The sequence below is a fragment of the Plectropomus leopardus genome, chromosome 4, assembly GCF_008729295.1.
Source record: "Plectropomus leopardus isolate mb chromosome 4, YSFRI_Pleo_2.0, whole genome shotgun sequence".
Classification (NCBI taxonomy): domain Eukaryota; kingdom Metazoa; phylum Chordata; class Actinopteri; order Perciformes; family Serranidae; genus Plectropomus; species Plectropomus leopardus.
The window spans coordinates 12,488,406-12,632,584 of NC_056466.1; the positions used below are offsets into that span (position 1 = coordinate 12,488,406).

Sequence of the window (144,179 nt, forward strand, 5' to 3'; positions counted from 1 at the left end):
CAGCTTGTGAAGCTTTTTATAGGTTTTGTACAACACAGTTGCCAGCAGAAAATGTTGGCGTTGTACGTTTCCGTCAACCGACAATATATCATGTTTCATACAAATCAATGTTTCTGAACTGATGAGCAGACTTTGTCATTGGGAGGTGGAGGGGATAGTGGATGGCGAAGATGCCTGCTTAACTGCAGGCCACTGTTTGAGACCAACAAACAACAAAAATGGTTGGGAATTAGTGGGTCATTGCTGAGCTGACAGCAGCTTTTAGGCACCAAACATGAGTGGTTTGTAGTGACCTGTCACTGTTTTGAGATCGCGCCATGAAAAAATGTTATTCTGAACAAAGACATGGTTCTGTTTCTTGCAGGGATCGTGCCCCCATAAACGGTCTTTTCCTAACCACCATAAGCACCTTAATTGATAGATTTTTGTGCCTTAACCTTAACACATGTTAACTACAGCGTATCCACCTAAAACACATGGAAATGTGACGTGTCCAAGGGTTGCAAAAATGTACAATGCTGAGATTTTTTCTGGTTATGGACCTCACATTTCCTTAAAGAAAATTCTTGAATAAATGTAATACTTACAATCTGCCACTGTAAATTCGAAATTAAATTGCCAACTTTGTCAAAACAACTTACAATAAGTGTATTCATCCTCGTCCTTCAACCTGATGCTGATACAAATCGATCAACAGGTGTCTGGTCATTTCTTTCTGCCCATGACACTATTAGCTACAGTCACTCTTCAGGTCGTGACTTGGACTTCAAAGCTCTGGTAAATGTCCAAACCATTTAATTCCAAAGGGTCATATTGTGCATTGGAGCTATCTGAAGCCTTGGATGACGCTGAGTGTGATACAGTTAATCCTTTGTAGCCATGCCATCAAAACAACGCTTCAGATTTTTATGTGGGTTGGTCAATGTTATGTAACCATAAGCTCTAAACAGATCAAATATAAATGCCATTAAGTGACGGCCATGAGAAAAAGGCTTTTGATGATATGACTGTGAAGGTTTCTTGGTTGACATAAAGACCACTTAATTCAAAAACATATGTTTCCTCTCCAAAACCATTCACATATTTTCTCCAGAATATCAAGACTCTGTTTTCTATATTAATTTCGATCACATTATGTATTACTGCAAGTTGTAAGCAGAAAGAGGACCAGCATTAAGATTTGTCAAAATACATATCATTAAGAATAAACTTCTTTAACTTCTGATGCTCATCATACCAAAAGACTCAAAAAACTCAATTAATTTGAAATGAAATTTAAATCTAAAGAAAACGTTTGTAACTTTGAAATTATGTTTGAATGTCATGCCCTCAAAAGACAAACAGTTTTAAGTGGCAAGTCAAAGGGTAACTTTGGAATTTTTCAACTTAAAGCCATACGTTTCTTATTTTATGTTTAAATATGTAATGGAGACAACCAGTTTTCAAACCGGTGCAGTATTGAGTGAGACCATTATAGCCAGATATGGTGAAAATGACTGCAGTGTAACCACTGAACACCGTCAATATACTTCCACTAAAAGTGCTTGTTTTTGCCACTGACAGGCTCAGATTGTTGATCTAAGTGTCTGAAAACTTATGGGAAGAATCCATTCAGAAACAGAGTAAGTTAAATAAATTAAAGAGTACAATTCTTTTTGTTTATCCAGCCAAACACACCAGGCTCTATTAAAATAAAATTTTATTTATAGAGTAAGTATATTAATATTATTGCACATCTACCTGGGTGAAGCAGGGGCATATGTCAGTCAAACCAGAGTTGGTGATTGTTAGAACTGTGGAAAGATGAAGTTTTGTGAGTTTGATTTTGCGTCATTCGATTGTGAATAAGGTGTGTTTTACAATGATAAAATATCAAATAATATTATTTATTGAAGTCTGGTGGTTCTGACAAAAGTAACTTCAGCGCTGTTTCTGGTTATCAAAAATTATCTTACTTTTTAAGAAAAGGTCTATCTCTGTAGGGATCATTTCTATAATGACTTAGAATAACAATCGGAGTCTATCAGTGGCTTAGAGGATGTAAATTGACATTACTAATGGCCAGGTTGAAAAAATATAAAATTTACCCTTTAATGTCATATGTCATAGTTATCATAAATATTAAACTACAACTGGGAAATGTATCTGAAAGCTCAAGTATTTCTGACTTAGCACTCACTAAAACTGAAGGGCCTGAAAACCAAACAAAAATGGACGCCTCACATCCCCCAGTCAGTCAATGTAATTAAACCCAAATGTGATAGAAATGGAGTTATAATGTTAATGCACAGTATTTTAACCCTCATACAACTAATACAATCTTGACTGAATTAATACTCGTAAATCAGTAATACAGGAATCTTTCCCATCTCTACCAGCAGGCCATTAAACACACACTGTGTCAATCCAAACTGATCTCCTCACAGGGAAAACATCCACTTATCATCTGTTTCTCCTGCTTCCTACAACTGTCAATTAGCTTAAAGTGTACCTGCTGTGCTTGTCTGGTTTATAATGTTGTTGAGTCAGGTCTTTATAGTTTGTCACCCCCTAGATAAATTTTTCTGAGCATGCAGAGGTAAACTGTTAGCTTCTGAGTTCATGGGTCTTCAGTAAACGCAAACACATACAAAGATGTGCATGCTGGAAAAAAGAACACAAGAAGGTCAAAAAGTCTGTTTCCTCTCAGCAAGACCTCATTACCCAGGGGCCACCTCTTTTGGACCACGCCCTGTCTCAAATGTCACCGTTCAAACCTCTTCCAAACACGCCCTGCTCCCGCATACTAAAAAGGTCGCAAGCTGTTAGGTAACAGCTGATCATATCATTAACTGCATCAAAAATTCTTTTCCTCTATTTCATATGAATAATTCAGGCATCATTTAATCACAGGGGAGGCAACAACAGGGGGGATGAGAGTGTCTCTGTGTCTGCTGTCTGATCTGTGTGTAACAGGGTGACGTTTAATCTGTGTAAAGTAAATTACAGTGAAATGACTGACATGAGGAGTTTGATACAGTCAGTGCAATCCTGTGGAGAAAAGTAAACTTAGATATTAAAGACATTTTGCATTATTTCATGTCATTAATAACACCACCAACTGTGTATAAATGTGGAAGACAATCAATCTGTCTTCTGATGCTTCTTTAACAACACATACACCTCAAGTATTTGTGGAAGTTGGTTACTGACTGGACATGTGAGATTTCTCTAAAATGTCTCACATCAGAAGAGAGGCTACACCTTCAAGACTGTTCATGAGATGACACGCAAGACATGCCTGTTTTGATCTTGTCCTGTGGCCCATCCACATTACATTTGTTCAGGGGAAATGTATTTGTGACTGAGCCAGAAAAAAACATCTCTCCAGGGCTCCCATGTTGTTTAACTGCAAACATTACAGACATGCAAATTTTTGTTGGATGTCAAACCTTTTTTCCCTGTGAGATACCACACAAACTGGCATGCAACTATTTATGGCCAGCTGGCATAGCAAGTACTGAAATGTCAAACGTGTGGACAGCTGGCAGCAGGGGTGGAAAAGTACTCAGATCCTTTACAACAGCAATACATTTAGGTCAGGGGCTAATATTGAAGAACACATAGAAATGAGAATATACATAGAATTTTCAGACACCAATCATGTTTTTTGAAGTCACTAGTGGCTTTTTTAAACAAACTGTTGCTGTTTTCTAGTGGCTTTTTAGGCACAAAAAGTTGTTGTTTAATTACGGAGACACCAGTAATACTACTTTTCTCACCAGGTTTGTGGTCCCCAAAACCAGATAGACAAAACATAATCTAATCTCTATCTTTTTTAGAATATTTTTGGCTTGTGACTTTATTAGAAAGGACAGCTTAAGCATGACAGGCGGGGAGGGGTAACATGCAACAAAGGGACACAGGTTGGAGTCAAACCTGAGGCCGCTGCAGCAAGGACATCGACTTTGCAAACAGGGTGCCTGTTCCACCATGTAAGTTAAATGGAGTGAAGTAAAAAGCACTTCCTGTGAAATGTAGTGAAGTAGAAGTATAAAATAGCAGAAAATGGAAATATATTCTAAGTAAAGGATAAGGACCTGAGTAGGTGTACTTTTGCACCACTAGAGGGCAGTAATTGTAATTCCTCCACTGTGGAAAACTCATGCACTTATTGTTGGGCATTAGAGCATTTTTGCAAGGTTCAAACATGAGGGTAAAATGTGTATGCATGCTTAATGAGTATTGTGACTATCACAGACACATGTACATGAACACATCCTGTGAACCAACAAATCAAAACTTAAAAACATGCATCATATAACTTTTAGACCAGCAGCTCAAAAGGAACTGTGGAATGGTCTTCCAAAAAAATGTCTTTGTGATGTATGTCTGTGAAAAGCAATATATAAATACATTTTACTTACCTAATTTAACTTAAAATGCTGACTAAAACATCTATTTTGAATTAAACTGTAACAGTACAGGTTTGCTTTAAATTATAACATTCAGTCAAAGGTCAGATGTCAAGGTTAAAGTTCAAAAGAGCTAAACATAGAAAGAAAGTCTGCTCTGCCCGCAGGAATTAATTGTTAAGTTTAGATATAGTTTTCATGACTTTGATGTAGTTAAAGCTTGTTGGGTCTCACTGAAATGAATTGAATTGAATTGATATTAAATGCATTGGATTTATCTGAACTGACAGAAAGAACAAGTGAGAGAGAGTGAATGAGTGAGAGGAAGCAGCTTATGATCAAGTGACTGATCCGACAGGATTACATGTCTAAATGGAGCTTAGGACTTCCCTTCAGAGAGAGAGAGAGTGAGAGGAATGGAAGAGACTGGAAGGGTTATAAGGAGAGGAAAGACATGAGATATTGGAGGTAATCAACATTTTGACATTTACTAGATTAGTGGATTCCCAACCTAGAGTTCAACACCTGTCCAGTGGCTCACAAGATGCATCTATTGGTTTTTAATCTTTTATGTTTAAGCATCTATTAAAATAGTAGCATGACATGTTCAGAGGTGAAAACTTGTAACTCATACACTCTGATGATTCCTGTGACAAGGGAGTCACAGGCAGATATACTGCTTTATTTTAAAGGACTGCAAGCAAAAATGTAGACAGATTAAAGATAAAGCATTTTAATTTAATCCGATTAGGCAAAAAGATGTTGATGATTTTAAAGTAGCTTGTGCAAATAGCTCAAGTCTGAGCAATAAAGACTGAGCACCATAAATGAAACTAGAATTTAATGAATACTGCAAATTTCAAAACGCATGACAACTGTCATGTTATTTGCACAAAGTAACATAATCTTAGTTGACATTTTTGAAAATGCTTATGATCCTATTATGAAAAGGAAAAACAGGTTTATTTCCAAGTAGGTTTTCACATACAAAGAGTTGGCTTTTGTGTTTGGTGCATAGTCAAGAAACATTAATATAGAACAGAAAAAATATATATACAACTACTATTTAAAAAGTACATAAGCCTATATTTGTCTTGCTATAAAATAACTTACCTGGATGAGGTCTTATTGATAAATTCAAGTTGTTTAATAAAATGGTAAGTGCATCCTATACATCTATCCATACGTTCATTTCCAGCATGAATTTTACAAATAAAGTTTGCATCACTCATACAGAACTTGAACTCATAGTGCCATAATTACAAGCAGATCACAGCAACAAATAAGCTTAGAGAGAAATACTCGACTTTCGACTTTCAATGTTCTCAGCTTCCTCCTGCCCTTTAAATACTGCCAAAAGAGCTCTTTTGATGTGTTTATTGCAACATTTAAAAAAAATATATAATATTTGCAAGGTTTCACCATAAATATCACTTTCAATCGATGTGATCAGTGTCTCAAGTCTCAGGAACTTGACTTACAGTAGACTGCTCACATTAGCTCCCAATCAGCTTTATTAAAACAGTTCAATCCTAGTTCAGTTTGCGGTGATGGAATGTTAAGTACATTGTATGTAGGTACAAATTTGAGGTACTTTACTTCAGTATTTTCTTCTCATGCCACCTTATACTTAAACTACAATACAGTTTAGCATCCTTTTCACTCCACTACAATAATTTGAAAGCTTAAGTTACTAATTACTTTTTAGATAGACATACAGACATGTGATTGGCATTAACCAATATTTTAAGAAGTTTCAAAAACCAAACAATTAGTTGATTAATTGAGACAATAATCGGCAATTAATTCATAATAAAAAGAAAAAAAAACGTTTACAAATTAGCTCCACCCCAACTAACTACAACAGTAAAATCCTGCTTTATGAGTCAATACATATAATCTAATATATAATAGTCTGACAGCTACAGGGGACGTTTCCTGCATTTTACTTTGAATACTTTATACAAATGTTCTTAATTTATATTTAAATACTTTTATTTAACAAACATTCTAAATGCAGGACTTTTAACAGAGTATTTTAATGTGTGTCATTAGTACTTCTATTTGATTGACTGACTGATTGATTATAATAGATTAAAATACAGTATACAAATGCACAAATAGTATTACAATTTGTCAGGATACCACAATAAAACTACATGATTTATTGCCTACAGTGTTGGCTACGAGGCAGGCAGAAATATTGAATGATATGCATTTGCTATTAATATCAGATTTTTACACTAATACACCTAAACAAAACATAAAAATATCAATGTTATACACTGAAAAGACAATGAACCTTAGAACAATGTGTTCTGGAAAGGAGATTTCATTAACCTAACCTACTTACTTACTTTTTTTGTTATTGTATTTTTAACTAATCAGCTCTGAATTTAAGTAAAGGATCTGAGTACTTCGTCTTCCACTTTCAGTTTATGAGGGAAATGAAAGACAGACTCTTCACAATAAATCAAGCTTCCTTCATGAAACACCCCTCAGCTGCTGTGAACCTCTGTGGCCTCAGCTTAGTATTAGCGAAGCAGCTTAATGTCTTGTTGCTGTTGTTGTGGCACCTTAAATTTACACCTAGTCCACAGGGCACTCAGAGCGGCTCCTGCTGGTTTGGTGAGAGAAAGCAACTTCTTGTTGTGACGCAAAATGTCTAACTGCTTGAAATTTGAGCTCAAGAACATAAAGAGGAGGGCCGCAGGAACAAGAACACACCAGAGAAAGGAGGGCCTGCTCTGAAAGGCTGTATAAAAAAATGCGGTCTGGTTTGTGTTATTCATTTTCATCTGTGCATGTGAATGGTTAATGGCTCTGACTGGAAAGTGGTTTGCCGAGTGCCTGTATTGCTTTGCTGGCAGGTTATGAAATACTGCATTACCTTCTGTCTGAGTTCAAAGGTTGCTTAAGTCCAGTGAGTGCAGGGCAGGGCTGGATTTTGAAAGAAAGGTAAGACCTGCTGCCTTCTTTCATATATTTCATGCAGATTTTCTTGGTAGGATTGATTTACATGTTGTTTTTCTCTTCAGGGTGATCATGTAGCTTGAACTGTGCAGAGCAGCACTTTGCTCTAGTGCAAAATATATACAGACGGTCAGCTGGTCATTAAAAATACTGTGTTCATCTGCGCTTGTGTGTTTAATGTGCGTTGAAACTTTTGTTGAGGCCGACTGCTATATCTGAGACAGTCACACTTTGAAACTGTGTCCCACTATTATGTTTCTTCATCACAAATGTGCCTCTTTTGAATGAGTCTTAGGTGAGGATACACTGAAGCGCTCACCATTTTCAATTTTACCAAGTTTTACTGCAGATAAAGTCATGATTGTTGTGTAATAAACATCCAGAAGAGAGATGTGTCATGTAACAGAAAGAAATTTATTGTCAGCGCAATTTCATTCTTGTGTATCGGGCATCAGTTATGACTTCCCCTATTGACTTATTTTATATCATTACAACTGTTTCACTATATTTTGAATCATTACCTGCCTGCTAATGGATGCCCACTGAAGGTGTTACAGTTGTTGACAACTACATGAATAAACATTTCTATCTGCTGACAATTACATTAATGTACTGTATGTGTATGTATGTAGCAAATGTTTTTAAATGTTAAATGGGAGGGTAAAAATGAAGTGTTGCTACTGTTTTAATTAAAATGGTGTCGATAATGTGCAGGAGTTTATTACTTTCACCTGTTGATTCTGTAAAATGCAGATCGTTGTCATATCACATCAGTCAAAGATCAGAGCTAAACAGGGACAAATGAGTCAAACAATTGTACTGGCAGCCTATTGTTGGACAATTGCTAAAAGTCAAATAATCATGTTTATCATTTATTACTGAGGAGAAAATAAGAAACCTTGAGGATAAAATACTTAAATCTAGGTTTAATAGAGGGAGTGTTAATAAACAGTTAAACTGGGACAGTGAATGAGTTTCTCCCACTGGTCAGAGCCTCTAACAGCAGATGTGTGACCCCCTGCGTTTTTTTGATGTTGACACTGCTGAGCAGTGGATCTTTTAACTATTCCAAAATGAACGTTTAAGACATTACACTGCAAAAGTCTCGGGAAGAAAAGAAACAAAGGCACTGGCCACTCTTTAAATGCCCCAAGCTGGAAACAAAAGCCTATTTATCTGGTTATTTAAATTTTTAAATGGTCTTGTTGAGAACCACAGACAAGTTGTAATGAGTCGAAGAACCTTGATGGTTTCCAACTCTCAGGATGCATCAGTTTATTAAAACACTTAAAGTACTTCTCCATGGTCAGAAGCCATCTAAAATCATTGGCCAAATCAAAAGAAAGATAACACAAATGTATACAGTTATCATCTCTTAATTACATATGATTGTTTTTAAGTACCCATATGCAATAGTAAGTAAACCCATGTGTTTACTTACTGCAGTGTTTCCATTAAATGTATAAACGGTGTACTCCACCTTAAGGCTGCTGTAACAGCTTTATGTGAACCTGTTTAACTTGTTCTTCTTAAACACTGCTGGGGAATCAATGATCTTTTTGCAGGTATTATTCTTTTCAAACTGCAGTTACGGGTCTAAAAACACTCAAGCAAATCAATATTAAAATAATTCCAAGAAGAACTCTGTGGAACCTAGCAGATATGAGACAATGTATTTTTGTCCGGTTAAGAGCAATCTAAAATGTTATGAATATTAAAACATTTTCTGATGTTTTCCCTTCATTTCGCCCAAATCAAATGACTGAGATATAATTTAGGTACATATGGCATGCAAAGTAGAATGTTCAATACAATTGCAACTGATACTGGATACATTTTTAGATTTAAACTGCAATTCCCTTGGTTTGGATTAGAAACTTCACCTGTGCCTTCCATTTACTGCTTCGGTTCAAAAGACAATAAAACTTAGGAAGTAATCTCAAAGTAATGAGAAATTCCCAAATGAATTCTAAAGTGAATGCTAACACATTATTTGCAAATAATAAAATGCAAATACCACTTTAAAAAGCCACTTTTTAAAGAGTAGAATATTTTAGTCCTATCATTATTTAGCAGCTTTTGATGAGTGTTGGAGGGATTTCCTTTAATGCTTGCTCATTCACAAATTAGGCTGCAAGTAATTAAAGACCTTACTCCCTGTCAGTGATTATCTTGTGAATTAAACAACCAAACGTTCACACATTAGGTTTATAACTTTACTGGCAAACAAACAACAAAGGTCAGGATATGAGCTGCACCACCAAAACCTTAAACAAATATACAAAGTTAACAGCTGGTACCTCATTCACTGAACAGTCCCTCTTGTCAAAAGTAAATGGACAACCACAGTTTGTTGTGTGTTCAAGAAGTCATCTGCAATCATTCACAAGGACCCTAACCCTAAAGCAGTGTTTTCCACTACACAAACCTACTGACACCCGCTATCATCTGTCTTTTTAATGTGATGGGAAAAGTTACAATTGGCCTTCACACTCAAATGACTATGCAGTAGTAACAGGTATTTATCAGTTCCGGCTATGTTCAGCATTCAAGGACACATAACATTCGAGTGAATGTGCTAATTTTTGCCCCCTCACCGGCAAGATGCAATGGCGCACCACTACAAAAAAATTACCTTTGTTTCGAAGCAGTGTTAAAACAGAGACTAAAGAAGTAAGGCATAGTCACCTGCTGATGAGCCATGTACACAACTCTGGCCTACTGGCAATGGGGAGGACTTATCAGGTTCACTCGTGTTTAAGAAACCTGTGTTCATGTACTAATTTGGGTGGAAAACGAATATAACAGACTGAAACACTATTTCAAGAGGGCCTAAATTCTAATGTTGCATTTACATGTGCATACCATTATTATCTAGAGGTCCTTCAATGTGTCTAAGACTGGGTCAGTCACTTATAAATTAAATGACCCACTAACTGAGCCAACAATACTTGTTGCACTTTTCACTCCAGTTTCTGACCAGAGGCTTAACCTGATTTTACCATCCAGTCTCAGGTTACTCTTGTTTACCTGGTTTAACATGTATACATTCGGTTTTGGCAAACTCAATAAATGTTTACCTTCCCTGGTTGTTTGGTTGTCTTGCTGAGCGGTCAGATAGAGTAAGAATACATTAAAACAGGATGAAGGTCCTCTAACAACCTATTTGTTTTTACTGCAAACAGATGGAGCACATCTCTTCCCCTCCACTGTCCAATGTTGCCATTTGCGGAGGCACCCATGGAAATGAGTTGACAGGGGTGTATGTGGTGAGGGAATTGCAGAAACAGAAGATAAATCAAGCTGGATCTGTTTCTATAACCACTGTCCTATCAAATCCACGGGCTGTGGATGCTTGCCGAAGATACACAGAAACAGATCTCAACCGTTGTTTTACATCTGCCTTGCTAAGGTAAGATTAAACAGAGAAGTTTTGGACCACCACCTTAACATAGATAGTTTAAGTAAGAATCTGTACATCTGCAAACAGCCTTGTAATTGAAAAATAACACTAAAAACAGCTAGACGAGAGTATGTGTGTAAAAAAAAACTCATTAGCCATATTCTGGCTTCTAGTTCTCCAATAACAGACTCTACACCGTATGAGCTGAGGCGAGCTCAAGAGTTGAATGCTCAGCTGGGGCCTAAAGGAAGCCAAGAAGCTGTGGATCTGCTCCTTGACCTCCACAACACCACTGCCAACATGGGAATGAGCTTAATCCTTTACTCCTTTGACTGGATCCCCTTGCACATTTACAAATACATGAAGGTAAGAGCTGCATGTAAACATCCAGACAATATTTTCAGGGAATGCAAAGCAATGTTTTGCGCCACCACGCTAATGTTAAAGAAACAGTGTGTGAGATTTAGGGGGGTTTATGGCATCTAGCAGTGAGCATTGCAGATTGCATCCAGCTGAAACTTCTCCAGGTTAGGATTCCTTTATTTTTTATTGTTTGGGAAGTTTTTAATAAGAGCTGAATATCCATAGAGGTCATCTCCTCTTCAAAACAAACAAGTCCAGTGATTTAAACTTGTAAAACCCTGAATGATCAAATTTCATGTAAAAAAAAAACAAAAAAAAAAACATGGTGGTGCCACATGGCGGACTCCATGGACAAGGAGAAGTCAGGAGATCACAAGTCATTGGGATTTATGCTCTGTGGGCCATGTTTGTACTTATATCATGACAGTCCGTCCAGTTTTTGTTGAGACATTTTATTCTGGACCAACTGTTTATGTTTTTGCCTCTGCTCAAGTACTCTTTGGTTTATGTTTTCAAAATGCCTGACTTGTACAAGTATTATAGCACTGTATATGTTGTTTGTACTTCATAGTAATTATGGTCTCAAGTAAATACAAATCAAGGGCTATGGTCAGGATAAATTTGTACATGTGTTGTAAGTTTAAGGTCCAAGTGCTGAATTAAGGCATGCTGTAAACAGTCGACCCATCTGTTTTCCAGAGCAAGATGACCTCTGCACCTGTGAGAGCAATCCAGCTGTATTTATCCAATGCTGATGCTTATTCCCTGGAGTCAGTGGGCAAACATGGCTTCAGTAAGTGCGTTGATTTGTCTGTCTGCATCTGAATAACTGAACAGATATAAGCGTATGATGCTGAAATTGTTTTTCCTGTTCTCTGCAGCGATAGAGGTCGGTCCTCAACCCCACGGCGTGCTCAGAGCTGATGTCTATCACTTGGTGAAAGAGGGAGTGGATCTCACGATAGAGTGGCTTCAGAAATTCAACACTGGTAAGAAACAACCTCTGGTATTTAAAGGCTCAGATTACCTAAACATGTTTTGAACTTAATGTTCAAAACTCCTGATGGCCGTGCTTTTTATGGAACAGCCTCCACCTGAGGGTCAGATCAGCAATCTGGGTTGATTCTTTTAAATCTTTTTATTCTCAAAGGCATTTTATTGATCCTTCCTTGTCTTGATTGTTCTTATATTTTAACATTTTTGATGACTGATGATTTGAATGATTGTTATCATCTTTTTGCACATTTGAGAAGTTTTATATGTATATAGTTTTACTCATTTAATCACTTATCCTGAGTGGTTGCTAGACAGGGTGATAATTTTGGTTTTACTTGCCTCCAAGATGAAGGGTCTAGAAATCTAGAAAGCATATATATTATCAAAACCACAACTACGTGATACAAGGTTTTTTACAATTCGACTGAAGCTTTTGAATAACCTCAGCACCTCTGTAACTGTGAGCCTTCTTGAGTACACCACCGCTACTAATTACTGTCCTTTGCCAACAGGAAGCACTTTTGAAGGAGGTGAAGTGGAAGTTTACATTTTTGAGAAGAGTGTAGACTACCCGAGGGATCCTACAACTAATGAGATTACAGCTGCCATTCACCCTGATCTGCAGGTACAGGACAAGGACACCTGCATGCATGAGAACTTAAGCCTAAACTTAAAGTGACTATAATCTATATTTTTAGAATAAAAATGCATCAAATTAAAAATGTTGATGGCCTCATGCATGGTGATTAATCTACAGAAAGTTACCTACAGAGTCTGTAGCTCCCCTTGGCTTTATGGAGCTTTAAACTGAGCTTCAGATCAGTGTTTCGCTGTCGGGCACAAGCAGGAGGCTATTTGCAGCAACCTCTGAAAAACCACATTATGCTACCTATAGACACAAAAAGCTGGTGAACACAGTAGATCAATTAGCAACTGAAGCCGCCAAATAATGCTAATGTTTCTACATACTGGATGTGTAAACTATCAAGTACCTGCTGATAAGTTTGTTCTCCATTTCAACCTAAAAAGCTGATATGTTCTGTTGCCCCTTAGAGGCCACAAAATTAATTATTACAGCCCATTTACCAGAAGAAAATGCTTGCATCAAACCATGCATAGTTCACATTTACATGTTTCTTACGTATCATGTAAATGTTTCTATGGTGGGGTAACATATAAGCTGACTTTTGTCATTGAGAGGTGGACTGTACGGCAGATGGCATATGACTTAGGTGACTGGCCTGCTAAGCTGCAGTGCACATCACCAGAGACGACTGTCAACCAACACCACCACTTGCCAAGCCTAAGGCCCCAGACCAAAACCACACCATGGGGCCAGAGTGCAGATCTTATACAGTCTATGGTGCAGGCCACTGCTCAAAACCAAAAACAAAAGTTGCTTTTTGGCAACCCTTCACAGTGGGCTTAAGGGAACATCCTTACGTTTCCTAAGGGCTTTCAGTCACCAAACCTGGGTTTTTTCATGACTGGTCCCTGCATTTCCAGTCTTTTAAGCCTAAACATGATCTTTTCCTAACCACAAGTGATTTTTATGCCTTAACCCAACAGTGTTGTTGAGAAACTTAAAGTTTCAGCATTCACTGCAAAGTAATGTGCAAAAGGAACTTATGTGTGGTACAATATAAATGTTTTTTTGGGGATTTGGTTGGTTATTGCAGGTTCAGCTCTCAGCAATTAAGTGAATAAGCCAATTTCCCCAAATTGTTGGACTAAAAATGGTAAATGCCATATTTTAATTCAAAAGGTCCCTTGATGCATAATGACTAACCCACGAGCCTTCTCTGTTTGCCCAGGATAATGACTTCAAGCTTCTAAAACCAGGCGACCCCACATTCTTGTCATTTTCTGGCGAGACGGTGAAGCACGAAGGAGAGGAACTCTACCCTGTCTTTGTAAATGAAAGTGCCTACTATGAGAAAAAGATTGCTTTCCATTTAGCTAAGAAGGGAACTTTAACCCTCCCGTCTATAAGTGTGAAGAAGGACTGAGAGTACAGACAGAATGAGTACACAATGTGGCTGAGACTTTCAATTCTAAATAAAGGAATAAAACATTAATGCGTAAATGACATGTATAATCATGTTTTAATCATTTTAAAAGACAAAATGTGCAAACTTATGCAATAATGATTAGACATTCTACAGGCTATTAGATGATTACCTCCTCATCCTGTTTGGCAATCTAATATAGCAGCTCTGCAACCCAACTACATCTATGAGGCTTAAAGAAAAAGGTTGTGTGTGATACCAGAGTTGTTTTTGCACCAAATTGAATGATATTGTACAAGTGCAATGAGCACTTTTGTTTGCACTGTGGAAATGATGAAAATCAACATTTTTTAATAAATAGAAACATCGAACAGTTTGAACAACGTGATGGTGTGTTTTGACTTTTTCATTTACTAACCAAGTACTTTTACTTGGTTTTTATGTTGGTAATTGTACCTTTACATATCTAGATGATCAGTACTCTGCCAACCCTTGCATACAAAGTACAGCTGAAGTCAATGAGGATGTCTAATCATAAACTAATGTATTGCACTGCCATCAGAACCATGCTGCTATGGATAAAAATACCACTAGCAAAGCACCTCCTTTACATTATCATACTGGTAAGATGGTGATGGTGTTTTTAATAATTCTTTTACACTGGATCACCCACCCATCACAAACAAACATACAAACAAACAAACAAAACAAGGAGTCAGAGGTCAGCAAATGTCAAATTTATCAATACGGAAATGAGGACAGTGTGCTTCAGAATACATAGAAACATTTACAAAAGCCAGAGTGTATTGACACATCAGACAAGTAACAAAACATTGTGACACAAAAACATCACAATTTGTGTTCTGCTGCTAAGAAATTTGTTATTTTGGAATTCAACACGCAAAAAGGTAACAAATTCTGTCACTTTGCACACAAATGTAGCGTGAAGATGTAGATTCATTTAGATTTTCACTTGCAAATTAAAATTTTGCATTTTCAATTGTTATTCAAAATACCCCCTTCACCCTGGAGTATCACCAACAAACATTTAAAAGGCTGATGAAAGAACTGATATTTGGCTGTCAAACCAGTCAGTTAAGTAACTGATGAAACTGAGCTCTAAATAAACACAGAACTGAAATTTCAAGTAACTCAAGCAGCAGAATTTCAGTATAGCAAATGCAAAATGGCAGTAGCATAATTTGGGGATGAAACAATATAATATAAATGTTACAAAGAGGTCACAGGTGTGCTCGAGTGGCATTGAATCAGTTCAGTTTTTTAACATTCAAATAAACCACATTAAAAAATAAAAGCTCTATAAACACAGGTGACATTGTGAGATGAGTGGTTACATTTTTAGTGACTGACATTTAGTCGACACATACCACAGACTAAAATCAACAGTAACCACAGATGACAGAAGTGTCATCTTAAAAGGCATGCACAGCAAAGGCTTAATATTTAAGATTATGCAAAAAAAAAAAAAAAAATCACACAAAAAACATTCTAAAAAAAATCCAAATATATTTATCAATATTTTTCATGCACTAATAGAGAATGCTACCCTGTCTTGGATAACTGCAAGTCGGAAATTTCTGTGCAAGTTTGTAACCTATAAACAAAATGATTCAAAGGCATAGTTCACCCAAAAATGAAAATTCAGTCATTATTTACTCACATTTATGTTGATGGAAAGTCTTTCACATGTACGCACTGTCGCAAGACCAACAAGAGCTTGTGGTCTCTGAATGCTGTTCTTTACATGCTACACAGAAACATTCCCCACACACAGTGATTTTAAATTCCACAAACGGACTTGTTGCTTGCTGCTAACTCAAGAAGTCTGTCTCTGTGTGTGGGGTAGCATGTTAACACTTGCATGCACATACTGCTCGTGTTGCTTTTGGATGAGCCCGCACACTTAAAATCATCTCCAACATCAGGAGCTGCAGGTTACAACCTGCAACAAGACCGAAAAAAATGAAGCCAGTGATGTTTTTCAAAATGACCTGGCACATTGGGGCTTCAGGTCACTTGGATTACTATAGATGAGCACTATGGAGACATTTTGCTGTTTTATTGTGTATTTTTTTAATGTTTTAATCTGGTAACAATTTGCTTCATTTGTTTGGGAGATGAGTGCGCCTCTTTTTTTCTGTGAAACTCCAGCATTGTTTTGTTGACTATACAACTTCACCTGACTTTTCATCACCATGAGGGTAAGTATACAATAACTGAATTTTCATTTTTGGGTGAACTATCCCTTTAAGGGCAATGTGGTGAGCAGCTTCAGAAACAATGGCAACTAAAAAAAAGGCATTTAAGTACAGCACATCAACACAGTTAACACCAGAAAAAAATCCACTATTTCTGGGTGTTAAAAAAAACATTAAAGAACATGCTTTAGATAAGATACAAGTTAGAGACGCAAGAAAACAAAGGTGAAATAACAACACAAAGGTATAACACCCTATTTATGAGCACTTATGATGATTAGCTGCAAAGTGTATTCCTGCTTAGGTTTGTGATATCATGTTATTGTTTTAGTACAGCTGTGCACAGCTTTTTGTTTAGAAAGTGCTGAGACAAGTAGGCTGTTTTAAGGTAAGCTGTTGCTGAAGTCTCTCTTTAGGCTACCCTGTAAGCGGTCATACGAGTGTAGTTTTTGCGATGACTCCTGGCCGCCCACAAGAACAAAGCAGCTGCCATCATCTGCAGAGGGAAGGAGATGAGGGCGAGGTAGAGGGACCAGCCCAGCGAGCCCTCCACCCCATCTGGTGGTGGGGAGTAATATTTGAGCAAATCTACCCCCGCCAGGAAACAGCAGACGGTGCCCAGAGTGCACAGACCTGATGAGTAGAAAAACAGCAAATTTGAAGCTCTATGTTGTATTTGTGGAGGTATAAAGGCAGTAAGATGAGAGAAACACAGGGAATTTGCATGTTGTGCCAGATGGAACTAAACAGCAACCACAGAGTTAATAACATACAAAGTTATTTTCTTATTTACCACAATCAGGATTTTGTTCAGTGCATTACAGCAGAGGCATAAATAAAGACATAAAGACCTACCCTGCTAACATCTGAAGAACTCACTAAACTTTTGTGAAATCTAATATTAATTTCTAAGGCAAACTGCATATATCATACTGTAGCAATGCCCAAATATTTAAAGAGTGACTTTTTACACCACCATCTAATAAAAACATTATTAACAACATGAGATGAGTAATAATGACTGATCATATTATATGTTTTATTCACAGCAATAAATCAAAGCTGAAGAAAACTTTTGGATATTTCTACTGGAAAAGTAAAAAAAGTCAGGTGGAGATGAATGAGGAAGAGCTCACCTTACAAGAAGACGGCCACAAGTTGGGCTGGGCGTTAAATCAAATTTAAATACGATTACGGCCTCCAATGATCAAGATGAAACCAATATAGTGCTGCAGACCATTTCGCAAAGATGCTCTTGGATTGTCTTCTGTTGTAAATCCAGCGCAATCCTTTACAGTACTCCTTTACAGCTGTGCACACAATGTTACCAACTTGGAGACTTTCTTGCTATATTTAGCAATTTTTCATTCCTTCTAGTGGCTTTATTTCTAAAAATGGCCCGTTGCCACCGCAACTACTGCATGTTCAACCTACTGAGCTCTCTCTACATTATGAGGTGGAGCTCTCTAGATGGCTGCCAACATTTCCTTTCAGACAGAATCTCCCAAATGTGTCGATTAGAGAAATGAAAAAAAAAACAAAACAAAGTGGAGTCCTTCTCCCAGCAGCTTTAAGCCAGCCTTCCACTGCAGATTCGGGCCATGTCAAAGTAATACCTAATGCTATAGAGGGTGTATCACTGCGGATATTCGACCACAGTCCTAAATACTGTACAGTGTAGAGAATACTCGATTATGGCATGCGTTCAAAGTGCTTGAGTCCCACTTGAATGTGCCTTGATGTGCATTTTGGTCAGTCTGTTGTGCCTGCCCTGTATAGACAAGCGCAAGCTGCAGTTCAAAAGTTATCAACAGATGAGAGTCTTATAAAAGTGAATTACAGAAACTGTTGACATTTGTGTTATTTATTTTTTCTTACGGACAATATGCCAGTATTTGAGTGCTTAACTGTTACAGAAGGCAGTAAGGCCAATGAGCCACTGCTGAACTCAACTCAACTTTTTGCCATAAGTGAGCAGCCCGAGCCACAAGCAGCACCACCAGGCTGACTAACTGGCTTCAACACAATAAATGATGCAGCTCTAAGAGCTAAAACTCTGCGTGAGTTAAGGTTAAAATTAAGTTAAATATTTACAATGTATTTTAATTTTAGTAGATCTTTTTCAATTAGTGTTATTTTAAAGAACAGCATGGCAGCAGCTCTGCCTCTGTCCACTCCTACATATATTGTTCGTTAATGAAGTTGTTTGTTTGTCTGATGGGAGTCTCTGCCTCTTACGATCAGTCATGGTGGCTGCTACAGTACATGCCACCCTGCGTCTTTATTTGTATTTGCCTGTGTACAAAATTGCCAAGATGGTGTTGAGCATTAAACTTAAATCTAGGCGTACTTTCTGAGGCCTGTGGGTAAATTCACGGATGCCATTTAATGTCCATTGTTTTCTATGGTTTATGGCCAGAAAGGGAAATATGCATGTACTTCACTTACCTGCGAGTAGATGGAGCACTCCCACCCCCAAGGTGGGGGTGAAGCTGCGGCACAGGCAGGCGCAGACCCCAACAAGGCCACCAAGAAACACCAGAGCCAGAGACACCAAGGGCAGGAGAAACTGGCACCTCCACAAGTCTGCACAAAGAGAACAATATTTACTAAAACAATCTTAAAACCTGCATACAAAAATGTTATCTGATGATGAGGATGACAGGTGCATGTTTAAACAACAAAGGGACCAAAACAGAGTAAGATGATCATAATTTTTCTGACTATTGGAGGTGAAGAGGCATTTTTGGAGACTAAATTTAAGAACTTCTTTAACAAATTTGCCTGATGCACATAAGCCTGAGCCAATAAGCTAATATTGATAGCAGATGAAAAAAGTAGTTTAGCCAAAAATTGCTTCTCAAGTAAGTGTTTTCTCATTGCCTGAGGTATGACTTTGATATTGGATATCTAAGTGTCATGCAGTTTTTACTGCTGATAAATTAAGATTTCAAATTAAGTTGTTCCATATCTAACATCAGTAAATGATACTTTGAAAAAAAGTTCACAAACAGAGGTAGTGGCCTTCAAGATGGTCAAACTTGGTTAAAATGGAGGCAGGATAACAAGAAACCATAAAAACAAGACTCACATGTTCTCAGCAGATCTTCTTCGCCGTTGTTGTTTCCTGAATTTTTGTACTTTGGACTGAACTGCTGAGGAAGTGTGAAGCTCACACACTGTGTCTCCATCTTCGGATCTGAAGTCAGAATCAGAGACCACAAATTCAACTGAGCTGTTATCCTTTACAGACACACGGTGTAATGTAGGGATGGGCAGCATGAAGATATACAGTACACCCATAAACAATAGAAATGTGTAATTTCTCCTAATTTATACTGAGGTAGATATCCCTTTGATTTACAGTGGTTGCACAGCAGGTGGTGCTGCAAATCAATGTATATAATACATTACTGAATTCAGAGTAGAGATGCACCCATTGAACTTTTCCTTTTAATTTTCATGCAACAATTTTGCTTCTCTGTTATGTATAATCATATTTTATATCTGCTTTATTTGATGTTTCACTGAAGCTCAAGACACCAGCTGGTACAGCTTCCGTATTTTATGGAATGAAAAATTCTAGATTTCTTCATTTAAATTACATATTTGGTGTCTCAAAATAATTCATCTACATAACATGAACTTATAATGGAAGATCTACCTAAAAGTGTTGGATTAAAGATTTGAAACTGAACTAAGAAGCAATGTGAAAGCTGTGTAGAGATGTAATATTTTGAGGTCATACCTGGCTCTTTGAACCAGTAGGACTGGCTGGGCACCATTATGCACCTCCACCACAGTCCCAGTGTGCCGTTCAGGCGGAACATGGTCTGGCTGTAGGTTTTCTCGTCAAACTCTCCATTGATGAACACCTCTCTGAGCTCAGAGGAGTTGCTCCCCTCATGTGTAAAGGGTGGGCAGCTGTACTGGTACCAGTGCTGAGTCCCCACAGCCACAGAGAGATACACTGTGGCCAGCAGGCTCAGCACCGAGCCTATGACCAGAGCTGTGGCATAGCGATTATCTACCATGGTCTGGGTGAAGATAGCTCAATTTGAGCTTGTGTTTACCGGAGAAACTGTTCTCTGAATTTAGAAAAAACAGTATTGCTTTCACTGTGTGCTGGTTAAAAATGATATTTCCGCTTAGTGTTTAGGCACCACGGCATGTCTGTAAACTGTTATCAGGTAGTATCAGAGTCTATCTCAACATGATACTTTATTATTGCTGCATGTAGTCCCAAACACAGGTGGATTCACAATCTGCAGAGAAAGAAAAGAAACACACAGGTTAATGTTGAGGTAATTTTGAACAGGGTCCTACAACTTAGGGCAAGTTAGCTTTAAGACTTAAAAAATGCATACCGCTCTTTTAGAACAATTTTACAATAATCAAAACTAAAGAAAAATAAATGCGAAAAAACAGCTATTACTTTGAGTTGGGGACAATTGATCCAAATATTTATTTCAATATAAAACATGATTATTTTTTCTTTTGTTGTTCAAGTTAAAACGTTAGGTGATTTAAAACTTTCTAGACTGAAAACATGAAAAGCAATTCAATTTTGTTATCATAAAGGTATCAAATCCTTGAAAAAAGCTCGGCCACTTGATTAGATGTTAAAATGTATCTGTGTTGTTGGTTCTTCTATACTTATATGCTTGATGTTAAATTGGGTAAAGTATTTTTAAAAAGTAGATATTATCTTTTTTTGTGTGTTTTTGAGATTTTAAGATGCAACAGATGCACTTTAGCGACAGATAAGATCGTAATAATAATTTAGTTCAAGTTTCACGGAGCCCTGCACCACTGTCTGGGCATTTTAAGAGTTTTGAAAGCCTGCTTTGTGACATTTTATCACCTATTAAGGCCTTATTTGTAGATTAATGAATTTTATGCCTTTCAAGACTTTTTAAGGATCCACAGGAGCCCTGTGTAAAGTGTCAAATGCTGTATTGCATCCTGTTTGCGTGGTCGGTTAGCTGGAAAGCTATAAATGACACCAGTAAGGTGTTTTTGGCTTTTTACAGCTGTTTCAAACAAATAAACAAATGTCACGTTAGCTTCCCCAACTGTGCAAACAAGTTAGCATCTAACAAGCTAGCTAACACTAGTTATCGTTAGTTACAGCTGGAAACGTGAGTTTCGAGACTTTTAACGGACAACTAAACGTTACATGCTTCAATCAATGTTTTTCTTTTTGATTATTTATTAATGTTTTACCTCATGGCTGGATAATATTTCCAAATATTCGTGTTATTTCTTCTGCTCGTTGCATATCCAGCTGGCCTCCGCCCTCTTCTTCTACGTTTCTAAGTTCCTCTTCTTCTTCTTCCCTTTTTGACTTTGATGGGCGGCTGGATACCGCTGGATCCTGGAAACGGCATGTTGATAACCAGCTAGTTAGCAAAACTACTGCCGCCTTGCGCTTCGGAGTGTAAAATACATTGCAAACTCTGCTGCTTAATCCTGTTTATTAATGTGCATTAAAGAAAAAATAAATAAATACAGCTGTAAAGCGGTAATTACGGACTCAAGCCCTTCCTTAGTCTGACAGAAGGATGCAACTTAACTGCAAAAATCAAATAAGCAAGCAGCAGTAAGGGGGGTTTAAGCAAGTTCTTATTTTAAAAAACAAACAAACAAACAACTAATTAAAAATTAAAGAATAGGGTCCTTCACCATATCTCAGAGGGGAATATTATAATTTTACCACATTAGAGTCAATGTTTTCCTGTTGATGGACAGCTGATGGTTTCTGGTAAAAGTGCGCCCCCTGTGGAAACCAGTGTGAATTACAAGCAAAGCTGCAGGCACAAATATACTGATTAAACAGTTTACGGGGCTTTCCTCCAGTTTTGTTATTTCAGTTGAAATATATTCATAAAATAACAAACCAACTTACCATTTTTAATTTATTTTTTTACTGTTAATAATTTATTTGAATTTATATTTATTTTATTACATTATTTGTATATGTTCATTATAAATAATAAAGCCTTTGTACTGTATGCCCCTTTTTTTCTCGGTGTTATTTTTGCTGTTGTTTTGCTTATGCTAATAATAATTTAATATATTTTGAATAATAATTTAAATGATCTATATCTTGCAATTAACCTAAAATATACATATTTAAAAGTTAATCGAGTGAAATTTTCGTGTCAGACGATGGTTTCTGGTGTGCGTCCTCCTGCGGACATCGGCGGGATTACAGATTAAACAAACGTTAACGGTTTTTTTCTTCTGACTTTATGATTTCAGTTAAAATGTATTTATAAATGAACAGAAACATTTTTGATTCAATTTAGTAATCTTATTTTAAACACTTTATACTTTTATTTGAATTCGTATTATTTTAACATAATGTTTTAACATGGTCATTTAAATACTAAGGCCTTTGCACAATGTAATCATTTATATATGGTATATTTATTTATATGAATGATACGCTTAAAATAGTTTTCCCTTTTTCCCCTTTTTGCGAAGATCAGACTAAGAGTGATTTACAAAGTAATCGTTATGTTGCAATTACACTGAAATGTGAACATTTGAAAGTTAATTGAGTCCGTTTTTCCTATGTTGATGGTTTCTGGTTTAATTGTATGTATGTATGAAGTAAGTTTGTATGAAGTAAGATATAAGTTTAAGGCTTTTCCTCTGATTTTATTATTTTAATTAAATGTATAAATGCATAATAAAAAGTTGAATCCATACTGTATAATGCAGTATTATACAGATGCCTACATTACTGCTTTTAAAAGTGGGTAATGCCAGTTTAAAATAAAGATAGGCATGTGGCTAAGCCTTTACATTCGTGTAGTATAGGAGTTAGTTTTCCTGTCTTTTATGAGAAAAAGACAAAACACTGCAGCCTAAGTGTGGTTAAACTTTAATACAATAGTACAATGTTGAGACTACAGCTGGATATACACTCAAGGCTACTAAAATGAATACAAAATCAATAATAATAATAATAATAATAATAATAATAATAAAAGGATCATAAAAAACACAACAGATATGCAAGGACTTGTAATGGCAGTTTTGGTACACCTACTGACATTAAACACACTAAGGCACCTTGTGACTTGAGCACATTAATATCATACTGAGGTAAATAAACCCCATCAACACAAACAGTATGAAAGAGTTACGGTAGCATATCTATAATCAAGTTTTGTAAATAGTGCAACAAACCTCTGTTGCAACAAATGCTCTGTTCATTTATGAATATCATGAGGAGCTGAGTTACAAAAACATTGATGATTTTGCTGGACTTAATCTCATAAATAAATTACACCTACAAAGAACACTCAGAGACAAGATGATTATTCGTCATATTTGGAGAAGCATTTCTTTAACAGCGATGCATTTGGTATCATTATGTTCCTGTGCAGGAGACAGGGGCATGAAGGTCGTGTCACTCCTCTCGTGAGCTCTGCACCATGGAGTATTTCTTGCAGGGATTCTTAAGGCAGGCAGGAGGCCAGCTGAAGGGCCAGCTGTAGGAGCACGGGATGGAGGTCTGGACGTTTCTCTCCATGAAGTTGAAGAGTGGGTTCCACCAGGTGTTGGTGAGGTAGTTGTTGGGCGAGCATTTCAGAGTCTGTCATGAAAATAAAAACTGTTAGAATAATATCAATAATAAGAAAGAAGCTCAAAAGGCTGCTGCCATCTTTTATCATAGTGTGACTTGTGTATGTAATTTAAAGGAACTGTGTGTCGGATTTAGTGGCATCTAGCAGTTAGGATTGCAGACTGCGACCACATGAAACTCTCAGTCAGGATTCCTTCAGTGTTAATTGTTCATGAGGTTTTTAGCAGAGCTGAATTATCCACAGAGGTCTCTGCTTCTCCAAAGCAAACAAACTGGATTATTAAAACTGGTACAAACACTGAATAAAGCAGTTTCTGATTTGTAACATAATCAGTGTTTCTCCAATGTTGTTCAGGTCATTGCAGATGGTCTGCTAGCCCAGCACCTACTAATGTGTGTTTGCCTTTTTTCTGTGATAACTTGAAAGCTAAACATTCAGAAGGTTTTAAGCAGGGGTCGACTTATCTACAGATGACTCTTTCTCTCCAAAACAAATAAAACCAGCGATTTAAACCAGTAAAACACTGAAGAAAATAGATAAATGTTTTTTTTTTTTAAAAGTGTTTTTCTGACGCTGTTTGTTGCAGAGAGGCTGCTAATTACTCTGGCTGATGTGAAAATGTGAAAACATGAAAACATGAATAACCTTATCTAAAGCCAGTGTTTGGTTTGTCCTTTCTGGGCTACTGTAGATATAAATGGCTCATTCTAGGGTTAAAAAAATATGATGATTCTTTTAAGTGATTATACACTAAGAAAATATATCTATTAAAGGTCATTATCTCCCAGTTATGCCAATACATCCCCTTAAATCTTTCACACTGGACTTTTAAAAGTTGCTTTTGGTACAGGTGCAAGTGAGATATTTTTTATAGCCATATCACAAGGAAAAAACATGTGAACCCTGTGTTCCTGTAATTGTCTTAGTGGCCTAAGAGTAAAAAAGTTGTGTCAGTAAAAAACAACTCCCTTTAATAGATGGGACAGCATATAAATCTTTAAAATACCCCTCTTTTTAACTAAAATAATCTGAAAAGAGGAATTAGAAAACAACACTGTATTTAAAATGAAATCAGCAGCCAAGGTTGTGATTTTTTATTTTTGACTATATTGGTCAACTCTATTATTTTATGGTATTTTATGGTATTATTTTATGGCAAAATTATGGTAAAAATGTGTTGTTGTTTTGAACAGTTTTCGGGCCTTTAGTGCCTTTATGATAGAGCAACTAAAGAGTAATAGGATAGGCAGAGAGATGGAGAATGACGTGCAGCAAAAAGCTATGGGTTGGATTTTAAACCAGGCCACTGCCAAGGACTCAGCCTTGATGGTCAATGTGTTTAACATGTTGAACATGTGATTAAGATTTAAATGTAATTTGAAAAATAATTCTGCTCTGAAACACCCCATGTCTGTTTATTTTTTGGCCAGTAGAGGGTGTAATTCATCATGCTCAGAAGCCATATGCTAACCGATGGGAAAGAAGTCCAGTTCTGACACTCAGACTTAAAATATAGGCTACTTTGCTTACTCTAACTATATAATTACATGTGATACATAGATCAGCTTCTTTAAACATAAACTGTAATAAATTCTTATGTTAGCACGGAACTCTTAATGCTGTTATGTTTGAGGTAAACTCTCCTCCATGTATAAAGATTCATGTGTAACAGGGTGAAATCAGAGGAGAAGCATCCACTCTGAAAGCTTTTGTGCACTCTTAGACTGTGACACACACACAGACAGCCACCCAGTGTTCAGTTTTATATACAGACCTGTAAATTGGCCATGGTGTGGTACCACCAGAACAGGCGGGAGGTGATGAAATAGGCCACAACCACATCCACACTGTAATGCTCATGTGCCACCAAGATGCACACCACACCCACGGCACTCAGCAGCCAGCACATGAGGTGGTACCACCAAAACGACCGAGGCGAGTCTACACAGAAAGGAGAATGAAAGATTGTTGGTAAAATGTATGACAACATCCATTTATGGTCTGTTCTTTCATGTTTTCACTTTCAAAAAAGGCAGTGTGGGCATGTTATATATAAGGCATGTGCACTTTTTTAATTCAACATTTTAATAACTCCAACAATATACAGCTTTTTAAGATATACATCATATCAGTAAATCTCTACTATCCAACTTTGAGGAATTGAATGTTAAAAAAAACAATAACAGTTTCAACACAAGCCAGTATCTTAGTTCCTAGAAGGTCCAGGTGTAGTTGTATAATAAAATACAATGGAGCTATAGGGGATGAGAATGGAACCAGACAATATATTCATATATTATTCATTGGATAATCCCATAAATTATTCAAAACAAAGCAAACAAGTGATGCTTGGAGTACTCACACTCCTTGATGAATAGGTAAGTGAGAGTGAGCATCACAGTGTGTCCGCTGTAGAGGAAGTCTCCACATAAGAGGTGGGAGTTTGTAATGGACAGACCTCCGCCCGAAATCAGCCGCAGAATTCGCTGGATTTTTGCCTGGGAGTCTCCGTGGAGCTGATGGAGAACAGAAAGTAACATTTGGACTGTCTGCAATTAATGATTATTATCACTGTTAAGCAATTCAGCTACTTAACTTTACTGCACATGGAAAAGAAATAGTCAGAAAAAAAACAAACAAAAACTTTAAACTGCACTGGGACAGAAGCAGGTTAGCTGCTTTCCTCTGTTTCCAGTATTTATATCATGTTAAGCTTCACTCCATATTTATCATACAGACACCACAGTGGTATCTTCTCATTTAACTCTGGGCAGGAAAAAGTGTATTTCCAAAAATGTCTGTTGATCTTTTCAACTCTAAGCAGCATAATTGGAACTGGTAATTGGCAGGGCAGAGAAATGTTAGGTCATAATGAAGAGGAATAGAGTAAATAAAAACTGAGATAGTTAAACAGTATCAGCTCCACTTAATCAGATCTTGTGCTCCTGCTGCTCAAATTACTGATAATAAGTCACTTCTTTCAAGAAGCGAAAGGCTTTTATACACTGTCCAAAACATTTCAAATATCTGGGAACAAAACAACTCCTACACTGTCCAACCTCTGATCTTTTCGCTCAACGCAACCCATCAAACAACAGCCTGGAGCACATGTTTCTGATCAAACACTGATGCACCTCAATATTGTCAGTGCCCTGAGGCGGTAAAAACTCAAAATGGCTTTTTTTATAGCTGCCTCTCTTGTGTGGCTGTGCAAAATGAGTCCCAGAGGGTGCATGTGAGTACACAGTTGAGCAACGACAGCTGATGCCCGCTCTGATGTTTGCACGCTACTCACCTTAGGAGCACAAGTCATGTGCATGCCGGGCACAGGCAGGGTGGTGATGTACATAGTGACACAGCGGTACAAGTACAGGGTGCCAATGAGGAAGAAATACCGCCTGCAGGCTATTGACCTGCAAACAGACAACATGATAGCCAAAGTAAAGTAAGTGCAGAAATACTGTGGATTTTTCTTTATTTTTGCAAACATCTTAGATGTAAAAAATAAAATAAAATCTTGCACAGTGTGATGAGTCAAGGTGTCAAATGCAAAGACTCAGGCCCTTCACTCTTTGAAACCTGAGCAAATGGCTAGATTTCTTTTTGAAAAACATGTGAAGACTGCAATGACCAATGAAAGAAAAAAATAGCCCAAAATTAAACAAGAAATTTGTAAAAAGTACAAGAAAATTATCCGAAAATTAATGGGAAAAAAATGACTAAACGTAAATGACTTGATTTATAAAGTTAAACTAATCAAACATTTTCAGCTATCTGTAAAATTTGGTGGTGCAGGTCTGCTTTCGGAGTCTGCTGTAAAAAGTAAAGGCCACTTTCTATTCATGTTAAACTTACAGGGAAATTTACCCTGTAGAAAAGCAGAAATACAATTCATCACTAATGGCAGTGTCAATAGACCATAATGTGCATTTCCTGAGTAACAGTAAGAGGCATACAGAGCATTGATATGTTATGATACCTAACCACAAAACAGTTAACTATTTCATTGAGCAAACAGACACTCTAGTCTATTGTACATAATCTCTCCAGCAGTAAAGTGACATTTTCCTCTTTGAATTTGCACTTGCCTGGTTTTATTCTGAAGTTTTCTTATTGCCAACAAGTCTTGTGAAAAGACAAAAACTAATCGTGTTTTGAAAAAAAAGTTTTTAACAACATTTGTTGACAATAAGAGAGACACATCTAAACAAATCTATCTCAAGACTTTTGCCACACAAACAGTACTTATTATTATGATCTGGTAACCGTTTGACTTAGTCTTTTGGATTATGGGATGTATTGACAATAATCATGGGTTTATTCCACCACCAAACAGTCAAGTTGCATTTTATTTAAGTATGCAAGTATTCAAGGACTTTATTTCCATTATACAAGCATAATGGAATTGCAACTTTGTCATCCTCAGTGTTGCATACTAGCTAAAAGAAAATAAAAACTTAACATGCATTTAAATAAGGACACAAATATAAATTATGAAAAATAATGAACAATAAATTCTAAAATCAGAGGCACAAAATACAAGCAATGCTACCAAATATTTCCAGTACTTTACATCTTTTTATGTCCAGACTCATATGTAGCCATGACAGCACACAGTGCTTCAAATATAGATGTTGCTGCAAGGAAGCTAAAAATACCAAAACATGGATGCTTCACACACATCTTTGTCCAGACTAATACAATATGTATAGTGGAAACTTCAGGAGATGGCAATTGCTAGTGCAGAGGCAAAAAAATATAGAATATTCCCAGACTAAATTTGAAAGAAAACAACTTGTACAGCAGGTGGTACTGAAATGTCTTACCTGTATCTGAAAAAGAATAACTGGATTATCCAAATGGCCAGCAGCACCATGCCGTTGATCTCTGTCACTGTAAAAGCCCATTTGACCCTGTCAATATAGTCAAAAAACTTATCAGGAAGAGGTGGGCTGCTTTCTTTGGGTGGGACCCTCTCGTGCACGATAGTGATGACTACTGTTGTCAGGACCAAGTTAAAACCAGCATAAAAGAAGGCCATTATGGTCTTCCACCACTCCATGGGCAGACGATTGACCTTGGACTCTGGCACAGAAATCTTGACATAGTCATTGTGCCTTCCTATACCTTTCCGAAAGCCTCTCTTTGTATCCTCTCCACCAGGTTTGTGGACAGGACAGATTTTACCATTGCTGGGCGCAGCCCCACCCTCCATTCCTGGTTTATCATTGGCAGAGTCTCTCGCATCCACAAGCTCCTGCGACGCCATGGGTGCCTGCACTGTCCATCCACAGGCACCGCTCCTCTAGGATGAGGCTTGTAGCTGCCATGAGAGAAAAGAAATGGGTAGAGACTGAGAAAGCACAGTTATTTACACATGAGAGAACAGCACAAAGGTAAAAGATACTCCTCGGTTAGGGATGTCAAATCCCCATGATGAGAAACAGGGAGGAGATGGACTCTCGTTTACTTTTATTTCCACTCTTTCTTATCCTTGGGATTAGCGAAACAAGAGATGGGGCTTTAACAGTTCTTGATTCCACCAGCTAAAAAGTCTATTTTAGACTGAATAACTGTTTTCAAGTTTATAACAGCCAAATATTCCAGATGAGTTAATGCTGTGTGTTACATTTTCCTTTCCCTGGACATTTACCAGAACCACCGTGACAGTTTTCTGTTTGGATGATCAGTCAGACTCAAGTTTTGGGCCTTACAAAGTCTTTCCGCCACACTATTTTGGCTTTCTGATCTTGTCCTCAACAAGCAGCTGCTATGGTCACGTCAGCGGTTTTCATGGTCAGACATCATTAATTACAAAAGAGGAATTTGCTTGCTCATTATAAAAGTTTCAAGCTGTATGAATGAAAATGCAATTAACCTAAATTAAACTACATATGTTAAGATTTAAAGTTCATTATTAACCTTCGAAAAAGTAGTTGACAAAATCACCTCACCTCCCCCATGGTTCATTGAGTAGCTGTTCTGGAGCTTTGGATCATATCGAACCACATGTATCTGCAGATGTAGTTTGCTGAGTTGTCAGGGAATATTTAAGGACTTTATGTTCTCGGTGGCTTAAAACTCAATGACAACTGAGCAAACTCCACCTGATGAAGATCATGAGAAATACATGAAAGCTCTAGATACTTATAGTAGTATTTCATTGCCTGAAAGATTGGTTGGCTGGTGGGTGACGTAATGCAAACTTAGCCATTTTTCCACACAAAACTATTAGGCAGATAGATGAGCAGGGAGATCTGGGTGCTCGTAAGGAAGTGGAAATTACCACAATTCATTTACACATACTACCCACACTGTTATGATATAGAGCTGGTTCAAAATCTGCAAAGTATTCCTTTAAATTACTTTGTGGTGACATTGTTTAGTTGAACTAAGCAAAGCTAAGGTAAAATAAGATAAAGTAGAATAAAATAAAATAATGGATTTTTGGGAGGCGAAAAATTAGTAATGACACCCAGAAGACAAACGAAAAAGGAGACAAGCTTGTGTAGTGTTTGTTGTGGATCCATTTTCAGATAATGACTTGAGCAAAAGCTCTACAGCAATGAACATTTTCATTCTTTCATGTCTAAAAGGCTTCTTAGTCAGTTTAACAGCCCCATTAATGGATTTGAGGATTCTGCAATCAGCTTTGAAATACATCACAATAAATGTCACCTGGGACATACACAGAATTGTATGTTTACATTGAGACAAACCTGGGACTGGGATAAAAGAGGGGATAGAAATGGAATATTGCTGGATACAAGAGAGCTGCTGAAAGTATCAGTTTCCTCAGAATCAATTTTTGGGAAAATATTATTACAGTGGTGAGTGGCTTATTGTAGAATGCCCTCTGACTAACCCATAGGAGATTCAGCCTGTGTTATGCAACTGATGGATGGCTACAGAACACAAAGTCTGACAGACTTTGAGGGGCTCATAAGGTATATCAATACTGACCAAGACAGCAAATAAGATCAACAAGAGCAGACAAACAATATAAGCCAATTACAAAGCCATGTCCCTTACGTTATTAGGGAGATTATGTTGCAACTCTGTGGTCAGTTATATTGCAAATTGTAATACTTTATGCCAAGGACATAAATGCAGTTGCTGGTGTAGCAGAGTGTTTACATCAAAAATTTGAGAAATTGTGAATGTGTCCTTTTAGCTTGTGGAATAAAACAATTCACATCATTTACTTTTCTAACACTGACCAGCTCTGTTTCAACTTGTGAATATGAGGATGTCTGTCCTTCCGATAAACATCAGAGAGTGAGACTGTGGGGACAATGTAATCTAGAGACAGATCCTGGTGCTACTTCATAGACTGTAATTATTTGAAACACTATGACAGGGCAGGACATCTGTGTCCAGCATTGCCAGATGTACCGTAATTATCTGATTTGTAGGATAATTTTACCCTGTGTATGATGTAATATACAATAATTTGACAACTGCGACTTACAATTTTAGGCTAGTTACTTATAGTCGGCGTTGACTCATTTGAATTAATTTCTCTAAATGATAAGGATAGCAAAATATGGATCCTACATATGTGTTTATGTATCTCTCGTCACATGGCCTCTTTCCTACCAATCATGCTTGGTGTGGGCTATGATGAATGTGACTCACGAGCACAACTATGATGCTGAATTTGAACATTCTCATGAAGGCATACTGCGTTCAAGTCCAGTTTGGAGTCAACTTTGATTGTTGGTAGGAGACACAGCTCATTTGCCAGAAGAAAATGCACATTTCTGCAAGCCACAAATGTTACAATGTTTTATATGTACGCTACATCAACGTTATGAGCTGATTTTGTCACAGGGAGGTGGAAGAGATGGTGGAGGCCGTGACAACTTGGTGTGATGCCTGCCAAGCTGCAGACCACTGCAAACCATTTTTGACACCAACAAAGAACAAAACAGTTCAGTTCAGTCGCAGTTTTTCCAGTGGGGATAGTGCAAAAAAAGTGGTCGTTTTACTGAGTAATTGCTGCATTTCCCGCTTGAATAGTGCCACAAAAAAGTGTTTTATTCCCTACCAAGACATCACTGCATGGTTTCGGAGGCACAGAGATTGTGCCTCCAAAACCAGGTAATTTAGTCATTTTTGTGCCTTAACCAAACTAAACTTAAACCACAGCATTATAAAAACATAAAATTTCAATGTACCCACTACATGTGCAAATGTATCGCATTTGTGGTTTGCAGAAATGTACAATGCCAACATTTTTCCCGGTGACTGAAATGGGAGATAAAGCAGTCCCTGGTGCCACTCAGTCACTTTGTACTAATTCAGTGATTATTCACACAGCTGGGGTACATGAGGCCACATGTTAGGAGAACAAACATATTTTAGGTTGTCCCTAAACAAGTTTTTATATAAACAGGCAATGCCGTCCTGTCTTTGGTGAGGACAGTCTCTTTAGGTCTTGATGCTCTGATTTTCAGCTTGTGTAGGGAGTAGCTGTTTTAAATATTGACTTTACTGCCCAAAATTGTTGAATAGGCACAAAACTCCTCTGTACTTTCTGTGTTGGGGGTGACATGCCTTTTATAAACCCCCAAAAGTTTATGTCCTATATTTTCTTGCAGCCTATTTGTGCATACTCTGTGACGTATTAGTTTGACATTTAGTACAATGGGGATGGGAGATATTTATGTGTTCACTGTGAGAGTGCACATGTGTAATGTACATAGGAGGTCAGCAGAGTGTCTCCATTAGGCTAGTTTTCCACTGGTCCCCTCCTCCCCAGTGTACACTACACAGTGTTTTCCCACCAGCCGGAGCACCCAGCACTCTGAAGGGATGGGTGGTGATGGAAAACTGGCAGAAAAACCTATTCCACATGGTCACAGGCCGTAATGGATAACTTGGCCGCCTCCACTTGCTCAAGCTATTTCAAGAGAAGCCACCCAGTTGCCTTGAAGGCTGTATTTTACTCCAGAGGAACCAAGGCTGCGTCTCCATTTTGGGACCTTCGTAATAACACACTACTATTGCCGTCCACTCATTTTCTCCTTCACATCTTGTAGATTGTTTTCATCAAAGGGAGGGTTAAAAATAAGTCAGAGGTGGCCCAGCCCTGTAGGACCTAGTAACATTACAGAGAGGACAACATATATGTTCTAAAATGAACTCGCTGTAAATCAGGCCTGGAAACTGTATGTTCAGCATATTCAGATTAAAGCGTCATCTTCCCACATATTAATTCTATTTTAGAAACTCATATTTTAAAAGTATAGCTTAAAAGTCTCTCTAGAGGGGATGTTATTAAAGTATTTCACATGTTTTTTGGTTGAGGATCTGGAACACAAAGACAAAAAATCTCTTCAGTGGCTTTGTGATTTTAAAAAAAAAGATGTCTGTGCTTTGAGAAATCACAGAGCGAACATGCTTTTTAAAAAAAATAATTAGCAGCAGTAGCAGTGGTGTAAGAAGATTTACTTCAGTAAAAACTGTACAATAAAAAAATAAAAATATTCAATTTAAAGTAAAAGCTCAGCTTTGAAAATGTTAAGTAAGCAGTATATGTATTTATGACAAAAGTGTACTTAAAGGAATACATCAACCACAAAATGACCATTTGTATATCAATTACATGCCATTTAAAACGATTATTTAAAACAGAACCGAAAGTGAAATTCATCTATCAAAGGCAAACTCAAATACTTCAGGGTTTTGTTTTTTTTTTTTCAAGAAAACACGTGTTTGGAAAGTACTGAACATACAACTGACTACATGAGACCTGCATCAGGTCTGTAATAGGACTAATGCATGAGTTGCAAACAGATGCTTCACACAGTTTATTCCAGGTCTTCTAAATAAGATGGCATGACAAATTGATTTACAAATGATCACTTGTGGTTGCAGTATTCCTTTAAAGCAAAAAAGTAAAAGTAAATTTAATGCATAAGAATCTGCTGAGTTTTATATTATGTATTATATTACCAATGTCTGAGATTGAGCCAATTCTAACTACTTATATTGTAAAAGCTACTCGTAAGTATTTATAGCTATCAACTAAATGTACTGCACTGACAATGTTACCCTCCAAAATGATGTGTCTAGTATGGATATGTCTAAGCGGGTAGATGAGTAAATGTACTTAGTTACTTTCTTTCACTGATTAAAAGTTGTAGTAGAAGCAGTGGTAGATGGTGATAGTATTAGTAGAAGCAGAATACTAGTAGGCTAAAGGTAGATGTTGACATCACAGTAGCAGTGACATTAACACAGTTTTTTTCATCTTGCATATTCATGGTAATTGCTGTTAAAATAGTAGTACAATTTGTTATAGTAATAAAATGAATGACAGAAAGCAAATATTTAAAGTCCTTGGTTTTACCACAATGACGTTCACTTCTTGAACAGGCCTACTGTTTAACATTAGTTCACTGTGCAAAGCTGTTGATGAAACACACTATTTGTTGACAGAATAAATAAATTTTGCTGTATTTCTCAAAAGACATCCACTTTTATGGCATACAAGCCAAAATGGTCACACTGAGCATAGATTCACCCCTTATTTTCTGGGTGCCATAACCACATGTGGGGTGGATCCTGACAGTAATGTTAGGTTCAGGACTGGGCGCCTCCTCCCATATATTACAGGGCAGCAATCTGTCACATGTGATGCGTGCAGCATGGCCGGTTTTGAAGTTTACTTTTGGGGTGTAGCACAGTGGCCCCACACACTGTGATCTTAAACACCATGTTCCATGAGGCTACTGGGTGGGGCAACAGGTCATTGCACATCCTATAATTACGCCCTCTCGTTTTCAGTCAAAGCAGAAGCAGTTGGGAACTGACAACTGAATTAATCTGATTAGATTAAAGCAGATGTATTACAAGCATGCACTGTGTGTGTGCTGGGTCTGTCATGCAGAAATAATGTTTTTAAGCTTATGTGAGAACTTGCGTATCTCTGTGCCTCACGTGATGCTATATCCTGATAAAATGCTCTGTAGATCTGACATCATCACCATAAACACGTCAGCATACGTCTGCTGAGCCACTGTATGAAACTTTTTGCATGATTTTTTGCAAAAACATGATGTTTATACCACAAATGAAAATTCAGACATTGATTATGTCTTAGAATTCATATCCACATTGGATGTCTCAAGATTAATATTAAAAAGTTAAAAGCCAGGAATATAAAATCCAGTCTAATAGGCTACCATCCTATTGAAAACACATCAGTGTATGAAACCCAACATATCCCGACTGATTAATGAAAATCTGTGTTTACATTCACATGTTGCACAGTTTTTAGCATCCTACCTGCCTTGCTCGGGCCTCCTAGCGCCTCTTCCTGTAGTTGCAGCTGCCTGAATCTCTGATGCTGCGCCCTGCCTGCTCCGGTCGCTGCTCTGCTCAGGCTGGACTGCTACATAACCCGACTGTGCCGCTTGCTTTTGAGGGAGCGCTCCTCCCCGCAGCTCCGCATGTTCTCACATCCATCCAGCCTCTGTGTACCCGACCTCCTGCCTTGCTCGCAGCCCCTTTAATTCAGAGTGACGGTCCTATAATCAGCACAAGCATCGCCCTGTAACTCTGTCCTTGTAAGATAGGTGCACTGCAAGATTCACATCTTAAAGCAGTTAGGCTGAATTTCACGGTGTTTATAAATAGAAGTTTGTGTACTTTTATTACAGAGGCAAACGATATTTATTTTTATTTTAATAGTAATATCTTTAATTCAATTTTACCGTTTTATAAAATGTAAACGTAAGATAAAATGCCATTTAGATCTTTAAAAAAACGGAATGAATTTTTTTTCAATTTTTCAAAATAATTTAACATATTTCCAGCCCCGTCAGTAATAATATAGTTATCACTTTCAAAATATAAATATTTTAAATTCTTAAATCTCATTTATAACTGTTTCCCCCTCTTGTAACTACGAAACATTTGCTTTCTATGTACTGGTGTCAGATCAGCTGAGTCATTCAGTTAGTTACAGTGCTGAGACACGATAACGGAGCAAAACTGACATCAGATCAGTTTTGTGCCCCCCTGCCCGTCACTGACTGAGGATATGCGTCACTCTGTCGCCGGTGACGTGGCTGCTGGGAAACGCTTCCCGGTTGCTGTGCCAAGCTCCTCCGGTCTCCTCCATTCACTGGAAATACCTGTGCCTTTGATAATCAATAGATCGATTGATATTAGACAAAGAGCCTAACGGTTTGCCGTTTTGTTTTGTGTCATTGTTTTTAAAGAGGTAGACGGTTGAATCAGCAGCCGCTAACTGCTGCCAGCCATGGAGACGTCTGGCAACTCGCACAAGAAACAGAAGCTAGGCAACGCTACTGAAAACTGGGTGAGTTTTTCTTTTGCCAGGTTGTGTTGATTCAACACATCGATTCATCACGTCTGTCTGCCTCCAAAATACCAGCAGCTAACGGGATAAATGGTCGGGCAACTAGCTAATTAGCTTGCTTAGCATTACACCGCTATTATAGTTCCTGTAATGCTAGCTCTACATTTAAAGCCCTGGTTGCTAGCAGCGCCGATACTGAAAAGAAGCTAATCAGTGCTAAACACAGTTCAGGCTAAGGCATGAACTGTTTGTTTAAAGCTGTGATAATGTTGTCTTTGTCGGTCCCTGTGACAGTGTCTGCAAAATACTGTTAACGGAGTGCTGCACGCACAAACTCCTGTTTAATGATTAAAAAGTACACTGTAATGCTAATTCTGAACTGCAGTATTTACACCCGTCAAAGATAAAAGTGTAACATTCATACATCGTGGTCCTCCAACCAGTGATGGATGTATTACCTGAAAGCCACACTTGAGTAAAAATACAGGTTTCTTACGAGAAAATGACTTTGGTGAAAGTTAAAGTCACCCATTAGAATTACTGCGGCTTCTAAATAAGCTTGCAATAGCAACATATGGGATATAAGTCCCTGTATGTGGTTACTCACCGGTTTTGCTGGATGTTCCTGGTTTCTTCGGGTGTCGGTTGATTGCAGGATGTTTGGAGAGTTGCTGTGTGATGCTGAACGGACTTTTCGGAGTGCTGCGTCCAAACAAAATCAAAATATCCCCAAATAAAACAGTCCTTTTCAAAAACAAAGTTCAAATCAATGAGGCGAAAACAACAACAAACATAAAAACCTAAACAAAAAACAATTTACCAAACAGTTAAAGTATATATATATATATATTTTTGCAAAAATCACGGCGGTTGAAGACTATATCCACTTCGGCGTCTTTTCTACTGACTAATTTCACACACCTGCCTTGAATGAGAGGATCCCGAGATGCCAGGCGATGCGTTCAAGTTGCCCTCCAAAAATGGGAAATTATAAGGCCTTGCTAAAAGTGCCTCTAACAAGAATTTACTTGAACAAAAGTCTTACTATATCTGATATTTACTGTATAATAAATGCACTTAAGTAGCCTATTGAAAATAAAGCCTATTGAAAATAAAAGTACAAGTAAATGCTGGTAATAAAAGTAAGCGGTCAGAATTGTGAGGATTATGAAGAGTATGTTTTTGTAACATGTATTTGACCTTAAAAATGGAGCCTACATTACACTTTGAGAACAACAAGGTGTTTACAACTTAAAGTATTAAAACTTTTCCTCCCATTTCTTCATTCCTTCATCCGTCCCATCCTCCCTTTCTTACCTATTATGTAGAAAGTAACAAAGATATTTCAGGGAAATAAAAAAATTAATAGGAGTAAAAGTATACATTTCATTTAGGAAATATAGTGGAGTAAATGTAAAAGTTGACATAAAAAAAACTTTAGTAGGATACTCCCTGAAAATACTTAAGTACTGGAACATAGTCATAATTACATTACACAGCTGCCAACATACATCAAACAATAATCTCAGACCTATAGAGCTGAAACAGTTAGTTGATAACTAGTTAGCATTTTGAAATGTTAGGATCTGAAGCCTTATCACAGTATGTAATAATAAATTTTATGTGTCAGATTATTTGGCTTTCGTAAAATATAAAGGGCATTTTCCCACTATTTTCTGTAATCATAATCAGTATAGTAATGGTTTAATGAAAGTAACTATGGCAGTTATTTAGTTATCACCTATTGCAGAGATCCAGTGTGTAGGATTTAGGGCCATCTATTAGCAGTAATATTAACAACTGCATTTAAATACGTTTATGATCTCCTGAAATAAGAATTGTTGTGTTTTCATTATCTTAGAATGAGCTGTTTATATCTACATACAGAGCAGGTCCCTTTCTGTAGAGTCTGCTATGTGATTTTGTATAATCAGACTGCAAGTGGGCTGAATTGACCAATCTGGATTGTTTCAGGGAATGCAACGTGCAACTAATGTCACCTATCAAGCTCATCACGTCAGCCGAAACAAGCGTGGGCAGGTTGTGGGTACAAGAGGCGGGTTCAGGGGATGCACCGTTTGGCTGAGTGGTAGGTTGTGTTATCTTCAAGGTGTCCTTTCTGCACCTGTATAACATCTCATAGGTGTTTTGTAAATGTATTTAATTTCCTTTGTGCCAAAGGTCTGTCTGGTGCAGGGAAGACCACAGTGAGCATGGCTCTGGAGGAGTACCTGGTGTGTCACGGTATCCCTTGCTACACCCTGGATGGGGATAACATCCGTCAGGGGCTTAACAAAAACCTAGGCTTCAGCCCAGAGGACCGTGAAGAGAACATTAGACGCATTGCTGAGGTGGCCCGGCTTTTTGCTGATGCTGGTCTGGTCTGCATTGCCAGCTTCATCTCTCCCTACAGCAGGGTGAGTGACTCCAAAGAAAGCACAATGACCGCAGGGATAAATGTGGCTGGACTTCACTAATACGCTAATAAAATTGTCTCTCATTCTGTTATTCAGTCTATCTTTAACCATATTTAAATACTCTTTAATTTTTACAGCATCGTAAGTTTAACATCTATTTTTGGCTTACTTATAGATGTCAGTGTTCATCATCATTATCCTGCTGAAATTGATGGCAGTTAGATTTAAAGTAGAGCCTTAGAGGGCAAATTAAATGTTCTTGCCCTGATTTTTTTTAACACACTGAACTAATTATTTTGAGTTATTATTTAAAAAAGTGACTTTATCAAAGTAAATTTTAAATGAAAAAAATAACCTTGTAACGTAAGTAATACAAAGTAGTACTGTGATGCATGATTAGCAGCATATTTGTTTTCCCCTTTACTTTCCGTAATTGGAAACCAATTCTGAGCTTTGCCTGCTGTAGTAGGACCTAATTTTGTGCACACTGCTGTGAATGGTGTCCTCTTGCAGCAGAAAACAAATATCATTGTTAGGTAACCAAACTAGATGAGCCTTAATAACATGCTATCTTTCAGTAACTCTTTGACTGAATGATGCATGTACCTCACTGTGTATTTGATTATTGTCTATTAGGATCGCCTCAATGCCAGGAAGATCCATGAGGCTGCAGGGCTGCCTTTTTTTGAGGTGTTTGTGGATGCTCCACTGGATGTCTGTGAGCAGAGGGACGTGAAGGGGCTGTACAAGAGAGCCAGAGCAGGGGAGATAAGAGGTGGAGTATAGTTAAATACTGCTAATATGTATCCATTTAGTACAAACAAGGCCTGTGACATTCCAGAGATCCGGTCAAACTTTACTTAATTGATACTTTGTTGTGAAAGTGAATGCACACAAGTATTATGTAGCTTAACTGACAAATCTACAGTACATTTACATTTTCATCAGAGAGACTCATGCTGTTATATGTAATATCATAATTCCATAGACTTTGCTTATCATGTCAAATTTCACAGAAGTGACACGATGACAATAAAACCGATGCATCACTGTTAGAAGTTTTTCTTTTCATATTGTGGTGCAGCATGTTGTCTTTTTGCAGGGGTGCGCTCTAATATAGTTCAGTTATGTGAAAAGCATGGAAATTTCTGACATAGATAGTGCATACCATAATGTGTATTTCCAGATGTGTGTGTGTGTGTGTGGTGGGGGGGGGGGGGGGGTCTGACATCTGAAGACAATGAGAGGTCAAATCCAAGATGTCAGTCAACTGCATCTAATTTTCAGATGCATTTTACTCTGGAAACAAAGTGTAGAAAAACATCGAACCTGTCATTTCCATCTAATTTTGGGATGACCATTCATTTTCAGATGCCTCTGAGCTCAATAAAATCAAATGAGACAAGATTTGTGCTGAAAATCTGACCTGTTTTCGGTTTTTATAACAGGTTGCACAAAGAACAGGAGCAATTTATTTAGAGCGCTACAGTATGAGACAAGAGGTTACTATTGACATTGTGTCATTAGTCATTTGTGTATTGTTAACTGCTGTGACTGTTTGTTTTTTTTTTTACACACAATTTACATGCTTCAGCTTTTCATAATACATTAAGTAATGCCACATACATGAAATGAATGTACACACCTTTGGGTAGGGAAAAGATAAATACTTTGTGTGCCAAATACAGTAATCTGCTCATTTTAATAGGTAATGACATATCCATGGTTGATCATAAACTGATGGCATATATTCATTTTAGATGAAGGCAAAACAAACAAATTGGTGATTTTTTCCTGTTTGGTAATGTAAGTATGGTTCCTGGAGATATAGTAAAAATATGCAACTAAATTCACCACAGTGACACCACTCGGTGGCCACGTGCAAATTTCAATTGATTTCTCATTTTTTAGTAATTTTTTTTTACCTTACCCTAAATGGTTTTCCTTAAATTCTGGCAGTCTCACCAATGAATGGTTATCCCCAATTCAGCTGGAAATGATTATTTTCCTACACTGTTTAGTTCCAAAATTAGACCATTGAACATTAAGTCCGGATGGCTGAAGGTCATCTCGGATTTGACCACTCATGGTCCTCAGAGGTAAAATCTGACTTTCCCCCATATCTGAAAATAAATTGTATGGTATATACCAATCATGTTAGACAGTCAATGCTTTTCTCATAAAATACATAATTGTGATAATATGAGAGCTTATGCGCTGTACTATCAACCCAGTCTCCTGGGTTTCGTGTCATATTTGTAGAGTGGATTGGCCTTAGAGGCCCCTTTTTGGTCTTCGGATGTTGAGACATTTGTTTGTGATTGAGATGGAATTCAGTCGTGACTTGTTCTCTAAAGCTCTGCTTTAGTCCCCCAGAAACATGAATAATTTGAACTTAAATCACTGTTTTCCGGCTGCAACTCTACAAGACCCTCTTATGTAATAATTCTTGATTCTAGAGTCTGGATAGAATAGTTATTAATTATGATTATTGATAAAATGGCATTTCAAGAAAAAAGGATTCACAAGGGCTATTATTAAAGTATTGCAATAGGATACCTTTTTATAAATAGTGTGCATATTAAACCCATACAATTATGGAAGTAGAACAAAAACAAGCTTTTCATGTTGGTTAGGTGATGTTTATTTAAGAGAAAGTTCAGACTGCATTTTTATTTCCCTCTATTTGATCAGGTTTCACTGGGATTGACTCAGAGTACGAGAAGCCAGAGGCCCCAGAGCTGGTGCTGAAGACTGACTCCTGCAGCGTGAACGAATGCATACAACAGCTTGTTGACCTGCTTCAGGAGAGGGTAAGGGGGAAGAAAAATCCCACTTTGACATGTTTAAAATATGTTTATCGTGTTTAGAAACAACTACTATTGGTTTCTATTCCCATTTAATTGATATTTATGTGACCGTCATTATGGAGACACATAAAGGCTGGGAGTTTTAACTCTAACTTTAAACTGTGCCCTCATTTCTCTATTGGCCACAAGGGGGCAGTGAAACCTCATATTTGTATGAATGTTGGTGTGACTGCATCTGCAGTGTATTATTAATATCAATATTTCTTTAGTAAATAGTAAACCTTTACCAGAGTCCTGCTTATGTAAGATGTTTTTGTGATGATTTCACTTTTTTTCAGGATATAGTCCCTGTTGATGCATCTTATGAAGTGAAAGAGCTGTACGTTCAGGAGAATAAACTGGACCTGGCCAAGGCTGATGCAGAGACTCTACCTGCTGTACAGATTGGGAAGGTGCTTCTGATACTCTAATAAATAAATGCAACTAAATTACTATTGACACCCTTTGTATATACTGTATCAATAGTAGTAATTTGTCATTTATCTCCCCACCAATACATGTGCCCATATTATTTCATATAAACTGCGTATAAATAGTTGATGGACAATAAGTAACTCACTGTATATGACTGTATGTGATCCTCAGGTGGACATGCAGTGGGTGCAGGTGCTGGCTGAAGGCTGGGCCACTCCTCTGAATGGCTTCATGAGAGAGAGAGAGTATTTGCAATGTCTCCATTTTGACTGTCTCTTGGATGGTAAGATGTCATGTGTTTTTAAGGTGAAGAAAATTTTGATATTTCATCGTAAAATGTGGTTTGCTGTTGCTGTACTTGAGAAAAGGCACTAGATGGAGATGAGTGCTTATAAAATGGATTGCTGAGAAATAGCGGATAGCATTGTCGGGATATCAGTACATGTCTTTTACACCCATACCATATTGTACCTCCTTATACACTAGAAACTGAGCACTGTGTGCCCCAACATGTGCTCTTGGTCTATTTGTCCTTTTAGTTTTTCTCTTAGCTGATAGACAAAGGGTTAATTGATTTGTGTCTATCATTTGACTCTGAATAATTTTATTATTATTTTTGCCAGTTGAACCTGAGATGTCTGTCAGCTGTAAAGGGTTTCCACAGTTATAAAATTCCTTAAAAATCATGACATTCCAAAATCTGTTTCCATACTTAGAAATGGTTTTGAATAGACAGAATGTTTTGGAAAAGTTTCGAAAATACATAGTTTTGACTATAGTTTAAAATATGTTCATATATTCTGGAGCACAAGTTTCTTGTGTTTTAGCTGAATTAAAATAACAATTCATAACAATTCCAATATGTCTAACATTACCGTAAATATGTTCTTTTTTATTACAAAATTAAAATCTAGTGCTGCGCCCCTTTTGGGGAAAGAAAGGTCCTGTCACATACAGACAGAAACAGGAAAATGCCAAAAAGCAAGTGTGTCGTGGGTAAACCAAGGCTTTCACACTCAGACTTGAGGCACAAAGATGAGTTTACATCTCAGTCTAAAGATGAAACAGTTATATATTGGTTTATTAGCAGGTGGCTTATTCACAGACAACACTTAGCTTAACAGTAGTCGTTTATTAAAACAAAAGTATAGTGATCAGGACAGCTATACACGTATAGGTGTCCAAATAAGCAATATCTGTTTGGGTCACTGATCCACTTTTAAGGGGGAAGACTGACAGGACATGACAGCATTGAACCAATGTTAATAAGGTAACACAGGTGCTCAGGTTCAGGTGAGGTCACAAAACAATTATAAAACATGTCTATTTATTAACTAAACACACCTCAAATTTCATTGACATCTATCTGATCTTTGGCTTTCTATCCCCCAGAAAGGGGTGCAGCCGTGACATTTTGCAAAGAACCCATATGTGCCGATCTGGTCTATTGGCATATGCATGTAGTTGGTGGTGGGAATATAATAATATATATAACATAAATATGTTTTATATTAAACAGGTGAGAAAAGTTGCTTAGTTTGCTTATCTGTAAGTTGCTGGAAAGTGCATTTTTAATAAAATATGTCCGTATTGCGATATAGCCCTGCCTATTTTAAACCACTTAAATCAAGTCATAGAAATGTGGGAAAATATTATGGCAAAGTTTTGAAAAATCATAGCTAAAAAGTTGTGGGAACCCTGGCTGAAGTTCTCTGTGTTCCCCTCTTACATTTTTTTTAAAACTTAATATTCCAATAAAAGTTGAGCACTGATTAAATGGGGTGTTAAATTAGATTAACAAATACTCTGCATGTGTCCCTACAAACAGCAGTACATATTTCATACTGTTGGATGTGCTTAGAGGCTTAAATTAGTTGTTTTTTTTCCTGCAGACTGACATGCTGAAGTAGTGCTCCATTACACAGCAATGATGTACAGCTAAGCCAGGTGGCAGAATGACACATTGATATACTCAGGAATGATTTAATGCAGAGTTTTAAGAATGATGATGTTGTAAATCATGTTGGTGAAGTAATAGGTCCAGTTGAAAACCAAGTCTCAGGCATGCCTTGGCTTTTTCGGCACTTTTCAGAAAGCGACTATCACATTGGGTGTAGAGACTCTTGGTTTAATTACAGCAATTTTTCATGTATTGTTTGAAATTCCAAGAGCAAGTCAATTTTCTTTTATTGCCCATATGACCACTCAGACCCCAGTTGTGTGTTGTGATGCCAAGTATTTTGCTTCACTCGCAGTAAAAGGAAAAATACATAAAATAAATTGAAAGTTAACATAAGACTGTATTTCATTTTCAGATTTTGACAAGTGTATATTACAACTTCTGTCCTTGCTGAAGGATAAAACCATCAAGTTCTTACAACTTAACAATTTAAGTTCTTTCCTGAGAAAGATAGCTAGAAACTGAGCTGTCTGGAGGCAAAAATATATATATTGATGTGAAAAATCTTGATTCCTCTTTTCCTGTCCGTCCGGAGGGAAAGGGATGCAGAGGAAGAGGCTTCTGTATTGATTGACACCACACACCACCATTTGTCCATTTTCGCTTCCTTCCAGGGATTTGACAGTGAAAGAATGATATCACTGTGAAAAGATGGATCACACTATAACTCTAAAACTGGTTGGGAAGCAGAAAAGTGCATGTTTGGCTAATCAGATAGTCTGCAGAAATAAACAGAGACCCAAACCCTAGCTTGTGTATCTCTCGCCTGGACATTTGGCAGTCTTGTGTGTGTGTGTGTGTGTGTGTGTGTGTGTGTGTGTGTGTGTGTCTGTGTGTGTTTTATTGGAACCATCTGGAAGCTCTACACTGTGACAGAGGGACGAGAAGAGGGTCTAGGGGTAGGTGGGGGCAGAACTAGTCAGCGTCCCTTCTGGTTTACTCTGCAATTGATCTGATGTGAAAACCATGCCGGTCCAAATGTTTTCATCAACCTGGACGGCAAAAATGAACCCGCCAGCAGAACGCTGTCACTGCACGGAGGGTCAAGCCCTAGCTTAGCTTAAGAGGGGATTTTTCTCCTCTAGTTTCTTAAATTGCAGCCTTGAAGACTCACTGTAGCCTGTGGTTTAGCTGTATATCCCACATTTAGCCTGAAGGGGTACAGAATGGAAACTTGATCAGAAAGGTTGAGCGGTTTTGTTGAGTAACCTTTGAACGTTTTAACCTGCCTTTTGTAGGCTGTCTGCTTTGAGTGCCCTGGTGCTTTGCATTGGGGTCCTTTACATTATTTTTCTTGGATCGTTTATCCAATATTAAAGGCACCCTGTGGAGTTTTCTTGTAAACAAGAAAAGTTATGGTCACATTTCATGTTTCCAATCAAAGCACATTGTGTCCATCCTTGAGGCTAAAAACTGTGTTGAATACATTTCTTTTCATTTTCGTGACATTCTTGTCTTGTTCTTTACGTCTTGGTGTGTTACTGCCAACAACTGCAGTTAGTGGAATAGCATGGAAATAGCGACAAAACTGTGTATCATGTTGCCCCAGTCAAGCACAATTTAAGTGAAAGACAGGACTACTCAAAAAATGTCACTTCACAGCAGTTGCTTAGGTAGTAGAGTGGTCATCCACTTATAAGGAGGTCAGTGGCTGGATCACTAATACTTGAAAAGTGTTCTACTAGTGGTCATAAACGTGGCCAAATAGGATTTTAACTCATTGGATAACAAAAGGATGAGCAGTACACTCTTATGTATTTTAGAGCAGAAACAAATTTTAGATTGGTTGGTCAACAACAATAACTCATGTCAGTGTCAGTAATTTTCAAGCAAAAATGTCAAAATTGTATTACCTTCAAAAAGTGATGATTTTATGCATGTATTTTTCATACTTACAGCAAATGAATTTTTAATTCAGTCTTAAATGCCTAAACTGTACTTGATAGTAAACTGAGTATCTTTGTTGATTTGTTGGTCAGACAAAACAAGCCATTTATATGTCACCTTTTGTAATAATAATTAATGATAATAAATTATTATTAAAATATGTGTAATAATATTATTTTATTTTATTTTATTTTTATTTTTCTCTGCATAAATATGCCTTTTTTCCCTCATAAATATGTTCTTGTTTTTTCTTTATCCTAGGCGGCGTCATCAACCTGTCGGTGCCTGTGGTGCTGCCAGTGTCCACTGCAGACAAAGACCGTTTAGATGGCGTGACAGCTATGGCCTTGGTCTACGAGGGCAGACGAGTGGCCATCCTTCGTAACCCCGAGTTTTATGAACACCGCAAAGAAGAGCGATGTGCACGCCAGTGGGGCACCACATGCAAGGACCACCCTTACATCAAGGTTGATTTCATTCTCTTAAAACTGAATTTATTATGTGAGCTAATGTGTTGGAAATGCTATGAAAAACCCCAAAGTTCAACTGTGGTGAAAGCACTAAGCAGCATCGCAGAGCTGCAGGCGGTCTGTTTCAGTGCGCTATGTGATAAACACTCTGCATGCAAAAGCAAACTGCCTCCCTGGCTTCGGCACTGATAGAACACAGATCCGAGCTGGCCTCTTCACATTGCTTATGGAAAGACTGAATAGGTGGAGGAGTAGAGCTTTTCTCGCAATCTGTCAGGACGCCCAGTATAATCACTTGATCTTTTTTGGTCCACCCTCATTTTGCAGGTGTTATATTTGGATGCTGAGCCTCTTGCTCAGCCTCCACCAAATACGTTTTGAGATTGTGCTGCTCAGCTCAACAGGCTGCCAGCTTCCACCTTTCCGCTCACCCAACCCTTTTCCAAATATACCCGGGAATTGTTTCCATCTGTGTCCTATCGACTGCTGCGGGCTCAGGTAGACTCAGTGGCGAGATAACGTCCTGAAATGATCCTACACACCCTGTGGAAAGTGGCACTGGCTTGTAGCAGGAAAAGAACGCAGCGGTCTGGTGTTACAAAGATAGTTTGTCTCATTTAAAAGTTGCTAATCTGTCTAGCTAATTTTAAGTACCATTGCTCTCAGGATTCAGTGTTTCCTGTGGAACAGAAAGATTACTGTGGGGGTAATGTTCGGACACAACAGTGGGGGGAGTCATTTTCCATTACCTTTTATAGAAATTTAGTTTTCTAAACTGCAGGTATTATTTTAGATATATGTATTTATTCATCACTATTTATGCCCATAGCATGGATCACGAAGTAGGCACCTTCTAAAATCAGGTATTATTACAAAACCCTCAATTGATAATACAAAAAAACTGTCTTATAACTGTTGTGGATTCCCTTTTCTTACTCAGATAAAGTAATGGGAAAGAGGATTTTCTTTGTTTTCAGTTTGTTTATTATCATATGTATTAGTCTGAATTCCTTGAGACTCTATCGTGACAAACACACTGAGGTGTCTTAGAGGAAGTTTGTCAAATGTCCCACTGAATACAGACAGACCTCTGGAGAGAGTTCAGTCCAGTCAGCTACAGAGTACATAACTTATCAACTATTGCTGCTGGTGTACAGTGAGACCTCTAAGCAATTTGTAAAATAGGATATGTGAGTTGGTTTTAGGTCTTGATTTTAGATTAGATTTGGCACTTAGAACTTGCTCTAAAATGTCAAAATTTGAAGGCCTTTTAATTTAATTATCCCTAAATATAATGGAAATATATTGGGGGAGAGAGAAAGACATATTGTGTGTGTGAGAGGGAGCCTCAAATATGGACAGAAGGGTAGACATAATTCAAAAACTTTATTTGATAATACAGTATAGTATATATTATTTGTACAATTATCTGGTTGATCAGAAGTGATGTATTAGCTACATTGCAGACTGGATTCTCTATTAACAGCTACAGGGACGCAATACAGCTGACTCACATTGGCAGGTCTGTGGTATAGGCTGTACATATCGTGTTTTTATAAACTATGATAATCTGGTCATGGATCACATCTATTTTGCATCTCTAGGAGCCATCTCCCTCCCTCTTCCTTGTTTTGTAGATCTTGCGATCTTGCACTCATAAACCAGAGTTACATCAAGTAATTATTATCGTTATTGTGTTATCATGGCAGAGATTTTACCATGGTGGCCCCCTATGAATACCAGCAAAAATACTGGGATTATTGCTGTTTTACGGCTACTTGTATATTTGCAAAAGAGCCAGAAGAACTAATAGTAATCCACCTGGTATTTAGTGATTTCATGCGGCTACAAATTCTAGATGGGGATTAACTTGAGATCTAGACTGCAGCTGTCTTAATATTTCAGCCTACTTTGTAATCATTTTTCCTCTCAGCAGATATCTTTTTTATCTCACCTTGTTCATGATTAAATCTGGCTCGCTAATGTGTTTTAGGATACAAGAGGCTGCCAGATTCATAAATTGGTACCACAACTCTCCAGTGTCAACACCTGATGCTTCAGAGCTGGCTTTAAACTCTGTATTTCCACAACTGCCATTCTTTATCCACCCTTAACTTGCCACAGCTGAACATGTGTGTTCAGCTTGCCGTGATTAAGGTGTCACTCATTAAAGAGTGTGTGTATGTATACACAAGTGTATGTTTAACTCCCTGTGCCGGAGCCAGTCTGTCAGCACACCTCTGTGCGGGTCGCTACAACTTTTTTTTATCCCGTCTCTTTTCAACTAGACACGACCTGCTCCATATTACATGTACTTAATCCACTTTTTCCTGTTTACCTGTCCGTCAGTCAGACAGGAGCCCCTCTCATCGGAAACCACGGTGTAGTGTGTTTATTTGGCCAGGGTCCTTTTCACATGAAAAGTCCTGGGGCTCTTACAACAGTTAAACAGAGCACATGTGTACGTGTAGACCAGCTCCTTTGATGTATTCACACACAGACATTATATTTTCCATTCACTTATGTTAGGGAATAAATTGTGATTTGTCTTTGCTGTTGATCTCCCCAAAGAAAAAGACTGTTAAGCATCATTCATGACTCTTCCCAGGCCAGCGGCAGACAGGTTGGATTAATTGAGTGTGGAAAACAAATCACAATACGATCCTGAAAACTTCTTGCAATGGAGCCAAGCGGTTATTGATCATATCACATAGACACCCCTGCTGCTGACAACTTTCTGATTTTTATGTGTAGCTTGCCAGATCAAACTGAAATCAGTTCGTTTGCAAAGTATGGATATCAGTATTTTCGTATTATTTTACATGATAAATTACATGTTAATAAAATAAGCAATGTCTTTTTTTAGCCCCTTCCAAAATGTATTTTTTGCAAGGTTTACACACTTCATGTTTCACTTGTGGCCTTTTTTTTTGTTCTTTCTGTATTTATTTTATTGCCTATAGAGAATTGTCACTTTGTATCACATTAACATCCCACAGGCCAGTCTTTTCAGTAACTCTATCTACAGTCTCATAAATGCTGCAAGAGGCAGGCGAATGTTACTGCCTGAAACAATAGCAGCTTTTTCCTGGATCCTGAGCACTTCGGTGATATTGTTAGATTAATCTCTTGAGAGGAAAATTTCTTTCCAGCGTGGTCATGAAGCTCATCACCAGGTTTTATTGTGGAAAACAATCTGATTTTGCCTCCACTCTGCTCTTGAAATTAAGGTAGCAGACGTGGCCAAGTGCAGGAGAGCGCAGATTTTTGTTGACTATTTAACGACACACGGAGACTTTGATTTATGCTGGCGTGTCCCCATTGCAACTGGGTAATAACTTGGGAGTTTTATTAGGAGTCACGCTGGCCTGTTTCCAGCACACTGGATTTTTTTTTTTAAATGGACCACAGTGTCTTGTAGTCTGGATTGTGTTTGAGTTGTGTTCCCTGTCATAATCACTGTGACTCCTATTTCAGATGGTGATGGAAAGTGGGGACTGGCTTGTCGGCGGAGACCTGCAGGTTCTGGATAAGATCTACTGGAACGACGAACTGGATCAGTACCGACTGACACCCACTGAGCTCAAACAGAAGTTTAAAGAAATGAATGCAGGTATGGGCCAAGTTCCGTTAGTTCTTGTTCATTTTCTGCCAGAAGTAAATTAAAACAGCGACAAAATCTTGAATCAAGGTCTTTTACTGAGACAGAAGTGTCACAATATTTATAAACTGCTTTTATTTTCTTATAAAGGAGAAGACACACTGGGTAATCTGCTCATTTCTTTGCTTTTATTCTTTGTTTAGTCTTTGTGAAAGGAGTAAGGGACACAGGGTAGGGAAGTTGTGGCAGAGAATGCTCTGGTGTGATTCAGTACTTCATTGTTTGTGGTTTCAGTGGTCGGGCACTGAGCTGCTTGATTATCTCTGGGTACACTGTGGCCTTTTGTTTGTTTTGTACAGATGTGTTCAGATGAGTTTGGTCGCAGTTTAACAAACCCTTCTCACCTTGTTTTTTTTCTCTCTGTTTAGATGCTGTATTTGCCTTCCAGCTCCGCAACCCAGTCCACAACGGCCATGCTCTTCTGATGCAGGACACCCACAAGCGTCTCATTGAGCGAGGTTACCGTCGGCCCGTTCTGCTGCTCCACCCACTGGGAGGTTGGACCAAGGACGACGATGTGCCGTTGCCTTGGCGGATGAAGCAGCACGCCGCTGTGCTGGAGGAGGGCATCCTGAATCCAGACTCTACTATCGTGGCTATCTTCCCCTCACCCATGATGTACGCTGGGCCAACTGAGGTAAATATCAAGAATGTTGTATTTGCAGTTACATGCCTTAGGTTTATTTTGAACATTTTCTTCAAAAATTGACAGGCAACAATGTGGCTACAGCTCTGGGAAATGATAACAGACGCAGGGAGTGTGGCTGTCATCTACTTGGTGTCTGCAGATTTTTTTGGAGTGAAAAATGGCAGGAAAGGGGATTTGCAATTGTCTTGAGGCGGCCTGTTAAGTGTTTCCTTGCCATACACGAACCTCTTCGTGTGACTGAGCGTGGCTGTGTAGCTGGGAATCTTTTAATCATTCACTTAGGATAATTGGAAAACTACAGTGCAAATTATTGAGAGGAGATTGGAGGCTGGTGGATGTCAGACAGTGAATTTACTTCTGAATGGGAGGTTAGGAAAACCAGACTCAGCTCCAGCTTTAGTATCATTGCTCTGACCTTGTTTAACCATTAAAAATAACATGTACCCTTAGTCTGCCTGCCAAAAACTACTCAAACTATCTATCCAGTGTTCATCCGACCAGAATATTCTGTAGCAACACACTGAAAACTGATACCCCTTGTTTTTTAAGCCCAACCTGAAAATTGTGTCTCCTAAAATTTACAAACTGCATGGCAAGAACCCAATGGCAGCAGTTTTAGTGTCAAGGAGTAAAGTGGAGATTTAGTGGTTACTGGTAAGGAGAAATATAAAACATCAGTGTCTGTAGTGAATGTAAATTCCTAAAGGCTGGACACTGGCTGGATATGGATAACTATTTTGAGTTGAAGTGAAATTTAGTAGCACCCATGACCAGGTAGCCTAAGACAGCTGATGCAAAACTATTAAACATAAACACAATTTGGACAAACCATCCCATTAAGAATTAGGCTTGGGCAGTATCACAGTGTTATGGTACACTCCTCTTTCTATTAAACTGATACAGAGATGTTGTATTGAGATGATGTAGTGCACAGCACGCACCACTAGAGGTTAGACACTACTGGTGAAACACGCAACTGAAATAAGAAAAGATGGCGACTGGAGGGGAGTTGTCAAATTAGGCTCAGACTCACATACACAGTATTGTAGTCAAGACAATGTCATACACACGGTTACAATTTTTAAACAAATACCATCTTTCACGATGTACTCTGGGGAAATTTCAGGACGGCTTGAAAATATGAAAAAAATAGATCCTGCCCAAGTCTATTAAGAGTAACAATTTTTAAAAATATAATGTAGAATAAAAAAAAATGCTATTCCTCTTTTTAGCCCTACAAAAATCACTTTTTCCAACAGCATTCACAGTTTTCTTTCCTTTTTTCTTGTCCACAGGTTCAGTGGCATTGCAGAGCACGAATGGTGGCCGGAGCCAACTTCTACATTGTGGGCCGTGACCCTGCAGGCATGCCACACCCTGACACAGGAAAGGACCTGTACGAGCCCACTCACGGCGCCAAGGTCCTCACCATGGCTCCTGGCCTTATCACCCTGGAGATTGTACCATTTAAGGTTGCCGCTTACAACAAGGTCAAAAGGGCAATGGACTTTTATGACCCCAAAAAGTGAGTACTTGTTTATGGTTATACTCTTATTTTTTGTAAAGCCTGTATACCACCCTGGTTCCCATAGTCTTAAAGTGAATTAAGGTTTGGAATCCAGAAATAGTTTTAGTGTAGAGCCTCAGTGCTCACTCACATTACATTAAATAGTCTATTTGTTGATTTAGAACAAGCAGCCTAAACAGAAATTACATTCTCTAAATTAATTACTCATTAGGCCTGTCTTGTTTTTTAAAAAAGCCCTTTCATCCATTTTCTTTCCTTCTTCTCCTCCATCTACGGCAGAACACAAAGCCAAGAATAACAGGAATTGTTTTTCTTTCTTATTGAGTTAAAAGGTTTTGCGAATTAGTTTGAGCTTTGATGTTGCTCAAAAATTACAGAGACCTGCCATTAATTAAAGTCTGTGTACGAACACTGCTCATGATGACTAACAAAAATCATGCAGTTTCACCGCCTCTTGTCCGGATTTGATGCAACTTCAGCTGTGCTAACCAGGAATGTTAAAACTAAATATGGCCAAACTAATCACAAGATTTGCTTTGTTTTCCATGATGCATATTCATGACGTTGGGTCCAACCAAACTGTTGACTGGGAACATCTATTCCTTTTAGTGCTACTTTAAATATGACCAAACATATGTTAAGCTTTCCTCCACTTTGAAATTGTGACATGAGCAGATGCAAAACAACAACAACAACAAAAACTGTTTCCTGCTCTGAGTTTGAAACACTTTCATCAGTTTAGCAATACCTGCATTTGATCTTTTTTGCACCATGGGTCTCATCCTAAACTGCCCCGAGTCCCTGCTGGATAAGCAAACTTTCTGTTGCTGCTGTCACCACAGCTGCTCTCCTCTGGGTTCTGTTAAACGTCAGCCCACTTAGCATGAGCTGACACAGCAGCGGCAGCTACCATCCAACACCAAGTCATTCCACAGTCCTGACTAACTCACACCTACACTAAAACAGCTTCACCCAGTCGTTAAACCTGTGATGCCATAAATAGGCAGAAGGTAATATAAATCCAGAAAAAAAATAGAAAGAATACAAATTCAAAAATAGAAAGAATACAAAACAAAAAGCCCTATCAATATATGCAAACTGTTTACATTTTACAATTATAGGCAAACTATACAATAATGTTGTACATGTTTGAGTGCAATACAAAAGTATGCAAATATAATGTATTATTTGCTTTGTAGCTCGTCAATCACCCCTTCAAGGAACTTCTAAACCCATTTCTGAATGTCAGGTGAAATCAGTAAATCACTCCCTCCAATAAAGCACACTGCACTGTATATGTTTAATGGAATCTTATTGATCCAGTGTCTCGGTATCATCCTAAGGCTAAAGCTGGAATGAGAAATGCAAGATGGTTACTGGATTTCCAAAGTCTGTTGTCGTCACTCAGTTAGATTTATGGCATTCCATTCTCTCATGCACACTGACAGCGCCTTGCCAAATTTCAGGAGGAATATGGATGCTTCTCCTAATCACCAGCAATACCCCTCAATCTTCCTCCTCAGCGTAATGGCTCGGATCACAGCAAGCTGTTTTTAATTGGACACTGTATAAAAATGTTCTCTGAGGAATTCGCCTGAAGCTCTTCTACCTCACGCCATGTGAACTGCTAGGTCTTCTTCACAGCTTCAGAGCAAAGCGATGTGCTCTGTCATGTGATAGCAATTAGAAAAGTGACTTCATAAACAGCAGGACCCTCTCTGAATGTCAGTTCAGAGCAGATAAGTGTAAATGTCTGCTTACAAGATGTCTGAAACTGTCTTGATTATCCCTGACAGTAATTTATAGATGAGGCTAGTGAAGATGTGATGAACCTGTGCCAGTGCTCCGCTCAGCACCAGTCTGAGATGCAGACTGTCCTTGGCTGCTCGCTTCAAACAAAGTCGTTCATTTCTTTTCTGAACCAAACATGCAGCGAGAAGCCGTTTGTCATAGAAGGAGGATTGAGAAGACATCAAAATATTTGAAAAATGTTTGAATAAGGGAAACCTACAATCCGATTATCGGAAAGAAGCTTTCTGACAGCATTTGGTTTTCCGCTCAGTGTTTGAAGTGCATCACAGCTGCATTCCTTCATGCAGACAGAAGTTTAGTGATGTGTCACAATAGTATGTGATACCCAAAAGTGTTGATACAGGTTTTCTGTCAGTGTTTCATTAATCACTAAATAGCAATGTTAGATGTTTTCTTTGACAGAGAATAAGAAATTTTTTTTTTAGGGAGGGAAAAAATATGCCTTATTCTGCAGGTAGAGTGTGGCGCAAATGTGTGAATTCCTGGCACTCACATGGATCATTAAAATTAAAACACCTCTAATGAATGTGGGCTTATGTTATAATAACTGCTCTTTTTTAAATGACTTCTTTCCTCCTCCAGGAGCACCAGTGAATGTAGGGGACACTAAAAGCGCCCCTGTGTGTCATTTTTTTTTTTTCATAGTAAATTGACTGTCTAAGATATTTGTTGTTAGTTTTATCACCCACTGTCCACCAGAATTGCAAGAAAACATTCTGGGTTAAAATTAAAAACAAAACTCAAGTGAGGGTATGTGTTTTTAACACATTAATTACATGTGTTTAACTTCAAGTCTCTGCATGTGGGATTAAAAAAATTGTGACTTTGGCAGCTCATAGTGGCAGTAATAAAAATGATTCTGTGGCAGACAGTGAGTAGTAAAGACCCATGAAGTATCTTAAACACTGGCATATAAATTACACTTCTACTCCAACACGCCAAACTTAAAAAACTCAAGAAATGTTGCAGCTAGTATTGCAGTAGCACGCTTGTGCAAGGGATGAATTGATAAACGCTTTGTTATGCCCAGTGCGTTCAAGAGCGTAACAAAAAAGGGAAGATCACACGGTAACCATTTAAATTAACAATAAATGTATTAAAGGTAACACAACAAAAGCAAACCAAGATGTAGGTCAGTAGTCAGTGGTGAGGTGTTCTAACCAAATAAACCAAACAAAACCATGTTGGGTACCTGAGAGGCACCAGGGAGAGAGGGATCCATCTTGAAAATGGCCAGGCTTAAATAGACTTGTGACAGATGAGGTGAATCTCAACAACGAGGTTTGAGGAGCCGAGCAGGGAGGGAGATCCTGAAACAAGGAGCACAGGCAGGATAAACAGGAAGTGACAGGTGTCCCAGGGGCATCACAGCTTTGATTGCAAATTGTGATAGAAAACACAATAAGTTGATTGTGATGAATTTCCATTATGGAGATAATTGTGACCGTTGTGTCCAGCAGCACCCAAAGAGACTGCTGAAAAATCAACAATAAAAGAGACTCTACAAAAACAGGCAGCATATGCACCAACCTTACAACATGCAAGAGGACTTTATTAAGGACTGACATATTTCATTTCGAAAGAAGGAGGGATGCCATTTCAAAAAGTTTGAAAGGCTGGCTTTTTTGGTTTGTTTGTGATGTGTTTGATATCAGTGATGCAATAAATTTTACTGTTTTTTTAGCCTGCCAGTGATGTAGCGCTACTTTCCATTACGATCGCCAATTCATTTTATTCTGTGACTTACTAGATGACAGGGAAAAATCAAACTTGTCTGACAAGTTTGTGTGTTCTCTGCACTCAACTAATGGTCATATATGAGGAAAGAAGCTCCTCTCTGTAACAGTCCTGCACAATTGTAAGTGTAGTTTCATCAGTTTCAACAGTGATGTGTCTTCTGTCTTCCTGATCATGTCAAATCAATTTCAGGAATCGCATTCCCCTCAGTTAAACTTTTATTTATATTGTACTACTGCAGTATTTGGACCAGGCAAGTATCAAGTATCAGTATTTGTGAAAATTAAGGCTTGCCAAATTTAGTAGTCTACAGCCGTTATTTCAATATTTCAGATAAATGTTTAACAAACATTTAGGTTAAAATAACTTAATGAGGACAATCCTAGTGGGATGTATAATCTTACAACAGCTTCTTTGTTTTGGGACTTTGGATTGTGTTTGCTTACTGGCCGGCTCCTACGCCTCGGTGCAGTTATTGTTGGCTCACGTTTCCCGTGCTGCTGATAAGCATCTTTTCATTGATTGAAATATGTCTGTTACTCAAAACTCCTTTTCCTCTCTCTTTTTTTAAACTGCAGCCATCAAGATTACGATTTCATCTCAGGCACACGTATGCGTAAAATGGCTCGCGAGGGAGAGAATCCTCCTGACGGCTTCATGGCGCCAAAGGCTTGGGCCGTGCTGAAGGAGTACTATAAGTCACTGGAGAAGGCTTAAAGGTTGCATCTCAGATCCAACAATCATGGTAACACAGAGATGTCTAAGAGGATTAATGTGGGGACCACTCATTTACTGTTAAAAACCACGCTCAGGCTTCTGTCTGTGTCACTTTCACGCACAATTATTAGTCATGAAACTGGTGTCAGTTGATTTCATACTTATCGCGTTAGTGTTATAACTGTTTGTACTTTACTCAACTCACTCTGATTGTGAAGAGATAGGTACACTGTTGAACTGGTATTTCAAGAGAATGAACAAAAACACTCCTAAGTAGATGTTTGTATTTCTCACTAACTTTATGACTGTATATTCAGATGGTTACAAAAGTATTGTGTAAAAAATTAAAAGATCATGACTCGTGATGACCTGTACAGAAAGTGCTGTTGACCAGTGCTTGAAATAACGGGGATGAATGTTGAGTAGTCGTGACGTCTAAATTTAAACAGTTACTGCACCTACAAGAGTTACTCACGACTGAAACCCAAACAAGTTACTTTTTACTGTATGTGGCAGTGGCAATTGCTCAAAATTTGGTGTACACAAGTATTTGATGTGAAAGTTGAGTGCCTTGGTCTTCAGAAAATGAATTCACGTGATGTCTTGTTTAAATGAGGACACGCGCGCAAACACACACACACACCCACACACACACACACACACACACACACACACTTGCTTCTTGTCTCTCTTGTCTTTGTTACACTGAAACAGTCCAGTACTATGGTTTGCAAAACAGATCAGCATTAGAGATGTTTTTATTGGAATATGCAACCCTAACCTTCCTGAACGTCTAGGAAACATTTTTAACATTTTTGTCTTATTAAGTCTATTTATTCTGTCCTAACTTAACATTTTCTCTTTTTAACTGTGTTGTGTATGTAGTTTTCAGTGCTTTAAACTCTCAACAGGCTTGATATTTTGTTACGTTTTCATCATTTGTATTTTTTTTTTCCTCTCTTGGGTTGCTAATATTTTCCATGTGGTAATTCATTTTTAAGAGCTGGCCTGTATAATCAGATGGGTGACGGTTACCATCAAGGGATCAGATTTGTAATCTTCCTTGTCCAATAAAGCATTTTTACCAAAAAAAAAAAGAGAACAGTTTGTTTACTTTTCCTTTCTGTGATCTTTGGTTTGTTACTCACGGTATGTTTTCTTTTGCAGCACACAAAAGAGTTTTAAATAGATAACATATTCTCCCAAAAAATCCACTTAATGTTAAATGACAGCAATGAATTTCATGTATTTTAGAAACTAACTCACAATGATGATATGTCATCAACTTTTAGCTGCCTATGACAGCTAAATAGCCTTAAATCTCTTCATGTCTTTCTGACTAACTTGTTTCAAGTGCACTTTGTCATCTACATGAGCAGCGCCCTCTTTAAAGTTTCATTTTTATGATCTCGTAGGCCCTGCCTGTTTGAACTTTTGTGACCTTCCAGTCGGTCAATCAGCTGCATATTGAATGAAACAGACCCTCTAGTGACCCCAATCAGACTCAGACGCACTCGCACACTGTATACAAAGTGCCGCAGCTGGCTCCCAGATGCAGCAGTGCACCGAAAAGTGGAACACACAGGGTTAAATTCAGACCCAGTAAAGTGGCTCTGTCAGAAATACCCTGGATACATCATCCTATCCAACTCCAAGATGTAATGAAGAGACCTGCCAACAGTAATTCTTTCTACCTTTTACCAGATCTTGTACAATCTCAAATGGTAATCAAGCCTGGTCATCAGTTGGACTTCAAAAGAAGAGCTGTTTTTATTTTTTAACACAGAAAATGATCAAATGAGTTTGCAGAGGTTTCCTCATGATTTTTGTTGTTCTTTAAACTGTCTGGAGGAGATCAGATGCTCTCTGGGTAATGCAGGTGTATGTTACTATGTGTATTCTTAACCTCTTGATGTTATCTCATTTATTGCATGCACAGTGTCTTTTTAGTTCTGGGTCCATTTTCTAGCTTGTTCGCCTGATGATCAGATCTCGATCTGAAAGTTTTTACCCGCCTGAGGGTGTTATTGCGGTGTGGCACCCTGCCAGAGGAAAAAAGTTGACCATACCAGAAGAGATTGTTGACTACTGTTTACATGACTTGTGCCTTCACTCAAAAAACAACTTTGATCACAGGTGATGGAACTGGAGATGTTTTTGCAATAGATTTTTTAACAGGATATTGAGTTTAATGCCAGACTCTGCAGTTTGCAACCGAAGTGCAACAGTGTTGTTAAATGTTACTTAGTTATTAGGATGTTACTAGCAGATATGACATGACTCTTGCTGGTGTCCCTTATTAGAAGAACTTCCAGTGACTTGACTTTGTTTTTAGAAACTGCTTCTGTTTATGTGTAAAAAAAACAAAGTAATACATTAAGCCCATACCACAATATACAATGACTCATCCTGTAAAACATTCATAACATGAATAAACAGCTAATGAATATTTAATCTTGTATTCAGTAGTTTTTAGTATACCCATAACACGCACCTGTTTATGGAAGGTTTAAAATGATTGTACATGTGTACAAACAGTTCATAAATGCTTTGTATTTGTTACAATTTGATATACAGTTTAACTTTAATTATTAAAGATATGTTGCATAAATGTTGACAGTCATAATTCCAATAAATTGCTAGAGTCTCTTAATCAGTGTAAGTAAAATATATCTTACTGGGCAGCTGTAAATTTCAGAAGTAATTAAAGTAGAGAGTAAACTGAATATCACCAGTGAAGCAGTTCTCCTCTACACATACACTCTTTAACATGCATGCAACGTCGCCAATGACGATATCACCGCTGTCTCATCCCATACCACCAAAAGGTTCTGCTCTGACATGGACTCCAGCCGCATTTATCTCCAATTTCCTTCCATCTGGTTTGAGTTCCACTCAAAGCCAGTCATGATAAAAACAGGCTTTACTCTGCAAAACTCAATACAGCGATACGGGGACATGGTTAAAATTCAAGGAAAACTTTGTCCCTCAGTGATAGCTCTGAGGTGTGTGTGCGGGGCAGAGTTGGTGTGCATCAGCAGTAATGATTTTGTGTGATCATCTGGAACTTCATGATAACAGTGTGGAAAGCTATTCCAAATATTGTTTCATGAGGTTCTTTTAGAAACTCATCTGGATTTTAAGAGGTTTTGACATATGGTTAACCTAATGTACTGTAAGGGGCAGTTTGATACGCTGCTCCCACAAAAAAGAAATTCAGCTACTGTCTGGGTATGTTAGATTGGACAGATAAAGATGTAATAAAAATGCATCAAAAATTTAATGTTTATTTGGTTCCCATCTGGCGAGTGAATCCTACACAGACAAAAGGACATTTATCTTTATCTTCATCACATAAGATATTGTTTTAGCTGCATGGAAATATGCATTTATTAAGTTTTACCATTTACTGATTTACATAATATGACAATGTATGAGGTTAAATTGAGGTACAGGTTAAAATGTATTAACCTGGAAATATCATTGGCTCATGTTGAAATCAACAGACAGCCCGGAGCACAGTGGAACAGACAAATACATGTATACCAAACACTGTCCTTTGATGTTTACATACAGTACATGATGGTAGCCAGAGAATATCATCAGTCATGCCACCATCATATATGTTGCACTTTATAATCGCACATGCCTTTGATATGGGATTCAGGAGACTCTCATTACTAAAAGATTACCAGAGCCTGATAAATCCCTCTGCTTTATGATTCTCTTGTCAACGCACCATGTCAGTTTGAGGCTAGACAGCCTCGGGAACATTTCTTCAGGAGCCAGAGGCTCGATATAAAGAGATCCTACAGACAGAGAGAGATCATGCATCAAATGATGATTCGGGAGCACATCAAAGGAGAAGCATCTGTTTCATAACCTTGGAGGGGTCTGGAGAGAAAAATGTCAGGCTCTTATTTAACAGACACACTGTCAGGCACAAAAGGTGGGCTGTAAGTATCCTCCGCAGCTTGCATGACCCTCATCAGTGAGGGTCCCACCTACAGTACAGGCAACATCTGAGAAAGAGGAAACAGTATATCTGTACCTGTCAACAGCACAGTGGATAGATATGTACACTGTCAACAGATATAAATTGCAGAGGGCTTGAGTGGGCATGAAATGATGCTTTTTTTTAAATGTTGTTGTTTTACCATGAGGAAGTAATAAGTAAATGCTAAAAGAACAATGGACTTAGTGGGAAATTTGGTGCCAGAGGAGCCAGAACTGAATTGATGTGAACAAGTTGTATATCTGAAATATTACTGAGGCACCATTTAAACGTGGCTTAAGTATTTATCTAGCTGGAGGCATGTAAATGGAAAACAGAAGGGGATCTAATCAACATTGAGGAACACTGCAAGTAGGCTAATCTGTGTTGAAAAAGAAGAGTTTCCTATTAACCCATGTACTGGGTTTATTATTTTAATCTGCTAAGTAACTATAATACATGAAGTGGAGTACAATATTTACCTCAAAAATGTAGTGGAGTTTAAATATAGAGTCGTACAGAAGCTAAAAATGTCAGTATAGTACAAATATCTTAAAACTGAACTTAAGTAAACTTGAGCAAATGTACTCCGTTACTTTTCAAACTGACAAAGGTCTATATAATCTAAAGCTTTAAGAAAATTTTAAAAGAGCTGTTGTAAGTTTTTTGACAGCTGACAGTGGTTCATTATTTATTTTTAATGTAGTGCAAAGATGCAAAAAAGAAAATGCAAAAGTTGAAAAAATGTGACAAATATGACAAAAAAAGTGAATGTTTTGGTCGCAGGATCATCGTCAGCCCAACTAACCAAGACTTAAATACCAGTAAGCTATCAGACAAACAGCAACCTGGCCAATCAGGAGAAAGGGTGTGAGAGGTAGAAATAATGTTTATTTATTTATTTTTGGGGGCTTTTTTGCCTTTTAATGGATAGGAAAGGTTTAGTGTGAAAGAGGGAGAGAGAGGGGGCAACATGCAGCAAAGGCCTGAGGCCGGAATCGTACCCTCAGTCACTGCGTCGAGGATACAGCCTCTGTACATGGGGTGCCTGCTCTAGCCACTGAGCCACCAGAAGCCCTGGCAGAAGTTATTTTTTATGAAATCATCAGATAGTCACATAGATGACTGTGCATGGACAGCAAAACGAATACATACATAATCCAAGTAGAATGCATCTGTTCCCATGTATTTATCTCTATATGAACACATCTATATAAGTAATAAAAAACGTTGTACATTTCCTTCAGATTTCCCTAATTTCTGTCAAAGTATTTTTTTTTGCAAATGAAGAACACCCTCTTTTTTCTCAGAGTCAAACTTTATTTTCATATCACTAAATCAAAACAAGCTTTCTGTAAACATGTTATTACAATGTGCAGAGCATCCATGTGACAGGGCAGCTTGGACAAACATTAGCAGACAGTCACAGCCTGCTTCATGGTTCAGTAATGGCAGATTCACTTTAAAGCTTTTGTAATGATACAGCAATCAATTAACTTTGCATCAGGGTCACTGTTATGGGCACTTATTTTTATATCTGTGTATTCAGACTTTTCAATCTGTGTCCTAAATTCTGAGGCAATTCAAGGTTTTGTCTCTTGACTGTGTCACAGACTGTCATCTCAGCTACTCTGGTTTCTATCTTTGGGACCGTGTTTAACTTTTAACAAACATTGGATCTGACTTGGAGTAACTTTCCATTTTAGGTGGCTTTTTGGATATATGTTTAACTGACTAATCTCTGAAAGGCCTTTTTTATTTAGTTAATCATGCCAATTGCGTTTTGGAATTCAGTGGTTTATTGAACCTGGAAAGTTTATAGCAGTCAGCATGTTTCTACAGTCTTTTTCTTTTCCAACGAATGTTCTGCAATATGTGTGTTCACAGGTGCAATTTACTGGAAGGAGAGCACAGCTGGCATAAAACACTGCACTCAGCAGATCACATTGTAGACAGCTGTTTGATTGCAGCAGAGTATTTCCTGAATCAAGACTGCAAAGTCCTCTCATGTTGCTGGAGTATGTAACCCTGACACTGCCAGAAGTACAAGGTAGCAGAGCAGAGATATAACAGATTTGTGAATCCAATGCATGGAGGAAGGAGATGCGCTGTATGAGAAATGCTGTGAGCCTGTAATGTCTAAAAGTAAATGAAATTTGGGAAAAACACTGCATGAATCCACTACAGACACACTAAAATAAAAGGAGGAAAAAATGCTGCTGAGGATCACATTATCATTACTTAGTGACAGCATTAAAAGTTGCATTGATATTGACAAAAAATGCCTTACTGAGTATAAATGTATAGTAGAGTCAATGTTTTGTTAACTTTATTGAATAACAAATAATATAACAAAATTATTAGCACGTTGTTGTGCAGATTACTGAAGTACATTTAACAGTACAATTATAGGACATTTTACCTCAAAAGATGTGTTTTATCTGTTGTTTCTATCCCCCAAAATCATAGTCAATGTAGTTTTGTGGGATTTCTGGAAAACCTGTGCAAGTCACAGTTTCCAACACAGTCACACAGAAAAATGTGAAATTAACATAACTTCTTAACACATTACATGGTAGTGGGCATGAAATGTGTTAAAATCACGTGCTGGCAACAAGACAACAATTTCAAAGCAAAGACTAAACAGAAAGAAAAAACGATTTATAAAACAACAAACAAACAAACAACGAATAATTGGTTAAGTTGAGGAAAGACCTTGATTTCAGTTAAAACAGAATACAAAGTATGAGTGATACAAACTCGCGTAGCTATGTAAGGTCGCTAAGGCAATGCTGAGTTTTGGTTTCACACAGGACACAAACAACTGTCTCCTTGTTGAAAGCCTATGTTTGTTTGACCCAACCCAGCACAACCCCACCTGCCCTGAGTGGGCTTTTCTCACTCTATAAACTTAATTTGTGTCTTCACCATGATGAATGATTCTCATTGACTTTGTATCGGTATTGTTATCATGCTGCCATCATGTAATTTTAACACATTTCATGCCCACCACCACCAAATGTGATGTTAAGACTTTGTGTCAATATCATGTGTTTCTATGAGATGAGCCATTTATTATCATAATCATTGTAATTATCATATGGATAACAAGGAACCTCAACAGTCACAGAGGTGTCCTACAGGGTCTCATTGTCCCCTACATATGACAGCACCCATGTGTATGATGTGGTCAACAAACACACAGTTAACATGATGCAGTGATGGACATTTCACAAGTTGAGCCTCAGTCATGTGAAAAAAAATCTGGTGGAAATTTAATGTCCCTTCAAAACCTCTTCGCATCAATCTGACAGTAGGACTCAGGCTATCCTGCTCTGTGTTTCAGCTTACAGTGAAGCTTTGCCTGACAGGAAAAGAGTGTGGGTGAGCTGTTGTTTTACAGTTTCATCCTGTGCATCAAAACAGTCTCTTCACATAGCACATGGACAAATATTTTCCACACAATAAAAAAAGTTTAATTATAATGTTGAGATCATTACTTTTGTCTGATTCATGTGGGCGACAGCAAACTTAAAATAACCGCCCGAATTTGGGAGGCAACAGATAAAATTTAAAGTGTAGTTGTTTGTCCTGTTGAAAACAAGTGAGATGAGAGTGAGCTGCTGAGCAGATGAACTACAATATACAATGTTATTCAGATGTACTTCACTATAGCTGAAGGGACTATTGCATGGCGGCATCTGGAAGTTGGCACATGTTTTCCTGAAAAGCTACAGGGAGGTCTGCACCTCCTACCCAGCAGGGCTGTGGGAGACTACCTTAACTTCTTCAGGAGCTCATATCAAAATGATTCTGAACAATTAAATAACTGAGTTTGTGGCTGAGTAAAATGAACCTGTAAAGTAAAAGGAGAAACTAATAAAGAATTTGATCCAAAAAGATATTAGAGTAAGAATAATAAATGGCTTGAACATAGTTCAAGGCAGAGGGGCATGAGGAGGTCAGACCATTGGGGAAATAAAAATTGAATCAGTTGTGGAAGAGATATGCAGAATTTTTTAACTTAAAGCAACAATATTACAGTGAAATAAAACAATGTTTTACAATTAAAAACTGTACCAAAATAAAAGTACACAAGTATTAGCATTACAATAGGATTAAAGTGCCAAACTGCAGAAAGGGAGGGGCTGCAGGAGGAGGGTGTATTTTCAGATTCTACAGGTTAGTTCTCGTTTTTTAGATTTCTGCATACCCCAGCTTTAGTATAACATTTTAACTTGTATACCCTGTAATAAGCCATTTATTTTTGCTAAATTTTATTAACCTACATTACATGAATCAGCACTTAATAAATTTGATCTGGCAGAACATAAATTGAAGCATCACCCTGTGCTGAGTCAGCTGACAGCTGTCCTGCCACACCCATCCAGTTAAAGGCCCACACACTGTCACTCACTCGATTGATGTTTGCTTGTTGCTGTTGGCAGGAGCCTCCCTCACCACAGCCTCCACCTGCTTTTGTTTTTCTCGGTTGCATAAACCTTAGACTGTGTTTATGTCTAGATTTACATGCTCCCTGTTTGTTGTTGATGTTGTTGTTATGTATTCCATGTTTTTATGTCACGAAAGGGAGCATACGGCCAAATCAAAACATACTGCCATCTCTATTTTGGAAATATATTCGTCACTTCCTACCAATTTGTAATTTATTTTTTTTTTGTCCCATTTTTTCTTCTTGGCTACAGAAATACTTTGCCCTTTACATTCGTATCATGTTTTTTCATGACATAAACATAGACAACCTGGTAAAAAATATTTCTCCATCACCAGCTCATCAAGTACATTATTAAATACTGTGGCTTCTTTAAAGTCAACTGTCTGCTGCACTCTAATATTTTTACTTTTTATCATATTTATTGCTGTCTGCCATTGGTTAAGCTTTAGTGTAACAACTCAAAGTTGCTGACACCTGTCATAGACTTACATTGTGAAAGAGAGCACGAAGCAAGCAAAATGACTTTTGAAAGATATGATCTTTTCAGTCTGATAACATTTTGAAATCCAGAGGAACTGCAAATGAAATCATTTTATCCACATTCAAGTTAGCAGAGTGCTAACCCAGAGGTTAGCTGCTAGGCTGTCCTCTTGGGTGCACTTGCTTTAGGGGCCCAATGATGCAGAAGATGCAGATTTTTTAATAAACAGGGTCCTACCTCCAACACTGTATCCAGTTTCCTTTATACATCAATGATTCGACCCCAATCTTAATCTCACTCACTCATACGTCTCCTGTATGTGTTAGTTTATATATGTGATGTTCCGTTCTTGTCAACTCTCTACTTTTGACTCTATAATACAAGATTAAAATGCTGGGTTATTCTATATGAATATAGGTCAACAAGTTGCTCAGTATTTATAAAATAATAAAATACTTGTAAAAGTGTTTTGCCTAGATTAGGAAGTATGTGATTTGCAATTTTAAAACTAATACAACAAACACAGAACTGAAAAGAATTTGTCATAGCACAGATCAGTACCACAGTACCTCATATTTTCTATACTATAAACACTAAATGGCAGCTGGTTTGATATAACCCAGCATCCATATTCTGTTAACTCCTATCATATTCTGTGAATGATAAATCACATGCTCCAGTTCACTCTGAGTTCACAAGGTCGACTTATACATGAAGACATAATGAGTACCTGTGATTGACTTACAGCTGCTTTTGCCTGCTCAAAAAAAAGAAAACTGTGATGTGTTTTCAGCGTCTTCCTGGCACAGCTCACTCAGGCAGTCTCAAGTTCCCCCATATCATCAGATGTACTGCTACCCGATGCCACGATTGTATTTGTCTTGGACATTGTTCTAGCTTTGATCATGAATTGCAGTAATTACTCGGGGCCTTATCCTTCCCTCTGGAAACAATGCATGGAACAGGAGAAGCCAGTGCGTACCTAAGAACTGACACAGAGGCGTACAGTGTGTGGGAGCACCGCTGAGAGGATAAATAGCCTGATTAAATGCAGCCTTTATGTTTTTCATCCACAATGCACTTCACAGCTCAGCTACCAGTGTGCAGCCACTTAGCAGCAGATCACTTAAGTCCGGATGTGCTAACGAAACAGGGTGTTCTGTAATTGAACCAGATCTCTTTCTGCCTCCTCCCCTGCCTTCCCTCTCCTTTTATCCGTACGTCTCTGAGCACAAATAAATAAATGAGCAGAACCTGAGACGAGACTACAGGGAATTGTTCATTATGGACTCTGGAAAACAGCAGCAATCAGGACTAACAACAACCTCTGTGACTCATTTTGGTCCTTGAATAGTACAGGGGCCACACAATTAACCCCCCACTTGCCACATTGCCTTTCATCTGCTTCACACAAAAATTGTGTCTTTTGTAGCCTCCCCTCAACAGGAAACAAACATGTTTGAATACCAAGTGCTGCGTGCATACCATGATAACATTTTGTAATTAGAATTCCTGTCATACTGCACTGTAACTTCCTGGAATATCATGAACCTCTGTCTCTGGGAATTAAACACCAGGCCGCGGTGGAACCTCAGTGTGGTTATCCAAAAATATGGTGACAGAAATTCCAAAAATCCTCTATTTATAACCATAAAACCTTTAATGATGTGAGATCTAACTTCCTGTGGTATTAGGACACTTTTTTTTGAGCCAAAGAGGTTGTGACAGAGCTGATGATCTTAAATGGTTCCTGTTTTACATTTGAAAAAGAGACTTACTGGAGCTGAACTACATCAGGGTATAAATGGTATATTATTGACTGTAATGTTTAAAATAAGATTTCAGCAAGTGCTTCAAAACAGCGTTATTAAAGAGTAAAAAAGTCTGTGTTGGTAGTAGGTAGAAATGATTGAATGGGTCAAACCACAGTCGTCCCCGAACCTTAATCAAATATTATTGATGACAACAAGTCCTTCATGTAGAAGTCAACCCACAGGGTCATAGAGGCAATCGAAAAAGTCTAGGAAAGTCTCTGTTTTTAAGCTATGTTACAACCTGTTCACCCATTGGCCTTTAAAAACAATTCATACTGATGAAAAGTTACCTACAGAACCTTTGATTATTAATTTAAGTCCAATGTTTCAGTTAATTTGATAAATTACCAGTCTGGTTATATAAACAACACAAGCTTGTACAATCTGTTTCATTGTTTTTTCATAAGATTTGTGAACTGTTGAAAGGGATCTATTGTCTTTGTGTATTTTTTCTGGTTGTTGTTCAGCCTGAGGGTAGATCAGCTGCTCAGTCAGGGATAGTAAAAACAGGTTTGCGTCATTATGTCCTCAAAGCAGAGAGTAGGGAGGACACTGTTAAAATGTGAGAAGAAAGGAAAAAGAGCTTTGCAGTATATGACATTCTATTACATTTGGTATATTTATCAGTGTGAATTGCTTTCCACAGATAAACTGTGATGTCAGCAACAACTCAGAAGTCTTACATTAATGTTTTGGTAATTACTTTGTTTGATTTTGATGCTTGCTGTCTGTTGAGCTCATCTGGGCAGGTGAGAGGTTCCAGTTAGGTGAAGCTGAGAAGATAAAATGGCATTCACTGGACTAATGGGGGAAGGGAGGAAGCAGCAGCTTGCTGTAAGGCCACAGCTTTCAGTAGTTTGTTTGTTCTTCTATACTAAAGCTTGACTTTGTGTCATTTATTTTATTCCTGCCTATCAACCTGCTTCTTCAGCATCCTTTTTAAAGTTTTCTGGTGCCAAGCAATATTATCTGCCCTTTTATATTCACACACATTTTCATTCAGTTACTCGAAAGCCGCAAGCTGAGACATACACTGATCTAATGTCAAAAATATGACTGGAATTTAACCATCTTTCTTGGGATTCAGGCCAAAATTCTATGATAGTGATCGAGGGAATGTCATACTTACAGGAATTTAAAAACCAAATTCCAAGTGCATTAGTTTGAGATAAAATGTTCAATGTGTATTCAGGACAGAACACTGCTTTTTGGGGCTATTAGAGTATCTAATAAAGTTTACTGGAACTCTAAACCCTGATGAAAAGCAGCCTTTCGAAATAAAACAACTGTTAATAGAGCAAACCTTTGCCAGTGCCTTTAAAGGAACTTATCTTGACCAAAAATGTGATTTCAGAATCAGCTCCAGCTTTGCAGTGAATTGTGCAACACTTGGGCTTTGCGTATTTCCACAACATTTCTAACAGGAAAACCTCCTCGGTAAGCAGTGAGGGAAATATGCACCCACCAACAGTATCATATGTGTATCCCGGGGGAGGTCATTACTCTATGATGTGGTATGTTCAGATGCCAACATGTAATAATCCACCTCAAGACGGTTTGTTCACTGTCTTTTGCAAGTCAATACTGCTGTTTTACATAAATACTCTTGACATTTCCAGAGCCAAGATTTAATATTATTCATACAGATCAATTCTCCCTTGGTCTGTTACCACATGAGTACCAAAGAGGAAAAAATCATGTTCTCATTTTAGTGAGGACATGATTTCTTGACCATACTAGGTATAAAAGTTACACCCAGGTGCAACACATACAAACCTCAAATCTAACTGGTGAACTGATCATAAGTCAGATCATAAGTTGGTCGTAACTCTTAGCTCTATGTCGGACTTTACACCCAGGCATACATCCAGGTGATGCACTTGGCTCTGATGATCATACTACCTGAATATATTGTTATCACAAAAATCATTGCATCTATGCCAGCAGATCGCAACCTGAATTTTTTTTCACTCACAAAAATGATGATATCACTGAAATCACCTGCCAGACACCTCTCGATCAGCTCTGTAAAATGTATGCTAATTTATGCTCTTTGCTTCTTTTTCACCAATATCAGCTGCACTTTTTGTGATAAAATATTAGACAACAATGACAACATATGACTTTAAGTCACTGTGAGTCACATTCTCACTGTGAATGTGTATCCTTGACCCCTGGTGGTGAGGGTAAGCGGACACCTCCTTTTCACCCTTAACTTTAACACTGGGGCACCCCAGGGCTGTGTTTTGGGTTCCCTACTGTACTCCCTGTACACACATGACTGTGCAACCACTTTAAAGTCTAACACCATCATCAAGTTTGCTGACAACCCAGCTGTTGTGGTTCCTGATCACAGATAACAATGAAAAGGCCTACCTGAGGGAAGCGGGAACCTGAGCTGCTGATTTTGGGGCAACAACCTACTTCTGAATGTCAGCAAAACTAATGAGATGATAGTTGGAAGAAGCAGTAAAAGAACAACGACCCCCTTTATATAGGGTCCACAGTGGGTAGGGTGAATCTTAGTGTCGATATCTCTGCGCACCTGACTTGCAAATGATCTGGAAATGACCTTGTTGCTGATGTCATTCCTTCTGATGTCAAGACCTTGATGGCATGGGCACTTCCACTGAGCTGATGTGAAACCATGGTAGATGATTTATTAAATAAATGAATAATTATTTTGGTGGTGAGAAAGGCAAGGAAGGCATTATTTCATCTTAGAAACCTGAGAAAATCCCAGGTATTCCCTTCCCTTACATAGTGAGGAATTTCTACTTCAGGGAACATTACAGCCCAGTAAGGAAACAGCTCTGAACAGGACCAGGATGTTTAAAACAGGTGTTGCAAATATAGGACCAGAAGAATCATTAAAGATCCCAACTGCCTGGATAACTGGCTTTCTCCCTGTTGGCGGCCAGAAAGAAGGTACTGGTTACACCAGGCCAGCACTAAGAGGCTCAGGAAAAGCTTATACTCTCAGGTCACAAGGACCCTAAATGAGGACAAATGAACACATTAAAACACAAAATACTTAAACGTTTCACTATATGCAAACACATTAAACTCCCTGGATGAAATGAATCCTAACTCCAAACAGTTGCGTTTTTCCAATTTTATCTGTGGCTTCTAAAAATCAAACAAACTCTGTTGTAATGAAATTCCTCCAAAGTAATTTAGCTGAACATCAAGGTGAAGTTATATTATTTTGTTTATTATTCCCCATAAAGGGGAGCATTTATCCAGCTCTGTGTGGTTGAAGTTTTTTTTGCCTGAAGCTCAGATCGCTCCAGTCATCATTTGTGTCACAGCCTGAACCTCAAAATATAATATTAGCCTGCAGTAGCCTGAGGATAAGGACCTCCAGTATGTGAACACCCTCTGTGCTGGTTTCCATACCTTAAGTTCATATAAGTGGTAATATCATACAGAGTGTCAACAGATGTTTAGAGTTTGTGAACCCAGTTTGTTAACTAACCTACTGTTAGGACCCATTCAAAATGCTTCTTGTTTTGCCTTCACCATCTTATCTGAACTTAAATTTGGCCTGTTTTCTGGCACAATTCTGACCAAAGCAGTGTTCAGTCTTGTCTCAGATTTAATCCTAAGCCTCGTGATATTGTATCTGGGTAATCAAGAGGGTTTAACGGTAATAGATAATGTTCATAAAGTCACTGCATGAGTCATGCATGAGAACAAAAGAATGAACAGCAGACGTCATACAGCCCATTCAAGTATTATGTTTTACCTTATCAAAAACAAAAAAGGTTTATATAAAACATTGAAATAGGACACAAAGGTTAGCATGAATGTACATTCTTCACCCTCTATTCTTCTCCTAAATCATCTGAGCCATTGAAACCAATGGATATTCTCTGGGCAGAGGGCCCTGGCATCATTAAAACCTTTTGCATTGTAGTCTATCTTAACGCAGAAGGGGCTACTGGTTTGTTTTAGGCAACACAACTATTTGGTCATGGTTAAGAAAAAAATGTGGTGTGGGGATAAAAAACACCTAGTGTTGAGTGGCATGAACGCCACAACTGATGTTGTGGTTTGTGGGTCCCAAACATAGTTCTCCTGGGCCAAAGTCTGGTGTTTGTTGGATCCATCCTGCTCCCCTCCATCCACCCTTAGTGGTCTTTCACACTATAGGTCAGTTGTTCTGAGTGTCTAATGATACAGTTTTCAGTCTTTACAATAATCTGCTGCTGGCTGCAGCTTTAAATTCAATGACCAGAGGTAAGTTGTTACCAATTTTCCCCCTAGCTCTCAGTGAGCAAGCAAATGAACATGTATCCTGTACGTGTAAAAGTATCTCTTTCAGGGTGAGCCTGTTTGTTTCTGATAAATATGTTATTTATGTTTGTGGTAAATATTATGCTATGCCAACTGAGTGAGGTCCGTTTGTTGAGTTGTGGTGGAAAGCTCTGGAAACATTGGCTCCCTGTTTGTTTTAAAATTTATTTAAAGATCTCATTGATTACTTTTCAGGCTCTACTGGCTCCAGATTATATTTTAGAAATGTTAATCCCTTGTAAACTTTTGTGTATTTTAAGATCATGAGGCAGAGGTGTTTTGTCTGTTCCAGAGGCGAAGCTGAAAACTAAAGGGGACCAAGCCTTTGCAGTAAGGGCCACAAGGCTCTGAGGAAATAATGCTATCTGAGTCAGTGTCTTATTTTAAGAATCTTCTAGAAAAGTTACTGAAAAACATGTAATAATTTCACCTGAACTCTTTCCTTTGATTTCCTGTGATTTCTTTTTTAATATTTTCTTTCCTTTTTCCCTATTTTATCATTTATTTTGGTCTTTTATTTCATTGTTCTCTCTGGAAGCACTTTGGTTTGGTAAGTGCTCTACAAATAAAGTTAATCATTATTATTGTTGTTATTGTTAACAGCTAGTACTCAGACCTTAAGTTAATTTTTTTTCTTTTGTAAAATAACAATTTGTATTATAGAGACTGTAGCTCAACTAATTTTTCTACTTTCACTACAAATAAACTATCAAATCTCACCACCAGGTCCAAATACAGCCAGTGTCTGGTGAACAAAAAGTAAGACTTTGAGGTTACTTAATAAAAATACATACCAAAAGTTGATTTATTTGTATTTTGCGTCAAAACACAAAGTGACACAAACCAAAGGGGATCTATTGTATAAATGTGTAATAAATTATGGGCTCTATGTGAAGACATTCAGTGAGCAGAGTAACCATACACTGCTGATGAATGATGATGAAAGACTGGTTTTCCAAAATGTCAGCTTTCCATAAACTAATAATAATAGCTTTGTTTTTAACTTAATAGTTGTACATCTTCAAGCTTAAGCCGTGGGTTTTAAAAGGACTTTTAAGGACAAGGGTTAAGAACATTTCTCCTACCCAAACATTTAAAACTCCAATTTGATGTAAAAACATGGTGATTTATGAGGTTATAGCATGACAACAGCAACATGCAATAACACACAGGAAGAAGGAACTCTTTTATGTTGGTCCAGAAACAAGTTTTTAGTGTGTGGCAAGCTGTTTTTGTCATATTTGATTCTTGTGCTTTGCCTGTATTTAATCAGCACCCGACTGAATTACACTGCTGTGGAGGAAATGTACTCATGAAGACTGATTAGATTATGGCTTAACATTTACTCACATGAGGAAAAGCAATCCAGGCAAAATGATTTACAGCTTTCTGATCCTGTCAGAGTTAAACAGGCAGATTAATCTTGCTTCATTGGTTGTGGTTACTTGAAACCATAGTCGTAGATTTCAGGGAGAGCGCAGGTGATACATCCCCTCAAGATTTACAAATTTATCATGTGCATTTGTCCCCCCAAAAAATATATTAAAGTGGCAAATTACTTTTCTTAATGTAATTAAATACATTCCCACTTTAAATTGACGAAGAAAAGGCACCAAGGTGCATATAAATTCACCAGAGTTCAGGAAATTAAGTGTTTTTTGTGTTGAAACGAACCCTATGACTGTGCTTAAAACCTAAATGGACCATATATTACAACAAATTCAAAATTCATGATTAAATAACAGCAGCTCATTCAAGTAAATATACTCAACTAGAAGAGGAAACCTACTTGCACCACAGTTTTTTGGAAATCCTAGACTGAACCATATTAATATTTTGATGGCATTGCATTTATTATTTGAATCTCAGTTTTTTTTTATTTTTTATAAAAGGATATTAATAAATTAGACCTGCAATCTGCTTCTACTGGCAAACTTTGAACATGAAAATCTATCACAATTACACAGGACTTTTTGACACTTAATGGTATTTTATGATATAAATACACACTTTAATTCAGTTTAGCTGTGTGAAATAATACTACGTTTATTAGTTATTTCTTATTTTAAACCTAAGTTATCCACTACTTCTCACTGTCCAAGATGCTTTTTGCTTAAGGGTTTAATGTATGAGGTAAAGGGTTCCAATTTCACACGGCCTGGAGCTATGAGGTTATGAAAAAAAAAAAATTCTGGGAAATGTTTTGAGTGTCATCTACATGCAAGAAGAGGGACATTTTGTTCCTTACTGCTGCCTGAGGAATGGATCTTCTCTTTATGCTGTGGTTTCCCCCACTGACCACAATCACTTTGTCCACTTTCCCAAGGCAGAGATCCAACCAACGTCCACGGCATCTGCATGGTGACTGAGGAGCAAAACATGCCCAACATGCATCACATCTGCTCCCAACAACTCCCAGGGGGGCGATGGGTCAACATGAGATTCCCAAGACCCCTTTAGCATTTGAGTGCTGTCAAAACCACCATGAGAAATGCGGTTCTGAACCACAATGAGGGCCAACTGAAATTTTACCAAATATTGCAAGAAGACTAAATTGCATTTATGACATGCTTTCTAAAAATGAGAATTTAAATTAACTTTCTTTGACTGGGCTTTGTTTCTTCCACTGCTCACCCAACCATTATCATTTAATTTGGTTTGACTCTGAGCTTTTTCTAATGTTTTTGAGACAGTCAGTGTAAATCAATGGTCTTTTCAAGTGGCAGACCTCCACGAAGTCTAACATCTGCTATGTAAATACGCTTGCCCAACAGCCCCGCGTCACATCACTTATCATGTTGTGGTGTCATTTCATGCAGAAGCTGTCTCATGTAGTTTTAACCAACTTTGCATCACTGCGGCATCACTAGTCCACCGGCAGCGCATTTTCACATTTGTCGAGGACAACTATCAGGTCTTTTACACTTTATTGTTACTCTACGTGAGAATGGCTGAGCACCTGGCATCTATTACAGCACACATTGGATTCGCACATGTACGAAGACACAGAGGTAAACACACTGAATCACAGATTTTGTGTTATCATAGTTGTCATAGCGTCCCTGCTTGCACATGGATCTTATTTGTAAAGCCAGAGTCAACAGCCCTTTTCATCTTTTATCTTAGCTTTGATTTTTTTAGTTAGGCCTTTTAGTCAGTGACACATTGTTTGAAACCAGTGGCGCTGCTGGAAGCAACAAGTGCTTTGGCTCTGACTTTCACAAGTGAAAACAGAAAAATCAATGCACTCAATTTATACTCAGAGACTCACCAACTTAAAGGAATATTCGCATGTTTTTTAATCTTGTGCTCATAACTTTAGCCACTCTGACTATAGGTCTTGCAAACTTTACACTCCCTATGTTGTTAAGAATTGAAAAAAAACATGACATTTCTGAATCTGTAAAAACAATGTATATCAACAAAGCAAGCAGAACAAGTCTCCTAAAGTGTTCAAAATAAAGTTACATTTTACATAAATAATTCAAAACACGTGTCTCTAAATCTGACCTCAAGTAGACACGGAAATTGGCCTGGGGTAATGGGGATTAACTATTGTAGCTGAATAAGCAGTGTTTCCCACAGATTGGTGGGGGGTCTTACACCGCTAATCTGTGGTCTCACTCTAATATCCGATGTTTTTGCGGGTCTGTGAATGCAGCACCGCAGGCAGATTTTTTTTTTTAAATCTTCTTTGCAGCTGAATGTCACTGGTGAAGTGGATAATTGATCTGTTGATACGTTCACAGCTGATCAAAGAGAGCACAGAAAATGGAGTCAAAGTCCATGTACGTGTTCTCAGTTACTTGTCCATTAAAACTTATTCTGATTATGAAATTCACTGAAGTCCAATAGCTGTAAAATAAGTATGATTTTGACTAAATTCCCTTTTCATAATACCATTTTAGTCCAACCCTGTCCACTATAAAACTGCATTTGATACTACTTTCTAAATGAAATTGTGATCACAAACATGTTGGATTATCACGGGCAACATTTTGTTTCTGAACAAATTAAGTGATTAATTTATGTACCATGAATGCCCCAAAGTACTTTGGTTAACACTCATTAAATATTGTGTTGCTGGTTAAATGTGTAATGTGGGGTGAAGCAGGTGGACCTAAATGCAAAAAAGTTCACTCTTATTTCAGGTTGGATCAGGAAATCAGCCAACTGAGAACCACACAGCTAAGTCAAAAGGCAAACAGAAAGCAAACTGAAAACCAGGACTTAAATACAAACTAGTTTGACGAGGGGATGAAGTGCAGGCGGAGAAAAGAGCAGAGAAGCTCAGGTGAGGGGAATGAAGGCGATTAGGCAGGAAAACAGGTAGGGTGCTGATTAGCTGAGGAAATCTGTGCAGCAAGGAGGACTTATTAGGCTGATGCAGGGCAGCTGTATAGATGGGCAAATGAATGAAAGGCAGCATAGGAACACAGGCGAGGCCAACACAATGAACAGAAACCCCAAAAAAACAACACAGTCAAAAATAAAAAACAAAAATAACACAGTCTTCCTAATAATAAACATACCAAGTGAAAACACAGACAGATTACCTAATATAGAGAACTTAAATGAGTCTTTAACCAATACTTCTTGCAATACTTCTCCAATCTTCCCAAAAATCATCAGGACAATGATTGTGGCAAATTGTTAGCACAGTAAATATTAATTTTCTTCTGATTCAAGTCATTGCGGACTTTCTGTATTAATCCAAACTTCCCTGACCTTAACCCCTGTTGCCTAAACGTAACCATTAAAAAATGCTTAACATTGCTGTAGTTGCTATGGTCAAATATTATTTTGCAAGACTGTATACTTTAGTGGAAAAGAAATAAAACATGTTGTCACTTAACATTCAGTAATCCAAATGTGGCATTAAGTCCCTACCACAGTGCATTCACTGTTGCAAATCAGAAGTATTTTATAGAATTTCTAGAAGAAATTGTTTAAACACAAATTTGAAAAAAATAGAATAGAAGAGGAAAGTGCTTCTGTAGTCACTGCTCATATTATTTTACTGTTGCCAGGCTTAGTAAGCTGGATAGGCTATACACTGTGCGATCCATAAATGTTACTATACTATACAAGTAAACAGTCTGCGATGTAAACCCAAAGCCCACATTTTGCCTATGACATGTCATGTCACCATGACATTGTCAGAGCCTGGATGTATCAAGAAAACTGGATATGGCATCAAAGGTGGGACCCTGTTCATTTTTATGGAAATTGTTCATTGGCCCATGAAAGCAAAAAAGTTCAACTCCCTGGTTATAATATCACCCAAATATTACCCAGCCAATTCTCACTCTGAACTCGTCATATGGTGCTGCTCTGTCAGTGCATTTCGCGTACAAGTGTGATGTCATGAACGTGGCATCTGCAGCTACGTAGTTTGGCCACTATGTCAAATTAGCTGCACTTCCTTAGGCCTGATTCAGATGCACTGTTAGTCACTTTGTAAATGCACAATGAGAAAAAAAGGTACTGTCCATGAATTCTGATGTCAGACATACATCCAAACACCCCATGGTCTCATCGATCTTTGCTCTCCCCTGTTGTTTGCATAGCAGTCAACATCCAAAGAAGCTGAAATTCAGTCCCACACTAAAATGAGTTATGGGGCTAAAAAAATCCAGGAAGAAACAGGCTAAAATCGTAGCCTTAAGGTGTATGCCCAGCCTTAGATAACAGAGAGATGAGCAGAGAAGCGTCGTTAAGATGTACAGCAGCACAAAGGATCCAGCGATTAAAAGTTGCAAGTCAAGAGAAGGTGCACCTCGCCACATGGTCATAAAGTGTCATTTTTCAGTGATGAGATCATGCGCTGCCAAGATAAGCACTCGGCTAATTGAATAAGTGGCTTCGAAACAAGACTGCTGTCCTTATTCTCTTGTTGTCCCGGAAATGTCTTGGAGTGCTTAGTGTACAATAATTGGTTGAGGACACATGAAAGGAAGCCTTTCCATCAAAGATGCTCTTTCAAAAGTTGCCAGGTTTGACTTATCACTGTTAGTGCATACAAATTGCTTCAGTTAAACTGTGCTGTAGAGAAATTGAAAACATACCACAGGAATATGTTTCATCTTTGCTCCACTTTTTAAGTTTTTTTTTTTTTCCTTGTGGGAAAAAGACGAAACAAGATTTACCAGGTCGAAGTTAACACCTACAGACATATGGTCCCATCACATCAAACCAATGAAAACACTAAGGACCAGGACGGATGACAGTAATAAAAAATGTCCAGACATTTTGTTCTCAGTTGTTCTGTGATGTATGGATGTTGACACGCTGCGGCAGTTAAGAAGACGTCCGGACTTTGTCCAGGGGGTTAAGTCCTGCGCCTCTGAGATATTGCTGTCGCTAGAAGGGTGAAAGGTTGTGACAATTCGAGAGGCCCACTGCTGGAGGAAATTCCAGTGGGATTATTTTATTAAGAGAAGTAGGTGTCCAGTGAGATAATAGTCCTTCAGGGGGCCTATAATTCATGGCTACACAGATGCACTGAACCAGGCTCGGAGACCAAGAAAACACAGATTTGTGTCCTCCTCTCTCACCTTTTCTCATATAAAAGAAGGAACACAGAGGGAATGAGGAGACTTCACCTTCCTTATTTTGAAACTAAAAGTTTAAATTTGAGGATTGCAATGTCATTCTTCCTCCAACAATTCACTGTTACCTTGTGCTTTATTAAACTTCTTATTTTCATGGTTTCAGCCATACCTTTGTTTACTTAACAAGTTAACTGGTGAGATCTCTATTGGCAGTGATGCTAAAATAACAGGAGCAGTCAGATAGTTATACAGATTGTAAACAAATACCCAGGTTAGTCACACTTATTTAAACATATGATTCTAGCGCCTCAGAAAGTTGGCTCTGTTTTTTTTAAATGCAAAGTTTGGTCTTTCAACCAATTTATTCAGCCAATTTGAATTTAGTTAACTCCTCAAGTGAAGAAAGAGCACGCAAAACCACACTTTTCATTCCAGGCTTTTTGAAGGCCCCCTTTGCCTTGGGGCAGTCCCACGTTTCCCCCAACTATGACACTCCTGTGTATACATATACTTAGTTATTCTGTGTCATTTTGTGCTCTATTCCAATTGCTCTATAGACACTAATCATTGGGAAAGTCACATTGTGGGAATTTGGTTCTCAGTTTCCGACATTTTCAGAAATCCGATGCAGCTTTCCTTGGTCCCCAAATAACTAAAATCAGTTGCTGGTGGATGTGTCTCTGTGCTTTTATTATGATCAACGATTTCACTATGTTTCTATTATGATTGGGATTTTTGTCCATGGTCGAAAATCAAATTATTGTTTCTGGACCTTTGGACAAACTGTTTCACCAGCTTTATGATCATCTAACCACTTAAATTTATCAGATTACTTTGTAGTGACATTGCTGTGTTCCTGTATCTCAGCAATTACTTTTATTGTAACTAAAAGAGAAGATGGCCAAAACTACCTTGAGGGAAAATCCAAAATTGTCATAAACTGGAATTATCCCTTAACAATGTTTGGTAACAAGTCAATTAAACAATTACATCTTCCAGCTGCCGTGAGTGGGAGTAACAAGGTTTTCAAGGTCCGCTGCATGTCAGGACTTCAGTAATTTAGGACTTCTGTTTCTAAAACGTGTTTGAAAGCAGGATGCTGTGGCCAGAATAAGTGTGTGTAAAACTGTTTTCCTCTGTGGATGAGTGGTTGTTGGTGTTCACTGAATGCTGGCAGAGAAGTTTGTCCGTCTCTCCATCTCTGAAGAAGCCTGGACATCCAGAGATGAGTGAGCTCTTATGATGGGAGGGTCAGGGAGTTTGGGCTGAGACTTAACAATATCTTCACACTTGTCCAAACCAGAAATATTCCGATGCTGACCAACACATCTGTGTATCCTGTGACTGAACTGGAAAACATCTGAAATTAAAAGGAGAAGTCGCAGATGTTTCTGGTCATGTGGTGAGTGGTGGTATTGGGAATATTGATTTAAAATACTGTTTTTTTCTCTCCCGAAAGAGCACTTGTCTCTCCCTTATTAACATTGATGTCGAGCCATTGAGCGAGGCCTAAAACCTCTATGTGATTCACAGGAACTCCTCAGTGGTTACCAGGTAGGATTGTGTTTGTACTAGTCAGCTTTCGGGTAAATGTCTATGGATCTTCAATCGACTGGAAATGGATCAGAGTTTAAAAATGTATTTATTAATTTTTTTGGACTTGGTTTAATAGACATGGGAAATAGTTTGTACAACAAAGGCTATGGGGTTACGACATGTCCGCTACATAGGGGATGGATAGTAAAGATTCCCATGTTAACATCTTGCCATTGTTCAAGTCACTGGGATTGTTGTATGATTACACAGTTGATGGTGTGAATGACTGAAATGTATTGAACAATGGGCTTTAGCTGATGAGAGATGTCCATTTTTGCTTAGGTTTCAGGCACTTCTGTAATAGTATGTGGCCAAGTTAGATACATCCTAACTTTCAGAAAAATCTTAGTTTGCCTAACCCACTTTTAAACGCAGGGCGTTATATACTGCTGCTGTGTCACACATCCCTTGGCATATGATATCAATACCAAAGGCACCCTTTCACCCTTTCATTTTATGAAATGCACCAGGCGTTCAAGTAACTCCAATGTAAACCCATTCACAGCCCTTTTTTGGCAGTTGAGAACCACTAATGTAGTATAAACAGTGAGAAACTCTACCTAGGGTAAGACTGGGAGGGGAAGTAAATGGGTCAAACAAAACTGGACTCTTATCCAGTGTGTCCCCCATGTGAAACCAAATGTGTTGTTTTAACGTAGTGTTATGTCACTTGCTTACCTATATCCTGTGTGAAACCAAAAGTTAAAGTTTTAACGTGATACACAATTTATATAAGGTCCCCACAAACTGACGTCACGTTGCTAGATTACATTACACAACAAATATTTATTTTAACCCAAGACATTGTGGTGTTTTCTAAACATAACCAGGTGGTTTTGTTGCCTACACCTAACCCTTACTCTTTCACAACATTAACTGTGTGTTACAATGTGTTTTAGTGGTGCATCACATATACACTAAAGGTTGCCCTATGTGTAGCTATGAGATGCTAAGGGGCGTGACAAAGCACCTGTAATTGATGACCTGGCAATCAGAACAGTTTGGTTTTCCAGTTGTTAATATGACGTGAAAGTTGATTTCTTTTGATTTACAAGTTGAATTTACAAAAGTCCAATACGACATGAACATGGCATGATGGCGCTCAGTATTGGACGAGCTTTCCTGGAAGGCATTCATAGTGCTGAACAAACAAACACACAGAAAGAGTTGTTTAAAGAATAAAATCTTGATAACTTGATAGCTTGAAAGAGGGATTAAAATCTGTTTATTTTTTCACCAGATGAAATATCTATTATCAAGCAGCTTCCATCAGAAAAACAGAAGCAATGCATGACAGTTTTCCAGCACTCCACAGTTCACACTCTCCATGTCAAAATTAAAAGACAAACCATTCTTTCCCTACAATTACTATGAACTATCAGGTGATCACAGCTGCTTGGAGCAAGTTGGGTCTTTGATAGAGACCTTCAACCTGCAGATGAAAATGTATGAGTATGAGTGAACTGGGGTTTTCTGAGACAGAGAGCTCCACTGAATAAACAAAAGTTCAAACGTTCACTGTGATGGATTACACAACTCAAGCAGAGTCTGCTGATGCTTTTGTTACTGTGAAATGAATGAAAAACAATGGTGGTCTAGAACGCCGGTAAAATCATATCCAAAAATCTAAAATATGCATGCATTTTTAAATGTTCAGCAAAAATGTAGAATACATATGGTTTGTGGTTAAGGAGCTAATTGCAAACACACTGGTGGTCCTTTGACGTCCAACACCTCTGTACTGTTACACTATTATCTCCACAACACAGTAAGTGCAGAGAAAGATTTGGCTTGGAAGCTATTTAGAACCTATATAGAACCTATATAGCACCTCCACAAGAATGGTATGCATTGCATGCAGTGAATCTATAGCCCACCCTTTAAAAAAAAGCCAGGGAGGCAATGCACTGAATTTTTTATAGTATATAGTGCTGAACAGACTGAGTGGTCACAAATGTTAAGGGATGGAAAGATCTAAGAGGGAATCCCTCTGATAGAAGCCTACGCTTGGAATGTACAAAGAGGTCCACCTCCGTGACTTTCCTGTGCACCGACATCACAAGTTTGGGGACAATGAAGCATTGTGTGGCAGTCATTTAATCCACTACTACGCAGTAACAGTGATAGCGAGTGATCACAGAAAAATGATGTCACCACAGCTGCTTGCAGGAACAACAAAGAAGTACCTTTTTGGACGGGCAGATCTGAAGTCAGATTAAAGCCAGAAGGGAACTCAGAGTCCCCAAATAACACACAAACAGACATTGATTACATGTCACTGTTGGGTGAATTTCTCAGAAGATGTGAACTGTAACCTGGGTCTGGGGTTTAAAGCATTTTGAGCATAGAAGCTACTTTACAAATTTGAATTCCTGTTAATTTCTCATTAAGCTGTTTATCTAAAAATTCAGATGCAGCTTCCAATAATTTAAAGAATAAAGGAAAAAGGAAAAGACTGACAGTTAAAGGAACAGTGATATAAAACAGCTTGTTTTGTTGCAAAAGAAAGTATTTGTCTCTTAAGCTTCTAAAAGCCTTAAAGTGTTAACCAGATAGTTGCTAACTTAAGTTGTTTTTGGACCAAACAGGTTTTTTTCTTCTGTTAGCATTTGCACTGCAATAGGAGTAATAAAGTGAGGTACTTAAAGCTGGACGATGGCTGGCACAGCAAGATCACATTTGCTTTGACAAGTCAAAATTGTGTTGCAATTCCACCATTGCATATATGCTCAGTAAAGCTCAGACTTTACAGTCAGTCCATTTGTTTGTATTTCCTTACATTTTTTCATCACAAGCTGTTGTTTGTGTTTAGTGTTGTCTGTTGTTTAGACGGCTAACAGGTTTTTAAAATGGTGCTTGCTGGTGATGCATTGACTGTGTTTGACCATTCAAGTAAACTTCTGTCTGGACCAAATATCGTACAGTCAGTCACATATGATTTCTCCTGTGCTGGGAGAGTACCTTCTCTGAAGTAGGACCTAAAAGATTCCCTCAAAATGGCGTTGTAAGTACTTTGATGGAAGTTCTTCAAACAAAAAGGGAGGTTCTAAGAATTTGATTCGTAGAACTGTGAAAAGTTCCTCTGGTACGAATATGCCTTTGTCTGTCTGCGAGTTTAATGTTGGCTAGGTAGCATTCAGTTGGTCTATCAGAGTTTTGCTTGAGTCTTTTCTTTTACTGGTATTATTTTCAGTTTAACAAGCAGCAAAACTGTAAAGTCGCAGGCTCCATTAACTGATTCAATGAGTGAAAAGAAGGCTGAAATTTTAAGCATCATTCTGCACCTGCATTCTGGTGAATTTTTTTTCACCAGTTTATGGCGGAAATGTCATGTTACTTCATGCTTTAACGGTGCAAAGTTGCTTCATCTTCTTTATGTTTTATGGCAAAATGCCACCATTGCTTTTGAGGCTGCCAGTTGCATGTGTTCTCAGTATTGAGGAGGACATGTCCCCTGTGTCCCATCTAAAATCTTTGCATATTTTTTCATCTGTAGTACACCACTGTAGCAGAGGGAAAAAGACAGCATATTAGTTTTGAAATGTATGACAGTAAAGTCACAATAAGCGCAAGAACTAATTCTCAGATTCTTAACACATGTAATTACTCTGTACAACATGTCAGTGTACAGCTCTTCCACCTACAGTGCACATTGTACAACTCCTTTAATAAAATTGAAGTTGCTGATACAGCTATTGGCTACACTACCTATAGAACCTGAAAACACTGAACACACACAGGTCTGCGTGTTATAGACCAAAAATTGTATGCTATAGTAATTACTGCAGACATTTTAAAGCAGCACTTTAGGGTAAACTGCCGAGTACATGCGTGAGCCAGACATAGCATGTATACCACAGGGCTCACATGGATTTGGCTGGGGCTGGCTTCAATTAAAACACAATTACTGTCAAAACTAATCAACACTCCTCATGGGGATCTCAGCAGGAATAATTAAGCTTACATTTATCTGTGCTGTCCTTGCACTGCTGGGCTCTAAGTGTGCTATTAAAATCCCACAGATGGTATTATCTAATTTTCTGGTTTACCATATTGATTCAGTGGAATATTTGGAAAATCACAGTTTATCATGAGAACATGGTATTTATAGCCCATATTGGTCAGGCACATCATAAATCTCATTTGGAGAGTCGGCCACAAGCTGCCAGACTCTGGCCCCAGTGCACACTGCTCTGCTGAATACGTACCTGGTGCCTGTTATTCATGGTTCATGCTGGTCCGAACCACAGGCTGAAATTTTCTTTTCAAATATGTCAACCTCAGCAAAGACAACTATATTTAATCGTCCCTCCTCCCACGTAAAATCACAGCTGCCTCGGCATTAAAGAATGAACAAAAGCCTAGTATGTATGCACACTATTGTTCTGCGTGATACCTGTTTTTTGGTATAGTGTCTCTGTAATACTTTGCATTTGCCATGAGACACTATGGTGGAATGCCAAAGCTGCCTTTTCTCTCATATCAGTTGTCTGTAGTGAAACTTCAGGAGGACAGGCAGCCGCATCTTTAAAGAAGACTTCAAATAACAGCGGCAGCAGTGACAGTGCGCCTCTGTGTGTTGCCACTTCCCACAGCCAGAGGCAAAGAGGGCATCGTTTGATTTAGAGTCAGCAGGAATGGCCTTCTGGGCCCTTGATTACCAGAACCCTGCATGCTTTCATGTGGTCAGCATTCTGCCAGAGAAGGGTCACTGTTATCGATTAAATAATCTGAGTCAGTTAAAGGCAGAAACAGGGAGCATTCATGTTCCCAACTGAAGGCCCGACTCTTCGGAAATGGCCTAATCCATCTTCTCTGGGAAATGAGAGGATAGGAACAATTATCTGCCAAGCAACATGTCCTCTTTTTTTAACAGAGTCTTGCCCACCGCTCACTGCCGCCTCCAGTTCATCTTCTTGGAATGTGCGGTTGAAAAAAGTTATGAAAGCACTGTTGGACTTTTGATTAAAGTGATGTTGTTAACGATCCAGATCAGAGCTGCAGGACGTGTACTGTCTGTAGGCTGGGCCCTGCTGGACAATGAATCACTTGATTTGGAGGAAGTTATTCAGTGGTTTTAGTTCCTCTGGCTCAGAGTGAACATCTAGAGCTTTTCTACACTCCTGTATGCTTGTAAGTCTTACAAGTGACTTTCATTCATTGACTAATGAACATACACATATGGCAGAGATTACCTAATCAGGTCTGATACGACACTAATGACAAAATAATTACCTTTGTCCAAGTACCATTGATGTAATTAAGCACTTTGAATGGTTTTTGTGTCATTGAGATTACAACTCGAAAGTAAACATTCATACATTATGTTTGATGTATTGTATGCATGTATTTATTCTGCTAATAATCTTTAAAGCATCTAATGGCTTGGCTTTTCAGTACATTTATTACCACTGACTACAAAACAGTCAGATCTCTCAGGTTTTCAGCTGGAGGTTTTCTGCACTTAAATATGGTGTTCTTATGCTCCTTACCTGAAAAACATTTGTTACTGTATTTGTTGTAATGTTTACTTAATCAAATGTGGTATACAAATAAAAGTGACGTGTCTGAAAGCACTGAAACCTTTGATATTTTGAATTATTAACTTTTATCACATCAGTCTATTGTCTGTGTTGTTTTGTTTTGTAATATCTGCAAATGTCTCATCTGTCTACTGCAAAAGAAATCTACCTGCAAGCAAAACTAAGGAAAATGAACATGAACTAGGGCTGGGCCATAAAACTATCTCGTAATGGGATCACAATAAAAAGTGCGTCGATAACAATGATAAGCTATGGTCATTTTTACTCGATATGGATAGACCTACATAGATTCAAACATTTTGCCCATATCATGACAAAAAGTGATCGTTGGCCAGAAACTGGTTGCTGTCCATGGGAGCGTGTGCAGCCTGTTAAAGCTGTATTGCCCTTTATTCACGTCTTCAGCTGCTCTCACATGGATCAAACAGTTGTAGCATGTAAATACATATAACTTTATGTCCGTGGTAAGAGCATGTCATGAGAAACTTTAATGTTTCTTGAAACCCAGTTTTCACGTGTTTGCGATTTACACTTTGATCAGGCATGCCATTTATGCAGTTCTAGACAATAAAGTGATTGCAGCACCTATCTTGTCACTGAAAAGTTGTTTTTGCTTCATAACCACTTGATTTCATTCAGAGTGAATATATTTGACAGATCATAGCCCACTCAGCCCCTTTTTACCTGAGTTAATACCTTCACATGGGCCAATGCAATGCATAAAATGCAATTTTCTACCTGCCAAAAAGTGATTGCAGCTGCTATCTTGTTATAGAAAGGTTGTTTCAGCCTTAAAATGGCCAGATTTAATTACTGGGGGTTGTATTTGACTAATTGTAACCACTCCAGTCATACCCATGTAAATAACTTTTAAGGGCCAATGCAATGCATAAAATGCAATTTCCAACTTGTAAAAAAGGAAGAAGAAATTTCCAGCGTGATCTCATCTCTGCCACTTGGGCAGAAGGCCTAGGCATTACTAAAATGACACTAGGGGAGCCTTTTATCTTGTATCTTGACAAAGAAAAGGTCAGCGGTTAGGTTGAGGCAATAAAAACTACGTAGTTGTGGTTAGGAAAAGACCTTGAATGTCACCCAAAAACAGTTAGAGTTAGGGTCAGGGTTGTGGCTGAGGGGCTAGGGTTAGGGGCTCATGGCGTAGGGTTAGCTTTGAGTGAAGACAGAGAGGCAATAGCATCTTGCCAAAAAAACAACCCGCTTCAAGTGCCAAACGCCACAACCGATTTTTATTGACTTGAACACTGCTCTTCTATGTCAAAGTCCAGTGTTTGTTGGACCGATCCAACTCCACTTCCACCCACGTGAGCAGACTTTCATGCTTTTAAAAAGGTGAAACACTGTATCCAATGAAAAGCATTCTTTATCTCTGCAAAGCACAAGTGTTTGTCCCCCAGTACAGTCAAGTTCGAACAAACCCTTTGATCCCAAATTTCTTAATTCCTGGCTAGTTCTTGCATCTGTCACAAAGCTCACCCTTTATCATAGACATATGTGTTTTTAGTTTTATTTGGAAAGAGTTGAGAGGACTTGAGCAAGTGTTGAAAGAAAACTGTCCAGATATGTACTCATCTTTACAATTGATAGTTCTTATCTAGGATTTTGTTAGGAGGAAAAAAAAACCAAAAAACTGTTGACTAGTGGAATAAGCCATCTGAAATCCTGTACGGAAACAGCTCTTAATGAGAAGAGATTTCCGGATAATCCATCATCAATGTCATCCTGAAGACTTCCAGTAATAAAAGTAAGAACAGTCATCTGCATTCAAAATCAAAACAACTCCCAACAAATGTGTTTTTTCTTGTGACGTACACAGGCTTCGATTTCTGGAACCAGACCTGCTTCCTCTTGGCGCGTCACACAAATGTTTAGCCACCTGCTGCACGGCCCGCGTCATCAGGCCGCCAGTTACATCTGCAGGCCACAGAGGTGGTGATCTGCTAAAGGAGAAAGAGACCGTCTCTTGGATCATTTGTTTATCATCTAGTGTGGGTGTAGTCCATATGCATGTTCTGTGTGAGTCACATCAAAGTCAGCAAGACAGCCTTTCACTGAGCTCCGCCGCACTAACAAAGCATGATTTACAGACATGTTGCTGGGTCACAACTGTGGGGAACCCCATATTCTGCACAGAGCATAAACACACACATTTCTGAACAACCCCTGAATCAAAGGCAGACTCAGGGTGGGCTGACTGATGTGTTGTACTGATGCGTGGCTGCGGGTGGTCAACCAGGAGGGTGAAACCAGTCCTGGACCGTGTGATCCATTAATAAGAACCAGTCTCAGTGTCCCACAGTGAGACTAGTTTACACTGTTTTCAGTAACATGAAAGAATCAACCCACAATCACTTTAACCCCAGGCCAAGAATTTTAATCTGAAGTTTGGACATCAAACAACATGTAAGATGTTGTGCCTATCGACTACTGCTTTCATGAATGTCACATTATTGGTTTTTACATGGTGGCATAACTATTTAACACATGCTTTATTGTGTATTAAACAATGCCAACTCAATAAGCGGATATCAACGAAAAGAAAACTGAGTTCATGAGGAAAAACCTCAGACTTGAACTCTACGTTAGGGACACTGAAATTAGCCTGTAGCATAAACCTCATGTAGCCAATATATTTCTAAATGTTGTGATGCATTTCTTTGTCTTTGAATTCCCTCTGTGTCTGAAATGTGCTATACAAATAAACCTTTCTTTCATTGCCTGGTGGCTAGAATGACTTGGCTTAAACAGGCAAGCGCGCAATGCATTTGATAAGACACTTTAAAGGCTCAGACACAATAAACCAACATCAAAGAACTACTGGCGACGAGGGCCAGCTGTTGTGACGCCGCATGTCGCACGCGTCTTGGGTCTAAATGTTGCACTTGAAAACTCCACAAAGACCTGTGTGAGTAGAGATAACTGTCCATGCCAGCAGGTGGCGGTAGTCTGTATTTATTCAAAAAGGCAAACTTGAAGGCTGTCGGGACAGATTCAAGATGCTAGTTAGCCTGATGGCTCATTAACAACGCAACCTGAAGTTAAAAGAACAAATAATATTTACTGTGTGCTAGCTAACAATAGCACAATATTTACTCAATGGCTAAAAAAACCCCATTGTAACCTAATATAACAAGTTTGTTTCCATCTCACACCCTCTCGCCTTTAGCCATTTATTTGCTTTCCTCACCTCTGTTTCTCTTCTCATTGCTGAGCTGAACTGCCCATTAGTGATTTGATTGACTGATGGGCTCGAGTCAGCAAAAAAAAAAGGTGCAGAAATATATAGCCGAAAATGCAGAAATATATAGCTGAAAATGCAGAAATATATTAAGAATTGCTGTAAATATCTGGAAAAAAAATGGCAGAAATTAAAGCTGAACTGCTTTAAACTGAGGAAACTGCAAGGTGAACTGGAAGAGTGCCAAAGGAAGAAGTTGATGTTTACTGAAAAGTTTAAAATAATAAATGTTTAATATGAGGCATAAAATGTAGAAAAGAATTGAGGGCCATAAATGTCCTTCAAGAGCATAACATGTCAACGTTTTAATGGTTTCTGTAGCAAAAATATGCAGTTGACAGAAAAAAAGGCCAGGAGAAGTACTACTAGTATTAATAATAGCAATAGTTGTAGTTGTAGTCATGGCAGTATAAGAAATAGCAGTACATCTATCACTACAAGGAATAGTAATAGTATAAGAAGCAGTAGTAGCAGTAGTAGCCACAATAACGATTGCAGAAGTGGTAGCAGAAGTAGGTGTATTAATAGTAGCAATAGTTCCAGTATACAACTACTAGTATTAGCAGTAATGGTAGTAGTAACAGTGGTAGTATGAGTAATCACAGTAGCAGGAATAGAATTAGTTGTTGGAGAACTAATCTAGTACTAACAGTAGTAGCAGTAGTTGTAATAGAAATAGAAGTATTAGAAGTAGCAGTAGTAGTTTTTTTGTTCTAGTAATGGTAGAAGAAGAAATAGTAGTAACAATAGTAGTGTTAGAAGTAGTAGTAGTAGTTATAGCAGCACCAGGAGTATAATTAGTTGTCCTAGTACTAGTATTAGTAGTAATCGTAGTGGCAGTAGTTGTAGTAGAAATGGTAGTAGTAGAAGGTGTAGTAGTAATACAATAGTAGTGCCAGCATTAGTAGTATAAGTAGTTGTACTAGTAGTAATAGTAGTGGTAGTAGAAGTCATAATAGCAGAACTACTACTACTACTACCAGTTTGCTGGTAGTAGCAGCGGTAGTAGTAGAACACACTGCGAGCAGCGTGTCCTCTCGCCTATCACGTCACACACACACCTTGCGCAGGAGGAGAGAGCGGGGAGACGCTAGCCTGACTGCCGCTGTCAGCAATGTTCCGCAGTTACTAAGAGCAGCAAGCATGGAAATAAATGACAGAATATTACATCCTTGTTCCCAGATGATCTAAATAAGTCACTAAATGTGTCTCTTGTTGCTTTTTAAATATAACGCCACCGAGAGGGTCCAAAAAGCTGCTAAATAGCGGCACATTAGTAGTCCTCTCCTCTCCCACCCGGGGACCTTAGATCATCTTGTTTGTTTGCAGAATGATGGGGCCATTATTTATTAACTCAGTATGTATTTCAATGTGGCTTACCGTGAAAACAACCTGCACCACCGTCTGCTCTGCTGCAATGCTCTCTGCTACATGTGCTTCAGAGTAGTGTAAACAATGGAGTCGGAGTGCACTCTGCTTGCTAGTTTTGACAAAACTTTATGTTTTAAAAATTGTCCATGAAAGTACTCTTCTTTCTTTACATATGTATAATTTTCATATTATGAAGTATAGTCGAAACTGTAAAAATATTTAATAATGTGACTGCATCAATTGTTTTTAATTTATTTTTCTTCTTTTTGGCCACATGGGGGCAGTGCAAGAGGTGGTAAACACAATGGTGATACATTATCACTTTATTAAGTTCATAGTATAAATGTGTTGACAACAGTTTTATGACCACTTGATGAATTTTAGTCCAATCTTTTCTCATCTTCTTTTGCTCCTTAGTTGATAAATACTAAATACTTAGTTGATAATACACTATTTTCAGCAGCGAGTGGCTAACTTTGTCTATCTGTTGTCTGGTGCTAGGCAGGTAACATACAGTAGGTTTGTTAGAAATGTTTTGCTCAAAATAACAGCCTGCTGAATGGGGAGTCAATGGTGATAGAGGCAAAAATAAGTCAGAAGTTATAGTTCGTAAAATCAAAACAATGAGCTAAAAGCTGCCAAAGGGCTTTGTGAACCTGAGGGTAACTGTGAAGTGATATTCATGCGGGTTTGTCACTACAAGAAACCCCTCTCACATTTCACTTAGTCATTTCAACCATTGTTAATATAAAACATATTCATTACAGCAACTTTAACAAAGACAAATTGAGGAGGGTAGTAAAAAAGTTGAAGTAAATCAGTTTTAATATTTTTATGAAATAAACTCTCTCTAGTCTATCAATTTAAGACCCGTCCAAGGCTGTGACCAGTCTTAAACTATACTGATGCAATAGCCCAAAACATTCAGCCAAAGATTGAGACTGTGGCGCCTGGCAGATGACCATCTCATCACAAGACTGCCTCTGTGAGCATTAACCTTAATATTATTCAACTGAGACATTTACCAGTTATGATTCACCTGCAAGTCATGCCAGAGTTATCCAGTTGGTGTCAAAGGAGTCTATCTGCCATGATATGACTTTTATTTTACCACAAAACAGATTGCAAATCAGCAGTGCTTTGCTTTCCTTGTTGTCAGGTGAACTGATATTGATACGTCCTCAAATATTGTGTTACACATGGTTTAGATTTTTCAACATCTGAGACAGCAATGGTTGTATCGTCAGAGCATTAACGCTGCAGAGTAGTGGTCAAAATGTGATTACCGTGTGGAGGCCGGGGTGATGATAGCATGTCAGAACACACGATAATCCCATGGTAAACTCTTTCCAACTGAGTGAGCCAAGAAAACAATCACAGATCTTGGCCCGGGTGCTCTTGTCTGTATGTCTGTGAAGCCAAGCTGTGAAGAAACTGAGCCTGCTTCCACTCTTTTTTTCCCAGTGATCCTCTTTTTGACACTAATTGGTGACATCCTAAAAGCTCTTTGTTAATCCGTACTGCTGAAAAAAGTGACAAAGCACCAAGGGCGTAGCCTCACACCGTCCGCATTGAGTCACCAGATGCAGAACCTTTATCTACAGCACCAGAAGCTTTGCTGTCCAAAACATTCACATCACCTTCCCTCCATCAGGATACTTTATCATCTGTTACTCAGGCCTGTCACATTTCATCTGCTATGGTTCCTCTGGACATCTCCGCACCTGTCAGCACCAGAGCATCAACATGCTGCTTTTTGTCCTCCAGGGTTTCAGCAGTATGTCATTTTAAGTGTCTCCTCTTTTCTGTTTGCATGTATTAAACTGATGAATGTGTTTGAAATGCCATAGATGCTCCAAACCAGCCCCATCCCTCTTTGCTTTGGTCCTCTGGTTCACTTTCCCCTTCTTGTCGAGGCCTTTTTTAACTGTCTAATCAGCAGCATTGAAGCCAGACAAAACCCAGCTGGGCATCACACGGCGTCTATGGAATAAATCAAAGTTTTCCCTGTGAGGCATTGTTTTTGTTTTGCTTGGTTATTTGAACATAACCTTTCATTTATCCCCAAAGAACACATTAATAAAACATTCACACTGGCAGTAATCAGTTGAGCAGTCGCACTCTTTTCTGCAGACTTTTCTCATGCACTGTTTGTACGTATACCTATGAAATTAATGCACAACAATTCGTATATATCTCATTTGATCAAAAGCCTGTAATTCGTGCATAACCCATGTAATCAGGAGTAAATACATAAACTTAAACAGTAAAAGTCTGAAGAATTAGGCAGGTTGTGGTGGTGGACGAAGCTAACAAAGCCGGACTTAACCCCAGGAGACTGGTGTAAACCATACTTTTTTGACTAAATCTAACTTGTGTAACTTCATGCTAACTTTACATTGAGCATGCAATGTCATTTGTGAGGCACTAACTCGTTAGATATACAAAGTGCTGCATGTGCATTTTCATTAGATATACAAACCCTTGTATGAGAATACGGTAAAACATGGTGAAAACGTACTTATCAGATAAACAGCCCAACATAGCAGGTAGGTAAGTATACCATAAACACACATAACTCGGTGTAACCAGTTACTAGATGTGGGCACACACTCTCTAACCCTGAGCCAGCAATATTAACCAACAAAATATATATATAAAAAAATGCAGGCTTGATTCGATGCTGGGGTGTTGAGGCCCAAAACTAAATGAAAGAGCAAAAATAAACATCAAAAGTTACCTTGAGCTTTAATTGTCTGTGATAAAAGGGTCCAACAAGGTCACCGCACCAACCACCTCCTATATGGAAGACTTCAGGTGAGTCAGTCGTGAAGGGTCTCTCCCTCAGTGTCGGAGGAACCCTGAGCCATGCACTGGAGACTCAGAGCGCTATCTCGAGTCCAGTCCGTCCAAACATTACTCCCGCTCCGTTAGCTTTGGCTCTACTCAGTCTCACTGTTTCAGCGAATCCAAAAGCCCAAGCTTACGTCCATGTGCCATGCTAACAAATGGCGAGCTAACATACAATGCGCGACACTTTCCACACCTTTTGTTAACAGTCCCGGGGTTTGCGTTTCCTGTACATAGTTAAATCCTTTGCAGCTCTCCTTCTGACAACTTAATTAACTTACTTTATACTTAAGCTAAAATGACTTTTTTCTCTGTCTGGTCTCTGCATGACCTTTCTGCTCTGCTCTCTTTATCACTCTCTTCTCCAGCCCTTCTGGACTGATTGACCTAACCAGACAGATGCCAGCATTGTCCCTCAATCACACAGTCACTGCGTGATCATCAGAGTATCATCATCATATCATCATATAATCATGTCAAAGCAAATTAAAGAAACCGGCTTCATTTTTTTTCTCTTTTCTTAATGCATCAACTTTTAACCAGTATGAACCACGATGAAATGAACATGAAAAAATTAAATTAATTTCCTGTAATAATTAGGAACTCTTCTTATTTAGTCAAATCTTAAATATTTACATATTTTTTTAACTGGGTTACACATGGATATAAGAAACGTGGTGCATTACTTTTCATAGGTATATGTATGAACAGTACATGAGAACAGCCTGTTATTTACTTAAGCCTTAGCTATGTAACTTTACTTTACTTAACCTAACCAAATTAAGCTACGTGAACTCATCATACCATCATACGAACTGTCGCATGGGGATATTTTGGAAAGAAAAGATGACGATGAACCTTAAAATAACTCAAAGTTCACATGGTCTTCCACAAGACACAGACACAGATCTCTTGTGGTAAAGTTCTGTGTTTGTTTGACCAATCCACCACCCCAACATGCATAATGATGCAGACTTTAACGCTTTATACTACTTCCCTCTTAACTCATGTCTATGCATTGGTCACTTGACCATAGCCTTCCTGATTACATGTTTTATACACAAATTGCTGGCTCATGATTATGTGAGTTATGAAGGAATTGTGGTGCATTACTTTTCAAAGGTATATGAACAGTACTTGAGAACAGTGTGCTCTTCTCCTAAACCTAACCTATGTAATGTATGTAACTTTATGTTACATAATGTCATTTGTGGGGTGCTAGTTAATTAAATATCACATGAACCGCATTGTGTGCATTCTCATGGGATATCATGAAATGGTTGTATGTGGATATGCTGTTTTCTGACATGTCAAAACTTTATGTCCTGCAGGTTACTTTTCCTGTGAAAATGGATGATTTATTTAAAAAAAATGTATTTCAACGTAAAGCAACTGTCTGATGGCAGTCTTTCAAGCTAAATCACTGTGTACTCGGGTGACAAAGGTGGCTAAAAAAGTATCACCCCTAAGCATCTACAGTTACATCAAACAAGTCCAATACTTCCTCCCACTCCCCAGTTCAGTTGGTTGTTCATTGTCTCCAACAAAAGAACTTGACACTTTGAATTGGAGCCTGTGATGGATCGCTTTTGAGGTCAGAAGCCTTTACCGGTATACTGGTTTCATCCCAGCCCAGCCGAGCTTCCCGGCTTGAATAGATACTTCCAACTCGTGTGAAGACTAAAGCATTATTAGGCGTAGAGTCATAGAGCCATTGTGGGAAAGATGGTTTTGGTGACTGGCTGTTTATTTTTTTCAAATTGATAAGATGGCTTTGTACTTGACTTGCATGCACTGTGGTTTCTATTTGTGCATCATATTTTCCACTTTCAGGGTGATCGGATTCATGACACTAATGCAATGAGAAGATGATTTGATGGATGTTTATGCAAAATTTGATTTAACACCTTTCACAACATCAAAAGAAGATGAAGTTTTACAAAAATGTGGAGTGAAAATGAATTATCTCCAGGCATAATTCCTCCAAAATCATACTTTACCTGCCTGAAACTGAAAGAGTTCATTGTACCTCCACATGTTATTATCTAACCAACATGAATATAAGTTATGAGTTATCCTGATCCAAGACTCCAAGAATCAAACAAAGGAGTCTCTATAATACTTATATCACTAACTTTATCACCATTGGCATTCCTTGCATCATGAGGGATGCCTTTCCCACAGAGGGAAAACAATGGTTATCAGATAGTTGTTTTTTTTTTTAGTTAAGTTATTCCGGAATGCTGGTTAAATGGACCCTGAACCGCCTCCTGGTTATTTATATTTCAAATTAGCCAGGACATAATTTCAGTGTCAAGCTAAATAGAGAGGCTTTAGCTTTTGAGATAGCTTGAGTGTAAAACTATACATTTTTCATTTTTACGCATACAGGTAAGAATTCCCTTAAAAAACCTTTCATATGATCACGGAAAACGCTCCCTGCATACGCTCTTTAAAGCAGCTCTGACTTTTTTTCCGTTTCCTACGCGCCCAACCGCCTCGCAGTAAAAAGGGTCAAGCGCCCAGTTAAAACACACAGTGTATAATTTAATAGCTTTTCCCCAACGGGGCTCCTGGTGCCGGTGCCGAGACAACAATGTGCAAGCAGCAGTGCCGCACACAGATCAGTTTCATTCTTTGTCAGTTGTGAATAGGGGCGGAGGAAGCAAACTCATTAGGATCCTATAAAAAGAAAGTATCCGAGATCATAAAACACCCGGCAGCAGGACTAAGTGTTCACTCACAGCCAGACAGAGACAGAGAGGAACCCTCTTGTCAAGTTTCACTGTGACCCTGCAGAGCATCAGGGTTTTAACAGATTTATTTCTTCGTTGTTTTCCTTCTACACTGGGCTCTCTGTGGCTTTTTCTCCTTCCTCAGATAACTGTGTCGATGGCAGTCATTCTTCTGAATATCTGATTTTGGCCTCATCACTACTTTCTGTATTGCAGACGGGCAAGCGTGACGCATGGACACTGACAGGGCGCACACTTCTTACTAAGAAATTCAATTTTTGTTGCTGAAAGTTAAGGTTATTTCAGTTATTATTATTTTTTTTTTGTATTTTTTTGGGGGGGGCATTTACATTTTTTTCCTCAAGGATGCGCGTCTTAACTTGGAATAGATGCTGTGTTTTGATGTTTCTCGTCGCCACAATGAAGACGGGGACATCTCAGATACCAGAGACGCGCCCAAAGGCGAACTCAATCAAACCAGCTTTGTTGGAAGAGACACCTACACCCGCTACAAACCACTCAACCACTGTGCACACCGGGATCACCAAGAAATATAACATCCTTGCACAGGTAATTTTAATTATTTAATAATGAGGGGGCATATAAATTGATGTGCCAGTCCCGCAATCAGGCACAGCCTGAAATTGGGTAGAGGGATTATAGAGCCAGTGAAATTAGTGGTAATAATAACTTTAAGATTCTAAAAGTAGTGCTCACTTATTCTAATAAACCTGGCAAGAAAGAAGACATTTACTTTATTTAAATTGCTTTATGAGTGTGTGGTTGACACAGATAAGCGTGCGTAATTGTGCGGTGCGTCTCCATACCGAGCTGTGCCTGTGGAGTGTCTTGAGGTGAACAACTAAAATAGCCCCTACGTCTTGAAAGAACTCTCTCACGTGTGAATCGTTATTGGAAATTTCAGGGATTGGACCCCTCATAAACCCTAATTGCCTTTCAGACCTGACGCCACAGTCGGGTGCAGCACACTTTCACAGTAAATCATTAATGCCAGCAGAAATGTGAGAAAAAGTTAACACTTGGGGTAATTTTCTGTCTGGGTCTTAGTGTCATTAAAGTAGTCCAGACGCTTGCTGGGATTATGAGATTCTTACTGTGGGGCCACTGGGGGATACTCTTACCGACCACTTAATACCTACTCAAAGAGTTATCAATTCCTGCTGTTTCAACAAAGTGCCATATTACTGTAGTTTGTCAGCATCAAAATTGTTAAAAGATTTGGCAGCTTTAATTTTGGCAAACATACAAAAAAGTTGTGAACATTATTAGTGATTTTTATTAAGTCTGAAATTAGTTCTGCACATTTATTGCTTAGCCAGGGGGGCAAAATTTCTCCATATACCAAATATTTCTTATAATTTAGCTTATTTTCTGAAGAGGGAAACTGATTCTGATGTGGAAAAGAAACATCAGTCAAACCAACACAAAAAGCCAGCAGTGTCTGATCTCTCAGGAAGATTACTACACCACAAAGTTTTAATTTAACATACAGCAGTCTGATTATATTGAGCTCAGATTATCTTTTTGAGCAGCAGATGGCACTGCCACATCTCCACCAGGCAGATAGACACTGCTCATCAGCTCACTGAAACAGCTGATTACTCTGTTTTTTTCCCTCATCCTCCAGCTTTAACACCAAGTTACGTTTACATTTGGCCTATTCAACTGTCTGTAATATCACTTGTAGCAGCAGTGATAGTGTTGGATATCTGTGAAGTGCGTAGTGCTGAGAGCAGCGCTCTGACATCCAGCTCAGGCAGCAGAAATTATAGAAAAGCCATTTTCTCTCCTCTGCGGAGTGTGGAGATCCAACCTCAAGCAACCCTGCCAGACCTCAATTTGAACGCCTGCTTACATCTTTGCCATTGCAATAATGTGGAGCGGTTTGGAAGAGTGGACTGAGGGGAAACAATATGATGTGTGCAGAGACCACCATACTGTTAGTAAAAAATAAAATGTCATGGTGTAGCGTGTCCAAATGAAGATGGCTAATAACATTTATGGCAGACGGGGGTATATGTGTGTGTGTAAGTGCTTTCTGCCAGGAGGTTTTCCAGAGTTGTAAAGTAAGAGCCGCAGCTCAGCCTCGGCCAGATATGCGGCTTGACGCTGGCAGGCAAACTGCACTGACCTTCTGCATCTCATCATACAGTGGCCATTTATGAGCAGAATAAATCAAAGATAACAAGTCTGTTCTCTTCATGAGGCTGTAATGGTAACGTGTGGCATATATTTAGTCTAGGAGTGATCACAGGGGAGTGAACAACTGCAATTGCTCTACCTTGGATTTTTTAATTATAATGACTGCCTTGAGACAGGTTGCATGGTGCAAAACAGCACATTACTGAGTCATTTTCTCTCTGAAGTGGTTCACAGCAGGCACCCCAAAATATTTTCATCTGCGTCTGCATTTGTGAAGTGAATTACTGCTGATTAAGGCTTGGGTGCAAGTTTGGAAAAATGCATTGACTCAGATTTCTCCTCTGGCATCCGCATGATAGAACAATCCTCAGAGCTGGTGTCCTACAAGGAGATTTATGGTCAACGCTGTTTAGGTTGTTACAACTGGTGAGGAATCGTTGGCAGATTTTCACACCTCTGGAGAATCTGCAGTGGATTCGGGGTGTGAGAGATTGTGCCAGTTATGTGAGTGAGAATCGAAATAATTCACCACTGTTGCAAAATTCCTCTTTTTTTTTTTACCTACGTCAGTTTAACACAAGATTAGCACACTTTTACAAGGTGTGAAACAGCTCTTTCTCTCACCGTTAAAGATTACAATTACAAGAAATCTTCCCCAAAATCACCCTCAATGGCTTTCTTTCAATTGCAGCAAATTATTGAGGGACAGAGTCCAGCTACTCATGGAGACAAACCGCTGCAGCAGGAAACAAGGTTGTAATTTGGTGTTTTATCCATCAGATTAGAAACACTGCTCAAAAAAGCCTTGGGTAATTTGACAGCTTAATGTGCTTTTATTTTCTGTGCAGCTGCTGACAACGTTTGGCGATAAGACTTAAATTAATCAAACCAGGGTCAGGTTTTGGCAATCCCTTGGCGCTTGGTTTTGGGGCAAACTGCTGAGTGTTTTTCCCTGTTGTCTCTCCCTTTCCACATCAGCCCTGACTGGAGTGAAACCGACAAAACCAAAAAGTACGCCTCTCAGACCTTGACAGCAGTGCTCGTGGGTGGCACTGTTGGCTCCTTGGAAGGGAACCAACAGAAATAGATAGCACGGGGCAGGCAGTGCTCACCACTGTAACCTCTGAACCCACAAGGGAACCGACAGCGTGGCGGCATTCATGTGGTACGCGTGTGTAAAACTTAAGCGGCTGGTCAGTCCACCTTTACTGGTTGCTTTATTTAATTCAACACTTTAACAAGCGGTCTCTGAGGGCTTGGCTTATAAAAGTAGAGCCACTTCTTTTCTCTTTCTCACCCCATCTCTAACCCAAAATGAATGTTTAGTGATCCTAATGAGCTGGGAAAAGAGGTGTGACTGCTTGTTAGCGCTCGGCTCAGTTTGTGCTTCTCTTGTTTTGTGGCCTTTCCAGTCTGTGGGTCCCTTGGGTGCTGTGAGGGCCCCGCACTGGAGCCATTAGGGGTCTCCTGTGGAAACCTCTTTTGCTGAAATCGGACCTGTTAATGAGAGAGGAGACCCTTGCACCTCTCATTCCACAGGATTACACCTTTTAGAGCAGCGCACCTCCCAGATTACCATCAAGAGCTTTTCCTCTCTCCTTTGATAGTCTTTGAAGCGAGCAGTCATCTACACTGACTGTGTGCCTCTCTTCGTGTCCGATGAATAAGATCAACCCAGAATGTATACTTAACTTAAGGAAGGTCTAGTTTTTGGAGACTTTGTATTCAAAGGGACGTGCCCATAAACACATGTGTTTTGAGTGATGAAAGACGCCAAGCTGTGTTTGAAGACATGGTTTGTACGAGTGACTTGTGTGCAGCCATCCCTATGTTATCTGATACTGGCTGTCTGTGCTTTCAGGGCATATGAAGTTTGTTTATTCAGTGACATCGTTTATTTGACTCTGTAAGGCCCCTGCCACTCATTTACACCATTCACAGTTTCAGGTTACGTGCCTAATTTCTGGAGGTCAAGTGCAATCACGACACAGAGAACAAAAAGCGTGGGTGTGTGTGAAAAAGTGTGTGAAGAAGTCATTCACATAAGTTTTGACTCAGATAATAACAATGAAAGTACAGCGAGTGTGAACTGCTGTTATTACTGTGGCAGTGTTCCCATTACAGACAGTAAAGGACTGAATAGAAATTAATCAGTTGAGAGAGGGGGTCAGAAACAGAGCATTGTAGTGTTTCTTTTGGCAGAAGAAGATCTTTACAATATGAGGAAAATATGTGATATGTGATCATGTCGAATATCACATTATCACGTTATGTAGTACTCGCGATGAGTAAACATATATTGGCGTGTTCTCAGTTCTGCCTGTCTGCTTCTTTCAGTATTCTACTAAAACAACAAACTGCTTGTTGAATACAAAAAAATTACTTGGTCAGGTTTAGATAAAAGATTACACTTTAGGTTAAAATAAGTGCAGTTGTTATGTAACATGAGCCACATCAGTTTGCAATGACTGTAAGTAAATTATAAATGCTTTATAAATAAATAATAGACCCTAAAGGATGCCTTTGGCACTGATATGACACACTGAGGGGCGTGACAAAGTGGCGCTAATTTATTACAATTTTAAAGCTGTTATACTATGTTGAATTGTTGCAATTTTTCTGTGAGTTAATGGGCGTACATTAATTAATAACGCTTGGATAGGCCCTTGCCTTTTTACAATGTGAGACATAAGGTTTGACTTTCCTCAGACTCAAACTAAGGAGAAGAGACATACTTTGTTATTTTTGTGCATTACAGTGCACTTCCATCAAATTATATCAGTGCTCTGGAATGACTCTGCAGAGGTAAATAAGGGACCCAAAGACTGGGGAGGAGGGGGGGTTCAAAGCCTTGTATATCCGGCAGTAAATCCCTTGTAGATTGTTCCTCCTGCACATTTAAGGTTCCTCTTCAAAGCCACAGCGCTTAACCAGCACGAGAGTAGCACGAGACAGAGCCGGGGGCTTCCCTTATGGCTCTCTGTCTGTCTCTTCCTTTATCGTCTCACCAGCATACCAAGAGAGGCTGCAGAGTACACAGTTTTCAACCCACTTCCTGCGCAGGATCCAAGGCTGCGCTTTTATGTGTGGAGGCTGTCAAGGGAAAAATAAGGGAGCAACAGGAAAAAAAAAGATGTGAGATAAATGAGATGCATCCAAATGAAGCCCCATCCCTCAGAAGCTGCGAATGAGGCGTTTTAAAACATGACAAGATAAGGCGAGATTATCAGTCGTGATTTGAGGGTCAGCCTTGTATCATTGGGTTTCAAAGGGCTGTCTTGCGGTTTTGGCTGTGATGGAGGAGGTGAGCTCCGTGCTTCTTCTTATTCTACCCCTACCCCACCACCATGTGCACTGCACACTGTAATCGATCCAAGCCTGCTGGCCAGAGAGACAGACAGGAATCAGAGCAGGTAGTACGACTGCACGTGGCCGAGCCCATTTGTCTTCATATTTAGATAACAGCACATTTTTCATGTCAGGGAAAAAACTCCCACTGCACTTTCTTGAACTTCTCGTCAAACCATATTTCCAACATATTTCCCTCCTCAGCTGTGATTATACCAGTAGTCCATGGCCATGGACATGTTTCTCTGAATGAGGAGTTGACACAAAAACAGGCCTCCCAGTGAGGTTAAAAGTTCACTCTCGACTTTAGAAATAATAGTTTGCTAAGAAAAAAATGTTTAAATGTTATTGGTCTTTCTCAATGGAGCAAAATCCATCAGCTGAGGAGGACTATGAAATGTGATTAACAACTCTGTAAAACTCATTAATTGGACTTTGAGTTTCACTTTATTGTTGAGAATTAGATGAAAAGGTTGGTGCTGCTCAAATATTGAAATCGAGCTACAACCATTAGTATAGCTTAGAATAAAGAGCTAGCATGTCTTTTCAAAAGTTCAAAAATACACCAACCACATCTCCGCAGAAGCTCAAAAATTAACATGTTATATTTTGTGTGTTTAATTTACGCAAAAACTGAAATGGAAAGACATGGAGTTTTGCCAATTATCTGCGGGGCTGAGAAAAGGCAGCAAAGCAGAAGTATGACTTAAGTGGCCTATTTTGTGTGTGGGGGTGGATACCAACTAAGGAGAGCCAGTATTTCACTTCAGTAAGTGGCATTTTTTGTTTTTGTTTGGCATTACGCTGCAGTCCAAATTGCCACAGCATAGACGCACTACCAGTGGTGTAATGCTAGTTGATGAGGTAGGTGTACTACTAGGTAGATGGGTAAGTTCCTGAGAAGGAAGTAGTTATACTCTCCGATATATTTGAGGTCCTACCCTTCCAGTTATGCAACTCGATGGTGTCTGCACAGTAGGCCCTGTTAGAACCAACCATCCCGACAAATACCCATGTCTGTCAAGCCCCCAGTGTATATGGGCCCTTAGAAGTATTTATGCAATGGCCATGCCAAAATAACCCTAATGACATCTCCAGGGTTATTTTCTTAGATTTTATAAAGTTCCTCCTCTATACAACTGCAGAATAGTGATGAGTAAATTTGTCTTCATGTGCACAACTGGTGAAGTGTCCCTTTAAAATAAGGCCTTTGGATATTCTGAAAACAGCTTTGAACACAGCAGTAATTAAGAAATATTTAGAATCCATCAAGCATCAGAGCTTTGTTACTTTCATCAACACATTAAGCATCTGCATTATGTCAGTCTGTCATAATGATGGATTCAGTTTAATATTCCTGCTCATTTTTCTGCATCATTGCCTCCATGTGTGTCAAGCTTGAGAAAGTCAGCATGGCATCCATCCAAATATCATCTTGTTCACTCTCTGAGGCACGAGCACATCAAGTAACAACTTATAATGTGCTGAAATATTGATACCGTTGAGATTTTATTTCAACATGTGGTGTGCATTCTTGTTTGCCTGCTCTTCTGGGCAGGGCAACCCCTCTACGCTGACCTTCATTCCCCAAACGGAGTTGGCTATTTATTGTGGTTATAACGATTTTACTCTGATTTAAACCCCTTTCTTGTTCATTCTCATGTTTATTGTTCTATGTTTGTCAGTGGTAAGCCACACTAAATCAGATCTGTCAGTGCAGTGCCAGCTAAATGTGGTTGTGGTGCCGGTGGTGGTGTGCCAGCCAAACATGTTGCTCTAATGACGGTCTACGCTGGACATAATTTACGTAGCCAGAATCCATATCCTGCTCTTTTTTACTGATCTGCACATCTGACAAGGTGTTTTATTGTGCAAGTGTCTATCCGTTGTAATGCCAATACCCTAAAATAAAAATGAAAGGTTTAAATAAGATAAAGCTGTGCAGAAATTGAAAATCACAGTGATCTGAAGTATGGCTCTAAAAATGTCCCTTTCTCTTAATTTATTCTTCTCAGTTTTTACAATTTCCGACAAACTCCTTCCTGCTCGAAAGTCTAACAGGGACAGGATTTGCATGTGTAGCGAATTATATCAAGTTCTTGGAAAACTTCTCATTGGTGCACACACTTGTTATGGAAAAAGTGAGCTTGGCTTTAATTGTACTTCTGGGTGCTGCAGAGAGTGGATGTTTGCTAAGGTGGTTATTTTAGTGCATTTACGGCAAAGACTTTGTGTGCTTTGCTGGAGGACAGAGTATGTCTCAACCTTTCAGTGTAAACATGAGAAATACTAAAGCAAAAACAAAGCCAAATTGACTATGAAGGAGTATGATTAGCAATAGTAATTACCCCTAAATTATGCCTGTAGACTCATTAAGCCTCTGAACACTTTGAAAGTAATTGAGAGAAACTGAAGTAGTTTCTCTTGGTTTGGAAATTCTAATAGCTTTATTGTCTGGGACCCGAAACAAATGACCACACCAGTGAGAGACATTTTAATCCCTACAACATGTTATCCACTAAAATTGGACGCAGAGGGACCACAGCAGATCTGCAGTCAGTTCACCCAAAGCAAACAACCAACATATTTTCCCATTTACCCCCCAATGATATCTGGCCATGCAGAGTTTGCTGTCAGTTTTTATGAGACTTCTGCAACCACTTCAATACAGTGAAGCTGAATGCACAATTGGTTTAATATATTTTCTGGTTAACTATGTTCGTATAGGGATGAGCATGGAGCATGAATCAATGCCACGGAATGTATAGCCTAAGCTAATTTGCAATGCTTGTCCATAGATGAGCCTTTAAAATACATAAAGCTCAGCAACGGTACACAAAAGACAGTACAAAACACAAACTCAGCAATAAATACACACATAAAGAACACAAAACTGACAACCAAGAAAACACAGAAAGAGAACAGTACAAGACACTAACTACACTACAATAAATCCAACCCAATCACAAAAAAATGCTTTTTACTGTTTCTGCCAACAATGGATACTACACATTTGCACGTTATTTGGGGGAGACAATACTGGCATGAAAAGCAGTTATGTCTCAGTAAAAATCAACCACTTTTCATGCCTACATAGCGGCTAGGAAAAACAACTACTGCTTGCTACATCACATCAACACTTGGTGCCTAAAAAGCTGCTAGAAAACAGCAAATCCCTACATCATGACCAATTTTTTCTGCTGTTGTTGGTCTTTAACAGTTGTTGTCAGCTTGGCAGGCATATTGCCCAGCTGACACATAATCCACCATCCCCTCCACATCCATATGATCTATTTTTTTCCTGGACTTTTCTTAGACTGGGCTGATAAAGCACCATAAAACAAAAGGCACAAGATCATTCATTCTTTCACTGATGTCCAAAACATCAAAAATTACATTTGTACAACTCAAAAGCTCTGTCTCTTTCCAGGATAAATGCTACTTGTAGCTTCCAAACTGTTAACAATGAGTAAACACACAGTAAACCTTTGATACAATACAATACAAAGTTAGTGACTTGAACGTTCAAAGCCTCCGTTACCTGTTTTCCCACAGAATAGTATCTAACATTTCTTTCTTTAAACAGTGACATGTGATACATATTGCAAGTGCACACAAATAAAACACAAACAAAATAGCATGTCATCAGTTATTCTTAGACTGACTGCCTCATTTTCTAATATGAAGGATAGCATTTAAAGTGGGCTTCAGTTGGGCCTTCCTGCAGTCCTATTATTGTTCTAAATCAAATTTTGATTTGTCCCTCTGATTTTCTGGGGGTATAACCTCTCTAAAGAACAGTAAGCATAACATTGGGTTTATTTGGCTTGTTAACTGCTACAGTTTTTAATTTTGCAATCTGAGTTGCAGGGAATGGAATTAGAAGAAATACAGTTACAGTGTTTGATCTTGGTAAGTCAGGGTTTGCTGATTGTAACCAACAATATCTACTGTTCCTCCGTGTTAACAATGTTTCCTTGTTCAACACATCACTCCGATAATCTGGTTGAAATTTTTCGAGCATAGCTGATGGCTTTGTCCACCGTTAATAGGCTCTATTTAATCAAATTCAGTTGGAAGGCGAAAACACTTTGGTTTGGAGCCACTGCTCAACATTAGATGTAAAACAGAATCAATGTGGTTATTGGACATAGTCATAGTGGTCAGTCTGAATGATGTAATCAAGGGAATTTGCTACACATACCAAAGCCACAAGTTGGTATGTGTGTGTGTGTGTGTGTGTGTGTGTGTGTGTGTGTGTGTGTGTGTTTCATATTGTTTTATCAACCGTGGGTAAAGATATCAAAAGCAACATTTTCTGTAATATTTACAAAAAAGGTAATTGTGCTTTTTAATAAGATGTGCTCATGTTTGGCACTCTAAAACCACAAAAATGAAACAAACTTGTGACATGCACCTTTGAAGTAATCTGAGCAGACTGGCATTGCAACTGCAACCACATTGGTACCAACATTACACTTTCTTACTGAGAAACCTACCATATTGTACATGGTATCAAATATCCCACTGAATTAAGGTTGAAAATGACACCTCATCAATAAATAATAAAATGAGACCTCATCAATAAATTCAGTTTTTAATTTCAGAAAGAGTTTTAAGAGTTTTAAGACCTTTTTAAGATAAATGTGTGCTGATGCAATGTGAGTTCTTTCATAAACCAAGTGAATTGATTGAGTAAATGCATCTTTTTCCTCAGCAGGTGTATCCATGCAGCAATGACAAGGAGTGCAGTGTGGGAAGCTACTGCCACAGTCCTCAACAGGCTCCCTCTCGCTGCCTCACCTGCCGCAGGAGGAAGAAGCGCTGCCATCGAGATGCCATGTGCTGTCCTGGGAACCGCTGCAGTAACTGTGAGTACCTGACTCAAACACATTTTCAGTGCACGTCAGTTTCAGTTGTGACTGCAGGGTACGATTCAGAAATCTGATTTCTTGTCTTATGCAGATATTCTGGATAAAGTGTTCCAGGTCACAGAACAAACAGTACCAAAGTATGTAGCCCAGAGACTTAGCGAAGGAGCCAAGACATTTAAATAATATTGAGCACATGCTTTCAGACTGAATCCTGAACTATAGTATTCAGTAACTGTATTCAGTTGATACCCAGAAGTTAGGAATCAGTGGTCACCTTTTGAAAGGTGTTTCATTCTTGAAAAGTGTGAATGGCATGAATTAGTGTGTTTGTGCAGAGGCTGTGCCAAAATCATTCTTTGTTTTTAATTGAAATAACTGGCTGACACAGTTGCAGTTACTTTGTCACAAGAAATTGTTGGCATTGTGCGTTTCTGCAAACCACAAATTTGTTACATGTGTATGCTTCATATGTATCATATCAACTTTTTTAAAGTAATGTAGTATATGAGCTGACTTTGTAATGGGGACATAAGGAGATGGTGGAAGGTGTGACACCTAGTTGAGACACCTGCCAAGCTGCAGACCACTGTTCCAGACCAACAAACAACAAATCTGGTTGCAATTTACAAAGTCATTGCTGTATTTTCAGCTGTTTCTTAAGCACCAAACATGGGTGTGTTGTAATAACCTGTCACTGCTTTTCCAGTGTCTTTTTTAGCCACCCATTGCTGTTTTCCAGCATCTTTTTAGGCACAAAAAGAGTTGTTTTTTTTTTTTTTTTTTTTTTTTACAGAGACATTGCTGCTTGTCCTGCCAGGACTGTGCCCCCCAAATAAGATTTGTTAGCTGAAACATAATGTTTTCCTTACCATAACCAATGGATTTTTGTGGGTGGGATGTCTGAATAGCCTAATAATGCAATCATGCTATTACCATATTCTATTTTTCTCAACTATTTTTATTCATGAAGGCAATTTAAGTGCAACGTTTTCAAATGTTTACATATCACATAATCTTTACTTCACAATAATTTGCGTAGCCAGCATTTTATTTATTTTTTTCCTTTCTCCTCTGTGGTGCCAGCCGCTGAGATTGATGTTGCAACAATTAGCATCACAAGCTGCAATAGAGAGGAGGAAAAAAAGTCACTAAGACAAAAACAAGAATCCCTCCCCTAAAAAAACAAGAGAAAAATAAATTTATGAACAAATAAATAAATAAAACTTGTTACACATTATTATATTGTGGAGTAGGAGTAAATTGACACACAACATAATGCCATATTCATCTGATCTTTTTACTCATAGGCCTATTGACCATCAGGTTAAAATCTCGTGTGTAGTTTCTTGAGAAAGCAAGCAGGGTTGGTATTGTTTCCTTTCACATTTGACCTTTTTTTTCCTCTTCTTTTTCTGCCTGCAGATATCTGTGTCCCTATCTCTGAGAGCGTGCTCTCACCTCACATCTCAGCTTTAGACGAGCATAACAAACTCTCCACCAAAGACCACAGCTGGAGGAAGAGTGGGAAAGCACATGCTAAGCATTCTCTTAAAGGTGAGACATACAGTATCTCTGATGTTATGTTTAAAACATGTCCACTGGAAAGCCTGCCCCCTTGAAACACTGTCATTGATGTTTTTTCTGTCAACTTTTCTGCCGTGGCTGAATCTTTCTGTTGTTCACTGCCTGCGTGTCCTAAAGAGTTCGCGGGTGACGCCAGTGCACAAACTATGTTGATAATTATCCCTCTGCTCAAATGTCAGTGTCTGTGAGCATAAAGCACAGCATGGGGAGCCTTGCAGAAACCACAATGCCCCTGCTGTTTCTGCACCTACATTAAGGCCATACAAACACTTTCACTGACATAGTGTGATACACAAGTAAAACCACAGAATGCGAATGGCACAATTATAGCTAATAACTCTGAGCCCCCTGCTAAGCGTTCATGTCACCTGATTTAAGTCAGTGTATGGGCCTTATCCATAAAGCAATACATTTAATGAGACACTTAAATTACTCAAATGCACCCTCAAGAGAGCAGGCTGCATTGCTAAAATCAATGTGAAAATAGCAGCACTGCGTAAAAATGCCATTTACTTTTATTTGGACTCCCTCTCCGTCAATGTTATTACATTATAATGACCTCATGCAAGTCGCTTGTTGAGAAAATCCAACAAGAGGAATCAGTGGTGTGAAAGCAATGTACACGCATTCAGGCTTAGCAGTCCATCATGCTGATACTTTGAACTTGTAAATGCATCAGCAAAGTGTGGTTTTGTCAGCGATACAGGATGACTGGTTTGAATAATGAAGCTTTTGGCAAGAGGTGATGCACATTTAAAAGTGTTTGTGAGGAATAAAACAGTGCCTGACTAAATTACACTGATTATGCATTCATATGAGTAATGTTAACATCCTGCAAAGGATATCAGACTCAGACCAGATGGGACGATATGGTTAATATAGAGAATAAAACAAATTGTTTGCTTGATTTATGTTGAAAGCTTTTGCTTTTGTTTTGTCTCTGACATGGCCACACATAATGCAATCTGAGCTGAAACGTGAAGAAAGGGTTGCATAAACTTATCCGTATGGAAAACATAACAGCTTAATGAACAATAATCATACATTTCCTGCACTTTATTTAACTGAATCACTCTACAGCAAAACTCTGAGATGATTTATTATTTCATGCAGGTCTTTTATGTCTCTGATAAAGCATTTGTTTCTGTTTTTCTTAGCAGACATATGTCAACTTGATGTACTGTTTGTAGATTTATCGTTCTAATCCGCACTGGTTCTTGTCTTCCTCTGTTAGGGCATGAGGGTGACCCTTGCCTGCGTTCCTCTGATTGCTCAGAGGGCTACTGCTGCGCGCGCCATTTCTGGACCAAAATCTGCAAGCCAGTGCTAAGGCAGGGAGAGGTGTGCACCAAGCAGAGGAAGAAAGGCTCTCACGGCTTGGAAATCTTCCAGCGCTGTGACTGTGCCAAGGGCCTTTCCTGCAAGGTGTGGAAAGACGCCACCTCCTCGTCCAAGTCCAGGCTGCACATGTGCCAGAAGATCTGAAGCGGGGGCAGCTGCTTGTCAGCGTATAGAGGCCTCTGACTCCATCTGCCAGGGGAAGATCTTTTTTTAAAGGATGGGTTGTGGCTGGATTTAAAGGAGTAAAAGACAGAGACTAACAAGAGGCAGAAAAGACTGTGTGGGTCTGAATTCGCTATTCAGCGAGCAGAGAGTGAATGCTTTCATGTGTTTGCTGTGAGTGGTCCATCCCTGCACCCACATACAAACAAGCACACTCATATACACACACTTCACGGGAGCTCATGGTGTGTTTGTTCACAAATACAACAACCTTTTAACACATTCTCGTGACATTCAGGGAGCCACAAAGTTAGCCAGTGAATGCTGTGATAGTTATGGACCTTTTCTACATGGAGGAGGTAACAGTCTTTTATCAGGCTTCAACCTATAACAGATAAATTACACACAAGCCATATTTTTACTGCACTCTTTACTAATATCCAAAGTCAAAGATCTGATATGTGACATCCTGTGTTTCGTTACTGGATGTGCCATAATTAGTTAATCAAATTTCAATATCTCACTCATCTTGGTGTTTGTCTTAAAGTCTTGAGGAATTCAGCTATTGCTATGCAAGACAATTACAACCAGTAACAATGTGCAGACCCAGAAAATACCAGTCATATCATATGAGGAACTAATTGCATCAACTTCACTCCAGAGCTCGACTTGTGTAACAGCATCCTGAGACTTCAATGCGTCGTGTAATACTCTTAAACCAAAGAATGAAAGAATATTTACATCAGAGTGATGAGTTTCATCTGGGATATTAGCTCCTCGCCCCAATTTTAGCCACAAGAAGAGAGATAAAGTATTGTGTCCATTGTGGAGAGCTCGTTTGATCTGTCAGATCCAGCTGCAATCTATTGTGATACAACTGTGTGGGTTAAAACAGTTTGCACTGAGGTAGTGCTCCGCTGCAGACTTAGTGGTTCCGATACCAGACTGGAGAATGGTTCTGCTTTTCCAATCACATGAACAGGATTCAAGGATAACCATGGAAGTGCAATTTTTTCCGTTTACGTAGCCAGTAGGAATGGAGACGTGAAAAGATTGATTAGAGTTACAAAAAAATGCTCCATAAACCTGATGTTTTCAAACGGAATTACAGTTTGAGTCAACATTTAGTTGATGGCAAACAGCCCTGTTTATTTTTTCAAATACGACTGCATACTTTCTTCTCATGAAATACCGTGCAGTTTGTGGTACTGGAGTTGAAAAAATGCTTTCATCCTCTCCAGTACAACTTCTTAAAACAACCACTTGTTACCTTCATAGTCAATATAATATCACATTCGCCTCTTTTTGCTTTAATGTTTTTAGAGCATCAACTACACATATTTTGTAACCATTTAAAATATCAATAAGCTCTTATATTGTAAATAGACTGGAAACAATGAAAATGTATTTAAGAATCCATGTATATCATGTACATATAATAAAAGTATGAATCTTAAACGTTACAGCAAAAAAGACCTAGGTGAGAAGAGTAATGAGGGATGGAATAGGACGAGCACAGCTGGATAGATTCAGAATAATGTAGTTGAAATGATAAAAGCTGTGTGTATAGGCAGAGGGGAAGGGCATAGATAGCTCTGACTGGTATTACAGACTGGATGCATCAAATAAAGAGAGACAAGCACATTAATTTCCAAAATAGTTTGTGTAAATGGTGTGTAAATGGTTTCAAGATTTATATCCCACTAAATATTATTTGTGTTGATACTTTGCATTGATTTGTTTTGTGTATTTACAGTGATGAATGAATAAAATAATGTATTTTGTATCATTGGTTACACAGGACTGGTTATTACTTTGCTTGTTATGCTGAGTTTTTATAATGCTTTCACTCTGCATAGACCTTTTACACAAACATTTCTGACCTGTCAAAGTAAGAAAAGCACAGGTGGATTCAATAACTTTACTGAAAGCTGCATTCTGCTTAAGCAAGGCCCTGGTATTTTGCATGCTGGCTTACTGGAATAGCTTACCGGGACACTTAATGGAACTGAGCCATCGTTAATGTTATCACTTTCACCTGTGCTTATCCGACTATGCTGTGAAAAAGATCCATTGTTAGCATTTAGAATGACAAAATTAAATCAACAAAAAAGCTCACCAACTAAGAGGACAGTGTGGCTTGTTACGGACGTACAGAATATCATTTGACAAGCTGCTATTGAAAAAGTAAGTTTATTCCTCTGTTTCTTTGCATCACATGAACATGAAAGCTTTAGAACGGGGGGTTTGGTTTTATCGAGGAAGCAGGTTTTGTTTTAACACTGGGAGAGACCTATGTGAAAGGTTGGCTTTGGGGGTTCTCTCCCAGAAATAAATTGAGTGCCTAAACATGATTTCTTGCATTCTGGTGAATTTTTGTGCATCAATTTGTGCCCCTTTTCTGCAGCATTTTATGGTTGGAATGTCTTTAATTTAATTAAAATAACAGTAGCAATTTTATTTTGAATATAAATAAAACAATTAATAAACAAAATAAATAAAGCAAAAGCAGAAATCTTTCATGTGACACACTGAAAACTGTGAAAACTGAAAAATGCACTAATAAGCATTATTGTTGAAGCTGAATTTGATGACTACAGTGACTACAACTCCAGCATAATAAGAAATTTATACCATAAATAATGCAAAGTAACATTTAAAAAATAAATTAATTAATTAAAAACATATTCAGAAACCAAGTAAGTAGCTTGCAGTGCTTAGGTCTGATAACATTTAACAGAGGTCTAATATTACTGAGATTATATGCTACTATGTAAAGTGACCATATAATCCAAGTAGAAATTATCATAATTTGAATTGTACTTTGGAAACGCAGTGATGCGGTAAATCCTGATACAGTTCAAGGGTCACAAAAACCACAAACCGACAAACTGTGTCTGCATTTGAATTTTTTTCATGAGTACAAATAAGACTTCCTAAGACCCATTATAGTCTGATGCATAGCAGATGTGATCTATTGCCAATATGCTTTGATATGCTGCTTTTACAGTAAAAATGTACAGGATGTGTTTGGTTAGGTAGAAACCACTTACATTTTTTGAAATGGCATCATATGTAGAGCATGATTAAACAGAAATTTCCTAATGGCATCTTTGAATGCGATCACTGTCCTGACCACTTCAGACTATGCGGCAACATGTGATGAAAGCTCTCTGAAAAGCTACTTTGTAGACAAAACTCACAATTTTAAGAACATTATTGTACAACTTGACTGTTTTGACTGTTCCCAAGAGAATGACATATTTTTTCCATCATCTCTAGCAGGGGGAGTACAATTTGCAAAAACATCAAATGCAGCAGAGTCATTGTGGAGCTGCTATTGTTCTGAGTATTAGTATGCCTCATTACAATACGTTCAAAATAAGCTTTTACTTATTGGCTGGCAGGGGATTTGTTCTTTCATATTTCAGCTTAACTTCTTCATGCCCCTTGCTCTGGGTCACGACAACATTAAATAAAATTAAAGCTGTTGAAAACTGTCTTAGCAGCAGTGCCTGTCGCTACGTTGAGGCTTTTTTCAGGCTGTTTTAAAGGCAGTTTGAACCAGATGTTAAGTTTACATGGCGCAAGTAAATAAAAATGCATCTACTTCAATGCTGTTTGTGATGTACAAGCTGATGCGATAAATTTTCCAGACCTGTTGTCAGTATATATTTGCATAACAGTGTAGCCAGCATCTTTAGCTTAAACATCTGGTGCTACTAAACAACCAGAACACACTGGTAGGATATTGTCTGTCTTGCTGGGTTTGATATGTTTTCTCTCTGTACACTGTAAAAACAAATCATATGTTTAAAATAAAAAAAGAAAATGTCCAGGCTTCCTTAAAATTTTAAGTTATCTGAATTTAAGAAGACAAGTTGAGGTAATTTTGGATTGATCCAACTTGTTTTGACGGCCCTGAACAAAACACTGCAACATTTCAGAAAACATTATAGAAAGCATTACAACATTTAGTGAGAGTAAGAGGCAGGTACTATTGGGCAATAATTCTGATTTTCTGAAATGTTGTAGAGTTCTGACCCTCAGGGCCACTGTAACTTCAACTCAACTCAGAAATTTAAGGCAGCCCAGTCACTAGCTTTTTTAAGTTAAAACAAATAGTTTATTTTTACAGTGTAAGTCCTCCGTAAATTATTTAATAATACATATTCATTTTTTCCTTCAGTCATTAGCTTATTTTACAGACTATGTGGAAAAGTCTGAGAGTGACCTTTTATGTAAACGTGTTCACCAGATGTTCAATATTTGTATTTCTTTTTTAAAGGTGAGACTCCTCCAGGTATTGACACCATTATCTTTCATTTTTTGATGTATATTTTATGACCTATTTTTCAATTTAAAGTGGCAAGAGACACAATAAATCATTTTCTCACATTCCTGGACAGTTAAAAAGGCAAGAATCTGCAATAATTATTCTGCACCAAACTCTGCGCTCTTTACAAGGTTGTGTTTTCAATCCAGCAAGTGTCCAGTCATTTTTTTTCACATGTGCTTTTGATTGAAAGTAATGACTCTACCCTACCTTTGTTTGGATAGGGTTTCTATTTGCTGAAATATTGGATGCCTTTTTATCTCCACAGACACTGGAAAGGGTACACACAGGGTGAATGGAGACTTCAGGTCTCCATGGAAAGAAGAGGTAGATACAGAAAAAGAAAGATCCAGCTCCAGGCCACCCACAGGCTCTGGAGCCTCCACCAAAAACTTGCTAATGAGAGAGTGACTGTCACTGGCTCTGCACTTTCCAGCGTGTGTCAGCAGAAAATACAAATGAAGGAGTTCACACAGACAGGTTCGACTGCCCATGAAGTTGCCAGCTAAATAAATATGCTAAATGATTCAGTGGAAGGCTTTGATTTTGTGCCCGTGTTGGCACGGCGTGGATCATAAATGTAATTTGGGATTGTACGGCTCATATCATTTACTGTGGCAGAGAGGGAAAGTCTTCTCAAGCAAGCAGGATTCATGGCTTTATCACATGGACTCCTGCATCTGTGTGTGATGTGTTGGGGTCAAGCTTACATTTCTTGAAAACGAATGAAAAGGGTGATGTTTTATGGTGATTTTATGGCAAAAAGATGGCTTTCATTTGCCTCATGTTTTTATCTGTATGTCTTCATTTAGGAAGGAAAAACAATCTCTCCTCCTGAGCGAAGCTAGAAAGCCCCCAAGGAAAAATTCTTAAGCAAATGAAGAAAGTTGGTTTGACCACAGGAAACATGTGGTTGGATGCTTGGCGACATTTTAACCTTCTGTCACAGGGTCTGTTGGTCATTCTCATTTTTTTCTCCTGCCTGCATCGACCCAAAGTTCAGGAATGCACTTTTGTCCTGTGATTATGAGAGAATTACAGCACTAACATTCTCCTGCAGGAAGTGGTGGAAAACATATGAAAAGCAAAACTAGTTGACAAGATCTCTCTCTCTTGGTTCACATCTAAATAAATCACATTTGTAGTATTTTCCACTATTGGGAGAAGACTATTTGTATTAACAGCAAAAAATATGTAAAAAAAAACAAAAACAAAAACTTAATTACAAGAAAAAAGGTCTCCATTCATTTTATCACATAAATACAAGTCCAGAGGTTTTGTGAGCAAAGTGCACTAAAAGTATAAAAATAGATGTACTTGTTCCACAAAAATTGGCCCCTGACTGTGACATATTATTATGAACTACATAGTTATTGTTAATACTGATCCATCAGTGTGTAGGTAGTATTTTATTTTTGTAGCTGATTAAGGTGCAGCTATTTTTTAACTACTTTATTGGTAGTTTAGTCCAGCCTTTCCCAACCGGGGGAATCACCATAGGGAGTCATAAGATGATTAATGGGGTAGGAAACAAGACAAAAACAAAAACTCTTCTACAAAAAAATGGTAATTGTATTTTGGAATTTTTCCCCTAATATTTGCTTTTCAGCAAAATAATGGTTACTTTAACTGTCTGGGCTTTAAACGTTATTCAAACAAAACCATCTGAGAAGTCTAGAGATGAAATCAGTCATTGGTGGAAAAGTAAGGGCATACGTTTCATTTCAAAATTAAGGGAGGATGCATATAAAATGGGGGGTTTGTGGGTCCTCCGACATTTCCTGCATTCTGATCAATATTCATGCACCAATTTGCGCCTTTTCTGAATCCATTTATGTTGTAAATGTCTTTAATTTTGTCAGAATAAAAGTTCTCTGCTACTTTCACATTGTTATTGGTGGGGGACAAATGCACACATTCTAAATATTGAGGGGGACATATCCCCTGCGTTCCCACCCAAATCTAAATTTTATCAAAGTGCTAACATCTAAAATAGATTTGAGATGCTGTTCATCTTACACCATGTATGTTATCTTATGATCTTATCATATGATTTTTATAAAATATTAATCTGAATAGTAACTTTATATTTCAAATAAATATAGCTTAGTAAAAATGTTTCCCTCTCAAATGATGGAGTATAAAGCTGCATGAAATTTAAATCATCAAAGTAAAATCAAAGGATGATTATATTAGTATAAGGATTAAATCAAATATCATGGGAATAATATTTCAGAATATTACAAAATATTTTAGTACAACTCAATTCTTGAGTTAAATAAAGACAGAACAATCCATTTCGGGTCATGACCCACTGTCATATCCAGAGAGAGTACATTTACAATGGGTTATTATATATGTATGGAATCAGCCAAAGCTATATCAGATACAGAATAACGTCTCAGCCTGGAGCCTCTTGTTGCTTATCTTCTCTATCTAAATCTGCATTCTGCTCGCATTGAAGCAATCATCACAACTGGCAAAGTTTTGGTTTTATCATTGCAGCAATAGTTCACGGTTATTATTTTCCATGACCTCTCCTTGCAGCAGCAAATGGTCCAAGAAAAGAACCATTTTTACATCAGAGGTTATCCAAATAAATGAAATGTCTCTGCCAACTCTCAGTCCCTGGACCCCTGCCTGGCCAACCACTGCTTTTTGTCAGCTCTCAGTATCTCCGTTCCACTGTTATTAAATAGTTGCATTAGTCCTTAATGGAAATACCACAGGGTGTGTAACAGCAGCCCAATAACCTTGAGAGACAAAATACTAAGTGCCATATAGAGAATTGTGTCATGTCACGACAGGATAAATATGACCGATAAGAAAATCATGACTTATCCTCTGAAAGCCGTGTTCCCTCCATCGCCAACACTCACACAACACTCAATTTATATCTGTGCTTTTTAAATCCTCCCAATCCCCGCTGTGACTTTCTTTCTCTCTCTTTTAACCAACATCTTATTTCAAAACTTTCAGTCAGTGGACTGTTCGTTTATCCTCCTCCATCACATGGAGCAACATGAACGCGGGAGTGTTCGAGCTGTATGAGTTACAAAAGATGATGGTGCTGGAAAACTTTTCACTGGGGGGTTTGTTTCGAAATTCACCCATTTGTGTTTATTTAATCACTGCCAAACAAAGTATAGTGGCAGAGAGTCAGTTGGTATGACATTAACAGTGGTGGATCAAGTACTCAGATCCTTTATTCAAGTAAAACTACTAATACTGTGAAAATACTTCAACATAAGCAAAAGTCCTGCATTCAGTGTGAGTATTATCAGCAAAGAGTAACTAAAGTATCAAAAGTAAAAGTTTTCATAGTGCAGTAAAATGTTTTCTTCAGTATTTTATTATTCTATCTGATGTTTTTAGAATAATTTTACTGCAGCATTAATGTGTATGTTGCATTTTACTGCTGTAGATGTTTAAGGTTGTATTAATGTAAACCCCTTTGTGTACTGTTGTGTAGTTTAATGTTGCAACAAAGCATCATATTCTACAAGATCATAATGACTAAAGCAACACTTTTCACAAGAAAAACAGCTCTGTTTCAGCTTTGTGAAAATGCATCTTTCAGCTGATTTAACAGTTGTTTAAGTATTTTTTTTAAGACTTTGAACAAATTTCTCAACACACAACACACTTCTTCCCTTCTTTTTTTCAGAAAAACTCATATTAAAAGAAGGTAGATTTATTTGTTATTTTTAAGCAAAGCTTAAAAATTTGGAGCTTTATACTAGACTTAATAAATGGGCTTAGCGCCTACACATTTCAACTCACAGTCTTCATCAGGACATGTAAAAACAAGTGGTCTGGTCATTGTAATAATGAGAGAGTGTGTCATTTATGATGAATTTGCTGGTCTTGAACACACTGGTGCTTTGTTGAGGTTAACCTGATTGCACATTCATTGATTGCACCTGTGACAATTATCCAGTGCTCCTCGGATTGCCTGACACCTGAGAGCAGCCTTGTTCCAACTGTGAGCTCCCACTTGATTTTACATGCCTTGATGAAGACTTTGATTTGGAACATGTGAGTGCCCATTTATTAAAGGTTTTTTAAGTTTTTTTGCAAAGTGGTGTGTCCTGGTATTTTTCTGGTTATGACTTATTTACTTCACTTATTTCTTGAGTAAATGTACTTAGTTACATTCCACCGTTGGTCATTAGTTTCTGACAATTGTTTCCAACTATCAACCAAAGAAAACATCAACTTGACTACTTGAGAATAAATCCACAGTTAAACTCTGTACTGTTTATTTTGTGAAAATATGTAGCAATTATCTTGAGTAGCTCAGCCTAAACAGCTTAATTGTGCCAAATTGTAATGTTTGGGGTCTTAGTCCCCCAAAACCCCCCAGTTTCACTGTGCTGCAGTTGGTTTGTGCTACTTGGATTAAATATGATTTAGTTTGGCAATATTCACACAAGGCAATAAAACTGAAACAGCACTCACTGGGTTCACGCTGGGTAAAGTGATTTCTAATCATTGACGGGGAAATATCAAAAACATGGCAAGAATTAAAAAAGCCATATTTTTTAGATAGTTTTTCAAATTCATCTAAAGCTGTCTACAAAGAAATAATCTGCAATAACTTCCTTATTGTGTTTCTTATGCTAGTATTTTGTTACAGAGGAGTGACAGCGACATTCTCTGGAGCACAGCTGCTACTTCCATCTTATTGCTTTTTGTCTTATGTTTAGAATAACTGCATTTCCTGCTGTATAGACAAAATGATTTTTGAAAAAAAAGGATTTATTTTAACACAAAGAAATACTAAGCTTTAAATTTTTAAGCTGTCTGCTAGCCTCAGCTTCATGTTTAATAATAATAAAAAAAGCTCAATAGACTGCATAGACACTCTTAAAAGCATATGTCCTCTCCCACATAAAAAGTCCAGAATATGCAAATGTGTTTTGTTTTATAAAACTTAAACTGCCAGATGCGAGATGTCTCCTACTTCACTGAAAGGTTAATACTCAGTGTTTGCAAATGAAGGTTTCATCAGATTTGTATTGGTTGCATATTGACTCCCAAACTAGGTGTAAAGTTATAAATCATGCATAGAGTATATACACATGTTAAACTCAGGTTTAAGGTGAGCACAGAGAAAATGTCCTTCCTAAGCAAATAAATGTGAAAGCAGTCTCCTAGTATCAAACACAAGCATCATTCTGAAGCTCAAACATCAAAGTAAAGAAGTAATAAGCGGAGCACATTTCTTCGCAATTGTCAAGAGTTACACCAATGTGAATCATATTAAGCTCAGATGCAAGGTCAATAAAATTTATCAACTGCTTATATTTATCTGTCCTGTGGGGCAAAGGAGTTTCATGCGAAATTCAAAGCGTATGAATTGTTGGGATATGGTTCTAAACATGGAGGTGCAGCCCAGTCTCGAAAAGATGTTCATCTTGTTTGTTCCGCAAACCAATAATATGTTACATTGTACATTTCATGCATATCATATCAACTTTTCTGAAATGAGGTAATATTTATGCTGACTTTGTAAGTAAGTGCTCCCTTGGTGGATGGTGTGACACCTAAGGGCCTGCCTGGGAATTCTGCCAAGCTGCAGACCACTGTTCAAAACCAACAAGCAACACTTACTGTCTTTTGTTGACCCTTCACAATGTTTCCAACAGAATTTATGGCACCGAACCCATGTGTGTTTTATCGATCCAAGTGTCTTTAGCTTCACGTTGCAGCATTTTGGCCAAGAAACATGGATGTCTTTCACCAACACATCCCTGCTTTTGCAGCAGCTTTTGTGCCTCCACACGAGGCTATTTTAAGCCAATACATAACATTTTTTAAACCATATTCAAGTATTTTTGTGCCTAAACCTAACCACACCTTTAACACAATGTTGTTGAGGATTGTTGAGTTTCACCATATCCACTACAAAATAAGGTACAATTATAACATATCTGGGATTCTCAAAAACATTCAATGAAAACATTTTTTTCTGTTGATTGCGTTGGGGAAGTGCCTAAGCTGACAGCTAACAGCTAGAGGTACTAATTTTTTAAAAACGTAATAAACAACTGGAACAGGGCTGACAGAGCCAACAGTGTTAACCAGTGGAGAACTGGAGGGTGGGTGCTATGCTTCTGCAACAATGTTATCCCAATATTAGCAGTAACTGCTGTATGAGATCAGCGCACAGCGAAAGTGATGAGCTAGCCAGTGGTATACACACATGCACTGAAATGCATGCTGGTCAAAACTGGCTTTCCACAACAAACCACAGAAAAGCTCGGACAACAACACATACAGTAGTACTGTGCCTTCATTCTCTGCTCAGGACTCCGTTGCAAATAGTGCTGCTGTATTAATGTTCTGAATGTTGCATACAGAACCCATAATATCCTCCGCTGCTCTGTTGATCCAATTTGTCTGCGTGTTTGTGTGTTTGACATATGTTCTCATAATTCTCCCGTCTGTTCCCCATGACTTACCAAATAATTTTGGAATTCGGTCACGCGCAATTTAACATCTTTGAAGCTTTGTTATTTGTCTCATGTTGTTTTGAAAACTTTCACATTAAAGTGCTAATTTGTGCTTTCTTGTGGCTAAAAAGTGGCATTCAACTTCATATGACCCGACTTTGTTGTAGTGTTTGTAATTTCCAATAAATAACTTCAAAGTTAAAGCTGTATTAAGAGGTTTTTACATTATTTTTCCTACCACCTGTGTATGTCTGGAAAGGACATGCTGAGTAACCGTCAACATCAAGGGAGAAAAAAAAGACAAGTTTTCCATCATTGGCAAGTTGAGATGCAGCAATAGAGGAATGCTCCGTGACGTGCCAAACCTCAAGCATTTCCTTTCTGTCCATATTGTCTGTATTTATAGTTATTGATTTCAGTTTTTATACTCGAGAAGTTTAGCTTTTGTAAACTCTCGTCTTTTATACAACAGGGCAGGGAAAACATTAGGAGATGGTCCAAAGCAAGTTAACAAAAGCACATGGCGGACTGCCAGAGACATTGTGTCCGTATACTTCTCCTGAGAAGTTTCAGATGGACGTTTCATGTGGACATTAGGCAGGACATTCAAATAATAGATCCAATTACTTCATGCACAAGTTATGAATCAGACAACATGTGCTCAAACCATTTCTGTTTCTCAAGGCCTCACATCTGCATAACAGCCTACATATATGGCCTCTGGTGAGTGATGTCTGTATATGTATACATCCAAATATGTTTATAACCTTGTGTATATTTATATGTGTACAGAGAACTTGTCATATCTGAAGCAATTTTATTTTGTTTATTTTGTATTGGTCCAAAATCAGGTTATTGTAAATGTGGTGTATATCCAGCAGCACCTTAAGAGTTTGGGATTTATACTGTAAAACATGACAGCATTTCCATCATGATAATAAACCCATTTACACCTGCTCAAGGCTGATCTCCAACTCACTTTGGGGGTCATGACTCTTTTCTCACTTTCTCAATCTTGGAACATCTGTTTTGGCTTCCTCGAGCTTTGCCTCTGCCAGACTTTGGAGTGTAAAAATTTATGAGAACCCCAGAGGGAACTGGTTGTTTGTTGGTATATGCACTGATTTTCTTTTCAGGAAACAGCATGGGGAGTCAAGCCAATTGTAAGAGTGAGTAATTACAAGAGATAGGCCACCCTGGTTGATGCAAGTTCTGAAAACTGGAAGTTAAGTAAGACAAAAGAAAAAAAAAACAACACGTCAGGTCAGTGTGATTTAGGTGCAACAAAATTAACACTCTCCCTAGCTTGATGTCTGTTGTTTGTAAGTAATCACGGCTAATGTTTGTGCCAAACATATGTTTGTGCGTGACCAATGGGGTTTCTATTACATTTCACAAAAAAAAACAGGTTTTTAAAAGTTAACAGTAGAAGACCTGCTTTTATTCTCACTTTAAGGTCAGCTTCATATTTAGTGAAAACCATACAAACCTTCTGTATAAAATGTATGTTTTTGTGAAAGTATACAGCTATTACTAATATAGTAGTGTTCGAAAAGTAAGCAGAATTGTGCCATGGTACAACTCTTAAAAAACTTAAGCCAATGTGGAAATGCCAAAGGCTGCATTTCCTCCAGTCGCCACTTGAGGGTGGCTCCAATGGCAGGTCAGTCGCCATAGACACCAGTGTTAAAATGTTTGAATTTACAGCAAATATAAACTTGTTTACAGCCTGGTACAAAAAACAAACAATTTTGGTCTCTATAACTAATTTTCCTATTGATGACAAATATACTGGGACTCATCCGTTTATTTTTTATTAAGGCTTAAATTAATGCATAATTAGGAGTGGAGCCACCTTAAGAGACAGGCTGTCTGTGAGATATTAACTGGGGGTCTCTTGTCAGATCCATCCTTGCTTCCAAATACAGTCACCTGGGGTCATTTATGACTCCAAAAGTTCAAGATGGCTTCAAAACAGGAGTCAATAAACCAATAGTTGACATTATGGTGGCTACAACCATTATTTTTATAGGGTCTTAGGCCTGAACTGACACTTTGACTTGCTCATAGCCTTGCTCTCTCTGTTGAGCTGCAATGTTTTGCTGGTGAAAGTTTGGGGTTTTATCAGCATGGTGCACATTAAAGGCCACAAAACAAACAAATAAACAAACAGTAACAGATAGTTTTGCATGTTATTAGCATAATACAGCTGTCAGCGGGTTATTTAATGGAGTGATCTTTCATCTGGGGCAGAACCGGAAAGTTCATGTTTCTATTCGGCTCGCTACGCCAAGCCCCCAGGAACAGCTCTAGGCTTTGAAGCCAATTTGACATAGTAGCCAAACCATGAAATAAAATTTCAGAGTTGTGCCAAGCGAGTTACTATTCTAGTAAAGAATTTATGGAATGATCAGTTGTTTTAGTTGATTTAATTTATTGTCGTTTTGTTTGGTGGTACAAAGCAACAATGATGGCTCGAAATTGTTTACAAAAGTCTCTTTCAGTGGTCCAATTTATTTGCTCTTATCAGGGACAGAACGATAAAGGACCCAGTTTCACAAATGTTTGCATGTAGCTAAAAAATGTAATACAGCTGGTCAGCTTAATTCCACATACTCTAAACTGTTGTCTCAACAAGTGATGATTAAAAACAAAATCTGCTTAGAAAAACCACAAACGCACAGAGTATCACAAATTCTGACAGAGTGTGTCCAATCTCCTTGTTTGTGCTTCATGCTGTTTGGAGATCATACTCAGGGGAATGGTCAGATGAATTCAGCTTCAAATGAAATGAAAGTTCAGTGCTTGAAATGGATATGGGGTCAACAAACAAGTGCTATGCTTTTGAGCGCCGCATGTGAATGTGTTTAGCGTGGAATGCAGGATATGCCATGTAAGATTCACAGCCCCGCTTTGATCAGCGCTCACCCTGATTTACAGGGCCTGGATCGAAGATTTGTGTGTGGTTTTATTGGCGAGAGTAAGTCGGGGATAGCAGCCTCTCAGTTCAAAGGCTGGCGTTTTTGCACATAGGTGAGGGTTATGCTGACTTCAGGGCCAGATATGTCAAAGCAGGCTAGGTATTATGTATGAAAATGTGTGCCTGTGTGTGGCGGGGTGCTGTCCTGTAAGTCATGCTCAGAAACAGTTTTGTTGATGTTGACCTCCTTAAATCACTCTTTAGTGCCTGCGTGTGTTTCTTATCACTTCTACCAGAACAGAAACTCAAGCACATTGTGAGGTCTTCTGCTGGAGTGTAGGCCTACATCCCATCCCAGTGAATCCATTTTTGCTGGATTCCAGGTGAAAACTGGACAAAAACTTAAAATTTTTACCCATCTACGTAAAACGCATGTTTAAAACACATTTCAGTGTCAGTATTTCAGCATATAATAGGTTTACTTTTTAGATATTTTTCATGCTATATTTTGGACATGTTAGATCAGCTAAGAAAAATTTAAATTCTTCCAAATTTGGCAGTGTTTTACAGCTTCTGTATATCGTCATGAATTAGTGTGCTGTCCAGACAGAAGGCAGGCAACTGAAGGCAAAGACTAGCAACACTGCACAAATGCCAATGATTTGTGCTGTTAATGGCTGTTCCACTCCATCAATTTGGGAACCACTGTCTAGTGGTCTAGACTCTGCACCTTAGTCTAGTCGTGTGGAGTCAACTGATACGTTGGATGCAATTCCAATGTGCTGTGACAACTTTTTTTTAAATTGTGTTTCACCAGGCCTCTGGGAGCGATCAACAAAGACAAAGTTTGCCCACATTAGGTTATAATGTTAGCATGACAGCAGTGCATTCAATTTACTCACACAGCCAAATCAACCCAGGCGCCTAGGAAAGCAGCTCAGCCTTGCTCCCAATTTTTCCCAGTGGCCACTTGCAGTATTACAGCAAAAACAATTTCCTGTGGCTCTAAAAAGCATTTTCCCATAAACCACCACTGTAAAAGAGACGCATGTAACACTGTTAACAGGACACTGCAGACTTCGTTAATTATGACTCCTTTTATTATGAATTTCTGCTCTATGGAGGTTTTAGATTTGTTAAACTTTTCTTGAACTGAGAAAAGTAATTTAAAAATCTGTGACATCATCGCAGTCTAAGGTCTTTGAGCCAAGCAGAAACTCGTAGAGGGGCTAGCAGAGGCCACACCACTGCTCATTTTCAGTGGGCTGCTGTGGAGGTAAACCTCTCAATATTATTGAGATACATCTATACATCATACATCTATGAACCAACCACGCCCAAAATAGTTATGGTGCACCAGACCAGAGATTTGTAACAAGTGGCCCACACAAGGAAAATTGGTCAAGTTGTGGGGAAAAAACACTTTTCTCAATTTTGCATGAATTACATCAACATCAAGTTTCAATTTTCTGACAATACCTGCTTATAGCAACCCATGATTATTTGGGACTTATTTTCCTTTTTTCAATTCATTGTGGCTGGATGTCACAGATTTGATTGGAGAGAGATTCAGATCACCTGTTGTGCAGGGTGTGGGGACTGACTCCTAATTAGGAATTGAGAGCAGCTTGGTGCATTTCCCCCTCTGGGCCTTAATAGAGGTGAGGAAACACACACTCAGGGCATTCTGATCCTTCCTCAATTGAATGCAGACCTCATGTTAGCAGATATTGTCAGCCAGACACTCTGATCTCTAAGCCCTTTTGAGACTTGAACGCTGTCTTTGCTGTTCTGTTTGAGGGCAGTTTTGTGCAATCTAAAACGCAAGTGTTGTTTAAAGAACCCCTTAACACTAGGTCACCTGTATCTGGGCTGTTTTTAGGGTTTTATTGCAAGAATAACATGTGAAGGCTTTATATTCATTCTTTCATTCCACCTTTATTTAAATCTCAAGGAATCATTTAGGGCAAGCCCTCATTTTCAATCATGTCAGGAGCATAGAAAACACAAAGAAAGAACAAGCATGCATAATGATTTGTTTATTGGTGTATTCCACTAAGACTCAATATAGCCCCCATAAACATATTTGCTTGTTATCGAGAATGCTTTTGTTTATTATTATTATTGAGGAGGCACTTTCTATTATGAAGGCTCTCAGGAGATATGTTTCAACAAGTGAATATAATTGTGTTTCTATTATGTGGTGGGAACTGAGTCTCACACTTTTCAATGAGATGAAATCTGGGGAAACACTATGCTGCCTGCAGATTCATCCAACCCAGTTTTTTTTTGTTTTCACATTCCTCTATTTCCAATTTCACACAGTATATAGATTAATCACCTCCTGACCATCTGAATTTTACATGTCATAATAGTCACATGATTGCAAGCTGTTTAAACCTTTTCTCTACAACCAAGTCACCATGCTTACTAGGTCTCTATATTTGCATAATGCAGCAATTTATTTCAGACAGCTCTTTTTGTTATTATGACTCTTTAATTTGCAGGGGTGATGACAGCATGCATTTCCATTTTGTTTGACGTCTCCACTTTTTTAAGACATTGAGTGTGACTAACTGCAAACAAACACATCCTGTGTTTATTTTGCTATGGCCCCTTAGAAGTCAAGAAGAGTAATGAGGATTTTGTTTTGGGAGGGGTGCATTATTCCATTGCTCAATCACCATTACCATAGAGGAATGGTTGGTTTAACATTTCAATCCCTCATTTGGCCACTTTGCACAAAATATTTCAAAGTACTGTTGTAGTTCAAAGTACAGACAACAGTTGGATTTTGCGCCAAAGATTTTTATTCAATTAGTTTTAACAACTCGAATGGCAGTGTTAAATAAATACCAGTAGAAATTCCTCATTCACTCAAAACATATTTGTTGACATGCTTGCTTGTAAACATTTAATAAGATGCTCCATATTTATCTCCATCCATCCTCTGTTGTTGTTAACAGATAGGGCTCTTGCACTCGCCACGATCACAGCAGGAGATCCATTTGTCAAACAGGCAAACCTGATACCAGGTGTCATTGTGCTCCTTTCAACAGCTCCAAACGGTGACACTGCCCCTCCTACTCCCGGGGGACAAGCTTTAACCCCCACCCCGTCCTCATCTCACTGTCATCCCTCATCTCTAAAAGGAGGCTTTGTCACAACGTCTCACTTTGGCAGTTTAACTTGATAGTTACCATTGAGTGCTTGTGGGTGGCAAAGGGTACAATTTCCTCTAGCTAGATAATAAACTCCAACAATTACTGGAACCTTCCCATGGTGGATCCACAGATCCTTTCTCTATCTGCCTGTCCTTCTGTCCTTGATCTCTTGGTTCTCCATCAATCTATCTTTCTATTATTTAAAACCTATAGCAATCAATCTTGAGTTCCCTCCCATAGCTTCGTGGTGCAGATAGTGGAATATTCCAAGCAGCCCCACCAGCTATGATCTAGCTGTACAGCTCTGCAGCAAGCAGGAGCCAACAGACTCTGTAAGCAATCAAGACAATGAGACAAACACATGTAGAGTCCCAAACTCATGCAAGCCCAGTCTTGCTATTTATTTACACCATGTAATGCCCTGGCCTTTGCTAAACGTCGCCCTCACGCCGTGTGCCCCTAATTGAGCACACTGTCGACATTATTTTTTAGTCCCTGCTGTAAAGTGGTAATGGAAGCTTCCCTAAGGTCATTTCTGTTGCACAAATTGGACAGGGCAGATGAGAACGTTGCTGAATGTTACTGAAATTGTTTCTGAGTCGATTCCTCCCGGAGAGCTTGTCCAAGGCTGTGCCGCATTTACTGAAGGTTGCTTAATGGGTGGTTTGGATCCCAACAAGTTCCTCCTCGCTCTCTTCTCTCTCTCTCTCTCTCTCTCTCTCTCTCTCTCTCTCTCTCTCTCGCTCTCTCTCTCTCTCTCTCTCTTTCCCTTTCCTTTCCCAATTCATAATAAAGTGCCATGGCGAGATTCAAGCCCACACTTGTGCCTGATCATGTATTACAGCTAAATGGGGGTATTAATATAGCTGAACTCTTGCCAGCTAATTCTTCTTTCTTTCACTTGAGGGGCCACTCAGGTGTTTCTGCACACGCAGTGAATGTGTTTGGATTCAATTTAAATTTGCAAAGCATCACTAATCAAACTTAGAAGTTTCCTGTGAAATAACAGCAAGCTGTGGGTGTTTAGAGAGAAGAGAGGAAATGGCTGAGCATGAACAGGGTGCGCCAAAAGGACAAGACCACACAACAATATAATTCATCCATTAATTATTTCCTCGTGAATGTTACAGTTTTTGTTAGCACAGTGAGAGAGTTGAAAGTCCCATAAATATGGTGGAGAGTGGGGGTGGAAATCCTGAGGTGGAAACTTAGGATGTGATGGTGGCCATAGGTAATAAGTATAAGGATTTAATAATCATCAAATCTTAATTACTGAGTTTTTTTGGGGGGTGAGTGAAAGCTTCATTGAGTGTGTAAATTGGTCAGAAACTTTATGGAAGTTTTCAATAATGTATGAAATAATTGACTGGAAAATAAAAACCACAGAAACGGAATAGTCAAAATAAAAAAATACTGTATTAAAAAAAATTAACGGTTTTAGAAGTCAATAAGTTTTAAAATGGGCTAAGAAAGATAGCTAGATATATACTTAAATTATGCTTTGTAACCTGCATTTTGCCTGCAGCAGTGATCCGAACTCAAGTGTGTTCATGGAGAAAGTGCAAAGTATAGACAAGATCATGAACCTAACACACGTTAAGTGAATTAAACGTAGATCAGAGTCAATTACATGTTGGTGTCCTTTTACTAATCGCATGCCTCCTTTTCTCTCCTCCACCTGTTATATCCCTGTCCACTCCCCAAAGCACGCACACATGCATGCACACGCACACACACACACACACCTACACACACACACACACACTCCCTTGAGGGCGATCCTTTACCAGGCTTCCCTCTGAGCAGCGTGCTCAGTGGGGACCTGGGCATGAATGAACGACCTGGAAATCTCACTGTTTCAAATGACGGGTGTGCGGAAGTAGAGCTGCGAGCCTGGCCCATTATGCTTCCCAAGATTCATTCACTAAAAAAAAGGGAGACACACATGGGGAGAGGGAGGACAGAGGTATGGCCCCACCCAGCCTGCTCATCCTCCCACCCCCACACCAGGGACTCCACTAACGTGACATCATGTCTCTGTCACAGACCAGACTGCATTGTTGTCAGTGACTGGCTCTAACTTTCTGCTTTGCCCTCTCTCTCTCTCCCTCCCTCCTCACGTCCGCTCCCTCATGCTCTTTTTTTTCTACCTCTCTCCCCCTGTCCTCCTCTCTTTTTGTTTTGTTTTCGCGAACAACAAAGGGACGCCAGAGTGAAGGCTGGAGACATCCTTCCTCTCTCTGTCCATTTAAAAGACAGCTCCCCCTCCCACCCATTCCTCCACTTGAATAGACAACACACACACACACACACACACACACACACACACACACACACACACAGACGCACACACACACACACAGATGCACAAACACACAAATCTGCACACACATACATAGGACCTTTGGCTGCGCCCACAGCTTTACATTGGTCTCTAATTTCCTTTTACAGCAATGCCCATGTGCACACCGTGAAGCGCCCCGCCATGATTCCCTCCTTTCTCATACACTCAAACACATGCACACAAATACACACACACAAATACACTCACAGACACACACACACACACACACACAACCACAAAACTGACTGCCAACCCATCATTTATCAACGGCTCACTGGGAGGTTTTTCTCACAGACACTCGAGGTGACGTCCCACTCACTTCTTGATTAACTGCTACCACCCAGATTCATTTACCATAACTGATAGGGAGTGAGGTCCTGTGTGGGCTACTTCACTTGTGGAAAACTTTACCTAAAATGTTCAGATTACTATTTTCTTGCTACATTACATAACATTTGGTTTTTATTTATCATCACCACAATGGTTTCAACAGCCAATAACCTCCAGAAAAAAGGAAAAGTTTCAAACATCAAAGGTAATATGGAGCGAAGATTAATGGCAAGACATGGACTATAGATATATAACTCCACCAGGCTGTATTTCTGATTTGGTCCATTATGTATATTTCATTACTCATAGTGCTTTTTATGTGCTGTATATGTCTTCTTTTGTTCTCTATCTGTCTGGAGTCACAGCAAGTGCCGTCATGTTTCATCAGAGGTCATGGCACTTGTCAGAGGGGGTGATTCATATTTATCTGAAATGCTTCTCCCTGTAGGGGTCCCACTGTGTTTGAACTCAGCACAATATGCAGTAAGTCGCCTGATATGCCTGAGTGGTTGCAAAAGAAGTCTGTTTGAAGTATTTAGGCTTCATTTAGCGTGACATATTGTTTCAGTCAGCTGCAGAGCCTAATCACTGTTGGTACTCTTAAGTTACTGCATGTAACTTTCTCATGTATTGATAGGTTGTTTTTTTGCCAATAGGTGAACAGATTGTAACATAACGTAAAAATTGAGAACTTCACCAACTTTCTTGGTTGCAAATAACAGGAAAGAAGGACTTTGAGCAAATTTTCTAGAAAATTTGAGAAAAATGGCAGTATAGTGGGATGCGCTAGCTAAATCTTGTCTCATTTTCAGTCCATTCAACAGTAAATTAATCAAATGTAGTGCCCCATAGACGCAAATAATATTGTGAAGGAATCTCTTAGCTGGCCCATGTTAGTTAAAGTTTGGCTTGGATTGTAACAATGGCGAATTGCTAGCGAGCTAATGTAGCAAAATACTGTAGAGTGGATAACGTCCACAATTAAGTCTAGTCAAGTAAGTCTAGTTGCCTTGCTCTATGGGCCCCACAATGTGGAAGATCCTGAAACTCAAAAATAGAGCTTTTTTTGCTTCATGTGCCACTGAACAACCTTCATGGGCATGAACAGGTCCATGCAGCCAACAAGCTAACCATAACCTAAGATAAGGTAAAGCCAAGCTGCATAGATAAGCCATTGCTTTATCCCATCAGCTGAATAAATTTGCAGATGGTAAACTAATAAGAAACATAGAGCCGATGGTACTAATGAAGTATAGGGACATATAAATAGTAATGTTATTGTAAACATGATTATTGAGTATTCTACCAACTTGATGGCAGCAAATCACTGTCAGTCTATTATTAGTCACTGTTGTGGCTGACGCAGTTGCTCGCTGGCTGCTCTGGAGGATGGTGACTGTAGTTCACTTGACAGCCTCAGAGAGATGATGAAAAACAAGGTTTTCCTGAAAGTTACATACAGAAGTTTGGAGCGAGTTACTGATATTAGGTGGTTCTCCACTTCAGCTCACTTTTTCTCACTCGCGTCTGTTTTCATTGTTGGAAATACTGAGAGACATTAAGTGGACTTATTATGACTCTTGCGCTCACACCGGTAATTTGCTCTCTTTTTGAAATCAACTTTTTTCTGTTTCACAATAAATAAAGGTCCATTTAGTGGTATTATTGACACCTTGTGGTACAGAACCAGAAATAACACAATCTGTTTATCCAGCGCAGCCAAGCAAGCAGTCTGTGTTCGGCTGCAGAAATGTATTCCTTGGCAGGTAAACTGACCTTTTATCAGAAACTATATCCTACACTGTCATAACAAATTAACAACTTTTTTCCTCCACAAGACATTTTGGGCAGTATATATAAATACTAATGGTACACCATGTTGAGTATCCATAGTGACTGAAGCAAGGTTTTCTGGAACAACTGGGTGTATAAGCAGAGTTGTACATCAGCTGGGTCATTAGGAATACTCCTCATATGTGACATTTAAAGAGATTCACAGACGTAAAACTTTGCCACACATTGGACTTTAATGAGTAATGAGACCTGAACCGTTCGTATGATGGAGTCTATGTTTTGTTTGGAAAATAGGTGCAATGAGGTGTTTTTCATACGCACGGATCCCTGCATATTATTAATGAGCTTTGGTGTTTTCCTCTAGTAACTCTACCCATGCATAACCGTGCAGAGTGATTGCTTTCCTTTCCTTTGGCACAGTATACCTGACAGACTTGATTACTGTTGAGTCAGATGTTGCAAGATTATACAGTACATGTGTTCAGATATCTGTTTCACAGCGTCCTGATAAAGGCCCGATGGGGATTAAAAGTCAGCCTTCATGTTAAATGAATTCGTGTTTGGTTCTGTTAACAGTACTCCAGTGTACAACAAATGTCTTGGCTTTTGTTGCAGCCTTTGTTGCCTGGAGAGAAAATCAACCCTGACAAATGACACTCTGACTGTCAGAACGTCTGAATATTTGGGGCCTCTTCATTGTCATCATCAGGACTCATCAGTAACCAGTCATTGTCTGGGTTATGTTTCAGTTTTTTTGTTTGGTTTGGTACTATTTTTAAACTGATTTACATAAAAAACCAATGCGTAATACAGTGTTTAGGATCATATTATTAATACATTTGAAGGCAACTATTTCAACCTATTGATAATGAACATTAGAATCTGAATTTGAGTGCCACATATAGATAACCCTTGCTGTGATAGATTTCAGAAATGAAATCTGGTGTGGAAAATGTGCTTTTGCAGTGCATTGTATAGTCCCAAAAAGTCACATCTATAAGAATAATTCTTAGGTGGAACTCTTTTTAGGTGGCTGAAATACATTTTGTTGCCGACCTCTCCACATGAGTAAACTGCTTAGCCTCACGTGTCAGACTCCTACCTGCTCCTCTAAACTGGGCGCAAGCCAGCTGCTATCTACTGTATGTCATACACTGACTATGGATGAATACCTCATACACCCCCATTTCAAAATATCGAATTGATCCCTTTAATAACAGCTTCTCTGATTATATCTGGGTTCTCTATCTTTGCTTCCTAAATGATATCACTTACTTTCCAAACATCTCTGGTAGATGATATACAGGAAATAAATCGTTTACGACAGCCTGAATTGTTTTGAGGATCAAAAGGGTAACATGTACATGTCAGCCCCACCAACACCCTTTGACTGAGGTTATTGGTAGTTTGACTCTGGGTGATTCACAAGGGGAATTTTAATCTGGGCCTGGATGTTGTCAAAGGGCTTTTATATCAATATATAAGGTGGAGCCCAATCAAAACCATTTTGCTTCTTGCTTTCCACTTTTGTCTTGTTTAACAACTCAGAAAAAACAATAGATAATTCTTGGGTAAATCAAAGTCTGTGTGGCAGTTACTTGGCAGTCAGCAAGAAAAACACAGGCCAGATGTAAAATGTTGCACAGAAGAGCTGCTCAGTGATTCAAACAGTGATTCAAACATCAGTCAGTGGCAGTCTCATCATCCACTGAGTCCTCAGGTGAAATGGGTGACGTTGAGTGATGACAGTTGTTGTAAGTGACCCCTAACTTTTCATAGTTTCTTTTTCATGTCATGACCCCAGTGACCATCAATTGATACACTTGGCCAAAGGCCCCATCCAAAAGCCTCTTCGGTCCAGCTGTCTCCTCAGGCCATAACTGATTCCTGAGACAAACCCACTCTACTCAACCAACTCCAATTATTATATCAGGTCTCCAGGCCTTTGTTTTGAGGCTTTGAGGGATGTTTTTTTGTGTTTGTTTGAGAAATTATGGGTGTCCGGTCTGCAAAGAGGGGAAAAAAATTACCTGGGATAGAAAATAGAGCGGCCACAATGCTTTCACAATGCTTTTTGCTTCTCCTTTCTCTTACCAATACCTCATGGTGCAACCTGATTCCCCTTCTATTTTAGCTGTGTGTTTATCTAAGCGTCTCCACGGGACAGGCTGATGTGATTCTTTAGTGGACATCTTTTCAGTGTTCCACTATGAGAAAAAAGCAGGATTCCCATGCAATCTATTCTTCTCACACAACCAACACCTGCCCTATACACACACAGTACACTCATTCACACACACAAAAATGTATATAGATACTCCTACCATTAACGTTTCTTTAACCCTTTAAAACCTGGATAGACATCAGTTTCCTTGCACAGCGCTGAGATGCCTTTTACAAGTATTTAAACCTTTGAAATGGGATTTTTGTTTTTCAAAAACATGGAAAAAAGGCAATCAGCATTGGTTTGAAATGTCATGCCAAGTGCAAAGAAAATTATTAAAAAGTGACAAGCATGTTATGTCATGACGTAAAAGCAAAAAAAAAAAAGATTTCTGAAAAGACTAGGGAAAAATAGCAAGACATTTTTATTTCTAATTATATAAGTATATATTCAAAATTAGATCACAGAAAAAAATATCACTATTATTTTAAAATGATTTTTATGTTATTTTAGCACATTTCTCAGGTCATTTCTATGATTTGTTTTTTTTTTTTTACTTTTTTTTTATAACTGTCTTTTTAGAAAATTGTTGTTAAGTTTCTCAATCTCTTCTTTCCATGTTTTTGAAACAAATCAATCCAATCTGCTCTGGTTTCAATGTGTTAAGGAGTCATACAATTATCAAAGAAAACAAGATCTGACCATACAATCAGGCAAACAAAAAACAAATAAATAAATATAATAATATAAAGATGAAGATTATATACTTAAAACTCAAAAACAGTCAGTTTAGTAGAGCTATACCTATTTAACAGCAACCTGTGATTTTTAAAAAAAAAAAAAATCTTTTCATAAGTCCTATGATGGCATTTGCCTCCTGTATCATCTTTCTCTTGGGATTCAGCACATTGGACAGCTCAGTTTTTATGTCCTTGGCTTTGGCTCAGTGACATAATCCTAAACATTTGTTCACACATGCACAGGCCTTACATCATATGCAAATAATTTTCCCTCAAAGTTGCACGAATGCTAGTCTTTAAAGAGCTTTTAAAAAGTTCTGAAGGATAACAACCATGAAAAATGTTCCCCACTCTCCCTCCAGGCAAATAAGCTGCAATCTTCTTCATTATAATTGGCTCAGAATTGATTTTATAGGCATGTTTAATCTACATCTGATGGGTGAAGCCGGTCTGTTTATCAGGGGTAATGATTTGCATGTCTTTATCGTCATGTGGAGGAATGAGCCTGTATGGAGCTCCATTTGTCCCTGTGACTTTTTTTGTTTACTTCTGTAACATAATCTCCTGTGAGATAAGATCAGTGAAGCTGGGGCTTTGTACTCTTATGTGACACTGAGTGTATCTCTCAATCAACTGCTGGATGATAAGGCAGACCTGACTGGCAGTTTTCAAACTGAGGGTCACTACGCTGAAGATTTATCATGGTAAACCCTAAACTGCACGGTTGCACTTTAAAGTGAAGTTGACGGAAGAGCTGTGGTAGTTTGGCATGCCACTTGTGGGCTTAATTGTGGAGAAACAAGACCAAGAGTCTACAGCTCTGTTAGGCTGTACTTTAGCACAACTAGGCATTGAACTAAATGCTAAAATCAGCATGCTAATATGTGCCATGACAATGCTAACATGCTGATGTTTATCAGGTATAATGTTAACCGTGATCACCAACTTAGTTTTTTCCAACATTAAGTGGCAACCTCCAGGGCTGGAAAATGAAGCCAGTGCAGAAATGCCTAAAAGTGCATTTCATCAAATGGCTGTTTGAGGATGGCTTCAAGAGCGAGTCAAACCCATGTTAAAATGTCTAACTTAACAGTAAAAATAAGAAAATAACAAAAATGTTTTGGTCTAGCTTATTTACCCTTTCATTCTTTCATAGAAACTTAACCAGTGATTTTGTTGCCTTAACGAAACAATTGCCGTTTCACAACATTACTCACATGCTACAACATGTTTCAGCTGTGTGGCACATAGATACGCTAAAGTATGTCAGTATCAGACGCAGAAGGGTGTGACAAAGCATCTGTATTTGAAAGCCTGGGAATGAGAACGAATTAGGTGACCATGAATGTCAGCACAAAATCTTGAGCCTATCCATCTGTCAGATGTTAAGATTTTCCCAGGATAAGTGAAAATGTTAACTTCATGGTGGCGCCAAAGTAAAGGTCAAAGGATCATTATAGTCAGTGGGATTCAACCTCTGGGGAACATGAAGTTGCTTACAAAATTTCATGGCGATCTGTTAAGCAGCTGTTGAGTCTTGGACTGTCAATCAGAAGGTTGACATTGCATTACAAACTGAAGGCACTCACAATACAGAACATCCAACAGATGTAACAGTTTCTATTAGTGATAAAAGGACTGCAAGGCAGCAAGTGATGAGGTTATTCTTGAAAAGAGAATGTTGCTTCACAGCTGAGCAAGAGATCAGGTCAGGCACAGTCATAGCTGATGTGTTTTTCCACTCAGGGGTGTCATCAGAGCCCACCATGCCCCTCTTGGCTGCTGAGTGGCGTTTATAACCAGGACACACTCATACACATACAAAGTGGTGAGTCAGCGGCATGGTTCAGGTGTGTTTTTTGGGGGTTTAGAGTTCAGCCCTTTGGTCTGACTATTAGGAGACAATGAAGTCATAATAGTCAGTGTTTCCATTGTCTGATGTTGTGTTTCTGGAGTGATGCAGAGCTTGTGTGAGTGGTCCCCCGAATACTCTGGCAGAGTTCTTGCATTAGTCACAGCTGCTGAGCTGTACGCAGTTGAAAAGCAGCTTAAATTTGGAATCACCTGCTCCAAATGTGAACACACAAATGATGTAATAATATTAATAATACAATACCATATTGGAAATTCAATCTATAATTTTGACATGACAATATGAAACCCATGTGCTCATCTCAATGTAAAACAAACATTCAGTTTGTTGAATATGTCAGCATGTTTCTAAAAGGTTAGCCTGGTCTGGTTTACAGTTTGATTGTGTACATGTGTGGTTATTTAGTGATTCAGTGCCAGGATGTCAAAGCCCTGCATCAGCACTTCCCCTCCTGTCCATGAATGAGGGGATTTTCCCCCAAAATGCTATGGGCAAATAAACCAAATCAACAAGCATTAAAACAGGAACATTATATCCAGTGTGGCAACTACAGTAAAGGACTGTGGGCACCGATAATGCCTGTCTTCATTGTTTATACCTAAAACAGCTGCTCCACTGAGTCCACCGCATGTTATTCAAGACAAAGCTGGATTACATAGTGCTTCTCACTAATATCACAATAACACTTGTCCGCATATGGTAATTAACGGCGTGTACACTCAGTCTGCTTTCATGTGAGTTGGACTTTGTCCTCAAACAAAATCCCTGACGGAGCTTAGGAAGGTAAACTGATCTCATTCCCCGAATAATAATGCATTATAAGACAACAACCACAGCGAAACAAGAGCTCCCAGTCCAACTCTCACTCTGTAAATCAAATAATTGTGTTCGCCAATTCACGAGGTATAAAATTACCCTTACCCTACACTTCTGACTGTCATCCACCCATCATACCCAAGAACCCATCATCCTAACTGGTGTCATATACAAATCAGTCATGATGTTATAAGTAGGTCCTTTAAGAAGCCATAAACCAAAACAGGTAAAGGGCCTCAACTCCAGGCCTTAATTTGTCCAAAAAAGCTCCCATTCACATCTCCCTTCCTTGTTATCTTGGGTTTCACCTGTGGATGCAGGGGACAGTAGTGTCCTTGTTTGATTCTAATTATGGTCCTCACCTCAAAAGTTCCCCCCTGGGAACTTCCCTCCTCCCCCTCCAAGGGGCCTAAAGACACACTCAGACTGACTCATTAAGTGTCAAGGTAAATCAAGACAAACCAGAGCTGTCTGAGAGGACGCTGGAGTCTCACTGGAGACGCTCTCTGTCAATTGTCTTATCTTCTTTGGCATGCGAAAAGTGTCTCCGCAGGCCTGCCGGCTGCTGAAAGATGAATGAGCTCATCAAGACACTAGACCCTGAGCAGAGTCTTAGTGTTGCTGCTGCAGACATTTTATCTAGGGTCATTTTTGTGTGAGGTGTTTTATTTTTAGCTGAGAATGACCTACCGAGACTATCCATGATCTGTGCTGACAAATATAGCCGTTTCAAAATGTTTTGAGTAACACTATTTCTCAGCCATCTCTCAAGACAAATCAGGTTATAAGAGCAAAGGGTGCAACCCAAAACACATGTCTCAGCAGCCTTTTCTTTTTTCATTCTTTGCAAAAGGTCGAGTAATTAGGGAGGCTAACCACATCCTTATTTATGCTGTTCTGATAGATTAAAAAAACATACATTTCTGTCTCCAATATAGCCTTTCAACACTTTGTGCATTGATAAGAAATGGATGGCTTTATGTACCAGCCCAGTATGGATCAGTATCACAAATGGATCAGATAAGCACAAACAAAGCATTTTCCTCACAAGGATAATTATACAGTCATATAATACTTCCTCCTCCTCTGCATCCTCTTACACATTGCTGCAGCAATGAATGATTCCACATGAGCAGGACTTTCCTTCTGCCACTTCAAATTGGCTTGAATGTCAACAGAGGGAAAAAAGACAATTCACCATATAAAGGTCAGCTCAATCAAGCACATTTAACTCTTCAATGCAATGCACAAAGCCCATTCTTTGTGTAGTGGGAATAGTAATTTAGTGGTGGGGTTCTGCCCTCCTGTGGTCAGCGCAGCAACTCTCAAGGTGTCTCAGAGGTACAATGAATTTTCCTGTTCAGTGGTTTCTGGTCTTGTGCAGTGGTACAATTATCTCTGGAGACAAAGACCCTTTGGTTGTATTTGGTTTAAAAATGTTCCCTTTGTTTTGAATTATTCAGTTTGTCAGCACATTTTGACATGTCACTGTAGGAAAAGATGTAAATGAGACAATTAATGATGGTTAAGGGCTTCAGTTTCAGGGCTCTTGGAGGCAGTAGTTAAAAAAAATGTACCCCCCCGTAATATATTGACAACAAACAAAAAAAAAATGCTATGCAACAACAGACAACCACACACTCCTGTCAAAAAATAATAGTTAGTGAATGTATTCCTAATCGCAAATAAACTTTAAAAATTGCCATAATTATTCTTACTGTAAGTTGTATTATGCATACTGCAGTTCTTTTTATTCAGTTATTTCTGCTTTTATTTGTGTCATATTTGTATTACATACTGTTTAGAAGGACTTGCTTATGATAATTAATAAAGCAATAAACCCCCCTTCTGGCTGATTTGGTTCCCCCAAATGTTGACTCCATGGCTATGGCGTTAGGTCTTAGTATTGTGCATGCTGGCTCACTGTCACACTGTCATATCGTACAGAGTCACTTGAACAGAGCAGAGCAAGCATTAATGCTATTAGTAAAACCTGTGCTTTTTCCACCATGACAGTTTAAAATGTCTGCTGTATAAGCAGCCTTCAGTATATTGCAGTGGATTAAACATGAAGCCAGGATGATATCTCTACAAGTATGTTTAAGAGCACATACTGCATGTGTTCTTTACAAAATCTACCTTGCAAATATTCAAAAGATTGATGGAAATAGTCATAAGACAAGTGAGGCAAAGATGAATAAGTAACAATGGAGACAAACACTAGGACAAAACACAAGTGAACGAATGAGAAGACAAAAAAGATACATGCATAATATATTTCAAATACTGTTTTGCATTTACATTTATATTGTTTAAACATATTAAATGTCTATCAAAATACTGCCATAATGAATGTGACGTGTAGTCTACTGGTGTCATTATGTTTTGTTTTGCCTCCATTTATTTATTGAAAATGGCTATCAGAGATGGAAGCAGGCTGGGACTGTCTTTGGCACTTATTAAGTATTTTACATTGAAACTATAAAACAACTCATGATTAAAAATTGTTCAATTATGATTCACAAATACAGTATTTCACTATACTAAATGTCTCTCACATATTTATTTGATCATGAAAGTTTTCCCTTGCCTAGAGCACTGAATGTGCTGCATGTACAGCACATTTTTTGCATGTTTTTGCTATTACTTTTTTTAATTACACTTTTTGGATGACGACTGTATTTTCATACAACGTGATTTTAAGGCATTATGTTCTTTTGCAGTAATCTGTTTTACCACTAAATTTTCCCTCTTGCTTTTTATCGGTTCACTGTGTTTTTATAAATGGATATCCTGCTTCAAGTTGAATCTGTCAGACAACATGACACAGACCGAGGACAGCCTACAGCTGTTTCCTTTGGAATTAAGTATTATATTAGTCTGAGCTGCTGCCCAGGAATGTATATATTCTGTTATTCCTGTGGTTGTCTTATTGTTGCCTGAGGGATTGAGGTCCTATGACAGAAAGTCAGAGCCATTAGGCAACAAGTGAAGACAGTAAGCAGGAGTCTGTTCACCAATGCTACCAGCTGAAATTAAATTGGCTCTTCAGATTTCTATCAAAATACTGACTTCACTCGGAGAAGACACAGAAATGTTGGCGTGAATGTGAGCGGCACTTTAAAATAAATAATAAAAAGGGTCCATAATATGGATAATAGATTTCCTCTAGTTGAAAGGAAAGCTTAGATAATTTTGTTCATTGTGAACACTGGCGAAGCGTGAAACCACACACAGAGCAGCATGCAAGATCTGCTCTTTCAACTACAGCCAACATATGTCCATGGAGGTTTGTCTTTCCCGCAGCACTCTTGACAGTATTTTCCACCCAAAACATGTTTCTGCCCACCTACTGCTATTAGTGAAACAGAGTTGTTGATTATTTTAATTTGTTGGCTGTTTGTTTATTGATGATCTGATCCAAATTCTGAACACATCACATTTAACAGATTTTCCATTATGTAATAACCACCTAGACCATTAAGGAGTGTGGAAGGACTTTGAGGATATTATGTCAAACTGTCTATCACAGGAACATTTACTTGCAAATGTTTTCATTTATGAACAGCATCTTTCTGAATAAACACTCTACAGACACAAATCTCAACAGGAAACAGTCAGTACAGAGAGATCACCAGAAGGTTAAGCCGCACAGAAGGCTCCATCTCTGCCATGTGCTCTCACTCAGCTCTATCACAAATAGTAAAATGCAGAGTTTAATCACTTATTCTAGTAATCCATATTTTTATATAAGAGAAAAAGAAATGACTGCAATGTGAAAAAGACTGCTTGTGGAAAACACCCTAAAAAAACACTTGAAACACACTGACAGGTCACTACCAGACAACCATATTTAGAGCCTAAAAAGCTGCTGAAAAATACTGACAGTTTGCAAGAAAACACCCATGTTTGGTGCCTAAAAAGCATTTGGGAAAACATGTATAGGTTGCTACAAAATACCCACATTTGGAGCCTAAAAATCTGCTGGAAAGACAGCAATGACTTGTTAAAACTGGTTTAGTTGTTTGTTGGTCTTGAACGGTGGTCTGCAGTGGTGTAAGGCTTGGCATGTGTCTTGCCCTATGTGACAATGACAAAGTCACCTTATATACAGTATTACATCACTTTAGAAGTGTTAATATGATATTTATGAAGCATGCAAATGTAACATTCATGGTTTGCAGAAACATACAATGCCAAAATTTTGTTCTAGCCACAGGGCTGCTGTCAGCATTGGAGCTCCTCAGCCCCAAAGCGGCCCCTCAAAAATATAATAATGGATTGAAATGCACTTTGAAAAATAAGTATTGGAATTTTGATTTCAGGATAGAAAAATGATTAAAGCTATAACCTTGGCTTGCAAGATATTTATTAGGATTTGGAAAAAACAATACTCATGACATCATTATTAATCGTAGATGTAGACAAAATAGAAAGTCCTGCCAATGTACATGGTAAAAAATGAAAAGCTTGGTTTGGCTTGCTGTTATAGCCATTAAACATCACTAAGTAAATGATAAACAAATGATGGTTAAGCTGGGCTCTTCCACATGTTCCTGCATCTAAGCAAAATCAGCCACATATAGAATAATGCATTCTTCCTTTGCTCTCTTAATAATCATAAATTACACATTGTGCCAGTCTGAAATGTATTTGTTGAGAGAAATGTAAACGTGTTACTTGTTATTAATGGCACACAAAGCATTCAAAGAGGAAAAAAAGATTTTTGTTACAGTAAACAGCTACTGTATAACACTAAAATATATTTACACGAGGACTGCGTCTTCATTACACTGTTGCATATCTTGAAGACATGCGGCCAGTGTTGATCCAACGATTCAAGTCATTCTGCTTGGGGGGGATTTTTATTGCTACACAACAAACACAGCTAATACATCATTTCTGAAAACAAGGTTGGGGAAAATGTAAAAAAAAAAAAAAAAAACAAACAAAAAAAAACAATAACACATTTATCAATTTGACAGGACCCCTACACACATCCAAATGGTCTTGAAGTAATCAAGAAACACACGATGTCTTGATTCACACCAAATCAGATCTTGCAATATTGAAATGCAAATCATGCTGTCCAAAATGAATCATGACTTTTATCCCAGAGGTTTGCATTCCTTCATAAAGACCTGTCATAGTTTAAATTTCACGCCTTGCCGCAAACTGACTGCTTGGCTCCAGAAATGAGAAATATATTCCTCATGGCCTCTGCTGTTTCTTGAAGTTCTGGCTGTTGGGACACTCTTTGTGAAACTTTGAACCCGACGTTTAGAGAAACATAAAATTAAATTTGCCTATTAGTCATAGTTACCAAAACACCAAATCCTGTTTTCAGATGGGTCTGTTAAGCTCCATCACATCAAGGGTTGTTTGGGTTTTTCCAAAATTCTTTTTCCTTTTGTTCATATTCACTCATGTCTGAAGGTGTTACATTTATATATGTCCACCTCCATGAAGGCCTGCTAGAGATATTATTTGCTCAGGGGCCATGTTGTGGACATGACCTGGAGGATAAAGGGAAAGGTTGAAATAATAAAGCACCAACACCTACAGGTCTTCTCTGCTTTCGCTTTTGGCAACTAGAGGTGAAAGAAGGTCTCAGATAGTTTTACTTATTAAAAATAGTAACAAACTGTGGAAATACTGTTTCAAGTTTGCAAAGTCCTGCAATCAAATCTTTATTTAAAGGTCCAGTGTGTAAGATTCAGAGGCATCTTTTGGCAGAAATAGAATACAACTTCTTAATTAGTTTTTAAGTGGTTTATAATAACCTGAAAATAGAAATCCTTGTGTTTTCTTCACCTTAAAATGAACTGTTTACATCTACATACAGAGTGGGTCCTTGACCATGAAGTCTGTCATGTTGTTTCTACAGTAGCTCAGAGTGGACAAACCAAACACTGGCCAATTGTATTTTTTGTGCTGGCTACCGTAGTTCTCCTATCCACTTGGCACACAGGAGAAGTTTCAGTTCTGCGATCTCACCTCTCTCTACAGACAGACATGTGAGCAGATATTCTGTTAGGACGAATAGGTGACTGCTTCACACAGTGTTCACTAGTTACAGCTGAAAATTCAATTAGGAAACGTGTGGTCTCCAGACGTCTGAGTCAAAATATCCTGGGGTGAGTTTCTCTCAGTTTGCAACACTTCTTGTGGTCAGAGAAAACCCAAGAAGAACTCTGTGGTTTAGGTGAGAATACGCTTCAGCGGAGGTCACTTGCTTGAGCTGTCTATATGTCATCTAAACCAAAATGAGAGGTTCTCCTCAGTGAGGATCTAAATAACTTTTTTTTTTTCACTTGAGGTGTACAGGGGTCCTGATGACAGATTAAGTCATTTAAAAACGGCTTTTATTTTTGCAAGAGAAGCTAAGAGAAGTTTGGACTTCATTGCATGTGTATAGGGGTAAGGGGCAGACGCCAAAGGTAAATCAGCAATATGGGTTTACTCAGTTCTGCTTTTGGTGCTAAATATTAGAGATAAAAAAAAAACAACTTATTAATATAATTTACATTCTCTCTATCTGTGGTCTACTTGTGGAGTATTTATCTTTGCATAGGTGACTGGCTTTCAAGAGATTTAAGAAAGATAGAATACACCAAATATACTGAATAATAGCACTCCAACAGTAAGCACAAGTTCTGCAGGATGGTTGGTTTTGACCCATGACAGATGTTTTTGTCGAGTGGATGGCCTTAATTACTGTTGATGTAACATTAGAGGCTCTGGTGCACAGCTCTCTGTCTGTTTCTTCTGCGTAGTCCGATACTTCCGGAGGTGGGTAGACTTTTTCTTTCAAGGGGACAATAAAACAAAGCACATGGAACTGGCATCACAGAGCCCAGATTGAGACACTGACAGTGAGAGCTGGGACTGAGTACCATCTTAAATAGCCCCTGAAAAGAGCATGAGAACCTGATCTGTTTTTCTTGGGCTTTGTAGAATCACATCCCTATTTCATGTCCTGCTCATTAAAATGCCTAAGACTAGATGAAGTGGAAACCAACGATGCTCTCTCAAGTCCGGTACTGTATGTCCTTTAGAGTTATAACCTCAAAATCAAAGCGCAATCAAGCTCAAGTGCCTCCAGGGAAACACTGATGAATTAAAGCAGAAACTCAATTGTATTGATCAATTTCACTTTATAGAGCATGACTGTTTATATTTAAGAGGTTAAAAACGGATTGCCATAAGACAGACTCTTAGGAAACACTTTAAAAGTATTATTTTCAAATCCCTTTATTGAACGTCTTCAAAGCATTTACTTCCATTCATCACCCTTCTGTTTCTCAACACCATCATCGGCGTCACTGCAGATGATTGCCAAGTAAACACTGCGCTATTTCAAGCAGCTCTGTTATTTTATTTGATTCCACTGTTGCTCATGGTTTGGGCTTTGCACACTCCCTTGCCGGCGACTTCAAAGGCAGCTCCCTTGTAGGTTGCAACACACTGGTCGTCTGTGCGTAGATCTGGCTGGACCTGCTCCCACACCTTCTTCTTGGGGTTCAGCTCTTTGTCTGGCTCACCTGTGATCAAGAAGTCAGTTTGATGCGTTAGAAACTCCTCAGTTCTCTGCTCCTCCATCACACATGCACGATTTATGGATTCAGGGCTGATGTTTTATGAAGTTTTTGTGATCTGTCTTGTCCTTGCATAACCTCCTGAAGCTCTGTTTTAATATACTCAAGCAAAATTTTGACAGATTTAACTTTCCTTCATGGGTTTTTCATCGAATACACGATATGGTCTGTTATAAACTGAAGCCAATACAAATTGTGATCAAATGACGATGATTCATAACGCTGATTCCGATTTTATTTCTCCCACATGAATTGTGAATATTTCAACTTTCTATCATGTTCTGTTAAGAGCTTTTTAAAACTGCCATTTGTTCTTTGCCATAATTCAAAACATCTAAAGCCAACTTCTCAGAATCAAAATATGCATCCACGGAAAACAATTAAGTGAGGTTCTCATTTCCTACGCCTTTTTTTTTGATGCTGCGCGGCATTTGTGAAATAATCATAGCCGTCACTAGCTGGCTTCTGTCTGGTGTCAACTTTTTCCTCTTTACAACAACCATCTCAGGGTATGAGGACACAAATGTGTTTCATTTCCCAATGCTGCCATTTCAGCCGCTTTTACGACCCAAGAGTGGCAACAATCAGTTTTGATCAGAAGCGTGAAAGAGGTTTTGATGAGCAACTTGAGCACATTCTTAAGTTCAAGCAGAAGTACTGGGCCCCATTAGTTGGGGAAATGTGGGCAATTACAACCATGTACTCACACCAGAAGTGGAGTGGCTGTAATTGAATCTGCACTATGGCACTTTGGTGGGAGAAAAGAGGGAAAGTTGGAAAAAAAAGTCACCTCTTCACCTCTTATTT

General features: G+C 38.5%; 6 protein-coding genes across 10 annotated transcripts in view; 3 read left to right on the forward strand and 3 right to left on the reverse strand.

The window, feature by feature from the left end:
- Positions 1 to 7,163: 7,163 nt before the first annotated feature.
- On the forward strand, positions 7,164 to 14,442 carry LOC121942252 (N-acyl-aromatic-L-amino acid amidohydrolase (carboxylate-forming) B-like). Its single transcript, XM_042485398.1, has 7 exons — positions 7,164 to 7,352; positions 10,553 to 10,779; positions 10,944 to 11,136; positions 11,833 to 11,926; positions 12,015 to 12,122; positions 12,642 to 12,754; positions 13,944 to 14,442. The coding sequence occupies exons 2-7, from the start codon at positions 10,553 to 10,555 to the stop codon at positions 14,136 to 14,138; spliced, it is 930 nt and encodes a 309-aa protein (XP_042341332.1). The 5' UTR covers positions 7,164 to 7,352; the 3' UTR covers positions 14,139 to 14,442.
- A 418-nt stretch (positions 14,443 to 14,860) lies between these two features.
- Positions 14,861 to 21,667, reverse strand: LOC121942440 (claudin domain-containing protein 1-like). The gene is made up of 5 exons (XM_042485642.1): positions 21,584 to 21,667; positions 20,106 to 20,622; positions 19,449 to 19,556; positions 18,806 to 18,943; positions 14,861 to 16,990 (listed from the first exon to the last, which is right to left on the reverse strand). Exons 2-5 carry the CDS (start codon positions 20,389 to 20,391, stop codon positions 16,770 to 16,772), a joined length of 753 nt encoding a protein of 250 aa, XP_042341576.1. The 5' UTR covers positions 20,392 to 20,622; positions 21,584 to 21,667; the 3' UTR covers positions 14,861 to 16,769.
- A 1,580-nt stretch (positions 21,668 to 23,247) lies between these two features.
- Positions 23,248 to 37,058, reverse strand: sgms2a (sphingomyelin synthase 2a). Of its 3 annotated transcripts, none has more exons than XM_042484710.1 (7): positions 36,900 to 37,058; positions 35,254 to 35,474; positions 28,785 to 29,281; positions 27,254 to 27,371; positions 26,321 to 26,474; positions 25,733 to 25,899; positions 23,248 to 23,966 (listed from the first exon to the last, which is right to left on the reverse strand). In XM_042484710.1, exons 3-7 carry the CDS (start codon positions 29,225 to 29,227, stop codon positions 23,781 to 23,783), a joined length of 1,068 nt encoding a protein of 355 aa, XP_042340644.1. In that variant the 5' UTR covers positions 29,228 to 29,281; positions 35,254 to 35,474; positions 36,900 to 37,058; the 3' UTR covers positions 23,248 to 23,780. The 3 variants fall into 3 exon arrangements, with proteins under 3 accessions (XP_042340644.1, XP_042340643.1, XP_042340642.1); XM_042484709.1 differs by having other exon boundaries at positions 35,254 to 35,495; XM_042484708.1 differs by lacking the exon at positions 35,254 to 35,474.
- Positions 36,056 to 57,511, forward strand: papss1 (3'-phosphoadenosine 5'-phosphosulfate synthase 1). The gene is made up of 12 exons (XM_042484706.1): positions 36,056 to 36,292; positions 38,267 to 38,381; positions 38,474 to 38,709; positions 39,346 to 39,484; positions 41,404 to 41,522; positions 41,858 to 41,971; positions 42,165 to 42,276; positions 46,102 to 46,307; positions 49,788 to 49,923; positions 50,340 to 50,608; positions 51,916 to 52,145; positions 56,276 to 57,511. The coding sequence occupies exons 1-12, from the start codon at positions 36,233 to 36,235 to the stop codon at positions 56,412 to 56,414; spliced, it is 1,875 nt and encodes a 624-aa protein (XP_042340640.1). The 5' UTR covers positions 36,056 to 36,232; the 3' UTR covers positions 56,415 to 57,511.
- Positions 57,512 to 95,371: 37,860 nt separating this feature from the next.
- dkk2 (dickkopf WNT signaling pathway inhibitor 2) lies at positions 95,372 to 110,559 on the forward strand. Of its 2 annotated transcripts, none has more exons than XM_042485600.1 (4): positions 95,372 to 95,933; positions 105,592 to 105,745; positions 107,171 to 107,302; positions 108,567 to 110,559. In XM_042485600.1, the coding sequence occupies exons 1-4, from the start codon at positions 95,730 to 95,732 to the stop codon at positions 108,815 to 108,817; spliced, it is 741 nt and encodes a 246-aa protein (XP_042341534.1). In that variant the 5' UTR covers positions 95,372 to 95,729; the 3' UTR covers positions 108,818 to 110,559. The 2 variants fall into 2 exon arrangements, with proteins under 2 accessions (XP_042341534.1, XP_042341535.1); XM_042485601.1 differs by having other exon boundaries at positions 105,595 to 105,745.
- A 32,453-nt stretch (positions 110,560 to 143,012) lies between these two features.
- Positions 143,013 to 144,179, reverse strand: part of aimp1a (aminoacyl tRNA synthetase complex interacting multifunctional protein 1a) — a 16,807-nt gene continuing 15,640 nt past the window's right edge. For both annotated transcript variants that reach the window (XM_042485604.1, XM_042485603.1), the window contains exon 7: positions 143,013 to 143,318. In XM_042485604.1, the coding sequence (XP_042341538.1) occupies positions 143,152 to 143,318 (167 nt within the window). In that variant the 3' untranslated portion in view covers positions 143,013 to 143,151. The remainder of the gene's footprint in view (positions 143,319 to 144,179) is intronic.

Excerpts from the sequence above, each read along its gene's own strand:
- sgms2a (XM_042484708.1), bottom strand. The coding sequence starts at position 29,227 with ATGGCGTCGCAGGAGCTTGTGGATGCGAGAGACTCTGCCAATGATAAA. Across the intron at positions 26,475-27,253 it reads ACATGACTTGTGCTCCTAAG|CTCCACGGAGACTCCCAGGC; the intron begins GTGAGTAGCGTG and ends GTTCTCCATCAG. Across the intron at positions 23,967-25,732 it reads ACACCATGGCCAATTTACAG|ACTCTGAAATGCTCGCCCAA; the intron begins GTCTGTATATAA and ends TTTTCATGACAG.
- papss1 (XM_042484706.1), top strand. The coding sequence starts at position 36,233 with ATGGAGACGTCTGGCAACTCGCACAAGAAACAGAAGCTAGGCAACGCT. Across the intron at positions 38,710-39,345 it reads TCATCTCTCCCTACAGCAGG|GATCGCCTCAATGCCAGGAA; the intron begins GTGAGTGACTCC and ends ATTGTCTATTAG. Across the intron at positions 50,609-51,915 it reads TGTACGCTGGGCCAACTGAG|GTTCAGTGGCATTGCAGAGC; the intron begins GTAAATATCAAG and ends TCTTGTCCACAG.
- LOC121942440 (XM_042485642.1), bottom strand. The coding sequence starts at position 20,391 with ATGGTAGATAATCGCTATGCCACAGCTCTGGTCATAGGCTCGGTGCTG. Across the intron at positions 19,557-20,105 it reads CTACTGGTTCAAAGAGCCAG|ATCCGAAGATGGAGACACAG; the intron begins GTATGACCTCAA and ends TTCTGACTTCAG. Across the intron at positions 18,944-19,448 it reads AGAAGATCTGCTGAGAACAT|ACTTGTGGAGGTGCCAGTTT; the intron begins GTGAGTCTTGTT and ends CTCTTTGTGCAG.
- LOC121942252 (XM_042485398.1), top strand. The coding sequence starts at position 10,553 with ATGGAGCACATCTCTTCCCCTCCACTGTCCAATGTTGCCATTTGCGGA. Across the intron at positions 11,137-11,832 it reads ACATTTACAAATACATGAAG|AGCAAGATGACCTCTGCACC; the intron begins GTAAGAGCTGCA and ends TCTGTTTTCCAG. Across the intron at positions 12,123-12,641 it reads GCTTCAGAAATTCAACACTG|GAAGCACTTTTGAAGGAGGT; the intron begins GTAAGAAACAAC and ends CTTTGCCAACAG.
- dkk2 (XM_042485600.1), top strand. The coding sequence starts at position 95,730 with ATGCGCGTCTTAACTTGGAATAGATGCTGTGTTTTGATGTTTCTCGTC. Across the intron at positions 105,746-107,170 it reads TGGGAACCGCTGCAGTAACT|ATATCTGTGTCCCTATCTCT; the intron begins GTGAGTACCTGA and ends TTCTGCCTGCAG. Across the intron at positions 107,303-108,566 it reads TGCTAAGCATTCTCTTAAAG|GGCATGAGGGTGACCCTTGC; the intron begins GTGAGACATACA and ends TTCCTCTGTTAG.